Raw genomic sequence first — 144,179 nt, 5'->3', positions numbered from 1 at the left:
TCGGATCCAACTGAATAGTCTGCTGTCGGACCACATCTTGATTAGAAGAGGTACCCTTGCTCTATGCTTAGGCTACTGAGCCCCTGGCTTTGGCCATTCGACCACTACATGGGTTTAGTAGTTGGCATTCTCGCAGTGTAATATAGTGATATCTTTATACGCTGATGATATCACTCTCTATTTGACAAACCCAGAGAAAAGTCTTGAACGGTTATGCGAGAATTCACCTTGTTCTGTATAGTAGACCCAAATAACCATCAACTGGACTAAGTCTTACCCCTTTCCCTTAACTCTACAACTTAAACCATGTATGTTACTGTTGCCCTTGCAATTCATAAATTGGAGAAACAGGTATGTGGTTGGATTAAACTACCCTTCTCATTGATCATATGTATCGCTATATTGAAAACCGTTACTGTACTCTGCCAACCCTTATAGTGTAACCAGGTTGACACTCCTCCGTCCAAGCAAGACTCTGCTGTTTGTTTGAGGTGGCCGTATGACCCCTGATTTTTTAACTTTACTACCTATGTGCTCAATCCTCCTCCCTATGCTTCACAACATGCCAGGAATATCCAACCCCTCTGTCGGTTCTTATTGGCCAAGGTCTGCACCAGTCATACTGCGAAATTGAAAGGGTGGCATTTATCCAACACACTTGGTTCCGATTGCAGTTAAAACTGGGTTTCAAGTGCCCTTGCGCAGAAGGTAACTCAATTTCCTCTCTTGTATATTACCAGAGAGACTGGCCACCCAGTGAGTCGAGAGATCGGGTATAGCTGAGACGAGTGAGTTTTTTTTTCTCCAACTGGCAATATTGCAAGCATCTCACTACAGACACAAGCGTCCCACTGCTGGACTTACTAGACCTTTTGACTTTTTTCTGTATAAGAGCACTACTTTGAGAACACTATCCTGAGTTTCCAATGACACCAGTGGAGTGAAGACCTTTTCAGAATTTTCCTCACATCACCTCCTCTCTTGGCTTTACACTTCCTTGCAATATGAGATGCCAGCAGTCTTCCAGCTTGCTAATTCTCGATGAGAGGTTGTTCTAGGTGAATATATCACGTACAAAGAGCAGGCATGTATATGTGGTCTTACCCAGTCCCTTTCCCCTAATGACAAACGAAAGATTATACACTTCCTTTACATCCATTAGATACACTACACTGCTTACAAGCTTTACAAATATAAACTTCGAGCCCATGACCAATGTGCCAGATGCCATGGGGGAGGATCAGATTTTCTATATTTAGTCTGGCTATGCCCTTCCATTTTGGCTTATTGGTCGGCTATATTCTCCACACTCTCTGACATGCTACAGATACAACTGCATCCCTCTACTGGACTGGCGCTGTTATGCCTCCTGATGGAAATGGCATATGATAGCACAGAGCAGCGCTAATGCAATAGGAATCTTATTAAGCACAGAATAGCCTGCGTGTGGCGAGGCAGGCAACCTCTACACAGGACTGGTTGGTGTACTTGGCCCAAAGTCAAGAAAATCTGGACCGATACTACTCAATGTTGGCACCTTCTAGTCAATCAAACATACTGTCCTCACACTTACATATACTATACTTATTCGGCCCACTCCACCTATTACGGGTTGTTGCTTTTCCTCTGATTGCTTCCCTTCCACCCTTTCTTGTTTTTGATTTGTATTTTAATTCTGTCACTCTTTACATGAATTTCTATTTGCCCTACAAACTGCTGTTCTGTATATTTCCTGAGCATGCTTTTTTAATCTGCATACCATATAGGAGTAACAAAACAAATGGTTTGCAGAATTCTTATGTTAAAAGCTGATTGATTCCTCTCTACTGACTGTATTCAATATGGAGATGCAGCTTTTGTGTTATTGTTGTAATGAAATTGGTTTGGAGATACTAATGAACAAATAATAAAAATAATAATAAAAATAGGTATGGGAAGTGTTGTTGTAAAATTAAAAAATCTCCTCTAGTGTCCACCTGTATTTACATTCAGATTTTCCTTGCCAACATTAAGGACCATGTCACCCTCGCTCAGCAGGACCTAAGCAGAAGAGGGGCAAGATGGGGTCTATTTTTTATTTTTTTTTATACAAAGGAAAAGACAGCCTGCTTTGGGTCTTAAGCCTATGAGTGATGGCCCAGTTGAAAGAGCAGGGGAAACTGCCTTTAGGTATCATTGATGCTGCTGGTGGAAGCAGGCCCAGAGATGTGAAGGGCCAATTAAACCTCAATTATGGCTCTTTTACCATTATTCTTGGCTTGCATTAGGACCCAGTGCATCCCCGCAGTGCCACTGATAATTTGGGTCTCAGAGAAATTGCCCAAAGGAAGGAAAATTGCCGCAGAGGAGAATCCTGGTCTTGAGCCTCAGATAAAAGTGGAAGTGGAAGGTGATGGGGCAAGACAGCGCCCACATTTTTAGTAGAGGAGCTAGCTGCTAGCTACGTCCTTGCAAGCAGGCTATCAGTGGTGAAGCAGATGCAGTGGTATTGAGGCCCCGGTTTGTGAGGGGCCCACTTCATCTGAATTAGGACTGTCTTACTTTACAAAAGAAGCTTTGTGACTCCTATTCCTTGCTAGCATAGGAGCCAAGGGCACCCCAGCTGCATAGAGGGGGGATAACATGTGGGAGCTAATATTTTTCTTGAAAGGGACCGAGCCCGTTTCAAAATTGGAGTGATGGCCAGGCATGGTGGGAAGGAGTGAAAGCAAACTCATGGAGATAGCTATAGCAGGTGCAGCTGCATTGGGGCCCATGAATGTAAATAGCTCACAAATCACAACTATAGGAAGCAGTGTTTGTTGATCAATTTGTGTTTTTGTGTGATTTATTTTGCTTTTATGTAAGTCTCACATTTAGTGTGGATTATGAGATACAGAAAAAGTACCCATGAAATGATCTCATAAGGACAGACCCTGTACTCAACTGTGCGGTTCCAGCTCCTCTAGTCCTTGCAATACAATTTTGGAGGGCACCGGCTTTAAAACATTTACCTTATGGATGGTGCATAGCAAATTAGTTTGAAGACCTCTTACTTAATATTACTAATTACAAAAAAAAAGTGTACATTTGTAGAATTGAGACAGTGAATCAAACACTGCTGCTTCTTGTTCCCAAGGTACAACTGACTTCATAAACTCAATATGGTGAAAGCAGCATGACTTTTGCCATCATGTACAAATATGTATAAATAGAACCTAAAAGCATAAGGAACTGAAAATATTATGCACCAGCCTCCTGAAAGTATTGTGAGAGCATCCTGCATTTGTCGAGCAAATATAATAAACTGAAGCAAACAAAATAGTTACTGCTGGCCTTTAACATGTGCTTTTTAAACATCTTGTCTTGACAGTATAAATTGTAAGACGCATTAGGGAGTCAATAGGTCTGGTCTTGGTAAACAGTTATATTGATGCTTTTATTGTAAGGGTATGACACAAACATTTAAAACAAAAAAGGAAACATGTTGCCACCTTAACATCCAGTAATATGCTAGCAGTAAAAAAATTTTTTTTTTTAAAGTTATGAACAGCAACTCAAAATTTTAAAAGACCACTACGTTGTCTTTCTAGCAATCGGGTGTACTTAGAATATCTATAGAAACCCACATTAGTTTTAATAGACATCACATTAAAGGATTGTTCATGTAGGCACAAAGAAAATACATTAACTATTGATTACTGAAGCCTTAGTTTAAACACTAGTATGAATATGTTTTAAAGAAATGGATAAAGAATATATTATATCCTCCAATCAATTACAAGTCTTCACACCTTATGTCAATACTCTAACATGCAATTAATTGTTGTTAGTTTTGTTTTTCAGAAGACATAATAAGAATACCAATAATGTTTCTTTACTTTACTCTGTAATATATTATACAGTTGGCTTGAGTTAATCATGTATTAGACATTTTCAGAATTAGAATTTCACAACCAGTTGCAACAAAAAGTGAATCGAAAACTATGAGTGTGGGATCTTCATATTTACTTAGTAAGCCACCAAAAATCAGAGAAAACCTGGAGTTTTTTTAGAATGGAAATTAAAAAGCATTCACAAGGATTGGCCTACCTGTCTTGTACGGATGTTCATTACGGTTTAGGTGGATGGACACATTTGATAGTGAAAAATTGTTGAATTGACCAGTGGACCAAGTAGGGTGACCCAAAGCAACTGTTTGCATGCATTTATTATACATAGTTTTTATTGATTACATGAAGGTAAAGAGATATTTTACATGTGGCCCAGACACAGCTTTACATAAGGTAAAGGCAGCGTGTTGCTTGAGTGTAACACAGACTAACATAAATAAGGTTATATTCACTTTGTTCACTAAATTATTCCCCCCGTCATTGAAGCTATTATCTTTGTTGTACCCTTTGTAGTTAGTAGCTGATACTTGGTCTTGGTATTACACAAGATAGCAGGAAGAGAATAAGAATGCCCTCCATCAATGTCAAATGGCGCCTCCCTCTCTGCTAGCATTGTACTTTAATCCCTAGGAATGCATTCTCACTTCACCGCATTAAGGACCCTCAATGGTCATTCTTGTGTTGACAAGGCACACGTGTACTAGGCCTTCACAGGAATTGCTCAGGCATCAGCACCTCGTTCTGAATCCAAGAATAAACTGATGGAAACATGCAGAGTTCAGACCCCTTGTTATGACCCGATTTTTGCCAACAAAAGGTTATGCAGTCACATTCCCCCCTCGGGACCCAAACATAAGACACCCTACAATACTCTACAATACTTACCCAAGGTAAGAATACCATTTATATCTGGTCTCTTGCTGAGAGGACTTGCACAATAACAATCTTCCTAGCGACAGGCGCTGCGCACGAGGCAAATAGCTGATCCTCTTCGCTACAGAATACTCGCCTAGGAAGACCTACATACAACAGACACAATACCTCTCACCACAAGAAGATATTCTGGGGTGAACTTCTTAGAATTTGCACATCACTTGCCAGGAGTAGAACACCTTCCTATAACACAGTTACCTGCTAGAAGGGAATTTACCCATCCTTCTACAACATAAGCATTTGGCCAAGAAGAGTCCACACCTCCTGCTGCAAGGAAAAAGGCGAATTGGTATTACACAGTGTGTGTGTATATATATATATATATATATATATATATATATATATATATATATATATATATATATATATATATATATATATATATATATATATATATATATATATATGGATCTTCTGTTAGTAAAAGAGACGCAAAATGAAAACGATCAGGTCAGAATGATCACCACCTTTAATGCGAAATCAGGTGATCTGGTACAGTCTTTTAAAAGAAACTGGCACATATTAAAAACAGACAACACCCTAAAAAGATCCATTTCCGAGAGACTTATGATTACATATCGGAAATGCCAGACATTATCAGATCACCTGGTCCATAGCCATTATACCCCCTTAAAAACAACTGTAACTACTAACAAGATCACTGGCTTTTTCCCGTGTTTACGATGTAAGGCCTGCAAGCATAGCCAAAAAGTAAAAGAATATCCTGGTAGAACAGGAGAGAGTAAACCCAATAGAAAAATCATGAAACACCTCAATTGTAATTCTGAGTTTACAATATATTGCCTCGAATGCCCTTGCAATAAACGTTATATAGGTAGCACCATCAAACCTGCAATAAACGTTATATAGGTAGCACCATCAAACCTACAAAACTTAGAATTCTGGAGCACATGAGGGCTATCGCGAACAATGATAAGACCTATCCGGTAGCCCGGCACTTTGACGAATTCCACAAAAGCAATAGAGATTTGCTCAGGTTCTACTGCATTGACCGGGTCACGAAATCAGAACGTGGTGGCGACAGGGAAAAGGCACTGCGCATCACAGTCTCGAAATATATTCTGGACCTTAAAACGATGGTACCGTGGGGCCTGAATAATGATGCAGAAATGTGAGTTCACCTATAGAAAAGATTGAGGTTTTACTTTGGATGTTTACTGTGTATATATAAGAAAAGAGCTACTCTCTATGTACCAGTGGATATAAGATGAATCTCATGTAAATAGATTTGTACATATTTGTCTATGCTAGCGTGGTCCCAGATGAGAACCATACCAGTATGTAAATAGCTGTATCATATGAGATCTTAGCCCATACAGGGCTTCAAAAGACAAGAATAAAAAGAAACAACTGATGTGCAAATGTAAATATTTAATGCAATAATAGGGGATACACCCCTATATAATCAACTTTGAAAATTAGGAAGCAATTCCCTGTTTCTCAAATGTAAATATGAACAGTGAAAATGATACAGTAGAACAGTGTGCACCTAAATAATTGAAAGTTTGTCAAAGTCACCTTTTTTAACTTTGCACTTAAGCACTTTATTTATAGCCATTTTTTTTCCGAATGTAAATAGTTGTAAATACTACACTACAAGATGGCCGCCGTTTCCATGTCGAATACCATCATCTATGTTCATGAAATGAAATGAAGCCGTTGGTTTAAAATGGCTTTGGTATTCTTGCACAAACTGACACTGACGAAGCTAACTGGCGAAACGCGTCTGTCAGGGGTGAAGGGGGGTTTGGAAATGAATACCTTTTGAAAAAAACATCTCAACATCGGAGTGCTTGCCGTTTTTTGACCTGTATTGGTTGGATCGTGTGGACATATATATATATATTTATTAGTACATGATACACAGTAGGCCAATCTGTACCATTTCTAGCCAACAACCAACTAACAAATAAGCGATCACTAAACGCAATCAGTAAAACATATGTAGAAATATATGTATATAAATGTATGGAACCTGCAAAACAGAAGAAGATAGTAAGCAAGAATAGTATGAAATCAAGAATTAGTGAAAAACCTCACCAACTGTCTGTCCATCCCGTTTCCACTTCGCCAGAGGGAAGTCTGTTTCTCTGGCCTAACCAGGAGACAGGGTGACACTATACACCCCACCAACACAGCTGCATGTCTGCCCTGTGCTGAACTTCCACAGAACAGAGCCCAAACACCTCCTTTAGTACAAGTGGAGATGTAAGACGAAGCCCCGAGTGAGCCTCGCCTACTTTTCCCATCAGATTCCATACCACCCCGCACCAAGGCCACAGCTTCAGCTGGCCAGGCGTCTCCTATTCAATATCAACAAGAGAGGTAGGGTGTAGACACTCCTGTACCCCAATCATATACTGTAAACAACGAAGGAGTGACTAAGGTGCAAAACAAAAAGTGATAATCGCAATGGGTTCATGAAATAACGCTTCACTGTGTACTGCACGCGTGATCAATGCTCACACGTGTGCAGTAAATACAGTGGGGCAGTCTTGAAATCCCTAAGGGGGCCCGGATGACCGTCTTCTACTAGAAGAAAGTCAGGGCGTTTGCTGGTCACCTTCTAGTGGGTGGAGGGAGAAGACCTTAGTTCTTAGAAGGACCCTCACTCACCACTAGTTGGTGACATGCTTCATCATCGGGTCCCCGCTGGGGTGACCGAATGTCTCCCCAGCGTGCTACGACGCCTGGTTACAGTGGAGCAGGATGTGGTGGGTGCAACAGTGCCCAAATTAGGAAGTGACTAAACGTGATAGTGCAAAAGTGTATTTAACAATTAAAAAATGCAAAGGTTGTGCCTTTAGAAAATTTTTTAATAATGGCCAACCCGCATTGGTTAAAAACCAAAGTGAGCGGACTCCCCAGGTTCTTAATTAAGGAACCGGAGTCCTAATTCAGAAGTAGAATTTGGTCGACATGTTTCAGCTGTTAAAGTTGCATGTAGCTCAGCTTTCTTCAGGACCTAAAACAGAAGTCCTCCGGTGGTGTGCACGCTCTAAGGTGCACCCTCCCGTGAGGCTCTAAGTGTGAAATTTTTTTTATATAATGTCAGAGGACGGAAGAACATTCCATCACCACCGCACTACTCACTCTGGTAGGGGTGTCTTAAAAAGGGAACCTGTGAAAAAGAAGGGACAAGAACAAGACCAAAAACACAAAAACATGAAGGAGAAGGGTTATTTCCTCCTAAGCAAAGTTGTTATCAACATTGGTTTCATGTAAGTTCAACTCAGGGTATCATGCACAATTTGTGTGACACCCATAATGGGGTGCTACCTTATATTCCTTAATCAGGTGCACCTAAATTAGCTGTCAGAACCAGCCCGGTGAATGAGTCCGTGTCCTGAACATGCTCGAGGGTCAGTGGGATCGAGCAATATGCCACTCAATTCTGAGGCGGTAAAGTTAAAAACCACAGTGATAAGAGGATATAACCAAGTATTTTCTTCGATGTTTAAATACACACACACCCACGTGTAAGTGGCCAGGAACCCCCTTCCCAGCGTGAGTGAAGGATGCTTAAAAAACGGGGGGAGGTGGTTGTAAGCAAGCATATCCACAAGAATTTGCTCATCCTCATCCGCACAAATAGAGGGAAGAGCCCTCTTCGAGTTAATGTCAGAAGGGCGATTTGAAAATGGAAATATGTATTTGAGAAATAACTCACTTCCTGAGGGAACAAATTATGCTCCTTCGGAAATGACAGCCTGTGTTGATTTCACGCGGCGCTATTCTGCCAAAAATGGGAAACAACAATCAGGGGGTGTCGGTTTATGAGGAAATGATATCGCGTAGTTAAAGTTCGCCTCAGATAAGGCGCTCGCCTTCATGCTTGCAATCGAGTATCACTTACTTCCACGCCAGCGGCTCCCCACCGTGTACCTACACGGACTGTAGCTGTCTCCCGGGAAAGAAGAAAGATTAGTGCACCCGGTTGGTTTAAATGACTAAGGAGACTGATTGGACGCACCTGCCCTCGTGGGTGCATGACGTAGGAGGAAATGTCGCGTCTTAAAGGCATAGGCACCTATTTGAAAGGAAGGCGATTTTGATTGGTTACAGGCTACCACGTGGGGGCGGACTGAACTGGCATTACGGAGCTGATAGTTTCAAGGTCGGGGGTTCGAGTCCCGGTATTATCACACCACAACTTGTCATTAAAATTGGTTGTTAATTGTAAATTTAAGGCAGAGTGATCGTCTGATCACAGAATAATACAGCTGATCAGGCAAGATGTCCACAGTGTGAATGTGGTTCCTTCGCCTCAAAATCCTTTCTATTGCTTGTTTTTTAGTTTGTTAATTCATGACTTTACAGTTAGGGCAAAGAAAGATATTCTGTGCATAGGTCCCGCATTTAGATAGAGAAATCAGGAAATTAATGATCACCTGGAGAGAGTACGGTAATCCCCACCTAGGAAGGAGGATTTTATGTGCACAGGTCCCGCATTAAAGTAAAGAAATGCGGGTAATGGAATGGGTGGTTGTCTTTGCGGCACAGTCTGGACTCAGTCCCTGAACTAGGGTGGACAGAATCCACCTTGAATCTGGAAACAAATTCAGTTTATTATTGGACTTGAGTTATTGTTCACCAACGTAATGCCGTACCCCAAGGTATGTCATCGTTGAGGCCTTTCGTGTTGGTGCTCAAACGGTACACCCAACGTTGTTCTTTCTCGAATAGTAGGGACTCTGAACTGCCCTCCAGATGTTCCAGGATGGTCCATTCGAGGTCATTGGGTGTGTGGTTAGTCTGTAGAAAATGTGCAGTGAGTTTCGTTGTTGTTTTTTTACAACGAATGTTGCTCCGATGTTCACATATTCTTGTTTTGACACGTCTGGATGTCATCCCAATGTATTTTAACTTGCATCTGCAGGTGATCAAATAAACTACATTCGCTGTGTTACAGTTGGTGTGGTTGCGTTGCACCCAGCGTGTGCCATCCGCCAAGTCCAGGAATTTCGTATGTGAAGTCAGATGGCAAATACTGCAGTTACCGCAGGGGTGGTGGCCTGTTACTGGTGGTAGCCCCCAAGCGTTAAGAACGCTCGGTAGTTGGTTATTGTTATTACTGTTTCTTGGTCGTGTGTGGACCAAAGAGTCTTTTAAACTGGTGGACCTTTTATAGGAAAAAAGTGGTTTTTGCCAGTGTGCCTTACTGCTAGTGATGATTCTCCAGTTTTTCGATACACATCTGCTCACTGCGTTTGATAAAGGATTAAAAGTGGTGACGCATGTGAGGGGAATCTCATTCACCTCTGAAGTGGGGTTATCTTCCAGTAGAACCTCCCTTTGCTGATTCCGTGCTCTCTTTTGGCTGGTGTTCAGGATCCGTGATGGGTATCCTCTTTTCTCCAATTTTTCAGTTAACACACTTGCCTGCGGTTTGTATGCGGACAGAGTGCTACAGTTACGCCGTATTCTTAGGTATTGCCCATACAGGAGATTCTCCCGTAGGGCCCTGGGGTGGTAACTGGTAAAGTGCAGCAAGTTGTTTTTTGCTGTCGGCTTGGTGAACGTTTCTGTCTCCAGTCTGTTACCCTCCCTCTTGATGGTAACGTCTAAAAATGTGAGCTCGTCACGGGAGTGTTCATGAGTGAACCTCAGATGATCGTTACACGTCTTGATCCAGGTGTAGAAGTCAAATAAAGTGGATTTATTCCCATGCCAGATCATGAACACATCATCTATATAACGACGCCATACGGTGATGTTACTACCGTATGGGTTCGCGGGGTTCAGGATGTGCTTGGACTCGAAGTCGTATACGTAAAGACCAGCTACCGATGGGGCAAAAGTGCTGCCCATTGATGTTCCCGTAGTTTGGAGGTAAAGTTGGCCTTCGTATTCAAAAAAATTCCGTTTAAGAGCAAGAGTGGCACAATCGACTACGAAATTCCGGGAGGTGTTGAAATCCCACACTGCTTGGTCCAGCGATTCCTTGACCACTTTAATGGTCTCATCCTGCGGAATGCAGGTATACAGGCTCTCGATGTCCATCGAGACAAGGAAACACGGAGCATTTGGTAGAGAAATCGTAATGAGCAGAGACAGAAAACTCTTGGTGTCCTTAAGTGGTTGTGGATTGTACAATTGGTTTAAAAAAGAAGTCACAGTACTGTGAAAGAGGTTCCAGGAGGGATCCTAGACCCGAAACTATCGGTCGTCCCGGGGGGGGGTTGTAAATTTTTATGTGTTTTTGGTAACACATAAAAGTAAGGGACCCGTCCCTCAGACATCGTCAGAAAGTCAGCCTCTTTCTTTGAGATATAACCGTCCCTTTCTGCTGTTGACACTAGATCAAAGATTTCATTTCTTAGTTCGTTAGTCGGGTCCACCTCTAAAGAAATGTAGTTGTTGCCATTGCTTAAGAGTCTCCGACACTCTCTGTCGTAGTCGCTTTTGTTGAGGATCACAATCCCGCCCCCCTTGTCCGCATTTTTTATGACGATATCCTTGTTCTTCTTAAGGGATTGGATGGCCTTAAATTCATCAGCGGACAGGTTCTTAAAGGGGGTCGGTTCCTGCATTTGTTCTATTTCTTTGAACACAGCTTGTTCAAAGGCTAGGATCTCTGGAGCGACTGTGTGTGTTGGTGGTACGAATGTTGATTTCAATTTAAAATCAGTGTCACTCTCAATGTCAACCACTGATTCTCTCTCTGATGATTCAAAAAAGTTCTTCAAGCGTAGCTTTCTAAAGAACTGGCTCAACTCGCAATGGAGTTTGAAGCGATCCAATTTGGGAGTTGGAATGAAACCTAGTCCTTTTTCCAAAACTAGTGTTTCAGGTTGAGAGAGATTGTAAGATGATAAATTCACCACAAGGGTTTCACATTGCTGGGACCGGGTCTCTGGTCTATTGATGTTGGGTCGTTGGGATCCTCCATCCCTATTTGAGTCGTTATATAGATGATGTGTTCATGATCTGGCATGGGAATGAATCCACTTTATTTGACTTCTACACCTGGATCAACACGTGTAACGATCACCTGAGGTTCACTCATGAACACTCCCGTGACGAGCTCACATTTTTAGACGTTACCATCAAGAGGGAGGGCAACCGACTGGAGACAGAAACGTTCACCAAGCCGACAGCAAAAAACAACTTGCTGCACTTTACCAGTTACCACCCCAGAGCCCTACGGGAGAATCTCCCGTATGGGCAATACCTAAGAATACGGCGTAACTGCAGCACTCTGTCCGCATACAAACAGCAGGCAAGTGTGTTAACTGAAAAATTGGAGAAAAGAGGATACCCATCAAGGATCCTGAACACCAGCCAAAAGAGAGCACGGAATCAGCAAAGGGAGGTTCTTCTGGAAGATAACCCCACTTCAGAGGTGAATGAGATTCCCCTCACATGCGTCACCACTTTTAATCCTTTATCAAACGCAGTGAGCAGATGTGTATCGAAAAACTGGAGAATCATCACTAGCAGTAAGGCACACTGGCAAAAACCACTTTTTTCCTATAAAAGGTCCACCAGTTTAAAAGACTCTTTGGTCCACACACGACCAAGAAACAGTAATAACAATAACCAACTACCGAGCGTTCTTAACGCTTGGGGGCTACCATCAGTAACAGGCCACCACCCCTACGGTAACTGCAGTATTTGCCATCTGACTTCACATACGAAATTCCTGGACTTGGCGAATGGCACACGCTGGGTGCAACGCAACCACACCAACTGTAACACAGCGAATGTAGTTTATTTGATCACCTGCAGATGCAAGTTACAATACATTGGGATGACATCCAGACGTGTCAAAACAAGAATATGTGAACATCGGAGCAACATTCGTTGTAAAAAAACAACAACGAAACTCACTGCACATTTTCTACAGACTAACCACACACCCAATGACCTCGAATGGACCATCCTGGAACATCTGGAGGGCAGTTCAGAGTCCCTACTATTCGAGAAAGAACAACGTTGGGTGTACCGTTTGAGCACCAACACGAAAGGCCTCAACGATGACATACCTTGGGGTACGGCATTACGTTGATGAACAATAACTCAAGTCCAATAATAAACTGAATTTGTTTCCAGATTCAAGGTGGATTCTGTCCACCCTAGTTCAGGGACTGAGTCCAGACTGTGCCGCAAAGACAACCACCCATTCCATTACCCGCATTTCTTTACTTTAATGCGGGACCTGTGCACATAAAATCCTCCTTCCTAGGTGGGGATTACCGTACTCTCTCCAGGTGATCATTAATTTCCTGATTTCTCTATCTAAATGCGGGACCTATGCACAGAATATCTTTCTTTGCCCAAACTGTAAAGTCATGAATTAACAAACTAAAAAACAAGCAATAGAAAGGATTTTGAGGCGAAGGAACCACATTCACACTGTGGACATCTTGCCTGATCAGCTGTATTATTCTGTGATCAGACGATCACTCTGCCTTAAATTTACAATTAACAACCAATTTTAATGACAAGTTGTGGTGTGATAATACCGGGACTCGAACCCCCGACCTTGAAACTATCAGCTCCGTAATGCCGGTTCAGTCCGCCCCCACGTGGTAGCCTGTAACCAATCAAAATCGCCTTCCTTTCAAATAGGTGCCTATGCCTTTAAGACGCGACATTTCCTCCTACGTCATGCACCCACGAGGGCAGGTGCGTCCAATCAGTCTCCTTGGTCATTTAAGCCAACCGGGTGCACTAATCTTTCTTCTTTCCCGGGAGACAGCTACAGTCAGTGTAGGTACACGGTGGGGAGCCGCTGGCGTGGAAGTAAGTGATACTCGATTGCAAGCATGATGGCGAGCGCCTTATCTGAGGCGAACTTTAACTACGCGATATCATTTCCTCATAAACCGACACCCCCCTGATTGTTGTTTCCCATTTTTGGCAGAATAGCACCGCGTGAAATCAACCCAGGCTGTCATTTCCGAAGGAGCATAATTTGTTCCCTCAGGAAGTGAGTTATTTCTCAAATACATATTTCCATTTTCAAATCTCCCTTCTGACATTAACTCGAAGAGGGCTCTTTCCTCTATTTGTGCGGATGTGGATGAGCAAATTCTTGTGGATATGCTTGCTTACAACCACCTCCCCCCGTTTTTTAAGCATCCTTCACTCACGCTGGGAAGGGGGTTCCTGGCCCCTTACACGTGGGTGTGTGTGTGTATTTAAACATCGAAGAAAATACTTGCTTATATCCTCTTATCACTGTGGTTTTTAACTTTACCGCCTCAGAATTGAGTGGCATATTGCTCGATCCCACTGACCCTCGAGCATGTTCAGGACACGGACTCATTCACCGGGCTGGTTCTGACAGCTAATTTAGGTGCACCTGATTAAGGAATATAAGGTAGCACCCCATTATGGGTGTCACACAAATTGTGCATGATACCCTGAGTTGAACTTACATGAAACCAATGTTGATAACAACTTTGCTTAGGAGGAAATAACCCTTCTCCTTCATGTTTTTGTGTTTGTGGTCTTGTTCTTGTCCCTTCTTTTTCGCAGGTTCCCTTTTTAAGACACCCCTACCAGAGTGAGTAGTGCGGTGGTGATGGAATGTTCTTCCGTCCTCTGACATATAAAAATTTTTTTACACTTAGAGCCTCACGGGAGGGTGCACCTTAGAGCGTGCACACCACCGGAGGACTTCTGTTTTAGGTCCTGAAGAAAGCTGAGCTACATGCAACTTTAACAGCTGAAACATGTCGACCAAATTTTACTTCTGAATTAGGACTCCTTTGCATTTTTTAATTGTTAAATACACTTTTGCACTATCACGTTTAGTCACTTCCTAATTTGGGCACTGTTGCACCCACCACATCCTGCTCCGCTGTAACCAGGCGTCGTAGCACGCTGGGGAGACATTCGCTCACCCCAGCGGGGACCCGATGATGAAGCATGTCACCAACTAGTGGTGAGTGAGGGTCCTTCTAAGAACTAAGGTCTTCTCCCTCCACCCACTAGAAGGTGACCAGCAAACGCCCTGACTTTCTTCTAGTAGAAGACGGTCGTCCGGGCCCCCTTAGGGATTTCAAGACTGCCCCACTGTATTTACTGCACGCGTGTGAGCATTGATCACGCGTGCAGTACACAGTGCAGCGTTATTTCATGAACCCATTGCGATTATCACTTTTTGTTTTGCACCTTAGTCACTCCTTCGTAGTTTACAGCAGGCGTCTCTTATGACTTCAGAGCAGAGCGAGCACACTCCTCTGACAAGAACCAGTTTCTTCTAGTCTATAAAGTGCGAAAAACAAGTGAGAAGGAAAACATGGCTTCTCACCTAGTAAAGCTCAGAAAATAGTGACAGCTCAGAAATGGAGTCACTCGAGCATAAGCCACTATTCACACAAAAGAGCAAAGTTAGTATGCAAGATGACATGAAAGCATGTCAAAGGCAACAGGCAAGCACTGCCATTAAGCAAGATAAAGTCAGAATCAGAAAGGGGCATGGTTAAGCCCAACTTCGTAGCTTATTCTTACTAGGCAGGCCTACACATCACTCGATTATGTTAAAACATGCTAAATAAGACTGAGATGGTGATGGGCGACTGTCATTGTCAGGCTATTTATCCACATAAATGGCACATTAATTACACCCCCCTCCTTAAGAAACCTTGGTCAGACCTGCATGAGCTCCAGAACTACCTGCTCCTGATCCTCGCTAAAGTCCTGAAGAAGGCCATTAACCTCCAACTCCCCAAGCACCAGGAGACAAACAGCCTACTGAACTGTTCCCAATCAGGTTTTAGAACCAATCACAACACCGAGACAGCAATGATTGCCGGAACTGACAACATCTGCACCCTACTCAACAGAGAAGAATCAGCTGCCATTATCCTCCTGGACCTGTCTGCAGCCTTCAAAACCAGCTCCCAACCACACACTCATCGATCGACTATGCCAGATTGGAATCACAGATGATGCACTTAGATGTATGGCATGCTTTCTCATTGTACTCACCCAGAAAGTCTGCCTCCTCCTCGACCTTGCAACCCAAGCGCACCATTTGCGGCTTACCTCAATATCATGATCCAATCATCCAACTAAGAGGATCATGTTGTCTCTGGACCCAGTACTCATCTTTTAGTTGAAAACCAGAAGGAACTGAACACTTAGCGCATATGCACAAACCACTTTCACAAACTACATGAGAGGTTTGTTGGTTGAGGGTCGTTGAGTGTGCTTGGATTTCAATAGAAGTGTATTGACTAATGGATGTTTCCTGTCTGAAACACTGTGCACAGTACTTTCGTTTTACTATTGTATTTATTTTTCCTTTTGTTTTGAAGCTCTGTGTAGTCACATGTACAGTGCACATCATTGTCTACATTTTTGGAGGCTACGCCTATACATATGGACACTCCCTCAGATGTGAGCGGAATATTTGTGTTTCATTTTGAGGAAATCGGACTTCCAGTCGCTGTTCCTTTTGGTGCATTACCCAGCTAGAATCATCAGGGTTGCCATCCACAATCTTTCTAAGACCTTGTTACGTCTTGTCCGGTTCGTGCGCTGCAGTCTTCAAGTAGATTGAACCGAAGCAGTCATTCTTCCGTCCTTTTGATCCCCGGATCAGGTAGGCGACCCTCTTCAGTCTTGTGATGCATTTACATTTCTTGACGCCACTTGCATTGCTTAACTGTGACAACACGCTCTTACATTGTCTTGCGTTTGGCATTCAAGAGCGCTACCAGCATCATACACATAGATAAGAATATTGGTGCAATGAAGCAACAAAGACACGTCTACATTTGTTTTAAACTCACGCAATGCAATTATAATTATACGTAAAGAATTAATGGTTCTCATGTGAAGTGAACAATACATGTTTGTTTGCTGGATGATCACAAACTATGTACACATTGAAGACTGAAGAGTATGTGTAGCAAGAAGAAAGGAAGTTCACAGATTGATAGATTTCAAAATTTTTAAAAGGTTTCAGGTCCAAGTTTGAAAATATTCTGGAGAGAACTTGAGAATTCCCTTTTTAGCTCTCAGCTGGACAGTGCATATGCTGTTTTTAAGAGAAAGGTTGTATTCAATGTGTGGGCTTCTGCTTGCCCAAAGGTTTACCATTTTCGGGCTCCATCGCAATTCTCCTATCTTTTCTCCCCATTTGCCCATAGCATACATGTGTCATGCCTCTTCCTCAGTTTAGCCCGTCCTGAGACCATGGTCCAATTACTACTATCACTCAACTGCTGCCATTCTTTGGAACTGTTTCAGAAGCTACCTTTTGATTCTTGAAAAGCACTTTTTGTATTCAAGCTGTCTCCCTACTGTGCTTCTCTTGCCCTCACGTGCTCCCTGCCTTGTTGCTTAAAGCCATACTCTAACTTGATCTGTAGAGGAGTTCAATGCTTGTTGTTATTTATTTTCTAATTCATTTGGCACCTTTTATCATACTCAACTTTTTTACTTTTCTTGTCAAGGTTTGTCAAAAAAGGGTGCCTGTTGAGCCTCACACATGAAGGGAGCTTGTAAGTTCAAAGTCAGCATTATAGTGTATTTGTTTACCTTCTTTTTGCGCCTGATTGAGACAGTGTTGCTAATACATTGGACAGAATGGTTTGCAAATACCCAGAAACCATTTGAACACATCCAGAAGTCTTTGTTTGACAATTCTTTCTACTTAAAAGTTATACCCAGCATTGCTCTCACTACTTCTGGATCAAAAGGGAAAGACGAAATGTGGCCTGGAAATGGGAAACATCCCACCAGTATCAGAGTGAATCACAAAACTCTATGACGAGTGCAAGCACCGTTTCCTGCACCCTACCCTATTGGTGTGGTCAGACCATTTGCCATTCCCAATCATTATTGCCGGCATGGGGAGATCAGAGAATTCTACCCCACTCGCCACCTGGACACGGAAAGAGTCGAAGGTGACCCCAATAGGCTCAATCAGGCCCTCTGAGACTATACGACCGACGATGATTGTGACGATAAAGCCAGCAGGTAAATTGAGTCGCTCAGGGGTACATAAGATCAGATTGCCCCTGTCACCAAGGTGGTAATCCACAGAAGAAAACTTCTGCGGCATGGTTCCCTGCTGAATGTTTGGTTCGGAAAAAGCAATGGAAAAAGATTGAACTCACACAGCAAAAATCTTATTATCATTGCAGCAGAGACAATTTCATGGCTGCTCTGAAAACTTATCAAACGTGTATCAGTCAGTTGCATAAAGATTTCTACTCTAAAGAAATACCATCTTGTTGGTCAATGGTGAGCATTAAAACCGAATTTCAAATATCATAAACCCCAAATATCACCATTGCAGGCTCCTAACAACACCACGTCAACCCTTTTAATGCTAGTGGACAATGAGCTATGTTTGCAGTCTTTATATCGCTTTTGTCTGGCTAGTCTGGAGAGCAACACCCCCTCCCACCCCCTAATCTTTGTCCTGTTCAAAAGCATCCTCTGATGGGAGCTGAACATATGTGGATGGCAAATAAACCAAGTATTATTTTATTAATTATGTCAGTATGTGTTCTTATTTCTGAAAGTTATCTTTAAGACGTTTTGTTTTAAATTTCCGTAGACTTTTTTCGTTTTATGCCTAAAGATTGTGGCATATAGTCCACTCTAGATACTTCCCTTTATTCTTGACATACATTTTAATGGTAATTTTGCCATTTATGGTCACAGTACTCTGGAATTATTACGCCCTAAAATCCAAATACACTCATTTTATTTGCCTGAATTTCACCTTTACAGTTCTATATTATTAAAGTGAAAAATAGTCTAAGCTTGATGAGAAATACTGGAGTTAATATTGACTAATACCTAGCATCTGAAAGTTGATTTAAAATCTAGAAGCGACTTCATAATGTTGATACTTCTTTCCATTATATACAAATAATCTAAAGCCCAAGTGTTGTCCCCCTGCTCACTCTGTATATAATGGAGAATAATCAATATAGATTAAGGTGTTTATGAATTTGACAATAAATTCACATTTGAAGTTATACTTAATGAGAAGTTCGTATTTGCCCACACAATGAAAAATGTCAGGGGAATAACATTTTAGTGACTGGATTTTTGTGCCCATGTATTGCCATTTCCCTTGGGCGATTTGTGATTTGCACTTTTTTCTGAATGTTTGAGAAGAGAAATTCACGAACATTCTAATCTTATGTTTAGCTGCATGATCTTTCCTCCATTCATACAAAGTTACTGACTTTGATGTTACATTACAATATACACTTTTCATAATGTGGAAAATATCTACCTTCCTGTGTGTTTAATGAACATTTTAGAATACCTTGTTTTGTATAATATTGCATTAGGCACCTTTAATTTCATAACATAAAGGAGGAGATATGCAAGTGTCTATATCCAGAATAAGAAATGCAAACTTCAGATTTTCACAATACGTGTCCAGTCATCAGATTTACTAGAGATTCTTGCCAAGGTATGTACGTTTACGAACTTAGTGAGTTAACCACCCATAAGGTATCCTTTGTAGTGACAGGGCAATAGGTTTGGTTTGGAGGATGGTTCCGCAGAGCCACACATTGGTCTTCAATGATCCAACTCTGTGTAACCAGATATGTCTCTAGATAAATGAGTCTCTCCTCAGATACATTCCTATTCGTCCACTGTGAAACATTATTTAATTTGATTTATGTTTCTTAATATTAGTTTATGCCTTCCAGGTATACATATTTTAAAAGCTCTGATAAAGGGCTCTGGGCCTGATTACACGGGGAGGCTACTACTAACATATTACAATATGATTGGTAATCTCATTGAAGTATAATGCATTGTGTGTCTTGTGGCGAAAGTAGAGCCATTTCAATCTTCGATTATACTATCAGAAAAGTCACAGAATATGCTGTAAGAATATTCTGCAAACTAATTTGAAGTTGAGATGGGATAATTCATGAGTGATTTTGACATGCCAACAAGTGTATTGGACAAATATTTTGTTAAAAGCAATCAATAAAGTGATCTTCTGATTCGGAGGACAAATGCTTGTGTGAAGGAAGAATGTTCATTTAGTAGGAGATGCAGAAAAGCACAACAGTTGAGATCCATGCTTGTGGAAAAACATTTTAGTGTCATTTTATGGTATAGTATTTAATGGATGATGCGTCAATTCCAGCTCAATTCATAAGGTCACTATAGCTGGTCCACTTCAACTTTGTTTCTCAAATGTTCTATTAATTCTGTGGCATTTACAAATGTTTTGCATATGCTTTGAATAACTCATGTTCAGGGTGTAATCCAAAAAATCTGAAAGTGTGACTAAATTGGGTGAAAGTTGATCTAGTAGAAATTACTAAAAAGGTTTATAATGAAAAACTGTAAGCCATTTGCCAGGAAACAGTTTTATCTATGGTTAGTTTAAAAATGTGTCTGCATTCACATTAGTATCAATAGCTTGACTGATCTACACATGCCCCAACCCTCTGCTGGAACACAAAAGTTTTGAAGATACGCCTAAAGTGTATGCACCCACAGTCAATAAATCATCATCATCATAATCTTTATTCAATTATATAGATAAAACACAAAAGAAAACATTTCATTAAAAAACAACATATAGAATATAAGTATCATCGTCATTCATGTTTTAAAACTCCCACCAGAAAGTGCACAAGAAAAAAGCAGGTAAAAGGTGAATTCAACAGCTGTCATTAATCGAGAAGTGATTACAGTCAAGATCAAGACCATCACAAGATGATTGATTGACTTGATCGGTGAGAGTGAGGTTCTAGTGAGGGACATGTTATCTGAATTACCAGAAGAGAACATAACATTTCAGCCCTGCTCCTGTACCCCAATATATGGTGCTCTCAGCTTCCCCTAGGTTGGGTATTGAATACCTTGGTGCTAGGACACCTGTGTGGCATGTGTGACCAGAGGTTAATAGTGACTATACAAATTATATGATATGGATGAACAATGCAAGGTCTAAAATTGAGGTGGTGCTCTGAGCCTTTATTAGCTCAGGCCTAAGGGGTTGGAAATGGAGAACCTGCATTGACCCAGATATTTCAATTAATATGGGCTTTTGTGACTTGCTTGATGTGGCTTGTTAGCTCTAGTCTCAGTGTCAGATTCAAACTCAATAGGGTCAAAGCAATACATTACCCTTTTGAGGCTGGTAAAATGAGTACCACTGAATTGGGCATGAATACTAATGCCCAAGAGGTTTTGTTCGAAATAGCCAATGGCTTCCTCACATCTTGCCACCCACAGATCAGATAATATTTATAAAATATAGTATCCTAAAGCATTCTATCCTGCAGCTTGAAAGAGATGTTGCTTCAGTTTCAGTCTGTCTTTGAAGCTTTGGTATTGTGGTAACAAGAGATACTTTAAATAAAGAGGATGACAGTGTAACTGGTAAAGTTATGGGTTCAAGATTAGGTTCCTGGAGTCTCCTCTAATATTGCGTAGTAGCATAGGATTCAGCAGACCTTAAAGAGAATTATATAATCCTTCTAAATTGTCTACAGCTGCAATATCTTTTATAGAATTTCAGTATTGGCTCTTTTCCAGAAGCAGGATCAGCAAAAAATAAGTTATTTATCTTCTGTAATGCCATATTTGGTAGATACAAGATCTAGACGCAGATTTTTTACCATAGAATTATCCCCAGAAACCAGATTTGACCAGTCAAATCCTTGTATAGCAGTAACTCTGCATGTCTGTAGAGGGTGTCGAATGATTCAGTCAATGTCACATCCAAGCAGTGACGTCGCTATGGAGTCCATATACGCCCTCCCCTGATGCGCTGACATCAGTTTCTTCTGTGAATATTTTTCACAGCAACACAGAGACACTTATAGGAACTGCTTATGAAAACAGTGTGCCAAAAAAGAGACCTCTTTGTGTCAAATAAATATGAAGTCCTAAAGAAGGACATTAGAATGCCAGGGATCTCATAGCTATCAAGACAAACAGTATTCAGAGTGGGGAGGATGGGAGGGTCGTTAAGGAATCTGCAGCTAGATCCTGTCTCTACCAGAAAAGTTCTTACCAAAGGTAAGTAATTTAGAGACATCTAGCAGCAGATTCCTTATCTCAGAATTAGATACCCAAGCAACACCATCCTTGGATGTGGGTCTGTGAACTAAACTGAGAAAAAGATCCCTGAATAGGACTAGCCAGAGATAAAGTAACCAGGCTGTCTAAAGAATTATAGGTGATGCAAAGAAAACACTGAACTAGAAGGAATGAGTAACAAGTGGACAACATTAACCAAATCAGAAAGATAAGGAAGTATTGGAAAAAAACAATACCAAATGTAGCGTTACCAAAGGAAACCAGCCCATGACTGGACAAGGCTAAAGGACCAAGCACATTAGCCCACAACACAATTAGAGCACTGGTTCCTTATAATCAAAACTATAACTTAATGTAACCCCACCCTTTGATACAGAGGAAAGAAAATCTCGGAGCACATTCACGATAGAGAGTGAAATTCCTATATTGCTGAATAAAAGCATTGTAAGAGACAAAGAACATTTGGTAAAGACCACTCTCAGGTGGAGAAAAGCCTTATAGAGAAGACAGCCCTCAAGAACTATGTGACAAAGGAGCCCTCAAGAACTATGTGACATAGGAGCCCAGATGATAAAGGAAATAAAATGCATAAGCAATGACCAAGTCAAGATCGAACTAGAGTATCAGGAGAAGCACAGTGACAAAAGCAGACACGTACTTCCTGAGGAAGTAGTTCAGCCTAACCATTCTTACAATATATATCTATGGATATAAACGTAGATAAATACGCCTACACACGTTTATCAGAAAACACTCACAGCATTATCATCCCCATTGGGGAAGCAAACCACTGGTCGCCCCCAGCCGGAGGGGAGACCGACCAGCGTAGGAACAAGTAAACCCCATAGACTAGGGGTAACCATCGAAAGATTGGTCTATTACCAATGTATGTTGGTATTTATATCTAAGCTGCACGAGCAAAAGAATGAAAATCCTAGATATACAGCTATGAACCCCAAGCTGGGAAACCAGCAACATAATACTGTTTAAGAGGAGAGAAGGAGCGGAGGAGCGGAGGAGCATGACCCACCCCAGAAAAATTAATGGCAACAGCCCATGAAGCAACACCACTGCCTGAAGATTCTACAATAAGGCGCCTAAACAAGAAATTAAAAGAAAACAATAGGTGTGAGTACTGCTGCTATGAAGGAAATAAAGACCACCACCAGGGTCCATCCAAAGATATAGTCTAAATAGATGCATGCACAAAACCCGAGCACACCAAAGAAGATTTGTTTGGATTCTCTTTTGAGACTTTTGGGATTTAGAACTTACTGGATGCTGCGATTTCATTGACCATTCTAGAAAAATATCTACATTACTTGAATTTGAAATAATAATTTGGTGTGCTCGGGTGTTGTGCATACATATGTTTGACCTGGGTTCATTTGAATCCTAGGACTGATTGACACTTTGGTGGGTAGGTGTCATACACCTTAGGAGCACCCCAGCCATAGTTGCTTTTTTCAATTTACTTTTGCTCATATTACAATTCGCTCAACTCTGTGATGTGCGGTTTAAATTAAGCAAACCCATGTGCCAAATATGTCATAGTCTAAATAGAGGCCACACACATAAGGCCCCAACCGATAATTATTTCCATCCAATAGATATAGGTATCAGAATCAAACAAGTCCCTGGCACACTATAGGGATACAGTTATTACAGTTGTGCTATTAAATTGGTACAGAAATCAAAAGAAATCGACACCGGTGGTTCCATGTATTGAACGATGTATTGAACGATGTTTATGCAATTTTAAGAATTCGTCAAAGCAAAAACACCAGCCGCTACGTGTTTCGTCAACAGGTAGTTACATGTGACACTCTTCAGGGCTGGGAACAATACAACATGAAAAATCACATCTGTGATCAAACTTCTACAAAAGAGACTGTATCCCTATACGTGCGCCCAGGACTTGTTTGATTTGGTTGGTGTGGGTTTCTGTGCCCACACTGTATATACAGGGGTTACAGGTGTTTCCCTGACCTGGTTGCACTGTGAAAACACTTGCTCCTCATTTACTCACTGCACCACTACTTGAACCTGCTCGAGTGCCACTATCCTGCTTTTCCAAAACCCCATGCAGAAAGCATAGATATAGGTATCAGGCAGGCAAGGTCTGACTGGTGTTTCTTGATAAAAGATGGACTATCTGGATAGATGGAACAGCCATGAAAGGATCAAGCCCCAAGAATGGAAAAAGAAACAATGGATGGCAGTGCATACAAGCAGAACAATAGAGGTCAGTAAGAAATGGCTTTGCCGGAGACACAATGTATTCACACCTAAAAGGGGGAATACATACCCATTTCCTCCAAAGGAAGTCAGAAGAAAAAAATCATCCAAGCAGATGGAATTCACAAATAAATTGGTAATGGTATAATGGACCTGTGAGTGATGAGATCCTTATCACCTCCATGACGATGGAAAGAACCTTTAGAAAAATGATGTAAAGGTGACCCAGTTTCCTTAGAAACCAATCCTCTAAAAGATGGAACTACAACATCAAGGAAACAACCCTCAGATGGAAAATTTAGCCATAACACTGAAAAAAATTGTGGATTCCTTGTGTTCGCTACAAACGCCTGATCCCATCATAGGTTCCCAAGAGCTGTGCGACAAGATTGCTCACTTCTTTCAGGCAAAAATCACCGATATCTCTCTCACTCTGGAAGCACAGAGAGACCTTATGTCTTCCCGTCCTCCCCTCTATCAACCTGTTCTAGAGTCTTGGGCCAAGGACCCCTCTAAGATTCTGACCAACTTCCCGCCCCTTACTCTCAACCAACTAGACTCCCTACTAAACAGGACTAAGTCAGGTTCTCCTATGGATCTCTGCCCTTTGAAGGTTCTGAAAGATTGCAGGGAAACCCTATTGCCCCCGCTTCTTGAGGTAATGAACCAGGCTATGGCCCAGGGCCTTTTCCCTGCTTCCTGGAAACAAGCCATAGTCAAGCCATTGCTTAAAAAACCTACCCTGGATCCGGACACCCTTAAGAACTTCAGGCCGATCTCCTTACTGCCTGCTCCAGCCAAAATGTTGGAATCATACCTCAATCACCATCTGACTGCTTTCCTGGATGCCTCTGTGTTCCTGGACCAGTCTCAACATGGCTTTCAAAAATGTCACAGTACTGAGTCGGCCCTTACAGTAGTGACAGACAATATACGATCAAAGGTCGACCAAGGCCAGACCACTTTTTTGGTCCTCTTAGACCTGACCGCCGCCTTTGATACTTTATCTCCCTCGACTTTAACTGCTCGTTTGAGGGAGATAGGGGTGGAGGGTCCTGCACTGAGCTTGCTGTCCTCTTTCCTTGATCAGAGAGAACAAAGGGTCAAGCTAGGAGAGTTCCTCTCCCCTGTTAAGCCTGTGCAATGCGGGGTTCCACAGGGGTCGGCCTTGAGTCAGACCCTCTTTAATTTTTATGTGGCCCCACTTGCTAGACTCGTAAGAGCTCAGGGGATGGAGGTGGTGTCATGCGCCGATGACACCCAGATCATGGTGTCCCTCTCCCACTCGGTGAGTACCTCCGCGCTCAGCTTCAGGAATTGCAGGCAAGCTGTCTCCGATTGGATGATTCTAAACGCCCTGAAGCTGAAGGGAGAGAAAACAGAGGTCTTGATCTTCAGACAAGATCAAAACAGCTGGTCCAATGAATGGTGGCCTCCCTCTGTCCCGTACCGTCAAATTCCGCCCGGAATTGGAGTGATTTTTGACACCTCTCTAGACATGTCACTACAGGTCAATAGAACTGTTTCTACCTGTTGGGGAGTGATCAATGTACTTAGAAAAATCGCCCACTATCTTTCTCCTCAAGCTCGCAAACAGACCGTGGGGCCTTAGTTACATCACGGCTGGACTATTGTAACGCCCTTTATGCAGGCATCAATAAAGGCCTCATCCAACGCCACCAGACTATCCAGAACGCGGCTGCCAGATTTGTTCTGGGCGTCCCTAACACCGCTTCTGTCTCTCTTGCAAGGAAGAGTCTTCACTGGCTCCCGATCCAGTCTAGAGTCTCCTTTAAAATCCTATGCCTAGTTTTCAGTGCCCTATCCGGAAGCAGCTCTGAGGGCATAAGCTCCCTTCTGAGTCCCAACACCCCCAGCAGAAATCTTCGCTCTGCCAACAAGAACCTTCTCACCGTCCCTCGGACAAACAAGGTCAGATGGGGCGGAAGAGCTTTTTCATCTGTGGCCCCTAATTTATGGAATGCCCTTCCCTCTGAGATCAAATCCCAACCCACCATGGTTCTTTTTAAGAAGGCTTTAAAGACGTGGTGCTTCATCAAGGCCTACCGTTAATCATGCTCTCTGACCGTATCATTTCATTTGGTTAGGTGCCTTGACGCCCTCTGGGGCTAAGTTGAGCGATATAAATCTTGTTTCATTCATTCATTCAAATTAGTGAGATGGCGACATCAGAAGAACACCCAAATCATAAGAAAACACTGTGGCTGTAATCAGAATTGGTAAATAAACAATGCTTGCAGGAAGGTAGGGAAATAAAGCATTCAAGATATGAGCAGAAAATATATCTGGTCAGGGATGAAGCAGAGAAAAATAAGAACAGTGGCCCAGAACCATGGTCACATCGCCACAGTGGTGGGATCAGAATTATTACATTAGATGGGCCTTGATATCCAATACCCCACCAAATCATAGCTTAACAAGGAACTTGAGAGAGTAGTGGCAGAAAGATTTCCTGCCCATGTACAGTGATGAACAACAAGAAGTGCCAATGCACTAGAAAAAGTCTTTTGTCTGAGTTAAACTTCAGATCAGGCCTTAGATCCTGCCCCCCTTTCCATTACATCCTATATGGAAAGAACGATAGCCATGAAGGGAAGAAATTACCCATGTCTATAAAAAATATTCATGAAGGCTCCGGTACTAGGATGGGTAAATAGCGCACTGGTGTGCTCCAGAAGTTACAAAAAATTGGTGTTCTAACAGGGAAACTAAAGTCCTGATAAGGGATATTGAAAAAGAGAAGTAGACCATCATATGCCCACAAGGCATACAGAGGATGGTTCATGTAGAACAGGGAACAATATGAACTTGGGTGCAAACACTATCAAGAAACCCATAAGAGCAGGTGTACATAACATTACAAAATAAAATATGTCCCATATAATTGGTCACTTAACCTGTCACTGACAGAATGAAAAGTTGACTAAACCTCACAAACAACGACAACTCTGGCAATATATAGCAGAGCTAGACAATAATAGAGTAGCTCGGAGTAACGCCGTCCATGCCTACGCATGGGTGAGGCACGTAGAAACAACATACGTAGACAAGGAAGAAAGCATTATATTCGCAAGCACTACGGTGTATACAGAGACCACAAACATAAACAAAGAGGCGGAACCCACAAATTCCACAAATACAGCTGTTCTTATAGACCAGAGCGTGACAGCTGTCGAAAAAAAGTGATTAAAAAGAGGAGGAAAGATGGGGCACCAGGACCCAACGGTCTTCCAGCCGCAATGTTCAGGGAAGATCCAAATTACTGGGGGATAGTTCTATCCGGCCTTTACACCGAATGTCAATTACAGGGCAAAGTGCCAGACTCGTGGCGCGGGTCAATCCTACAGCCCATATTTAAGAAGGGCGACAACACACAACCAAAAAACTAAAGACTAATTGCCCTGCTGGACATCGAAGGAAAAGCCTACGCAAACACCTTGCTGACAGAATTAACCAGATGGGTTGAAGACAATGAAATCCTCCCTTTCTACCAAACAGGCTTTCGCAAAGGCTGCTCGACTATTGACAACATTATGGCAATATCTTATTTAGTATAAAATTGAGAGAGACCCCTTGACACACCAGGGGAAGAGGGTACTTGTAAACATTGAAATCAGAAAATTCCCTTGGCGGAAATGCTGAGAAATGTAGCCCATATATTAGTAATGGACACGAATACTAATCAATCACAGACAAAAAATTATTTTTTTATATATAAAAAGTATTTGAAATTTTTATTTATATGTTAAAAACAAAACCTAAAAAACATTTAAAAAGAGTTTATAATTCCATGAACACCCTATGCAGCGTCATCACAATCACAGTTCATCTGAAATTCATCTACAATTCGTAATGCTCCTGCTACACCATGTATTGCAGACACAAAATATCGACTGAATTAAAACAATAGCATGAAAAAGGGGTTTTTTTTAAACGAAAAGGGGGGGGGAGACAGACAGACAGTACAATTTGTCATGAAAGTTTACACATCAAGACCATAATTCAAAACTCAATCCTAGACCCCCTTGGTTTATATTGTTCGCAGGATAAGCTTGATTGCTCAATTGTGCGGTTTTTGGGTGTCGACGCGTTTTGATGGCTTTTTTTCCAGTAATGTGCCATCTTTATCAAGACGGAAAGATAAGTCTCTCCTATTTTACGGCACTGGATTGTTGCCACATATATAAGAATCCTGTTGGTAAACATATTTAAGTCAGTATCTTACATGGAAGCCACAAAATAACATTCCTATGTTACATCTATTTTCGGTTTGGGCTCTACAGGCTTCACATTTTTTCTTTATTAATGCATGGGCCCAAAGGTTCTTCAATTGATGTCAACTCTCTACCATTGCATGTCTAAACTTTGTTTGTGCAAAAATCTACCCAACAAATCATATATGCCACATTGCTTTCTACATTTCTTCAACCTATTGTCATTTTTTATATTCACCAAAGCATGCATTATTTGGGCACATCTCATATTCACAGCTCTATGTCCAATACTAATATCTGGGCTTCCAGAGTCACATTTGGGAAATCCTCACAAGCTACTTGCACGATGGTTATAACTGTAATTGAAAAATATATCCATGTCCCTCTCTTATTTTGGCATAGTTTAAAATGATTACCAAGGTTAAGGAGTTAACTTTTTTGTAACCTCGGATGTTTTAGTGATTTACCTTATTTCATGTTCTTTTCACACTGCTCTGGATTTGTTGCCGTTTCTATTTATTTGCATCCTAGTTTGGAATAGGTCTGCAATATAAGTTGGTTTGGTTGTTACTGGTATTTAATCTATCTACTTTTAGTTTGCTTCTACATTGATTCTATTATTTCATTACCCGAGTGTGTTTTACTCGCTCTGTAGCACCCTCGCCACTTCCTTCGAAATTCGCGTAGTCAAATATCTATAGAGAAATGTGCAATTAGCCTTGTTTTGTTTGATATTCACCCTACATCAGCCCTCTCATAATCATATGGTCCTACTGTTTGGTATTAAAACTATACCTACTTAAAAACAATAACTCTTCCGTGTTGTCTGTTATTCTTTGACCGGACGATGATTCACAGCATCAACACCTCGGAAATCGTTGGACCCCCACCTTTGCTGCACCTAACTCTTTCCTATGTGAGGGAAAAGGCACTATGTAATTGCCACCGAGGAAGACAGTTTTCAAACTACATGATAGCGGTTGCGTGTGCCTACCTGAGATCATGTCACACTGGTCCTCCCTGGGGTGGATATTAATTACAGCTTGTTATCCTTAATCTATGGTAAGTAAGAGAAATTGCAGGGGCTGTATTATCTTGATGTACCCAGACCGAGGATTCTACCTCTCATCTAGTTTGACAGAAACGGGGATTAGGTCTCCTTACCGTAAGATGTCTTAGCCTCAGACTATCCACGCCCATAACACGCCTACCAGCAAAGTCGTCTCCTTCCAGAAATGCTCCTCTCTTCGTTATTTTTCTAAAACCTTTTTAAACCGTTTCTACTCACCTCTTATTGGACAGCCTTGAGTGGATTCAGCTATTGATCATTTTTTCACCGTGATCTGGCCGGATCAGGCTGGAAAGCTACACTCTGTTTTATTTCCGCGTTCCAAGCCTCGATTTCACTCTATATTGGACCGCCGGTTCCAGGCCGCCTTCTGAGCCTGACGAAGCGTGTTTCATGCCTCGTTTTCATTCTAGTTTTCACCCGTGGTCACGATGACATGTTTACATAGTCCAGCGATTTATTTTCCTCATATTAAATTTCTAGATGTACATTTAGCCGTATTTCAATTGCAGTCTTGAATGCTAATACTCGAGATCTATTTCCAGGCTTTTGCCTAGCCTGTTCTTTTTGACCAGAAACACATATTCCTGTGGTTTCTAATCCAGTTGTTTTTGATAATTTAGAATGACCTCTCTTGATTCTCAGAGTGGATCTGTTGTTTAACTGAGTCTGCCTATTGCGGGCTAAGGGTTCCTAAATAGTAACAGGGGTTATCTTTTGGGTGTTTTTTCATTTTGTTATTCTATATACTCTGTCAGTTTCAGAGATCCAAAAAGACCTAATTCCATAGCTGGCTGTTTTTCAATGGCTGACTAGAAACTTCATCCATTCCTCTCTCGAGTTCATGCCCTTATCTATAGTATCCAGATAACACATGAACCACTGTTCACGCATTTTTCTTATTGCCTCCAGTTTACCACCTCTCCTGCTTACACCTATTTTTTCCAAAATAAACCAAGTAAATTCATTGCAGTCATAATTATATTTTTGGAAATGGTGCCTAAGGGGTGCATTTTCTTTTTTGTTTTTTACTGATGATCTATGCTCTAATAACCTAATTCGGAGCTCCCTGCCCGTTCCCCCATGTAGCCTAAACCACAGGGGCAGACGAGCAGGTAGACTACACTTTTACTCCCGCAATTGTTTAAGCTTTTAGGAACCAATATTTTCCCATTAAAAGTCAGTTTCTTTGTCACAATGCATTTCGGGCAGATGGAGCATGAACCACACTTGTAGCTCCTTGTTGCTTTTTTATTTTCAGTCATAGTTGTTTGGACACTACTAGCAGGATTTTTGTATGTGCTCACTAAAGAATTTTTGATGGTTTTATTCCGCCGAAATGAGAAAAGCGGTTTTGGTAATGGTGCAGTAAACATGTCATCGTGACCACGGGTGAAAACTAGAATGAAAACGAGGCGTGAAACACGCTTCGTCGGGCTCAGAAGGAGGCCTGGAATCGCCGGTGCCATATGGAGTGAAATCGAGGCTTGGAACGTGGAAATAAAACAGAGCGTAGCTTTTCAGCCTGAACGGGCCAGATCACGGTGAAAAAATGATCAACAGCTGAATCCACTCAAGGCTGTCCCATAAGAGGCAAATAGAAACGGTTTAAAAAGGTTTTACAAAAATAACGAATAGAGGAGCATTTCCGGAAGGAGACCACTTTGCTGGCAGGCGTGTTATGGGCGTGGTTAGACGGAGGCTAAGACATCTTACGGTAAGGAGACCTAATCCCCGTTTCTGTCAAACTAGATGAGGTAGAATCCTCGGTCTGGGTACATCAAGATAATACAGCCCCTGCAATTTCTCTTCCTTACAGATAGCTTAAGGATAACAAGCTGTCAACAATATCCACCCCAGGGAGGACCAGTGTGACGTGATATCAGGTAGGCACACGCAGCCGCTATCATGTAGTTTGAGAACAGTCTTCCCCAATGGCAATTACATAGTGCCTTTTCCCTCACATAGGAAAGAGTTAGGTGCAGCAATGGTGGGGGCCCAATGATATCCGAGGTGTTGATGCTGTGCCTCATCGTCCGGTCAAAGAATAACAGACAACACGGAAGTGTTATTGTTTTTAAGTCGGTATAGTTTTAATAACAAACAGTAGGACCATATGATTATGAGAGGGCTGATGTAGGGTGAATATCAAACAAAACAAGGATAATTGCACATTTCTCTATAGATATTTGGCTACGCGAATTTCGAAGGAAGTGGCGAGGGTGCTACAGAGCGAATAAAAGACACTCAGGTAATGAAATAATAGAATCAGTGTAGAAGCAAACTAAAAGTAGATAGATTAAATACCAGTAACAACCAAACCAACTTATATTGCAGACCTATTCCAAACTAGGATGCAAATAAATAGAAACGGCAACAAATCCAGAGCAGTGTGAAAAGAATATGAAATAAGGTAAATCACTAAAACATCCGAGGTTATAAAAGTTAACCCCTTAACCTTGGTAATCATTTTAAATGATGCCAAAATAAGAGAGGGACATGGATATATTTTTCAATTACAGTTATAACCATCGTGCAAGTAGCTTGTGAGGATTTCCCAAATGTGACTCTGGAAGCCCAGATATTAGTATTGGACATAGAGCTGTGAATATGAGATGTGCCCAAATAATGCATGCTTTGGTGAATATAAAAAATGACAATAGGTTGAAGAAATGTAGAAAGCAATGTGGCATATATGATTTGTTGGGTAGATGTTTGCACAAACAAAGTTTAGACATGCGATGGTAGAGAGTTGACATCAATTGAAGAACCTTTGGGCCCATGCATTAATAAAGAAAAAATGTGAAGCCTGTAGAGTCCAAATTGAAAATAGATGTAACATAGGAATGTTATTTTGTGGCTTCCATGTAAGATACTGACTTAAATATGTTTATCAACAGGATTCTTGTATATGTGGCAACCATCCGGTGCCGTAAAATAGGAGAGACTTATCTTTCAGTCTTGATAAAGTTGGCACATTACTGGAAAAAAAGCCATCAAAACGCGTTGACGCCCAAAAACCGCACAATCGAGCAATCAAGCTTATCCTGCGAACAACATAAACCAAGCGGGTCTAGGATTGAGTTTTGAATTATGGTCTTGATGTGTAAACTTTCATGACAAATTGTACTGTCTATGTCTGTCTCTCCCCCTTTTGGTTTAAAAAAAAAAAACTTTTTCATGCTATTGTTTTAATGCAGTTGATATTTTGTGTCTGCAATACATGGTGTAGCAGGAGCATTACGAATTGTAGATGAATTTCAGATGAACTGGGATTGTGATGATACTGTATAGGGTGTTCATGGAATTATAAACTGTTTTTAAATGTTTTTTAGGTTTTGTTTTTAACATAAATACAAATTTCAAATACTTGTTATATAAAAAATATTTTTTGTCTGTGATTGATTAGTATTAGTGTCCATTACTAATATATGGGCTAACTTTCTCAGCATTTCCGCCAAGGGAATTTTGTGATTTCAATATCTTATTTAGGACAGCAAGCCAATAGCAGGGAAAATAAACCAGTCTATGCTTGCTTCATAGATTATTCATCAGCGTTTGACGGAGTGCACATGAAAAGCTTTGGTCCAAATTGCACAACTGGCAAATTCCTTCCGGCCTACTTAATGCAATTATTTTCTTTATATAGTAATACTTGTATCAGAGTTAAACTGGCAAACAACATCACAACAAAAAAGTGTTTTACAAATAGGGGCTTAAAACAGGGTCGCGTACTTGCCCCAACACTTTTTAATTTATACACTGCGGATCTGGGCAAGGTCATACAAAGCGCAAACCTAGTAGTCCCGAAAATAGGTGTCAGCAAAATTCAAATCTTACAATATGCCGATGACCTCGTTGTGATGGATCATACGAAAATAGGTTTACAAAAGGCCCTCAGTGCTCTAGATTCCTATAATCTATGCAATTAATTAAAGATAAATCCAGAAAAGACCAAAGTTCTTATCTTTGGTAATTGTAAATGAAAAACATTACTAAAATGGCACCTGGGAAAAGAGAGAATAACTGTATCAAAGTTCTACAACTACGTTGGGTGCTGGTTGAGCGACTCAGGAAAAGCCAATATGCACTTACATAAAATAGAATCGAAGGCTGAATCAACAATATACGCTTTGTGCAAACTACAGGAAAAAATGCAGAGCCGACAACCTTACCAATCAGAAAAGTAATACAAACAAAAGTAAGGGCAGTTGCGGGATACGCCCAGCAGGCCTTCCCAGGCAAAATGAGTACTATGATGGAGAAAGCATAGTGTCGGGCATATAAACGTATTTTTAAATTACCAAAATACACACGCAATTGCAGGATCCGCCTGGAATTTGGCCTGGTGCAGCAGAGCAAAGAATGCCTAGGCGCACATGCAAAATGCTATTATTCGGTACTTAAAGCGCCGGATGGGAGCTTGAAGAGCAGGTTAACAACCATCTGTGATGGCCCAATCAATCCATGGCAGGCCTATTTGCAGGAAGCAGTGGAAGTTTTAGGCTTGGCAATTCAAAATTGGAGCCAGGGAGGCCTAACCTATCTGTTTATCAAAAACACAATAAACAAACAGTGCTATCGATTGTCAAGAGAAATCGATTTAACAAATATGGAAAAAGGAAGAGGCCAACCAGGGGTGATAACTTACAAGGAATACAAACTCCAGCCCTATCTTGATCAAGCACTTGTGAGAAAGGCCCTAAAAAACATCCAGTGGGCCAGACTTATAGCTCTCCCTATAAAAGAGCTAAACCCGAGTGGGAAAACCTTGGAAAACAAGAATCGATGCAGAATATGTGATTTTAAAATAGAATCGCTGCTACATTTGTTGTGCTGTGGCACAGGGCTCTTACAATCCCGGCTGAAACTATTAAAACCCATATGGCTTCGCAAAGGTGTTCGAACAACAAAAGAGGCAGTCACAGCTATATTTGATTGCACATTAACTGATCTGGCCAGAATAGGGAGATGAATGCAGGAAGTCCGCTCAATACTGAACAAAGCTAATGAAAAAGACAATTGCATAAAAATACACTCGATCTGTACAAAATAAGTGATAATTCAGCGATAATGTTTTTTAAATTAATTAATGATCTAACTTTTATACTGTTTTAGGATTGGTTACAGAAAGACAAGATTTATAACTGTCATTTAATCGTTCTCTTAAATTTTAAAGTGTAATATATTGCAAATGGTTTTAAGTAACTGTGCAATAAATACATTTTTGACTTGCCTTGACAGATTGAACAGAATAAAAATACCTGCCGCAAGCTGGAATACCTCACTGGGTATCACCCTATAAAGGGAAGTTTGAAAAGAAAAGCCAACAGGCACCTCTCTATGAATGGCTCAAATAAAAATAAAAAGGGGAGCTGTCCCTAATCAAACCAACCACGGAAGTATTAGGAAAACAGGCAGAGTTAAGAATCTTCTCCATCTCAACTATCTTGAAACCTCCGCAAAGCAGAGTCAGCATGCATGTCGAATAGACAGGCGCCATCAAAGGGCATATTAACCCAAGGTGGCCTCAATGAACTCTGAAAATGCTCAGGTGCGCAATTAGGGATGTTGACAGTGCTACTGAAGAGGCTATAGCCCAACCTACAGAATCAGTGATGTTCAAACCAAAGCAAATAATGCACAAGCTACTAACTTGTGTAACAATATATCTATAAAAGACATTAGTTAGTGATAGATTCCTTACCTTAGAATATTCCCCAGGTGTCAGACTGGATCCGGAAAGTTTTTCTGCTTAGCAGTACCTCTGCGCACCAGTAGGTGGCATCCTGTGCTTCTGTGTGCGTCACTATCGTCTTAGGCGCCACCCATGCGGGCTGACGTCAGTTCTGTACACAACTATTCCGCAGAGCCATGCAAGATACTGACAATGGTGCATAAAACTAGGGCCCTAAAAGGGGATGACCTTAACCCTAGTAATCAGTTCGCAGAATGGAGAGGACGGGAGGGGCTGTAAGGAATCTATCACCAACTAATGTCTCTTACAGATATATCTGATAGAGACACGTTAGTGATAGATTCCTTACCTTAGAATAGATACCCCTGCAATACCAAACCCGGTGGAGGGTCTGCAAACAAGATTACAGCAAAAAGTCACAGAGCACAGAACGGCCAAAAAAGCAGTCACTCCGGACCGGACTGTCCAGGCAGTAATGCTTACTAAAGGTGTGCAGCGAGGGGAGGCGCTAGGGGGCGCACAGCGGGATGGCTGGATAATATCGCAGCTCCGCCGGACGACCACGACAATGTAGGTTTTTCCTGCCTGAAGCCCGCAAACCCGTCCGTAGACACCGCAAACGGGTGTGGGACCATCCTGGGCACAACATGAAGAATTGACAAGGCATGGCACTGTGAAACAGCAGCGATTCACAGCGGAAAACGGCACTCACCGGACGGCGGCTACAGTCAAGATGGCGGCCGGCTCCGGAGCTGCCCCGGACAGAAGACCGAAACCTATGGTGAGAGCGACGGAGCCTGGAGTGTGGGAGAAAATAAACGGCGGGGCTGTGATCTGTGGACAGACAGCAGCATGGACTTCATTGGCGCCAGTGACGAGCTCGCCCTCACGTTGCACGACCGCCATCGGACCGGGCGGCGGCGAGATCAAAATGGCGGCGCTCTGACGAACTAACGGAGAGTTGTAGGTAACCGGCGTACCAATTGCGCATGAAGGTAGTTTTGGCCGCTGCTGCACGGGACAATCTGCAGACGGCATGGGCAGATTTGCTGAGGACGCCTGATGCGTGCACTGCGGTACATCTAACACAGCTGCAGGTACGAGCGATAGGGTCGGGGGTCCCCACGGCGCTGTGCTGACGGGTGATTGCGTGGTGAACTAACACGGGGCACTGAGCGCTGTAACTTGCCGCCGCAGTGATCAATGCGATCTACGGCCCCTCCGCGCGTCCAGATCGGCACACGGCTAGGACCTTCAAGATACGATGGTGGCATAATGGCGGTGACTGCACCGCAGAAGGTCATGGGCGGAACACTGTACTCCACATGCAGCGCTGCTGAGCTGAGGGTCTGAAAGAGGTTTGGACGTCTGCACTTGAGGGAAGCCACGTATCGGTTGGTCGGGGCACAAGCAGAAGGGCACAAATAACGTGACAAGTTCAATCAATCAATCAATCTAAGCATTTATATAGCGCACTACTCACCCGGAGGGTCTCAAGGCGCTAGGGGAGGGGGGGGGTCCGCTACTGCTCGAACAGCCAGGTCTTGAGCTGCTTCCTGAAGGCAAGGTGGTCCTGGGTCAGGCGGAGGTGGGTCGGGAGGGAGTTCCAAGTCTTGGCGGCCAGGTAGGAGAAGGACCTTCCTCCTGTGGTGGCTCTTCGGATGCGGGGGACGGCGGCGAGGGCATGGCCGGTCGATCGAAGCGGCCATGTGGGAGCGTAGAAGTTGAGGCGGCTGTTGAGGTATCCTGGGCCTTGGTTGTGTAGGGCTTCGTGTGCGTGGGTGAGGAGACGGAAGGTGATTCTCTTGTTGACCGGGAGCCAGTGCAGATCTCTCAGGTGTCCGGAGATGTGGCTGCGACGGGGGATGTCCAGGATGAGTCGTGCTGAGGCGTTCTGAATACGCTGGAGTCTCTTCTGGAGTTTGGCCGTTGTTCCGGCGTAGAGGGAGTTGCCGTAGTCCAGAAGGCTGGTGACGAGGGCCTGGGTGACCGTCTTCCTGGTCTCGGTGGGGATCCACCGGAAGATCTTACGTAGCATGCGCAGGATATTGAAGCACGACGAGGAGACGGCGTTGACTTGTCTGGTCATGGAGAGGGAGGAGTCCAGGATGAAGCCCAGGTTGCGTGCGTGGTCTGTCGGTTTGGGTGCGCCGCCCAGGGCGGGGGGCCACCAGGAGTCGTCCCAGGCGGAGGGTGAAGATCCCAGGATGAGGACTTCCGTCTTGTCCGAGTTCAGTTTCAGGCGGCTGTTCGTCATCCACTTGGCTACGTCTGTCATCCCTTCGTGTAGGTTGGTTCTGGTGGTGGCGGGGTCGTTGGTGAGGGAGAGGATCAGCTGGGTGTCGTCGGCGTAGGAGATGATGTTGAGGTTGTGTTGGCGTGCAATGGCTGCGAGGGGGCTCATGTAGACGTTGAAGAGGGTTGGGCTGAGCGAGGAGCCTTGAGGAACGCCGCAGATGACTTTGGTGGCTTCTGATCTGAACGGGGGAGGCGGACTCTCTGTGTCCTTCCGGCGAGGAATGAGATGATCCATTCCAGTGCCTTCTCCTGGATTGCGACTTTGCTGAGGCACCGCACTAGGGTACGGTGGCAGACAATGTTGAAGGCCGCAAAGAGGTCTAGGAGGATGAGGGCCGCTGTTTCTCATGGCGTCGAGCAGGGCTCGGATGTCATCGGTGGCTGCGATCAGGGCGGTCTCGGTGCTGTGGTTGGCCCTGAAGCTAGACTGCAAGAGGTCGAGGGATCCGTTCATCTCGAGGAAGGCGGCCAGCTGCTTGTTGATGGTCTTCTCTATGACTTTTGCAGGAAACGGGAGCAGCGAGATGGGGTGGCAGTTCTTGAGGTCGGTGGGGTCGGCTGATGGCTTCATTAGTAGAGCGTTGAGTTCAGCGTACTTCCAGCTCTCCGGGAAGGTAGCGGTGTCGAAGGAGGTGTTGAGGATGTCCCGCAGGTGGGGTGCAATGACAGCGTCGGCCTTGTTGAAGACGTGGTGAGGGCAGGGGTCTGCCGGAGATCCGGAGTGGATGGAGTTCATCTTGCGGATAGTGTCTTCGGTGCTGATCGGGGTCCAGGCACGGAGGGTGGTGGTGGGGGGCGGTGGTTCAGTCATGGCATGCGTTGGTTGAGTGCTGAAGCTGTTGTGTATGTCCGTGATCTTGTTGTGGAAGTAGGAGGCGAGGGAGTTGCAGAGGTCTTGCGAAGGGGTGATGTTGTTTCCGGCGTTGGGGTTGGAGAGCTCTTTAACGATGTTGAAGAGTTCTTTGCTGTTGTGTGCCTTGTTGTCCAGTCGTTCCTTGAATGCAGTTTTCTTGGTGGCGTGGATCAGTTGGTGGTGTTTTCGGGTGGCGAGCTTGAGGGCAGTCATGTTGTTCGGTGTTGGGTCTCTGCGCCAGGCTTTCTCGAGTGCTCGGCAGTTCTTCTTGGAGCTCTTTAGTTCATCGGTGACCCATGGGGCTTTCTTGCTGCCGGGTCTGCTGGGCGGGGTCTTCAGAGGGGCGAGGTCGTCTGCGCAGTTGCTGATCCACTTTGCGAGGTTGGTGGCCGCCTGGCTTGGGTTCGTTGCGCTGGTTCATGCTCAGGGAAGTCGCGAGCTGGTCGGCTGTGACGTTGTTCCAGTTTCTGCGTGCAACCTGTTGCTGGTGATGGTGGATCGTGGTCCTACTGAAGCTGAAGTGCGCCGGCTAACGTTAAGAACAGTCACAGGACCCATAGGAGTACGACACCCCAGTGCCAGCTGAGAAGTGTGGAAATTGGCGGGGAACCTCCCTATGATCGAACGTACATACAGTGTCCCCTGAAACACCGGTGTGGAAGATCTCGGCGCTTGTCAAGCTCGGCTTTGGGCTCAAGGCTGCGCATAACATCGTGTGCTTGTCGGGACTGTTTGCGAACTACAACCGACCGCGCTCATTGTGAACTGACACACCATAATCCTCTCCACACCCACCAGCTACCTATATCACGTCACAGGGGGGCGCAAGGGCCGGAGACACAGGAGTCCTAACCCGGGCGTGCGGCATTCGATCACGCGCCACCCCGCAGTCAAAACGGCGACATCAAACAGAGTGACCAGATAATCGCTCCAGGCTACACAGACGAGGCGCCCGCTCCAGGAGAAGATGGGAAAGCCTGATAAACAACATCAGAAAATGTCATTTGAAAGCAAGAAAGTACCTAAGCCCACGGACCAGATGGCTGACGGTGACGTGCCAACTGACCTGGCGACTAATACCAACATGGAGAAAATACTGCTGGCCATACAGGCGAACCTGCAGGACATTAATGGCAAACTGGATAATTTGACGTGCAGGATGGATAGCATGTCTGCGAAACTAGACCAGCATGGTGAACGTTTGGACACGGCCGAAAATGGGATATCCACGGTTGAGGATGAATCACGTGCTACTTCCTCTAAATGCACCGGTATGGAACGCATCTTGAAGGTGATAAAGGCGAAGGAGGAGGAGTTGGAAGCAATAATGACGCATCACAGGACTGCCGGAATCGACCAACACAGGCCGCATGGAGGTCTATATAGAGCAGCTGTGCAAGGATATATTCGGCGAGGACCCACTCTCTCCGGTCTTCATCGTGGAGCGTGCACACAGATCCCTAGCACCACGCCCGCCACCGGGAGCTACACCGCAGCCAATAGTGGCCAGTATTCTAAACTATCGTGACAGGGACACTATACTGCGACTGGCCCGTGAGAAAGGTACGATTACTCATCAAGGGAACACATTCGAATTTTATCCGGACCACACTGTTGCTGTACAACAAGCGAGGAAGGAATTCGCGTCTGCAAAAGCCAAACTCAGAGACCTTAACATCAGCTACTCCATGCTGTACCCGGCCAGATTGCGGGTATCCTGGGAGGGTAAGCCAGTGCTATTATCCACGCCGAAGGCTGCACAGGAATTTGTAAAAAAGGTGATACAGCAGTCTAAAACGAAAGCACGTGAGGAGCAGCAACAGGACTCGGATTGAAGGTGAAAAGCGAGGGGGTGGACCCCCTCAGGTTCTGCGGTAAGATGTTAGATGCTTGTTATGTAGATTGCTGTTCCCAGAAAAGGATAGGGCAGTGGCTGTGATGTGACGCCCCAGATTTGTTGACCGGGACCACTCCTGGTGGCCAGAGTTGACTGTAGGGGGTGGCTGCTGTCCTTCTAGACTTATACTTTGATTGATGACGTGTGGGAACGTTCAGAGTGGCAGAACTTGGAACTGCTTAGGTAGATGGCCATGTAAGCTGAGGTGCCCATACGATCACGACCGGGGCGGCACTGTGCCTTAATTCTAGGCTTTAGGGGGCCTATTGTAGACACACACTGCTCGCTGTATAACAACCCTACCTTATTGACATCATGTATTTATACTTTCAAGAGATCAGACACTGCTGGCTGTTGGGTCGATCCGACCGTTTGCACTGAATATGCCCCCCTTGGGTTGTCATGTTTGAATAGTAATTGTCTCACATTGAGGATCAATGGTGAACGCCCCAGTGCATCACACAGACTGCTGTCAACTATCCCGTTGGGACATTGATAAACTGTGATACACTAGTGACCTGGAATGTATGTGGGGCCCACCGTTGTCCTTCTCGATAGGGTGCTATGGGAGGGCCAATGTCACCTGTAAACATGTATGCGAACATCTCACACGTTATTGTCCATACTACAGGACAGCCCTATCTGATTGACGACTGCGCACTAAAATGTTTTGCTCTTTGGGTGTACCACTGCTATTACGCGCAATTTAAGTCAGGACACTTATGTACTGCGGGCGGGACCAAGGTGGATGGGCAGAGCGCACGTGTGTGAATCGTACGATATGCGAGTTGTCCGCACCCATTAAGTTGGGTGTAGAGTCGGGCCCCAAGCGGACCTCCACAAGGGTAATCCCCCACGTCAGTTGTTTATATTTGACTACTTTGCAAGGGATGTTTAAAGAGGGAAAATGGCTCAGCAGTTTTGGGTTGCTGGAGTGGGAGGGGGTGGGGGGGTTTGGGGAAATGTTCACGTTAAGAGACCAAAGCTACAACTGCATGTTTATTTCAATTCAAATAATCTTTATTTCGATCATTTCAGATCATAAAAGAAACACATAAACACACCATAAAACATATAAAAATTAGTTCAGTATTTGAAAGTTTTAAAAGTACATGGTTACAATGTAAAAAGGTAAATGATTTGAAGTTAAAAGTTAATAGTAGGTGCCGCATTGGAGGGTTTTATAATTCTTGCGCGTGCTCTCCACATTGCCGTCAAGAATTTCGCCATGGCAAAGACAGTTGGAGCTGTTAAGTCTGTTTTGAGCACTCTGTAAGCTGGGGCATACGTTCGGAAACCCAGGTTCTTTAAGTATGGGACCAGCCAATAGCTCCTAATTTTGCTGTAGGCTCTGCAGAACAATACCACATGTAGGTCACTTTCCAGCTTGTAATTACATGCTGGACAGTTGGCCGACTTAAGGTTGCCGTTCCAGGATTTAGTGAAGGCCCTCAATGGTAGCGAGCCATATCTCCATTGCAGGAAAATCTTTCTTACATGCACAGGGGACATGGCGTCCAAAACATACTCAGGCCTATAAAAGTCTTTTGCTTTAATGAAAGTGTCATTTAAAGATCCTTCCCGGATTGAACCCAGAACTCTCTGGAGCATAAAATTGTAGAACAGTCTGGAGAGTTCTTTCCTTGGAAGCCTTGTGGACGCTACTTCCGGATTACACCACAGCTCTGGGATTCCGAGTGTTGTGTACATGTCCCTGATGTACTTCAGCCAAGGGATTTTGGACACATGTATTAACCTAAGGAGCTCCTGTAATTCGCTTCTAAAGTGGCCCAAATCCTGGCTGCTCCACAGACGTCTCCAGTAAGTCAGGGGTTTTAGGCCCAGTTCTTCAGTGATTGGGTGCAGTGCCAAGTCCATTCTTAAGGGGAGAAGGGGGCTACTCGATGGAAGAGCCGCTAGCTGTCTTATAAAGTTGTTTTCAGCGACCTGTATTGTCTGTAGCGGTGTGTGTCCCCATAACTCTGCCCCATAGGCAATACCTCCTCTAGCTTGAGCTTTATAAATATGTATTGCCGGTGCCAAAGGTCGAAGATAGGATTTATTGGCAATTCTAGAAATAGCACCCGCCCTCTGAATTAATTTTATGGTTGCCTTTGTTTTATGTTGCTTCCAGGTCAGAGTCTGGTTAAGTGTTATGCCCAGGTACTCAATTACATGGACTCTTTCTAGAGATACAGCTCCCAGACGGGGATTTGGGCAATTTTGGGGTTTTTTGCTGAGAATCATGAATTTGGTCTTGGAGGGGTTTATTTCTAATCCCCTTTTGTTGCAAAACTCCAAGAACCCATCCAAGACTCTCTGCAGCCCCATTGGTGTTTTTGACAGCAGCAGGGTGTCATCCATGAACATAATCGCTGGCACCCTGCTGTTGTTTAGTTGTGGAGCATCGACATTAGGGATCCTGCTCAGGTATTCTATTACCCTATTTGTAAATAGACAGAACAGGGTCGGCGCCAACACACATCCCTGCCTTACTCCACGTTGGACAGGGAACCTCTCTGTCAGCCTACCACCCTTTCCATATCTTACACGGGCGTAATCATCTGTATGTAGCCTAATTAAAATGTGGAGTATATCTCGGGAACACCCTTATCCGCCAGTACCGCCCACAACCTGGCCCGTGGGACCAGGTCGAAGGCGGCACGGAGATCTACAAAAACCGCATACAGTGACCCCCCTTCTAAGTGTGTCGTCTTCCAGTACAGAATGTTAAGTCTAAGTATCTGATCGACTGTTGAGGCTCCCCTCCTAAATCCCGCCTGAAGAGGGCTTAAAATGTCAGTCTCGTCCATCCAGCTTTGGAGCCTATCAAGGATTAATCTGCCAAACAATTTTTGGGTCACATCAATGAGGCTGATTGGACGATAGTTGGCTGGGAGCAGGGGCGACCCCTTTTTAAATATCGGGACCACCTCCGCTCCCAGCCAAGTATCCAGTATTCTCATCCCCCCCAGCACTGCATTGAATAATACCATCAAGTAGGGTGCCCAAATCCCAGGTTCTTGTTTGAAGAGGTCACCCGGCACCCCGTCGAGGCCAGGGGCCTTTCCGGAGGACAGCCCTGCTATTGCCACCTTTATGTCTTTGATGGTAAAAGGGACAGAAATGTACGTGTTGTGGGTAGAGGGTGTTATTGTTGCTAACTCCTCATTATCAGAGGAATATAGCTTCTGGAAATGGTCCTGCCAAACGCCTGCAGCAATGTTTGGTTCCACAGCCGAGGGGAGATCCCCACTTCCATGGTTTATAATTCTCCAGAATCTACGGGAGTCCCTTTCAGCTAGGGACTCCAATAGATTCTCCCAATGCTGGACGTCCCACTCTATTTTGGCGTTGGCTATGAGTGATTTATAGATCCTCCTTTTAAGGCAAATTTCCTCCCTCGAACCTCCTTCCTTTATGGTGGATAAGAGGTCTCGCTTTGCCAGTCTACAAGTGCTGTTGTACCATGTGTTTTTGGCTAAACCCTGCACTCTTGGTCGTCCTGTGCTTAGAAAATCAGCTTCAAGCTTCTTGGTTAGGTTTAGATGTAACTGAGCTAAATACTCGCTAATGTCTTTTATGGAGTCAAGGCACCATAAGTCAAAAGCCTCGTCAAGAATAGGGATAATCCCAGCATAAAGAGCGGCTAACTTCTCACTACTGGAGGCAAGCTTTTCCCATCTTATCCGCCTACGATTGTTCTCTAAGAGGTGTCCTCCTATCAATTCCTGGGCACATGACACAGTCTCCCCCGGAGGAGGGATGGCGTACTCTAGCTCCAAGGCATTATGGTCACTGTCGTATCTATCAATTATTTTAAAATCCAGTACCCTTTTCCATGCCTGCATTTGTACCAGGAAGTAATCCAGTCTGGTTTGCCTCCCTGCCCTATTGAATGTGCATTTAGATGGAATGTCAGATCTAGTACGGCCGTTGCAGGCTCTCAAACCATAGGTGAGATTTAATGTGTTTATTTGGACGGCCAACGGTGTCCAAGCTCTAGGAGGGGGTGCTTCAGTCTGGGGGACCTGCCAACTTGAATCCTCCTCTAGGGAGGGTCCATCAAGTAGGCCAGGTAGTGGCTCAAAATGTGAGTTGAAGTCCCCCCCTATTAGGTAGGACATATCCCCAGGGATGGTTTCTAGAATGGACGACAGTGACTCTATAGTTTTAGAAGTGGCCGCTATTTGAACTGGTCTGGATTAGATGTTTATAACTAATAATTTAAAAGGACCTGGCCATTCGAGTAGTACTGCCAGTATATCTTCAGAGTCTGCTGGGTATCTTGAGGCTATACATCCTAGGTCTGAAGCAACCCAGGTTGCCAGTCCTCCGGATGGTCGTCCTCTCCCACCCCATAGAGCGGGGAATCGAAAAAGTCTGAAATCCCCTAGATGTTATTTCTTCCCTTGTCCAAGTCTCTTGAAAGAGGCAAACACTTTTTGGTTGTATTAGCTTAGCCCAAGACTCTGAATCTATTTTGTTACTGAGACCTGCTCCTTCCAGGAAAGAAATTTAAGGATTTGAGGGGTAATCTGTGTCCCATCTTGGCTAACCCTTGGAGTAGTATGGACTGGACATCGGGCACTATCTATTTGGGCTTCCTCAATTAGCGGGGCTTCTAAAGTATTTTCCCTTTTGTTTGACTCATAGTGTCGGTCTGGAATCCCAATACTGAGTTCCTCCTCGCTGAGAATGAGGGAGACTTGGTTACCTTGATCAATACCTGCCGGACTCTCTTTTGCCCCTACTGCAGAGGCCAGCTGTCAGTCCACCATTTCTAGACAGTCGTAACGGTTGGACAGTGATAGAAATGGTGGCTGATAAAACCTAGGGGGCCATGGCTCCTCTCTATCGTGGTTTCCCCTTCCCATCCCTCTTCTCTGTAAAGTTTCCCATCCCTGGGAATCGTTGAATGTAGGAGGATAGATAGGGGGTAGTCGTGCGTGATCATAGGGGATTCTCCTCCTTTCCTGTTTTCCCTCCCAATTTCCCATTAGGTCCTGATGGTATCCTCTCCTCTGTGCCTTGTTTGGGTGGTCGCTAGGTGGATAAAAGAACGAGAGGGGGACTGGGTGAATAGTACTCCCTTCGTCCTCCAGGAAAGAACCACAAATAAATGGGACTGTACCTGGTTCTTTAAAACTCACTAGTATACAGTCACCACTAATTGTTTTAGGTCTCTTATGCACCCACAAGACTCTTCTTGCCATGCGAATATCGCTGGTCTTGCCTCTAGGAAGCGGCCTATGTGTTGAGAGCCAGTTAATTACTTTGTTTTTTAGTGACTCCCCTGTCTCATACGAATCTGATTTCAGTTCGGGAACCCCAATTAAAATAGCAGTATATGGCGCTACCTCTGGTGGGAGATTGACTGTGACTGTTCTTGGTGGTTTTGTCATTACATTTTTTGGATCAGGTGCATTTTGATTAGTATTCAGCTGAGGTTTTGGGGGACTTGTGTGTTGCACATTTAACTGAGTATTATCAATTACTATTGGTGGTTGTTGTTGCATGGCACTGGGTTGTTTATTGGTAGCCCCTCCTGAAGTCACTGGAATTGCCATATTAGCTTTTGGTTTTGATGGTTGATTGCTATTTAATTTAGTATTTTTAGCCCCCGCTACAGTTATTGTTCCCGTCTCAGTAGCTTTTGCGATTTTAAGGGGACCCAAGGTGTTGTTGTGTTTTGGGTCAGTGAAGGGGGATATGGAGCGAGGGGCTCCCGATTTCCAACCATAAATCACTTTTACGGCAGTCTTCTCAATTTTGATTAGTCTCGCCTCCATTTTTATCAGGCGAGCTTCCAAAGGACTTATGATTGACTTAAGGAGGTGGCCAATGTCCGCTAATGTTATGTCCTCTTCCGATGACTCGGGATTATGTTCTAGGGAGGGAGGTAACGGATCAGTGAGGGTATCACTGGGTGGTTCCTGGGGCGGATCAATTAATATCACAGGTGATGTTCTTTCCTGGATATTATAATCTGTTCTAGTTGTGTTATATGTTGACCCCGCATTTTGCTTCGTTTTCTTTCCCTTCCTTTCCTTACTACTCTGTTTCCCATGTTTTCCTCTTTTGTATGGCACCCTCCCTTCGCCCTCGGTCTACGCTAGATGACCCTAATAGTTTTTAGGGTGTTAGCTGTGGTTGTGGCAAGTTCATCCCTCAAAGATGTGGGGCTTAGAGTAGTTATATCAGTATCCTCCCTCACTTCTGTAGTGTTTGGTGGTTGGGTAATTTGCGTTAGAGGGAGGGACAGAAGGCTCATGTCGTCTAAATCGCTTAGTGTTCCTTCGGAGAGATCTATACTGGTGGTTCGATGTGCCCCCCCCACATGCACCAAGCTGTGATCTATCTGTGATCCGCCTGTCCTCAGGTGTTTTCGACATTGCTAGGACCCCCATCGAAGACCTCCTAACCCATTCTATTTCCTGCGAAATTCGTCTTTCCAGGAGGGTGATATCGTCTATCAAAAGGGAACCTGCCTTCAAAAAATAATCATCAATTTTGCCTTGGTTTGGGGCAGTTGTAGTAGGGGCGTTGGCTGCCAGGCTAGCTTTACTCCTAGTCTACATCTTGCTCATGATGCGCAGTATGGCTCAAGGTCACCCAAGATGTGATAGAAGAGTAATATGTCCAGAGGAAGATGTAGGGTAATACCTGATGTAAATGAGGTGGCCCAGCCCAGTCTCTCCGGTCCTCGAACGGCCCGCTCTTTGCCCGGTCTTCGCCCCGGTCGCTCCCGCTCGCTCCCGTGCAGCGGTAATGACTTTCTTGAAATAGGGCTGAGGCAGGGCAGGGGGTGTGGCCGGCAGGGAGAGCGGCCACAGGTGTGACACGCAGGGACTCCTGGGCAATGGAGTCCCTGCTAGGCTGCTCGCAGCCCTGCCGGCGTAGAAGAAGTCCAGGAAGTAATCCGCTCCTCACACGAGCCCCTCTGTATCTGTGGGCGCAGCGGGACCCACGCAGCGGGTCCTGCAAGTCGTAGATTTCTCCCCTCGCAGCAATCCAACGGCGTCAATTAGGAAGGTGAGAGCCTCCACACAGTGCTCCGGTCGTTCGCAGGGCAAGGATTCCCACTTGCTTAATCAGATTGGTGCACTATTAAGCACACGGGGGCGTGGCCGGCAGGGAGAGCGGCCACAGGTGTGACACGCAGGGACTCCTGGGCAATGGAGTCCCTGCCGGTGTAGAAGAAGTCCAGGAAGTAATCCGCTCCTCACACGAGCCCCTCTATCTGTGGGCGCAGCGGGACCCACGCAGCGGGTCCTGCAAGTCGTAGATTTCTCCCCTCGCAGCAATCCAACAGCGTCAATTAGGAAGGTGAGAGCCTCCACACAGTGCTCCGGTCGTTCGCAGGGCAAGGATTCACAGCCACACCGATAACAATGAACTGTCATGGGCAACGGTTAGGACCTATTTATTTACTCTTCTCAGATGTAAGGCTATAAATAGCGAAAGATGGCGCTTGCTGTGAAGTTCTATATATTGTGTTTTCGCTCATTCATATGGTAGTTATGGCCCCAACAGCAAAGTAAGTGCTCAGATCCATTCTGTTATATGTGTACTCTCTTGAATCTTGATAAATCCAAGGTTAATTGTAGCAACAGAGTGGAGTCTTTTCCGTCTTTGGTCCCAGTTCCTTGTCTTAATTCACAGACAATCTTCAGTACTACATTAAGGTTTAAATCAGAGAAAAGTCCCAAGGTAATCCCGTAGTGTTGCGATCCAGCGATGTTTATTTACAGGGTATTGCGGGGCGACGGGCTGCTCAGGAGTATTTGATCTCACCTGTGAAAGAAATGTTGGGCACTGTTTATGCTTATAGTCTGTTAATGAAGTCGATCCCTCGGTCTTCTAGATGGCCCAGGTAGCTAGAGGTACTGGGAGAACTCATTTCAACTTCCTCACGTGGAATGTACGTGGTTTCACACAGCCGAAAAAGATTAGACAGGTGTTTGCCTACTTGAATAGATGGGAAGTTGATATCGCTGTGCTACAGGAGACGCACATCGCGCCTAACACACACAAACACATAGGTGGACGCTGGTCGGAGTCCTCGTATATGGCTCACTACTCCTCGTATTCCAGAGGAGTGATCACGCTAATTCGTAGGGGTGTGAGTTTCACTGTACATCAAGTTATCAGCGACCCTGGGGGTAGATACGTGATCGTGACTGGCACCCTACGTGGTAACCGGATAACGCTTCTCAATGTATATGGTCCAAACATAGATGCACCCGAGTTCTTTCAGGAGCTATGGGGTCATTTACAAACGCTCGCAAACACACACATCATATGTGGGGGTGACTGGAATGTGACTGTAGAGGAGGGTGTAGACCGTTCCGCACATTCATCAGAACCGCACACACAGGCCAGGGCGAAACTCCTTCATATGCTCACCGATTTGTCACTAACTGACATTTGGAGACATAAATTCCCTGATGACCCGGGGGCCACACACATTTCAGCACAACACCATAGTTGGTCACGACTGGACTATTGGCTGGGCACGGATAACATTGCACTATGGACACGAGAGCTGCGAGTCCTACCCAGAACCTTGTCAGATCAGAACCCTGTATTGTTAACCCTAACGATCCCAAATTACACTCCACCCCCTTTTCATTGGCGATTTAACTCCCGTGCTCTAACGGATATAATTTATGCAGACACCATACTCAAAGCGATTAAAGAATACTTTCAATTAAATGAACCCGCGGTGGAAGATCCGGGGCTACTATGGGAAGCCTTCAAGGCCACAATACGGGGAGTGTGCATGAGCACCACAATATGCATTTTAAAGGACATACGACGGCAAATTACACGTTGTGAGACACGTATGAGGGAGTTGGAGACTGCCCATGAGACCACTCAAGATATCACACTCTTGGGGGAATTGCGTGAGCTGCACTCAGAACACCAGACATTTGTAGAAGACGAAATTAAATACATGGACAAGAAACACGTGGCCAGATCTTATGCGGAGGGAGGTAGACCAGGCAGCGTACTGGTGGCCAAAATATGCGAGGGTAAAGGGCACACAGCTATACTACGCGCTAAATCTGAAGAGGGTAAGATCCATACACAAGCCACGGAAATCTTACAATGCTTTGCGAGCACATACGAGGATCTAGATAGATCGCGTCCGATCGCAGAGAAGAAAGATTTTTCGATATTTAGAAGACGTGGCAATAGGGTGGCTGTCGGATGGGCAGAGGGAATTCTTAGCGTCACCCATCACGGTAGATGAAGTAACTGAGGTAATCGGGACTCTCCCTAATGGGAAAGCGCCAGGTCCCGATGGATACACCAATGAATTTTATAAACGATATGTAGATATCCTTGCCCCCCATATGGTGGAAATGTACGGTGCAGCTTTTGACAGGTCGGAATTACCCCCAACACTACGTGAAGCAGTAATAATCGCTCTACTCAAACCTACCAAAGATCCAGAAATATGCTACTCTTACAGACCGCTTTCAATTATAAATACGGACTCCAAAATATTGGGGAAATTATTGGCGATACGACTGAAACCAATGATGACAAATTTGGTCCTCCCGGATCAAGCAGTGTTTATCCCTACGCTTTCCACTTCACATAATACTAGATCATTGTTTGCCCTATCGCATTATCTTCAACCATCCACAAAAGCAGTGGCGGTGATGCTAGATGCCGCCAAGGCTTTTGATTCTATTGAGTGGAACTATTTGATTGCTATTTTATAGAGAATGTGTTTCCCCAAGCGCTTCGTCCAGTGGGTATCACTAATATACACTAATCCGTGCGCCCGAGTTCGTATCAACGGCTACGTATCAGACTTATTTAACATCCAGCGTGGTACTAGGCAGGGGTGTCCGCTTTCACCTTAATTATTTGCCTTAGCACTTGAGCCCCTGGCCTGTCTAATGGATGTATGACGTTACAACGCATACCATTACAACTACCTACCATTACAACGCGACCATTACAACGCATACCATTACAACGCATAGCGCTTAGAGGTGCTGGATAGTGGTAAGTATAATTTACTATTCCAACTCCAGTCCCCGTGGACACTAGGGAAGGTGTTGGATAGTAAATTAAACTTATTCCCTATCCTAGAGCGCCCCCCAGCGCAATGCGTTGTAATGGTATGCGTTGTAAAAGTTGCGTTGTAATGGTAGGTAGTTGTAAAAGTTGCGTTGTAACAGGTGTATACCCTGTCTAATCCGACAGAATTACAAGTTGTCAGCACTGCAGTTCCCATCCAGACCATTACATATCTCTCTATACGCAGATGATATGCTGTTGTACGTCCGCGATCCCAACACACATTTAAACCAAATATTATGTAAATATATCAAATTTGGTGGGCACTCAGGTCTGGCCATAAACTGGTCCAAATCCTTCATTATCCCTCTAACAGATACGACAACTCCTCAGGACACTGAATATCCATTGGAGTGGCAATCGGATCCTATAAGGTATCTGGGTGTGATGTACCATCGAGACCCCGAAGTGGTTATCAGGTCCAACTATGGGCCAACAATATCCAAATTGGAAGATAAGATACAACGTTGGATACAACTGCCACTATCCTTAGCGGATCGTATAGCGATTGTGAAAATGAACATATTGCCTAAGCTACTATATCTTTTCAGCAACATCCCTATCACGCCTCCTGGCGAGGTGTTCCGCCGCATAAAATCACTTGTACGAAAACTTATATGGGCAGGCAAACAAGCACGTGTGGACTTCCAAACACTAACACTTCTATATATTCGGGGAGTTTTCGGGGTGCCGGACTTTCTACTGTATTATTTATGCGCTCAGGCACAATACGCTGCATACTGGTACCACGAAATACCGTACCTCACACACACTGCTATCGAGGAGGGGGATGCGTTGCCGATACCGCCAACGGTGATCCTATCCCATGTACGGCAGCCACTACATGCTCAAGATATCAACACCGTTGATACCACCATTAAAGCCTGGAGGAAATTGAGCCAACTGGCACATAAGACTCCATTATATGCGCCTGCAATGCCTCTACATTACCATCAGGCACTGTCGGTCACGGGTGAAAACGTGGGCATGTCCCTCTTGCAGCAAGTGGGCATTGTACGAATGGGTGACCTATTTCATGAGGCACGTTTGTCAACACGGAGGACCTAACATACATCCACAATAAAACACCTATGTTTAAATTCACACACTACAGACTGAAACGGGCAATGCAGGTACACTATCCAACATTCCCTACCGAACCTAGTAGCCTGGACACGCTACAGCTGATCATTACAACCCAGGACCTATCACACCTGGTATCTAGATTGTACACTACAGCACAAGCTGAGATAACACACACCACTGACAAAGCCAAAGCTAGATGGGACACAGTACTGGTGGAACCGCTGTCTGAAAAGGAGTGGCAGCAAACTTGTGCTTTAACGCAAATACTTACCCCTAACGGCAATCTGAGAATTATCCATTACAAGTTTGAGCATCAGGCATACTACACACCTGCACGTATGTGCAAATTTGGCCTGCAGGATAACGACAGATGTAAAAGGTGTAACGAGGAGGGCGCAGGGTTTGTGCACTTGGCATGGTCCTGTCCTAAGATCCATGATTACTGGACGAAAGTGATAACTGCACTGTCCGTTATGATAGCGGTGGAGATGGAATGCACAATACCCACTTGCCTGCTTGGTCTTGTACCACAACTCAAAGCTACCCGACGTAAATTTTGTGTGATATCACTATTTTTAGCCAAGAGACTGATCGCTAAGTGCTGGCACAGCAAGAAGGTGCCCAAAACATCAGGATGGTTACGGGATATGTCCAGCTGTAGGGACAAGCTGCAAACCTACGAGGAAGAACTACCTGCAAAATCTAGGCCCAAGGACTTCTGGTGCTATCTCACTGACTATGTGCTCACACTAGATGTAGGTGAAGAGGAATGACTCATGTACACAAACTACTATATAGGAATTGTGCACCTTCAAGCCCCGTATGCCTTTAAAATACCATGATTCGCAATCATCACACTGTTACGACAGTGAGCTTGTAAAGGTCTCATATTTTATGTTTCTAATTTGTTTGTTTTCTGTTCACGGTTGAACATCTACAAAATCATAAAACTGTAAGACCTCAAGTTATGCATTGCAATGCCGGATCTAACGTTATTGCACTGAGAAATTTATGTATAAATCGTCGATATCTTCTGTCTTCTACTTTGCGGCCGGCCCCAGGGTTGTAGGCTCGTGGCTGTGTACGAATAACAAATGTCAATAAAGGTCTTAAAAAAAAAAAAAAAAAAACGTGTGCAGCGAGGCCCACATAGCTGAATGACAAATGTCCTGCAAGGAAACACCGCATCCCAATGCAGTAGTAGCTGGAGTTGCCCTGGTCGAATGGGCACGCAGCCCCACAGGAGGCTGCTTCTTGGTCAAGGAGTAACATGCTTTGATGCACAGAATGATCCTCCGGCAGATGGTCTGTTTGTGCACCGCCCGATCTTTCTTGGCGCCCATGTAGCCAACAAAGAGTTGATCATCCACCCGGAGCTGCTGTGTACGCTGCAGATAGAATGTGAGCGCACGTTTTGGGTCCAGACGGTGGAGCCTCGCCTCTTCCTTTGAAAGATGCGGAGGCGGAAAGAAGGTGGGCTAAGTGATGGTCTGCCCGATGTGGAAGGTCGTGACCACCTTCGGCAAGGAAGGAGGACAGGTCCTCAGAACCACCTTGTCCGGATGAACAGAAAGGAAAGGAGGTTTGGAAGAGAGAGCCTGGAGCTCACTCACTCTCCTGGCAGAGGTGATAGCAATCAGGAAAGCAGTCATGAGAGTAAGAATATTTAAGGGACAGTTATGAAGGGGCTCAAAGGGAGCACACATCAGAAAAGTCAAGACAAGATTCAAGTCCCACTGAGGCATGATGAAGGGCACAGGTGGAAATGTGTGCTTAATGCCCTTAAGAAAATGGTTAACAACCAGGGGCTTAAAAAGAGAAGGCTGATCTGGAAGCCGCAGAAAGTCAGAGATGGCCGAAAGGTTACCTTTGATAGTGCCCAGAGCAGAGCCCTGCTGGGAAAAAGAGTGAAGGAACAGAAGAACTTCAGAAAGCAGGGCAGAAAAGGGATCCACAGCCTTTGTTGTGCACCATGCCACAAATCTGTTCCCCCTGCAGGCGTATACCATTTTACTGGAGGGACGCCTGGCTGCCAGAATGAAATCACAGACTTCGGGAGGAAGATCAAAAGGTGTCAACTGTCGCCGCTCAATCTCCACGCATGGAGGTGGAGACTTGACAAGTTCGGGTGGAGGACCGTCCCCAGCTGCCGCGACATTAGATCCTCCAGAAGAGGCAGTCGGATCGGGGGATCGATGCTCATAATGAGTAGCTCGGGATACCATACTCTTTGAGCCCAGTCCGGAGCCACAAGAATGACTTGGGCCCAGCCGCGCCTGATTTTCAGTACTCTGGGCAAAAGTGGTATAGACGGAAATGTGTACAACAGACCGCAACTCCACTCGCGATGAAAAGTGTCTCCGAGCGAGTGTCGCCTTGGAAATTCCAACGCACAGAACTGATGACATTGCGTGTTCTCTTCAGTGGGAAATAGATCTAAGCAAGGCTCTCCCCACTGCAGAAAAATATCTTGCGCCATGTCAGATTGCAGATACTATTCATGATCCATCAAGCACCGGCTACTGAATTTGTCCGCCCTGGCATTCAGAGAACCTGCCAGGTGTTGAACCACCAAGATAGTGCCTTGACGTTCCAGCCAAGTCCAAAGGCACAGAACCTCCTGACAAAGGGTCCAGGACCCCGCCCCACCAGGCTTATTGCAATACCACATGGTGGTGGTGGTGGTGATGACCGTGAACACCTGCACCACACTTCCCCGGACAGAGGGAATGAAGGCCTTCAGTGCAAGCCGGATCACCCTTACCTCCAGAAGGTTGATAGGGAGCCGGACTCTGCCGGAGACCAGAGGCCTCTGATCTCTGCCTCTCACATGTGGCCTCCCCATCCCAGGAGGGACGCATCAGTCACCACTGTGTTTTCCGGTTGGGGAAGATAGAGGGATCTGCTATTGACCCAATCGCGATTCGTGAGCCCCCCCTGCAACTGTCATGCAGGGCCATCCGAGATCTGGACGTGATTTGACTAGTTACCCTGATGCTGTGCCCACTGGAACTTCAGGTCCCACTGCAGAGCCCGCATATACCATCTGGCATGTGACCCTAGCAAGATGCAGGAGGCCATCAAGTCCAGAAGGCAGAGGGTCATCCTGACTGAAACCGGGTATAGAGGCTGAAAGTGGAATCCTAGCCCAAATATCCCGGACTCGCTGCTCGGGAGGATAAATCCAAAACACTGTTGAATCCAGAACCGCTCCGATGAAGGAAAGCTTTTGAGAAGGACTCAAGTGCCACTTCAGCACATCGATTGAGAACCCCAGCAAGCGCAGGAAGTCGGCTGTAGTCTGGAGGTGGGTGACAACTGCCTGGGGTGAGCCCGCCTTAAACAGCCAGTCGTCAAGGTAGGGGAAGACTGACACCCCTGACCTGTGCAGGTGAGCTGTGACCACCCCCATCACCTTCATGAACACCCGAGGGGCACAGACAAGGCCGAAGGGGAGCACGGCAAACTGAAAATGCTCCTGCCCTACAGTGAACCGCAGGAAGCACCGGTGGGCCGGCAGGACAGGGTTGTGAAAATAAGCATACTGCAAGTCCAATGCTACCATCCAGTCTCCAGGGCAGTCAGGACCCAAGCCAGAGTCAGCATCTTGAACTTCTCCTTCTGGAGGAAGCGACTGATGTCCCGGAGGTCCAAGATGGGGTGCAAACCCCCTTTTCCTTCTTGGGAACCAGAAAGTAGTGAGAATGGCAACCACTCCCTACTTCCTGAGCGGGAACGTACTCGATGGCTCCCTTGGCCAGGAGGGCCGTGACTTCCTGACGGAGAAGAGCCAAAAGATTCCCCGACTGGCGGTGGCACCGAGGTGGCATGGCTGGAGGGGAGGACAGAAAAAGGAGTGAATAACCTTGACAAATTATCTGCAGCACCCATTTGTCCGATGTAACTCTGCGCCAATGGTGGAGGTGGTGATGAACCTTGCCACCCACTGGCGTGGGGTGCTCCCTGAAGCTCGGATTAGGAAGGCTTGGAGGCAGAAGAAGCGGGGGTGGAGGTAGACTGACCCTCTCGCTGTTTACCTGACCCACCACTGCAGGAGCCGCGGCTACGCTGGGGCTGGTTCTGCACAGGCCTAGTGAAGGACCATGCCTGTGTGCTCTTACCCTGGCCATGAAAGGAACTAAGCCCAGACGTGGCAGGGGGCTTTGTGGTAAGACCCAAAGACTTAGCCATGGCGCGCAAATCTTTAAAGCGCTCCAGGGCATTGTCCGCCTTGTCACCAAAGAGACGGGAGCCATCGAAGGGCATGTCTATGAGCAAGCTCTGGACAATGGGGTGAGAACCCCGTAGAGCACAACGCTACCACTGTGGAAATCGCCCTGCCCAATGAATTAGCGGTGTCCACACAATACCTGATGGCAAACTCTGCTGCATCCTTGCCCTCTGCAATCGCCTGGGAAAGGACATCCTGGACCTCCTCAGAGCACTGAGGCAGAACCTCCGCCACCGTATCCCACACTGCATGGGAGTAACGGCACAATAAGCAGGCGGTATTAACCAATCTCAACCCCCAAACTGGCCCAGGAGAACAACCTCTTGCCATATTGGTCCAGCCTCTTAAGGTCCTTATCTGGCGGAGCCGAGGGAAAGGCACTCTGTGATGTCGAGGCCTTAATGACCAGACTCTCAGGCGTGAGGTGAGTGGTCAAGAAGGCGGGACCACCAGGCGCCGGACGATGACGCCTAGTGACGTTCTAATCCACTGGTGCCCCAGAGGCTGGCCGCAACAAGTAACCAAGAGGACTTTCGTAAGGGCCTCTTTGAAAGGGAGCAGCGGCTCTGACGACGTAGACACTGTCTGGAGCACCTCGGTAAGGAGATTGGTCTTAAGGGCCAACGTAGGGAGGTCGAGATGGAGGGCCACCGCAGCGTGCCGCAGCACTATAGTATAAGAAGCGCCTTCCTCCATAGAGGACGGAGGGGAGGCAAACCCCGGGTCAGAAGACACATCAAGTTCACTCGCATCTTGATGGTAATCCACCCAATCCTGCTCGGAGTAACACTGCCCCGCAAGAGGGTCCTCAGAGCCATCCCAGTCATCATTTGGCTCTGGGATAGAAGGAGCAAGACACTGCGGCAGGGACCCAGGGTCAGCAGCGCCGGTAGCGGCGCCAGCGGGGGCCACATCCCAATGTGGATCCCAGGCCGGAACAAAATGGTCCCGGAACCGGGCAGGGCGGGAAAAGCGGCACCCAGTGCGGTACCTGTGGCAGCACTGGGGCCAGAGCCAAGGGTGGCGCCCTGGCCAGAGCTAGCAGTGCTGCACCTTGTGGTGCCGGAGCCGATGGCGCTGGATCCAGTGGTCCCGGGGCAGGCGTCAGAGGCGGTGCCGCCGTGCCAACAGGATCTGGACACGGGACAGCAGGTCCTGAAGGTGCGCCGGCAGGAGCCCGGGACCTGTAACGGCGGTCCAAGGCAGCAAGAAACTCTTTCACCTGTTCAGAAATCGCCGAAGGACCCGGGTATAGTGGGTAGGCCGCGATTTTTCCCAGGCCCTGGAGGAGCCCCTGTCCCCCACATTCACCTCCTGGGAGCAACAGGGGGACTTCGGAGAGCGAAAGCGCTTCTTTGACTTCTTTTTATGACGTCGCTTACCGGAATCTGAAGGTGAAGACTTAGAGTCCGAGGAGCGACGGTTCCGGTCCCTCGAACGGCCCCTAGACCCAGAGCAGTGGTGAGAGGAATGCCAGACCTCGAGCAACTTCCGACGCTGCTCCCACAAGGACTTCGGGGCCATGGCATGGCAGTCTCGACAATCCCGGGAGTCATGGTCATGCTCCAGGCAGTAGAGGCAGACATCAGGGGGGTCAGCCACTGACATATTACAGCCGCATGACCCGCAAGACTTAAAGCCGGGCATCCCTGCGTGCAACAAGAGACAAGAAAAGGAGACAAAAGTCTAAAAAAAGTGGTAAAAAATTGAGAAAGGTACGTGCTCAATCCGGATCTGCGCTTTTGGTGCGGAAAAAGAAAGCACTGACGTCAGCGCGCATGGGTGGCACCTAAGTACTCTCTGTGACATCACCTCGGCGCCTACGACGCCAGTGACTGACACGGAGCTGCAGGACACCACCTACTGGTGCGCAAAGGTACTGCTAAGCAGAAAAACCTACTGGATCCAGTCTGACACCTGGGGAATATTCTAAGGTAAGGAATCCATCACTAACGTGTCTCTTTCAGATTAGCTTAGCAGTTTGATGCGCATACCGTAGCAGCGGGACAAGCTTGCTCCAAGATTCTTCTGGAAGGGAGGGCAGTAGGCACTCCAACAAGTCTCATTATACATGGGAGTAGTATCCAAGGGCACAAGACTTATTTAGAGATCACAGTTCAGAACTGGTGGAGGTGAAAATATGACTGCCACAGATATCCATTTTCCTGGTCTCTCTTTGTAGGGGGGCAGCAGGGAGCATATGAATATGTTGTGTGGCCAAGGCCGCATGAACCACAAAACTGTGATGAGTTGGATGTCTAAGGAGACATGTTGGATCACCAGAGGCCGGCTGGTATCAGAGAAACAGAGCGATCCTTGTTTTGGGCCTAGCCCGAGCCTTCCCCCAAGAGAACATCAAAAAGAGCATCATTAGTAGGAAGCACTGGCTCTACCCCTGATTGGCCTAGATACAGGACACCAATTAACAGATTTGTCATCATTTCCACGGAGGTAAACATCTGTCCCAAAATGGCAGAAACTCACCTAAACATATCGGCTAGAGCAGGGGTCTCCAAACAGGTTCTGGAGGGCCGGATCCATGCCAGATTTTTGGGATATCCCCATTGAGATACATGTAGTTATTTTAAAAATCTGGCATGGATCCGGCCCTCCAGGACTGGTTTGGAGACCTCTGGGCTAGAGCCTCTGTAGCCAACCCAGGAGGTGACAAGCGGGCCAAGGCTATGGAAGACTCCAAGCCACTAGCTTCTCCCAAGTCAAACATTCAGCTAGACTCTATAGGAGTTTGAATGATGACAGAAATGGGATGGAAAAACGACTTGTGTAGTTCCTTAAAATATATAGTTTTTGTTGTTAAAACGCACAAACCCTAAGGCATTAGTGTCCAGACTGATTCTGGATACCCCCGCAGGATATGTTGGCCTATCAGACCAGCTAGCTCACAGTGCCACTATAAGCCCTCCAACCTTACTGAGGAGCGAATAGAGTCGGGCAACCATCGAACGAGACAACCCTTGACCAGTCAGGAATCATGGAAACATTATGCTACTTTTTGTTCAATCATGCTTACTTAGTCTCAGAGATACACAGAATAAACTTTGGGGACGTTTTTAATAAGCATTTATTGAACCAGCGTCATTCTAGTATAAAACCTTTGCTGTGACAATCAATAGAAGCTAACATAAGATTACAAGCATCAACAGAGTGAATAGAAGGTTGAATTCTACCATGGTGCTAAAACAGCGAATATATGCAGGCATATAAACATGACAGATAGGGTCCTCATTGTAGGAGTACGCATGAATACTAAGTTTCCCTAAGTGTAGCTAGCATGTATGTGGGTATGAAACCAAGAATCCCCTTGGAAAGAGAATGAAGGACCCTGTCTTGGTCACCCCGCAAGAGATGTCAGAATACTGTGTGTTGAAGCTTCAGCAGGCCAGGACCGCAATGTCAGCATCTCCTCTCCTTCACTTGTGAAGGTGCAGTTCTTGTATACCAAAAAGGTAATCTCAGGGGATTTACTACAATCGATATGTTGCAAGCATGATTATGTAGATGAGCCTAAATCATTAATTGTAACTATGCAAAGTAGCCTGGTCACCCTAAGATGAAAGATAGCAATGACTTTTGTACAGAGTATGTTATGTACTTCATGTGAAGGATTTTACTAAGAACCCACATGCATAATAAATGAGGCTAGTTTCAAGGAAACCAATAGACATTTATTCAGGCAATACCTTGGTAAAAGGCCAGTTCCAGGACCATTATGCAGAGCAAGGTAGGAGACATGCATGTAAAAGGTCTTTTTGATACTTATCTCCCCTAAACTAGACCTAACACTCCAAACCCTCTCCATTACCTCAATCATCATGATTCTCAGCAGGGAAAACAGGAGGAAAGACTTCAGAAATGGCCAGTTCCATCGACACAGTATCTGACACCAACCGACAAAGAAGAGGTGACATCTCATCGTCTGAGGGGAAAAGAGGTGGCGCGACGAGCAGCGCCATCATTGAAGTCAGCAAGCAGACCTCACCACCTTCGGCGCCTGGGTCTGATCCACCGACTCTGTGAATGGTGTTAACCCTGAAGGGCTGTGCACGGATACCAAAACAGATTTATAATCCTCCAATCGTACCGCTGGCTTAGACACAGTCACAGCCTCATGCACCTCCTTGGGGCCGGAGGGAACTCCAGGTGAAGACCCAAAGAAGCTATGGAGAGAATTGTAATATCCTCTCATCTGGGTCAGAGTCATCTTGGATGCAGGGTAGGCTAGAAGGTACGTGGTAAACTCATGCACCAAGTCTTTAGCTGAAGATCGGTGGCATGCATTAAGTGGTAAAGTTGGTTGAAGCCACAACTTTGACTGCCTGCATAGAGACGTACCTTTGGACGGTGAAGGAGAGTGATGCCCGCGGTGACGGCTCCTGGATTGGACCACAGTCAGTCCTGGGAGCGCAAAGGGGACCAAGGCTGATGGGAAGTCTTGGAAGACTGTGACAACCGCGCTGCGGATTCATCTGATGTTCCTTCAGAGCCTTCGGGAGATGTTGCAGACATAAGTCGCAATCCTCAGAGTCGTGGTTCTCCCCTAGGAACCACATACAAATAGAGGGAGGGTTTATGGTCGACATTTGTCGTCCCCAGGATCCAAAAGGTTTGAACTCAGAGGACATACGAAAGGCACACTGTTCGTTCTACAAAATTGTGGAGGTAGGCCAACAAATTGCCTGGAGAACCACTTATTGGATCTGCATTATAGTGTGGAAGAGAAGAAACTGACAGCAGGGGAGGGTCTATGAGGACTCCGTAGCAACGCAGTCCCTAGGATGTGTCTATGATGGAGTCAATCAACCCCCACTACTGATGCGCAGAGGCACTGCTGTACAAAAATGTTCGGATCCAGGCTGGCGCCTCGGGATAGTTCGAAATGAGGAATCTGGGGCTAGATGTCCATCAGATACATACCTTCTTTACCAATGCTTCAAAATGGAAAAACTGCAGTCTATAATCAGGCCGCTTTTTCCTCAAAAATCCAGTGGTGAGGCCAGCCTCCTACCAAATCATCTTGAAATGGAAATCTCCACTACATGAAAAGTCCAAACTGCTAAATAGAAGCATAAAGTAAGCCAAGAGTTCAGTCGGAGTTCTAATGTGCTTTAAGAAAAGCAAAGTCCTCCAAACAAAAGCAAATTTGTAGGAAGAAATTATGACATTGAGAGTTGCCCGAGTCCAAAATTTTATCAGCCAAAAAGGCTAAGGATCATATTCTTTCATGCCTAAATAATCTTATAAGGGCTTGAAAAATTATATATGACCTGGCATTGATAGTTTCTCCTATGGCACAAGTGATTTGGAAATAGGATTGATGGCTCTTAACGGGGGTGCCCTTCAGATCTTAGTTGCTGAGATTTCATAAATCATAAAAAGTAGGGATATCTAGGAGAAATAACATTTAATGCATTTCTTATTTTTTTGCTTTGGTGTGAAAAAACAACGCGATTATGCCATTGCCAGCAGATATTGAATGCCATTAAAGAATGTTCTCTTTTCAATCACTCCTATTCTAATATGCAAATCCAAAAGCAAAATGTTGGTAAAAGAGCAAGGAACCAAAACAGAGAGGCACTCCTGGAAACCTTTGAAAGACCGCAGGAAGAACCTACCCTCACCTCTGTGACAACTTACAACACAGCGTCAAACCAGGTAGCGAATATCATACAAAGAAATTGGAAAATCATAAACTCTGGAACAAGAAAATGGGAAAAACCCTGTTTTGCCTACAAAAGAGCAACCAACCTCAAAGACCAACTTGTAAACACCAGGCCCCGGCCAACCCCACGCAGAACTGACAAAACCATTCTTAACGCATGAGGCCTACGGAAGATCACCGGCCACCAACCCTGCAACAATTGCAGCGTGTGCCACCTGACATCACCCTCAAAAACACTAAACCTAGAACCAGGCAAGACTTGGACACAACAACAGTTCACGAACTGCAACTCTGCTAATTTGGTGTACCTAATAACCTGCCGATGTGGTCTAAGATACATTGGCATGACCACCCGGAATGTCCGGACAAGAATGACAGAGCACAGGAGTACCATAAGGTGTGGTTAAAACATTAGTAAACTCACAGACCACTTCCTAACCCATAACCACACCCCCAATGACTTCTCCTGGACTGTCATAGAACAATTTGACACCAATGTCAATGAAAAATTCCTCCTACAGAAGGAACAGCCCTGGATATAGCGCTTATCTACGCATACCCAAGGCCTTAACGAAGCCATACCATGCAACTCCCTGACTGTGTAGTCTCTCTGTTAAAAAAAAAACATATATCGCTAAAATACATGTGCCAGTACATACCTGCATGAGTGCCCCTATCCCTCCATTCCCCCCTCCCTAGTGTACCCCTGGCGGGTGCCCTGAACTGCATGTCCCCCTCGCACTTTTTCAGTGCGTTCATAAGCAGCCATCACTTACCCACGTGTTGCCATGCCCTTGCTGGGACTATCACCCATCGTGGTAATATTTACTTTTATTTTAAGTCTTAGTCATGAAATACAATGACTCGAAGTCATAAGCCTCACCACCCTCGAACGTGGCAAGCAACATGCTTAACTTCAACATTCAGCATAACAAGAGCTGAAAACACGAACCGCCCATAACTTGCCCACAGTTTACTTCATTTCGTGCAATACGCATGCGCAAGATAGCTGCGCATGCGCAGAACTCACGCTAGTCCCCGGCGCATGCGCTGAAGCCCAATCATGACAATGCAAACAGCGCGCACGCATCCGTCCCTCTCTTTCCACCAAATGCAGGTGTGAGGAAGTACTCACAGATGCGGTCCCGTGGGCCGATAACCTCCAACAGTCTTCAAAAGAGACAACACCCGAACTGGATCCATGCCGTCTTTTCCTCTCCTTACAGAGAGCTGAAAGACAGAACCCGGAAGTGGACGGCGGTAACCCCGGAAGAGGAGAAAGGAACCCAATGAAAGCGGAGCACAGAGGCGGGTTTAGTGAGGAAGGAGTAGAGCGGAAGAAGACGTCGGGTGAGGTGACGCTAGGAGAGAAGCTAGACTGGAGCCGAGAGGACTGCGAGGAGAAGTCCAAGAGAATAGAAGACCAGGACGAGGAAGCGGACGAGCCTGGAGTGAGGAGTGGTGGATTCCACCGGAGGACGCTGAAGAGCGGCCGCGGACTCAGGAGAGTTTGCGGCAGGAGTCGGTGAGTTAAGGGTTATTACGTTACTGCTCGGGAGGGTAGCGGGTGGACTCTGTAGGGTGGCGTGGACACTGGAGGGTGGCGTGGACACTGGAGGGTGGCGTAGACACTGTAGGGTGGCGGTTGGTGTATATTTCACTATTCTGCGCAGTGAACCGCTATCTTCCTTGAAAAGTACATTATACCTGTAAAAAGATTCGCAACAGTACCCCTTTACTGTCAGTGATTATAAAACGGATTAGTACACCTGAGTATACCTGAAATAGACTCATAGGAGGAATACTGCATATGTGCGACTAGATACCCAGACTTCTGATTAAACTTTTGTAGAAAATATCACAAAACTCTATGTTACAATCACTTATAAATAAGTGAAAGTTATTTCTTTAAGTGAGGGTTTCTCACTAGCCTCTTGATTTATATTTTCCCTTCCCATGGGTCCGTATCCCCAACACTACCCTAGTTTAAAATCACAACCCCAATTGTCTTACGCTGAGCACAACTGTGGTGCGGTGACGGGTTAGAACTCCCTGATAAAAGGTAAACTAGTGTTCTGACGACTCCCTATCTTTCCTCTTTTATGAGCTTCCGGGGAACACCCTTCGATTCCGAAGACGAAGAGCCAGGACCATTGCCAGATACTGAAGAGGATTCCCAGGAAGAAGACTATAGTGACGCCCGGACATCTGTTTTACCTGATCCTACACTTGTTCAAAATAAACCTCTGCCTGTTCGTAAATTTATTCAGCCTCCTCGCTTGTGTTTTAGACCCGCACTCCCACAGCAGGTGAAACCAATTAACTAAACTACAAATAGAGACCGGGCGGCCCTCCTCTCATATAACGGGCGCCGCGGAAGGACGAATAGTTCCAAGGAGGAACCAGACTGCAACACTCGTGAGTAAATAGAACCTGGATGTGGTCATTTCTGTCAGTGGAACGATACTTACCACCAAAACCCACAATAAACCAACTGCGAAGAATAACCTCCTGGAATTTAGCAGCTTCCACCCCCGTCCTCTGAAGGAAAACCTTCCTTACGGACAATATCTTAGACTAAGAAGGAATTGTAGTACCACCACAGACTTCAAAGATCAATCAGCTAACCTCACGGAAAAACTAAAAAATAGAGGCTACCCAACATCTACCCTAAACAAGGGATTCAAAAGAGCAAAAAACCAACCAAGGGAGGCACTCCTTGAAGAAAAAACTAACAATTCAGACCAAGTTCCACTTACTTGTGTTACCACATACAGCAGTCTCTCAAACCTTATGAAAAAAAGCATCAATAAACACTGGAATATTGTGAAATCCCTGAAAAAAGATTGGGAAAAACCCCTTTTTTCTTTTAAAAAAGGACGCAGTTTGAGAGATGCATTGGTTCACACTCGCCCAAAGGAGAAACCACCCAACACAATACCGTCAGTGACGACGGCTTGGGGTCTGCCAAAAATCACCGGACACTATCCCTGCTCGGACTGTAGCGTTTGCCATTTAACACAAGCTACCAAAACATTGTCACTTGAAGAAGGCAGAGTGAACACACGAATTGCAACTCAGTAAACGTGATCTACCTAATCACCTGTCCCTGCCAGCTCCGTTACGTAGGCATGACCACAAGAAAGGTCAAACAACGCATCTGCGAGCACCGGAGTAATATAAGGTGCAAAAAGGTAACAACTATACTGAGCCGCCATTTCCTGGACAATAATCACACTACCAATGACATGAGATGGACCATCATTGAAACAATTGATGGCACAAGGAATGTACAAAATAGACTGTTCGAAAAAGAACAGCGTTGGGTGTATCGTCTAGGGACTAACATCAATGGCCTTAACGACGACATCCCGTGGAACACTGTCCTGTCATGAACCCTTGGGCTGGGCTCCCAATATCATTATCATATTACTTATATCGTGTCTAACAGCAATACACAAATGCTCTCTTAATTTCTCTGTTTTCCCTGTTGAAAAAAATCAGTGCACTTAACATCTAGTGCCTTGTATATATCCCCATTTTTCTCAAATCACAGGAGCACTGTCAATAATCCTTTATTCATGCGGAAATGGTATAATTTCCATCATTAGACACCGACCGGCACAACATTGCCGGCCGGCGAGCGATAGGCTTCTGAATCCTATTCCGTGTCTAACTGCAATACACAAATGCTCTCTTAATATCTCTGTTTTCCCTGTTGCTTAAAATCCGTGCACTTAACATCTAGTGCCTTGTAAATATCCCCATGTTTCTCAAAACACAGGAGCACTGTGAATAATCCTTTATTCATGCGGAAAGGGTAAAAATTCCTTCATTAGACACCGACCGGCACAACATTGATGGCCGGCGAGCGATAGGCTTCTGAATCCAAGCCTCGCTCTGAAAACGGACCGCACCCCGCCCACATGGGCGTATGCGCTCCAAGCCTCGCTCTGAGCGAGACACGCCCAACCCGGAATCGCGCGCTGAAACCCAAACACAGCGCATTTAAACTCACTCTCCGGCCCCGCTCTCCATCGTCGGGGTCCGGTTCCGAGGATTTTTGAAGGTTCAAAAGCGGGTTGTGAGCGCTGAGGGCGTGAGTTTTCATTACCAGCAGGACGGTTATTCCGATCTTCATGAGCTAAGTACCTGAACGCTTTGGAAGCAATGCCATCTAACTTTTCCTTTTCAGGATGTGCCAGGCGCGCTCCAACCCTCCTCCCGAGACCCATGGTGCTATTAGCGCCCTGTTTTAAAGTGAGATATCACCCATATTTACCATCTTAGGGGGGTCACCGACCTTTTGGTCAATTGATCCCTCCTATAAGGAGAATCCATACCGTGTTTTTACTCCCCCATCTACAACTGTAGTTTTAAAACACCTCTAGCACTTCACCTCCCAGAGTTTAACGCTAAATATCCCCAAAGGGCTACTTGGATGGTGCTTAAAATAGCGTTTTACTATGGGCACACTAATGTTTGCCACCATCTATGGAGCACTATGATAATTCGCAATGGCGTATACTAATTGTATGTATGTCTATGTGTGTTTGTTTGTATATCTTCTCTCCACAGGTGCTGAGATACCCCTGAATTTGGGGCTTTTTTCTTTAGAATGAGCATCACGCTCTTCTAATTTTAAGCACTTTTTCTTTTTTTCACTTTCACGTCCCCAGGTTAGGGTGGACTATTAGAGTGTCCATACCGCCGGGGTATAGTCCTGAAGAATGCCTTGGTGAATTTATACCACTAGTATGGCAGAAACATGTTGACTGATTAATTAACTCTGTGGTATTTAGCTGAATTTAACCAAATCCTAACAACCTTGGCACGTAAATTCAGACACATATACCACTTACCAGTGTCTTAGGGATCACTCATTAAAAAACTTTTTTGATACCCTCCTAGGCACTTTTAATTTTATTTCACTCACATCACGCCCTCCCCACACGACCAGCTCCGCATTCTTTCTGGCGTCGCAGCACACCAAAGAGGCACTCGGCCTCTTTGGTGGGGCCCGATGATGAAGCAAGACACTGACCAGGTCGGTGTGTGAGGGCCTTCCTACTCAAATTGAGTGAGTGTGTTACCCTTCCATCATTCGCTCCAAATTTGTGGCAGTCCTGTGACTGACCAGACCTCTTTTTTTGTTGAAGTACATTTAACCGGGGATTGAGAGAGTGTCCTTGATTCTCCCTACCTCTCCCTTTGTTGAAACATATCATAGCAGCGCACAGCTGTGAGAGCCTTTTTACTCCAAGCAGGATAACAACCCCCTATCATTGCTTGCCCTTTTATCTCCGAACACTGATATCTCACTATGGCGAACCTGGGTCTGACATACTCTGAGGCTGAAATCGAGGAGCTGATGTCAGATGCTACCATCTTTGCAGATCCACACATATCACAGGCAATAGCCAATACTGCTGAATGGGAAAACTTATCAGAGAAAAAGAAAGACCATATACGCACTATTCTTCATGGCACGATCCTTAAGGGCTATTTAACATCCAACACAGCACCTAAAGGTCTGCTGGTAACAAACGCCCCCCGCATCTTTCTCAATGATGCTGCTTTTAGAAAGGACTGGGCAATGATCGCGTGGCATTGCACGCGCGATTGGATGGTCTTAATAATAAAGACAGCATTAAGACTCTCCGAAACCCTCATGGTAGAAATCAGAGAGGCTGAGTCTCATTTCAAAGCCACAATCACTGGCTATAAAAAACGGTTCGATGAATTAAACAAAGAAATGAACGAGTACAAAGACAACTTGATGCAATCAAAAGCCACCAAACTTCAAAAGGACCAAAAGAAGTTAGAGTTCGAAAAGGTGTACCCCTATTCTGCTGCTACCTTCACTCCACCAACACGCAATGCCAATAATTCTGATTACTCAGACGACGATTCATCCAACAGTAGTGGATCAAGCAGCAACTCTTTTAAACAAACAAAGAGAAGAGGGAACCGCGGCAATAGGAACAACAGAGGTGGGCATGGCAATCAAGGCAACCATCAACAATGGTACCCACCACAAATGGGGATGGGTCCACATCCTTATGCCTACCAACAACCACCCTATCCATTCATAGGCTGGAACCCGGGCCTTATGCCCCCGGCTAACTTTCAGCATCAGTACAGACAGCCTTTTTTAGAGAGCGGCCGGAGAGGCCGAGGCAAAAGGAGAGGCAACACCAGAGTATCCTGGCAAGAGGACGACTCGGTAGCGAACCACACCCGGAGCAACCAACAGCGGGGGACGAGCGGAGTATGAGTTTAGTGACAAATCTGTCTGCAAGAACACTAATTCCCATGGAAATCCAAGTATTAGAAAAAGGTTTAGGTTTCGTACCTACAGCAAAACCTGACAAATTCAAGTTGCATTGTGAACTCGCTGGCTTTTTCCGCAAACTGAAACTGAAAGCGTTCTTTGAAGGAAAAACGGACCCAATGGAATCAGTTAGGAAAGGCGACACGGGACTAAGACCTAGTTTCACTTTTATTCCCCCTCCGCACACAATACCAGCGGCCATAACCGCCTTTGAGCAAGCCGTTTTCAAAGATCTAGAAAACTGCCAGAACCCAAAAATATTTGGGAATTTCAGTACTGCTGAATTCCAAGCATTACATCAATTGCAGAACGACACCTCCATAACTATAAAGCCTGCAGATAAGGGCGGAGGGATTGTTATCCAGAACACAACCGATTACGAGAACACCTGCAATGATTTACTCGGGGATGCCAGCAACTACATCCCACTTACATCAGATCCCACTGCTGACCTTGCAAAAAGGATAACGTCCCTGGTGAAACAAGCAGAGGAACAAGACCACCTGTCCAAAAACGAAGCAGCATTTCTGAACAACACAAGTAGTGTCATACCCTACTTCTATACGTTGCCTAAAATGCACAAAAACAGATTACCGCCCCCTGGACGTCCCATTGTTTCAGGGATTGGCTCACTTTTAGAGCCTCTATCTCAGTTCTGTGACTACTTTTTAAAGCCTCTTGTACAGTCAACACCTACTTACCTGAAAGACACAAAAAGTTTGTTACGACTACTAGCGGAGATCACATTCCCTGAGAATTCAATCACTCTCGTGACCCTGGATGTAGAAAGCCTCTACACAAGTATCCCACAGGACGACACCATCGAAGTCCTCACCAAGGTACTTGACTCCACTGTTTGGGAGTACCAGACACCAAAAAAGTTCATCATTGAGTGTGCTACCATAGCGTTAAAAGAGAACTTTTTTTCTTTCAAAGACCAATTATACCTCCAGTGCTCAGGTACATCTATGGGCAGTACTTTCGCGCCTAGTGTGGCCGGGCTATATGTAGCTGACTTTGAAGCCAAACACATTTTGCCACCCAATGCAGCTTTCTCGTCGTCAATGCTTCTATGGAAGCGTTATATTGACGATATCTTGCTCATTTGGACAGGCAATAACAGTGACCTCGAAAATTTCTTGACATGGATCAACACCCTAGACCACAATCTGAGGTTTACTAACACTACGAGCAAAACAGACATTGTGTTCCTGGATGTGGTCATTTCTGTCAGTGGAACGATACTTACCACCAAAACCCACAATAAACCAACTGCGAAGAATAACCTCCTGGAATTCAGCAGCTTCCACCCCCGTCCTCTGAAGGAAAACCTTCCTTACGGACAATATCTTAGACTAAGAAGGAATTGTAGTACCACCACAGACTTCAAAGATCAATCAGCTAACCTCACGGAAAAACTAAAAAATAGAGGCTACCCAACATCTACCCTAAACAAGGGATTCAAAAGAGCAAAAAACCAACCAAGGGAGGCACTCCTTGAAGAAAAAACTAACAATTCAGACCAAGTTCCACTTACTTGTGTTACCACATACAGCAGTCTCTCAAACCTTATGAAAAAAAGCATCAATAAACACTGGAATATTGTGAAATCCCTGAAAAAAGATTGGGAAAACCCCCTTTTTTCTTTCAAAAAAGGACGCAGTTTGAGAGATGCATTGGTTCACACTCGCCCAAAGGAGAAACCACCCAACACAATACCGTCAGTGACGACGGCTTGGGGTCTGCCAAAAATCACCGGACACTATCCCTGCTCGGACTGTAGCGTTTGGCATTTAACACAAGCTACCAAAACATTGTCACTTGAAGAAGGCAGAGTGTGGACCCAACGTGAACACACGAATTGCAACTCAGTAAACGTGATCTACCTAATCACCTGTCCCTGCCAGCTCCGTTACGTAGGCATGACCGAAAGAAAGGTCAAACAACGCATCTGCGAGCACCGGAGTAATATAAGGTGCAAAAAAGTAACAACTAAACTGAGCCGCCATTTCCTGGACAATAATCACACTACCAATGACATGAGATGGACCATCATTGAAACAATTGATGGCACAAGGAATGTACAAAATAGACTGTTCGAAAAAGAACAGCGTTGGGTGTATCGTCTAGGGACTAACATCAATGGCCTTAACGACGACATCCCGTGGAACACTGTCCTGTCATGAACCCTTGGGTCGGGCTCCCAATATCATTATCATATTACTTATATCGTGTCTAACAGCAATACACAAATGCTCTCTTAATTTCTCTGTTTTCCCGGTTGAAAAAAATCTGTGCACTTAACATCTAGTGCCTTGTACATATCCCCATTTTTTTCAAATCACAGGAGCACTGTCAATAATCCTTTATTCATGCGGAAATGGTATAATTTCCATCATTAGACACCGACCGGCACAACATTGCCGGCCGGCGAGCGATAGGCTTCTGAATCCTATTCCGTGTCTAACTGCAATACACAAATGCTCTCTTAATATCTCTGTTTTCCCTGTTGCTTAAAATCCGTGCACTTAACATCTAGTGCCTTGTAAATATCCCCATGTTTCTCAAAACACAGGAGCACTGTCAATAATCCTTTATTCATGCGGAAAGGGTAAAAATTCCTTCATTAGACACCGACCGGCACAACATTGACGGCCGGCGAGCGATAGGCTTCTGAATCCAAGCCTCGCTCTGAAAACGGACCGCACCCCGCCCACATGGGCGTATGCGCTCCAAGCCTCGCTCTGAGCGAGACACGCCCAACCCGGAATCGCGCGCTGAAACCCAAACACAGCGCATTTAAACTCACTCTCCGGCCCCGCTCTCCATCGTCGGGGTCCGGTTCCGAGGATTTTTGAAGGTTCAAAAGCGGGTTGTGAGCGCTGAGGGCGTGAGTTTTCATTACCAGCAGGACGGTTATTCCGATCTTCATGAGCTAAGTACCTGAACGCTTTGGAAGCAATGCCATCTAACTCTTTTCCTTTTCAGGATGTGCCAGGCGCGCTCCAACCCTCCTCCTGAGACCCATGGTGCTATTAGCGCCCTGTTTTAAAGTGAGATATCACCCATATTTACCATCTTAGGGGGGTCACCGACCTTTTGGTCAATTGATCCCTCCTATAAGGAGAATTCATACCGTGTTTTTACTCCCCCATCTACAACTGTAGTTTTAAAAAACCTCTAGCACTTCACCTCCCAGAGTTTAACGCTAAACATCCCCAAAGGGCTACTTGGATGGTGCTTAAAATAGCGTTTTACTATGGGCACACTAATGTTTGCCACCATCTATGGAGCACTATGATAATTCGCAATGGCGTATACTAATTGTATGTATGTCTATGTGTGTTTGTTTGTATATCTTCTCTCCACAGGTGCTGAGATACCCCTGAATTTGGGGCTTTTTCTTTAGAATGAGCATCACGCTCTTCTAATTTTAAGCACTTTTTTCACTTTTTCTTTTTTTCACTTTCACGTCCCCAGGTTAGGGTGGACTATTAGAGTGTCCATACCGCCGGGGTATAGTCCTGAAGAATGCCTTGGTGAATTTATACCACTAGTATGGCAGAAACATGTTGACTGATTAATTAACGCTGTTGTTGCCACTCCAGCCCAGCAGTATACTCGGCCTGACCTGCATCCCAGCAGAGCGAGGAAGGCTCTGACACCACATCGGATTTCCGCGCTGTAGAGACCCCCCACCGCCTCCCTACCGCCGTCCTGCTGTTTGTTCCCACCTGACAGCGGGGACGCCGAGTGGAGCGAGGCGAGGGGCTGCCTACAACTCCCGGCAGCCCTCGAGGTCTCCAGCCACACCCCCTTGACGACGCGCTAGGAGGCGCATAAAGGGAGTCATTTCCATAACGAAATTGACACACGCTGTTGTTGCCACTCCAGCCCAGCAGTATACTCGGCCTGACCTGCATCCCAGCAGAGCGAGGAAGGCTCTGACACCACATCGGATTTCCGCGCTGTAGAGACCCCCCACCGCCTCCCTACCGCCGTCCTGCTGTTTGTTCCCACCTGACAGCGGGGACGCCGAGTGGAGCGAGGCGAGGGGCTGCCTACAACTCCCGGCAGCCCTCGAGGTCTCCAGCCACACCCCCTTGACGACGCGCTAGGAGGCGCATAAAGGGCATCACCGTCCCCTCTCGCGGGACGCGAGCGGGACGCTGGGCGAAGCCTGGGCCAAGGGTGGGCCGGGCCAAGGGTGGGCCCGTCCAAGCCCGTCACAGACCGGAGGAGACCGGGCCGGGCGCACCCCCCTAACAACTAGGCAAAGGTAAAACACCGAGGAAAGGCTCCTCAATACGCAAATAAAATAAAAGTATAAGCACTCCTCCTTCCAAATCAATATTAACCAAGGTTACTTCCTCTGCTCCACACTTGGTCAACAAACATACAATGACCACGAGAGGCTCCAGAAGCAAAACCATGAAAAAAATATTACAACCACTGTTGGTCCAATTGAACAATTCCTACACAAGGTAAACGAAACCATAGATTAAACAGTACTGTTGATTGACCGCCGCGTATCTTATGAGCTAGACCAAGCACGGCGCTCATCAATGGGTATTTTGGCACAGGCCCAAACTCCAAATATGATACCCCTAAATAAATCAACCATAGATACAAATGCTGAAATACATGTCTTACCTAACACCGTTGACCTATCGGTAACCACACAACTGTCACAACTGTTAAATTCACAATCTTCACAGGATCTCGAACTGACCCCCGATATCTTTGCAAGCCCACAACCAACAATCAACGACCCAATGCAAACAGAACTAAGAGGCATAAGGGAAGGAGCAATCCCAAAACAGAACACCTTACAACTACGATCTAACAGTCCAGATCATATAAATGCCACTAACTCAGATACTGTCCGACATGCTAATTAACAAATTCAGGAGAACATCGTTATTACAGATTCCTCTAAGAATATCTTATCCGATGTCCTCATAGTCGAAGACCACGCAAACAGTTTAAGCCCCATCAAGAACCGTCCAGATAAACCAATTCCTCGTGCAGAAAAAGGCACAAACCACTCCAAAGTAGACATATCTCTGTTAAATAAAATCTCGGAAATAATAAAACACCAACTACAACCTTTACAAAAAAGCCTTGAGGTAATAGAAAAACAAGTGGCCATATTAATAGCCTCCGCAAAAACAACCACCAACTCAAGGAAAAACGATCTTCCTGTTCCTCTAGGCGCTGCTATTGACTCAGGAAAAAGAAATGCAACTAACCCTGCAAAACAAACAGCTAACAAACCAGTCAACATCACCACCACAAAAATCATAACGAAACCAGTGAAAGAACCAGAAAATAAATCTACCAATCAAACTAACTCAGTAAAAACAAAGATTGATCAAAATAAACCAATACCTAATCCAGGTACTCAAAACCAACCAATCGCAGTCCCCAATTCAGCAAAAGCTGCGCACATAAATAAACCTTCTAACCCATCAACTGTTACTACTCCAAGACCCGAACAAACACAGACCCACAACAGCAAAACAGGACAACCTAACAAGAGATGGAGAAAGGTAGTAAATCTCCCTCCAGAGGCAACTCCTTTTGTAGCCATACTAACAGGCGTCCCTGAATTAGGCAGAGACTCAGACGAACCAACCTGGTCCCTACTAAACAAAGTACGATACTGGTTAAATGTCAACAGACCCAACCACCCTAACAACATTTCCAGAATAACCACGGTAAGAAGAGTTTCGTGGATTGGCCACCAGCCCAAAACAATCCCAGGAGACTGCATCATTGTAAACTTCGAAAATCCACGGGCAGTCGACTACACTTGCTCCTGGGATACTCCAGAACACAACGAAGGAATAAGTGTCAAACGCCTATCCTTTTTCTACCCCCGACAACCCCATCGCTCCGAGGACCCCACTTGGCCATCAAATTGGTCCTGGAGCCAACCCGAGCAAGGACCAAGAAACTGGCACCAGGGAAATAGGGGACAAGGATATAGCCAGAGGTTCTATCCGCAGGGGGACTGGGGACACGAATCCAGCGACCGTGGTGACTGGAATTCCGGTAGAAGACCACATCATCAAATGTATAACGACCCATGGTCGGGAATTCCGACATTTAACCATTTCAGCTGCCTAGACATGGTCGACTGACCACCATCTCAGCCCCATTCTCCAAGCTTCCCGCATAAAACCAACACGCTACAACTCCTATTACCTACTGCTTCTAAAATAAACACCAAAGGAAAATCTCAGTGTTTAACAACGCCAAGAACAGAAGAAGATACCTTAACACAGGGAGAACTAAACGGAGCGTGTCAGACTGAAATCAGACAACAACATGGTAATCTGGCCTCGGGAACACAGAAACTGTCATTATCGCCGCTAAAAAAGCGTCTGCCCAAAACAACTCAGATAGCTGATCATCCAAACTCAATGGCACAAGAAAAATCCGTCACCCCTAAGAAACATCTCACAGATAATATAAACAAAGTTGAGCGGAACCTGTTGTTCTGGAACGTGGCGGGCCTTGCATCAAAGCACCAAGAAAAAGCTTTTTTGGAACTGGCCCATACACAAGATTTAATATGTCTACAGGAGACATGGCTGAACGACCCAGTCCACCTAATGGGATACAGAACATATTTCTCGAAAGCTACAAAATCACAATCAGGGAGAAGTAAAGGAGGCCTAATAACATACATCTCGAATCTTTGGCCCTGTCAAGATATAACACCCATAGTTCTTCACCAGAACTACCAAATAATCAATATCAAAGTAACTACTTATACCTCCTATACAATAATAAATTTCTATAACAACATGAGCTCAGAGGACCTAACCAAAACACTAAGCGAAATAACTGAAGCAATAAACATGCAAAAAATCAAATTCGCAAAAAGCACACACTCAATAATCTGGGGAGGCGACTTTAATTTACATATCTGCGGCCATAGTAACGCTCCCATCTGTGGGATAACTGATGAACATGATAATCCTCTAACTCATTTCGTACATACGGAAGAAGGTACCAATACACAAGCCATTATGTTCGAGTTAGATTTAGGATTTGCAAATATGATAATGACACCAACAACTCCATTCGCGTCAACCTTTCATGGAAGAGGGGCTCAAACATTAATTGACTATATCCTGGTTTCAACCACCAACGCAGATTGTATAAAGCAGTTTGAAGTGATTAACAACGTACTCAGTGACCACTATCCCCTCAAGCTAACATACCTCGAACCTGATCATCACAAGAATCGAGTAAAAGCCAATCATACCCTATTACAGCAAGACAATCTCACGCTAAACAGGTTGAACGGCTTTACCTTAAAATGGGGTACCCTAGATCAAGAACTAATCACTAAAAGAATAGTGGACAAATGCAGGCCACTTATCGAAAACTGTCTAAACCCTTCAGCAGGTGCCGATGAAATCCTGAACGACTATGACAGAATAGTGAAAACCAAAGGAAAAGAATTAACCAAGCCTAGAAAACAAAACAACACACAAAGAAAAGGATGGTTTAACACTAAGTGTACAAAAGCCTACTCTACCCTAAAGAAAGCCCTAGCAAAGAAGGAACGAAACAGGGAAGAGATAGCCAAACTACGGAAAAGCTACGCGCAAGCACTTAAAGTACGGAAAAAAGAGATACAACTAAATCTCTGGACCCAGCTTTTAGACATTAGTTTGCAAAAAGATAATATAGCATTCTGGAGAATAGTCAAAACTCCTTTTCTAGTCGGGAATAAGGAAGGCCCATCCTTAGATGTCGCAATTAATGCGGAAGACTGGGTGATGTATTTTTCTGGAGTCTTTGGAGAGGCAAAAACCGGAGCTCCATCCCCTGGACCCGTGCTCACAGCGGTGAAGTACCCGATAGACATACACTTTACCATCAATGAGACTCAGAAAGCCATTAACTCGTCAAAAAATGGTAAAGCGCCAGGCCCAGACTCTGTTCCAATGGACCTCTATACATTTCTCCCCGATCTCTGGTCCCCACTCTTAACAAAAGTACTGAACGCAGCCAAGGAAAGCAAACTCCCCAAATCTTGGTCAACGTCAATCTTGATTCCCATCTTCAAGAAAGGAAATAGAGACAGTCCTTCTTGCTACCGACCCATTTCACTTTTGGACTCTGTGGGTAAGATGGCAGGAAGGATCCTTCTCGATCGTCTACAGGAGTGGTCGAAGGAACACGGGGTCCTTTCAGATCTTCAGTATGGGTTCAGGGCTGGTCTGAGCACCGTGGACCAAGTTCTGAACCTAACCCTACTGGCTGCAAAATACACAACTGTCAAAAAAACTAGTCTTCACCTGGTCTACGTTGACCTTACGGCAGCGTTTGACTGTGTGGCACATACAAAACTATGGCTAATTATGCTGGACATGGGGATCGACCCCCCGATTGTAGACTTTTTACGTGAGCTATACTCTGATGCCACAGGCAAGGTAAGATACGGGCTGGAAGGACAACTCACAGACAGCTTCCCAATACGGAAGGGGGTCAGGCAGGGGTGTGTACTGGCCCCCTTCTTATTCACGCTGTATACAAATGGACTAGAGGCAGCAATGCTGCAGGGTACAAAAGACTTTCCAACAGCAGGACGGCGTCCAATACCGGCATTGCTATACGCCGACGATGCGGTGATTCTTGCCCGAACTCCAATTCAGCTGCAGAGAGCTGTAAACAATTACTGTACCTTCATGACTAATCTCAACCTGAAAGTTAATATAAAGAAAACTTTCGTGATGCATGTCGGCAGTAAAGGGAAAAGGACGAAAACAATCTTAGTAGATAATACACCACTCGAAACAACAAAAACCTACCCATATCTCGGTATCACCATCGACGAGGAGTTCAAATGGAAAGACGCAATTAACTCCCACAAGTTATCGCTCATACGAACAGTCGGCGCTCTAAAAGCCTTTTCTCTCCGCCTAGGGAAAAAACCCCTGGCAGAGATGTTAAAGATTTATAATGCAAAATGCATCACTACGGCCATCTTTGGAGCAGGAGTTTGGGGAACGGCAAATATTGAACAAATTCAAAAGATCGAAAACACCTTCCTCAAATTTTTACTAGCAGTCCCCAAGAGCACGACCACCTTTGGATGCCATTTAGAACTTGGACTAGAATACATCTCAGATCTTATCAAGATCCAACCCATAATGCTATGGCGCAGAATATGGGCAACGGAAGAATGTACACTCACAAGAGCAATCATCGAGGACTGTATGAACCTAGAACACATGGAAAAGATTAGGTGGCTTCAATATGTAAAAACCTTCCTTACAGATATTGGCCTACTGAGGTTTTTTACTGACCCACAATCAGTCACAGACATAGCAAAAAAGGAACTAAAAAAGATATGTCTGTCCCACCTAAACCAACTAAGACTGATGACAGAAATAGGTAAATCGTCAGTACAACACAGCCTCTTGATACAAACTGTTCCATCCTTACAACCATATTTACAGGAAGACCTGACACATTTTGAAAAGCTACTGTTAACCCGTTTCAGGTTCAATCTTTTCCACATTATGGTTTCATTCCCCACCCAAAACAACTGGACATATATTACAACAGCGTGCCCCTGTGACTCTAATTCTTCCCAGTCCACAATCCATGTTCTCTTCTTCTGTACCTTTTACACTCCATTCCGGAAAAAATGGATATTACCAATCCTAAAAGCAATGAAGGTCAGAAGATGTCGCCCAGCATTCCTGGCATTACAGTTCTTGGACAATCCACTAGTCTCAAGATCCGTGGCACACTACCTTAGAGTGTGCCTTAAACACCGTACGAACTTATGAGCATTCTGATAACCCGTCTTAACATAGTCTCTTGTAAATGCATTGCACAGTATACAGTGATCTAAATTTTTAATATATATTATGTACTTTTTAAAACGTCTTTTTTAATCAGTGTTTTTTACAGTATAAATTTGTACTTTTGTGGCTTTCATATTGAAACCCGAATAAAGTTAATTTTGATTTGATTTTGATTTGAACTCTGTGGTATTTAGCTGAATTTAACCAAATCCTAACAACCTTGGCACGTAAATTCAGACACATATACCACTTACCTGTGTCTTAGGGATCACTCATTAAAAAACTTTTTTTGATACCCTCCTAGGCACTTTTAATTTTATTTCACTCACATCACGCCCTCCCCACACGACCAGCTCCGCAGTCTTTCTGGCGTCGCAGCACACCAAAGAGGCACTCGGCCTCTTTGGTGGGGCCCGATGATGAAGCATGACACTGACCAGGTCGGTGTGTGAGGGCCTTCCTACTCAAATTGAGTGAGTGTGTTACCCTTCCATCATTCGCTCCAAATTTGTGGCAGTCCTGTGACTGACCAGGCCTCTCTTTTTTTGTTGAAGTAAAATAGAACCACTACAGCCACGAATCGAGTAAGCCACTACTTTTTCTCCCTACAGGTTGGACATATTGTGACCAAGTTACTATTCTTACAGGGTCTCTTTCTCTGCCAGGCGACCCATGAAGCTCTTTACAAGACAAAACTGAGTGAGGACTTAGCACTATACTTACCTGTACCTCACCTTGTAAATACGCTCTCTAGCCCACCACCACCACTATCGGTTTCATTTTAAAAACCCTCACCAGCTTCATGCCCATGGCATGAACCCACAGTAGCCGATTATAGGTCGCACACCACCTTATAAGCCGGCACATGATGTGGTATATCAAATACCATTCTAATATGACTACCATGTACGTCTTGTCTTTGTCCTATGTGTTATATGTAGTCAAGCTTGAGGATATCCCCCTCTAACAGTTATAGCACCTTAGTGTGCGCTTCACTTAGCCTAAAGATAACACAACCACTATACTTTAATTTTTATTATTTAATCTGCACGTTTTGCACATATTAAAACGGTCCTGTGGAAAGCCAGTATAAAATCTATAAGGCACTGGCTGAAACATTTAGACCACACTAGACGCTGGAGGTCATAATTAGCACTCCAATTAACGTCTACTTGCCTTTTATCCGCTAACAGATGCCCAGTTCATTAAAATATTTTACCCTCGGGTACTGGGACCAGCTGTATAGTTTTTAAACTTCACCCTTCTCACCCAACTCACTGCACACTCAGCAACATGCCAGCTCCGCAGTCACCTGGCGGTGAAGCACACCCGGGGCACATTCGGTGCCACTGCGGTGGGCCCGATGATGAAGCATGCCACCAACTAGTTTGGTGGGTGAGGGCTTTATAAGGAAAACAACGTTTCTCCTTATTTGACGTACTGCTCTGAGTCTCCAACTTCTCTTAACCTTAGCTAGTCCTTATTGATACATACATATAACCCAGGGGATACAGTCTAGCCTATCTAGTCCTCTCTCTCTCATTGATTAAAGCAGCGGTTTTAAATAGGTGTCATACAACCAATAGTCATTTTCTATCTCCATTAGCACTCACCAGGTGGACATTGATGAAATATAGTATAATCCAGCACCATGTCTTCTAAGCACTGTCTGAGTGTGGTCACTGAAGTGAAATGTCAGATGACATCCTTCTGTAGCTTTATGATGTCGGGCTCTATTTGACCAATTCCTCTGAGTGAAGAGGACACTCAGGAGGATTAGGCATTAGCAAATATGCACTAGGGAACTACCTGTAATTATGAATGCAAAGCAAGTAGGACCTGTAATGGTAAAGCAATGAGAGCCACTGAAAGCATTGGGCTCCCTTTGAAGTTGCGATGGAGTTACAAGAATGTGTATCATAAAAAAAGACATCCATCTTGAGTTTCACAGTTCCACATGTAGATTGCAGAGAAACAGGTTAAATGACCTTCCCTCCAGGAGAAAGTATGTTATTCGCTCAACTAATAAAAGGCAGTATTTTGTTTGGTGACATATTCCTAACACAAGTATCTAAAGCAGGCTTTGTCAGCCTTGGAGACAGTCAAAGTCATGGATGAATTATCAGGAGTTCCATAATGTCATCCATATTACTACAATGGTGACAGAAATTATATTTATGCAGAAGACCCCACTATAAGGTACTGAGGACATTGAGATGCTATGAACGTCTTAATAAAAATCAAAATGATTACATGCGAGTTTTACTTACCATATAGATTGATGAATGAAAGCAGAAGGCTGATGAAGTTTCTAATTTTTTTCTCGTCTGAGCAACGCAGGGGTATTCTGTTCTGCAATACTGCCAATCAGTCAGTATATTCTGCAGATGGATGTAATATTCTGAAAATCCACAGATCACTAGAAATTAAAATCTCAGTTGTTTTCAACCTAGCATACATCTCTCAATCCAATGTCATATTTGTAGCCACTCTCTACTCATAGTACCTACATGTGAACATGGATTAAAAGATCTGATTGCCAGATATGTCACTGCGTACCCTTCTCACTGCAAACGTTTTATGTTATGGTACACCAATATCAAATAAGTCATCTGATAAGTTGAGTGAGGAAGGTCTAGGTTATAGTTAAAGCGAAAATAAAAAGTATGAATTACAGATTCTAACATCTTCATTTTAGCACCTCCCGCCAGTTAATCAATAGTGAAGTTGAGAATATTATGTTCAACCACACCTTCAAAAAATGTATACATCACAAATAATGCCTATTTGTTTTAAATCCCACCATCTTAGTCTTCAGCTGGGCATCCTCTCTACTCTGCCACTCATTTCAACACTATGATAAAGGTATCCTATTGCTTACTAGACAGTTGATAGGCCTTCATGTCAGATGACATCCTTCTGTAGCTTTATGATGTCAGGGCTCCATTTTACCAATTGCTCTGCGTAAAGATGACACCCAGGAGGATTAGGCATCAGCAAATATGGACTAGGGAACTATCTGATTATGACTTCAAAGCAAGTAGGTCCTGTAATGCTAAAGCACTGAGAGCCACTGAAAGCATTGGGCTCCCTTTGAAGTTGGAATGGAGTTACAAGAATGTCTATCATAAAAACACATCCATCTTGAGTATCAGAGTCCCACATAGAGAGAGTGCAGAGAAACAGGTTAAATGAGCTTCCCTCCAGGAGAAAGTAAGTTATTCGCTCAACTAAAGACAGCTCATTCCAGGCTCAAAGGCAGTATTTCCTCTGATGACATATTCCTAACACAAGTTTCTAAAGCAGGCTTTGTCAGCCTTGGAGACAGTCAAAGTTGAGGATGAATTATCAGGAGTTCAATAATGTCATCCATATTACTATAATGGTGACAGAAATTATATTTACACATTAGATCCCACCATAAGGTACTGAGGACATTGAGATGCGATGAACGTCCTAATAAAAATCAAAATGATTAAAAGTGAGTTCGACTTACCATATAATTTGATGAATGAAAGCAGATGTCTAAAGACATTTCTTTTTTTTTTTTTTGTTCGTCTCAGCAACGCAGTGGCATTGTCTTCAGCAATACTGCCACTGCTGGTCAGTCAGCATAGTCTGCAGATGGTAAAGTCCACTGTTAGTCTATTATTAGAACTTGAATAGTTTCATAGTTATGCAATAGAGTAAACAACTGATTTTTATACAGCGTTAATAACAATAATGGCTTCTGTAAGTTACTTACCTTCAGTAACGATATATCTGTAAGAAACAGTAGTTAGTGTTAGATTCCTTACCTTAGAATATCCCCAGGCGTCAGACTGGTTCCGGAAAGTTTTGCGTAGCAGTACCTCTGCGCGTCAGTAGGCGTCGTCTGCAGTTTCATGTCAGACGTCGACGTCATGGTCGTGGTTGCCGGGATGATGTTGGTGTACTTAGACACCGCCCTCGCGCGCTGTCAGTTCTTGTACATAGCTTTCAGCACCAGGAACGCAGAGCCATGCCAGAGACGACACTGGTGCCATAAAACTAGAGACCTAGATATCTGTCCGCAGAACGGGGAGGATGGGTGGGGCGGTAAGGAATCTAACACCATCTACGGTTTCTTACAGATATATCGTTACCGAAGGTAAGTAACTTGTGCATCTGAAAGAATTAGGTTAGTGTTAGATACCTTACCTTAGAATAGATACCCCAGCAATACCAACCCCAGTGGTGGGTCTGCGGACCAAGATCACACCAGAAAGTCCTGGAGAATGGAACGGCCGAAAAAGCCATCTCTCCGGACTTGGCTGTCCAGGCAGTAGTGTCAAGTAAACGTGTGCAGTGAGGCCCACGTAGCTGCCTGACTGATGTCCTGCAAGGGGACTCCCTGACCCAGGGCAGTAGTAGCCGCCGTGGCCAGAGTGGAATGGGCCCTCAACCAAACAGGGGGCTCCTTCCGAGCCAAAGAGTAGCATTGGATATACAACACGACCCACCGAGAAAGGGTCCGTTTGTGTGCTGTCCGTCCCTTCTTAGCGCCCTTGTAACCAACAAAGAGCTGGTAGTCCATCCGGAACTGGCGTGGACGATCAAGGTAGAAAGAGAGCACACGTTTTGGGTCCAGACAGTGGAGCCTCCCTTCCTCCTTAGAAGGATGCGGAGGCGGAAAGAAGGTGGGCAAGGTGATGGACTGCCCGATGTGAAAGGCTGTAACTACCTTGGGCAGGAAAGAAGGGCGTGTTTTCAACACAACCTTGTCCAGATAGACAGAAAGGAAAGGAGGTTTAGCCTGGAGCTCACTCACTCTCCTGGCAGAGGTGATGGCAACCAGGAATGCAGTCTTAAGAGTTAGAAGACGGAGAGGACAATTGTGAAGCGGCTCAAAGGGAGCGTACATCAGATAAGTAAGAACAAGGTTCAAGTCAGGGGTGTGGAAATTTTTCAAAAATCTACTTGGCCAGGGGACAAAAAGTTACATAAATCTACTTGTCCTGGGAAGGTAATTGCTTGCCCCGTCTACTCAATAAATTACTAAGGTAGGTCTGCACAGAGAGAACCTGCACTGCAATCATTGCAACATACTGAGCAATATATATTTCAAATGCAAATCCAATCATGCAGTGCATGGTCATTCACTCTCAAATGCAACTGTTGTACTGAGTGGTTGTACAGCATGTGTGCAGATGTGTCCATGTGCCCCGCAACCAATTATCAACTAGTGTGCATGTAACACATTTTCATTGAGCTGGGTAACAATACAAATGTATTATTCAGCACAAAATTACCCCTCTGGGTAAATGAGTGCTTTACAAATGCAAGTTATATTATCAAGCTAAGACACAGGCCTAAACACAGAGGCATTTTCCATGCATCTCTTGCACTGATGGGGGTAGAGTCTGAGTTCAAGATGCAGGATTCTTTCCTTTCACCTCTAAAAAAGGGAAAGGTTCAGAGTTTGCTTCGTCTGTGAAAGGAAAGCACCGTGCCGGTCATGTGAGCATTTATTTTTTGCTGATAGTTTATATAGCGCGATCACGACCCAAAGGTATCGGAGCGCTTCTCATGAGCACCAGTTACAATACACAAGATTGTGTTCATTTTTTTTTTTTTAGTCCAGAACAGATTAAGTGACCTGCAATGCTGAGACTCAAACCTGGTCCCCAAGGTTCAAAGTTGGCAGCTCTGGCTGTAACAGGGGAGTCAGGAGCGGGGTGGGTATGTGTGGGGTCTTTGTGTGAAGGGCATAGGAAGGGTGGTTGGTTAAATGGTGGGGCAGCCCTACTCTCTCTTCGTAATGGGGGACTCTTTCCTCCCTTCACCCACTCTGGAGTCTGTGACATGAGGCCCTGGCCCTACCTCTTCTCCTGCCCTGCTCTCTAAGCCCCATGGCAGCAAGTCCTGAATGCTGTATTCAGAGGGCAGTGGGAGTGCAGGGGTGGTAGCAGAAACAGCTTGAGAGGCTGGAAAAGGTGCTGACTGCTCAGTGGTTGAATTGCATTAAAAAATGTATAAGAACTGTGATGCTGCACAAAACGGGGGAAGCAGGGTTAGTGAGTCTGGGGACTGGGTCAAAGCAGTGGCTAAAAAACCCAAAATATTTTCTAACTTTTTATGGTCTTTCACCTTCAGGTAAACTACATGTATAATAATGGACAGCTTTAATTGAAGTGAAAGTTATGTTAATCAGTGGAACACTATGAAACCTCTATTAGTTACTGCACTGACCAACCGATGAACATTTAGCACAGCAGGCAGGAATCTCTCAGACAGACCATCCTAGGCACAGGCACCCACATGTGCAGACTGCACATGCCTCCCTGTGAACAGGTAGATGTGCCAGTTTCGCTGTAGACTTCTGATGCTAGCCACAGGCATCCATCCTGCAGGCCACTGAACTCCACCAGAGACAACATCAAACTATAAAATGAGCCGGGCAAACCTTTGAGTAGCTATGGTTGAAGTGGAGGCTGTGAGATGCAAATTAGTCTCTGCTGAAGGTGGGTCTGGCCACCGGAAGTGGAAGGGGTAATTTAACAGCCCTGTATCCGCAGGGGCCTGTCCTGGAGGCTTTGATGCCACCTAGTGGCGACACTGAACCAGTGACAATGAGGGGTTATGACCCTGAGATCCCCTGAAAATAATTTTTTTGTCCGAATAAAAAATAATGCGGATGGAGAGTGCAGGCATCGAGTGGGGTTTTGGGCTTGGCATGAGCTTCAGGGGTGGCAATAGGGGGAGGACAACAGTCTAAACATTCTTCTTGTACTTCTAACGTACCCAAGCATTGATGGCTCTTTGCCTAAATAGAGCTCGAGAAAATCTGATCACATCACAAGCTACTGTGATGCTTACTGATTACAGCCTCCATTCCCGATAGGACAGCCAATGAGGTCGAAGGTCTGCTGCAGTGATCAGTTTGTAACCTACGTGCCATAGATAGATATAAGTATGGTAGTTTGGTGGGCTTCTGTGCCTGCTACCACATATAATGTAGAGACACCTGCAGTTCCCCAGCCCTGATCCTAGTGAATTAGATTAGCAGGCTGAGGCTTTTCTTCTGTGATCTGTTTACAATGTGCCTGTCTTAGGCTCCAAAGCCAGTATGCTAGTTTGAAGGGTTGATTAACCTGTTGGAGAGGGGTAAAGGGAAAAGGGGCGTGGGAGAGGAGCGGGCAGGGGGGAGAAAATGAACAATAGGACTGCATGTGAGCGTGTATTAGTGCAAGGAAGCGTGGAGTCGTTGGTATCTTTACTGCATGTTTAGTAGTTGATACAGTCGAACTCCCTGGAGCAACGGGGGGAATACAGAGAACATTTTTATAACAGCAGGAACACCCTAACTTGGTGTGCTTTAGCAAGAACCGATTGGTGTGCATGGAGTATGTGAAGAGTGTGCGAGGACTAGTAGTAGCGAGGAATTACTAGGTTGTGCACTCGTGCAGTTCGTTTCGATATTTTCCCCTTTTCTTCTGATACACAGTCTGAGCAACAGGGAGAGAGAGAATCATTTTAGAGCAAAATTACACCTGCTAAAACCAGAATATAACGAAGGTGTGCGGGTTCCAAGACTGAAGGGAGTACATTTAACTATGAATAAGTAAAGGAGTTCAGCTGCTGCAAGCTGACTCGTGACTGGGAGCTCATGGAGTGCTCCTACAGAGTGCTGGGGTGTCTCTTGCAAACCCTGCATGCCTCCCGTGCAGCCCACATGCAGGATATTCTGTGCCAGGTGAGTGTTAGGGGAATTGCGCAATTTTCAGTGCTATAAAATTAATTTCACCAGTACCATTGTAGCTTGTTAAAACACCCAATTAGCACAAATGACGTTAAAGCACTAGTTGGAAATCCTTTTCTTTGTGGTCTCCTGGAATAAAGCAGACAATGTGGTGCTCCGAACACGCAACATGTAATGTGCAAAATTGGGAGGGTGCCAGGCGTCCTCTTGATTAGACTGATGTGGTTTGATCCATACAAGTCAACCAGTTAAACTGCAAGTAATGAGCTGCGAGAATCATCCTAGGAGGGGGCTTTGAGGAGGAAGAGACAGGGCTGACGCGCTTGCAGCACGTGGCTGCATGCAGCACTCACGACCCTCGCGAGCCAAGCAGTTATTTCAAAATGTGCTTACACAGGCACATGGTCCCGAAAAATACCAGAAAAGAGAGCATGAAATGTTGGTGTGTGAGAGAAAAATAAGGCGAGGGAGAGAGAATGAAACTGTGTTAACTCATGTCACATTATGTGCAATGTGAGCTGCGCACTCTAGTAGCCCACCAATGAATGAGTTTCTGCGCTATGTTACTGTTTCGGGACACTGTAATTTCAACATCTCTTCGTCTTTTTATATATTATAGAACAGCATACAGAGGCTCACTGTCGCAAGGTAAATTCTCATACCGGCAAAAAGAAGATTGCACTGTGCCGGTTAACGGTTTGCAACTTCTGTCCCTAAAGGAAATAAATACAAATTGCCTATGCGCCCGAACAGTTTTAAAATCCACCAGCTGTCACAGACAATACGAGGTAAAACAAAAATATTGCTCATTTGCTCTAATGCTAACGTGTGGTGATGCGGAGATACTGAGCGCGGGAATTTTAAATGTTTACGACCCAGTATAATTCTTTAATGGCAAATTTAATATAATATGCATAGTTGCATAGCTGAGCTCCACTTAAAGAACAGTTCGCTCCAAACCCCAAGTTAGCACGCTCTGTTTTCTCTAGTGGAATCTGAACTGGCCACTAGCGTAACGCCGCGTTATTTTGACTGCTATCAGTGGAGCTCTCAGCAGGATATTTGCATTTCTTTTTCCCTTTGCGAGCAGAGAGAATAATGTGAACTATATTCCTACGACCCTGATGCCGCAAGTTCACTTTGCATTAGCCTAGTAACATTAATGTCACACTTTCTTCTCACCTCGTTCTAAAGGTCGCGCCCCAGCATCGAGCTATTTGTGTTATCCTCATGTGTTAAAATGGAAACGGCTTCCTCGTGGTTCCCTGCACGTCCAACCCATTGATATTGAGAAAGCGAGACACCAGATTGCTGACATTGCCGCTTGTTGAGACCGACGCTTCAGTCCCCCAGCCAATCACAGGCTACAGCCAGTCATGGGCTGCTAGCCAATCAGAGGCCTTAAAAGCATGTTCGGGCTTTCTGATTGGTCGCGAGTTCTAAAGTGCGCAAAGCCTGTATTTTATGTACGCGATTTAATGTCTACTTGTCAATCGGACAATATAGACATTAAATCTTCTTGCCCGTGATAAAAATCAACATGGCTCGGGCGTCGGGCGATACGATTCCCCCACCCCTGGTTCAAGTCCCACTGGGGCATCACGAAAGGAACAGGAGGAAACATGTGCGTGATGCCCTTCAAGAATCTATTTACAATAGGGGACTTGAAAAGAGAAGGCTGATTAGGAAGCCTCAAGAAGGCGGAAATGGCAGAGAGGTAGCCCTTAAGAGTGCCCAGAGCAAGGAGGAGCTACGACACCAACCAAGATGGCTGCATAGTCTCCCGGCTCCGCTGACCTCCGTCCTTCGCTCTATTATCCTGTCGCCTATCCTGGTTACCTGCACCGGATCCGTGTGTGTGATCCGACCTGCTCTCCAGTGGTGCAATCCCGGAGTTTCTCCGCCGTTGTGGAGCGGAGTTATGTCGATGATCGTTAGAGGCCTAACCCAGCAGGGACGCCGGGGTCTCGAGTGCGGGCTCTGCCGAGTCCGAGTTGAACAACTACGGACTGCTGAATAAGGTCGGGTCCGCTCTCTGGAACACTCTGACTTTTTGATTGGTCTGCTACCACCAGCTGCCTGATGCCCTACAGTAGGTGAGGTGACGAGTGACGCACGGTGCTGTGTCGCGGGGGGTCCCTGACCGGGGGGTTCGGCATTTGCATCGTCGATCCCCCTGGGTCGGTGCCTCGCTGCATATTACTGCTTGCTAACCGTCAGTCCCTCATGGCTTACTCCTGCTCCGCCTAATTTTGCCCCGGAGACGGCGCCTCTCCGTGGGGACCATCATGTTGGAGGAAGAAAGGCATCTAGCGGAGCAGGCTCGAACTGGCCCGTCACTGCGAACGGTGCTGGAGGCACTCATTGCACTTAAGGGGACCATTGAAGTCCAGACTTGCAATTTGTTGTCTGCGACGGATGGACTCACAGGCCTGAGAGCGGATCCTGACTCGACACCCGTGCCCCGGCAGCTAGCCTGCATTTCAATAGATGTTTCGGAGACTTGTTTTGACCCGGCGCTGGAAGCAGAGTTTGCCCCTATTGTACTGGATCTATCTGACTGTTCTGTGCCCGATCACCCAATGGAGCCGTTGGAACCCCCGACTGTGTATCCCTTGGAACATTTACATGTCGTCCCCATTCTGGAACTTTCTACTTTTCATCTTTTGCTGTTTCGGACCTTGTCGACTCCCCTCCCCTGTCGGTCTTTCAAGATGGCGGATGGAGTAAAGCTTGGCTTCGGAGACAGGGAGGGGCAACATTGGCACCAACCTTCTACATTGAGATCTGCCGTTCTTTTCTCATCTGTTTACTTCTGTTCTGTAGACTTTTGCAGTAATTTGTGGAAGGGACTTTCTTTAATTGACGACTTTAGTTAATTTGATCGACGGGGCCAGGGTTGAGATTGTTATCTGGGTCTCTCATTGTGGTACTAGGTTTAACGGGATTGCTTTCTTGACCTAACGGAGTCCGGGGCGGGACTGGCTACGACGGGGGAAGGAGACCGGGAGTCCGTAGAAATATGCCCTCCTCCGATTTCCCTCACCGAGTGGGGCTCTTTGCCTTTTCTTTCTTTCTCTTCTTCTATATTTCGGGTTCTGATTACTGGGCGACAGGCACGCTGCGAGGGGGGTGGCTGTAGTCATCAGCAGGGATGCAGGGTGGGGGGTGTGGGGATGGGTGTTCGTTTTTATTTTTGTTCTATGGCCTCTTTTCTTCCTTCTCTTCCCTTGTTTTCTTCTCTTTTTCCTTTTTTCGGGTTAGTGTAGTGGGTTCGGCTTTCTTGCATCCTTGATTCTATATCTGTACCTTGACTTTTCTGAGGTTTTGGTGCTCTGGGGCGGACAATAATGCTGGAGTAGACGAATAATAATGTGCTAGTTTATCCTTATATCTTATGTCTTCATTCCGTTGACTTATTTTATGGCGAGTTTATTTTGGACATGTTTCTTTGCTCGCCCCCCCTTTTGTGATCCGAGACACTGTGCGACACCTGACTCTTCCTACTTATTATTTTAAAATGAAAACCTCCTATCCTGTGCCCGAATTGAACTACCTTTGCAACCGATCCGCTTTGTGAATTGAGATCCTATGCTCTCCAGGGAGGCGGGTTTGAAGTTTGCTGGTACTAACGTACTAAAATGCTTAGCGGCCAGCCCTGGGGGTTGTAGGCCCTTGTCTGTATTTGATTGCAAAATGTTAAATAAAGGTTTTCAAAAAACAAAACAAAAAAAAAGAGTGCCCAGAGCAGAGCCCTGCTGGGCAAGAGGAAGAAGAAAGAGGAGAACCTCTGAAAGGGGGGCAGAGAGAGGATCCATAGCCTTTGCTGTGCACCATGCCACAAATGTATTCCACCTGCAGGTGTATACCGTTTTTGTGAAGGGACGCCTGGCTGCCAGAATCACATCACATACTTCAGGAGGCAAGTCAAATGGCCTCAACTGTCGCCGCTTAATCTCCACGCATGGAGGCTGGACAGGTTCAGGTGGAGGACCGTCCCCTGCTGTTGCGACAGAAGGTCCTCCTGAAGAAGCAGACGAATCGGAGGATCGACTGACATGCTGAGTAGCTCGGGATACCAGTATCTTCATGCCCAGTCCGGAGCCACAAGGATGACTTGGACCCGGTCTCTCCTGATCTTCTTCAGCACTTTGGGCAGAAGTGGTATAGGCGGAAAGGTGTACAACAGACCGCAGCTCCGCTTGTGACGAAAAGTGTCTCTGAGCGAGTGCCGCCTTGGAAATTCCAACACGTATAACTGATGACATTGTGCGGTCTATTCGGTGGCGAATAGATTGAACCAAGGCTCTCCCCCCTGCTGAAAGAGGCCTTGCGCCACGTCCGAGTTCAGACACCATTCGTGATCAATCATGCACCGGTGGCTGGGTTCGTCCGCCCTGGAGTTCAGGGAACCTGCCAGGTGTTGAACCACCAGGGTGACGCCTGTCCAGAGGCACAGAACCTCCTGACAAAGGGGTGGTGTTGTCCGTGAACACCTGCACTACATTTTCCCGGACAGAGAGAAGGAATGCCTTTAGTGCAAGCTGGTTTGCCCGCAGCTCCAGAAGGTTGATGTAGAGCCGGGACTCCACCGGAGGCCAGAGGCCTCTGATCTCCCTCTCTCTCCTGTGGTCACCCAAGCCCAGAAGGAACGCATCTGTCACTACTACGTGCTCTAGTTAGGGAAGGGAGAGAGAGATCTGCCGCGGACCCAATTGCGGTTCATGAGCCACCACTGCAACTGTCTCGCAGTACCCTCCAAGATCCGGACGAGGTCAGGCAGGTTGCCTTGATGCTGTGCCCACTGAAACTTTAGGTCCCACTGCAGAGCCCTCATCCGCCACATGGCGTGATGCACCAGAATGATGCAGGAGGCCATCAGCCCCAGGAGCCGCAGCGTCAACCTGACCGATACGCGGGATAAAGGCTGAAAGACCGAAATCAGAGCCTGAATATCCCGAACCCGCTGTTCGGGGGGATAAACCTGACACTGCGCTGATTCCAGAACCGCTCCGATGAAGAGAAGCTTCTGAGAGGGACACAGGTGTGACTTTGGCACGTTGATGGAAAACCCCAGTGAGTGCAGAAGGTCGGCCGTAGTCTGGAGGTGGGAGACGACTGTTTGGGGTGAGCCCGCCTTCAACAACCAATCGTCGAGATAGGGGAAGACTGAAACCCCTAATTGGCGCACATGAGCTGCGACCATCACCATCACTTTCGTGAACACCCGTAGGGCACTGGTACGGCCGAAGGGGACCACGGTAAACTGAAAGTGCTCGTGGCCTACCGTGAACCGCAGGTAACGCCGGTGGGCCGTCAGGACGGGGATGTGAAAATACGCATCCTCCAAATCCAACGCTACCATCCAGTCTTCTGGGTCCAGGGCAGCTGGGACCTGAGCTAAAGTCAGCATCTTAAACTTCTCCTTCCGGAGGAAGTCGTTGATGCTCCTTTGATCCAAGATAGGGAGTAGGCCCCCTTTGCCCTTCTTGGGTACCAGAAAGTAGTGGGAATAGCAACCACATCCTACTTCTGGCCCAGGAATGCGCTCGACGGCCCCCTTGGCCAAGAGGGCCGTAACCTCTTCCTGCATAAGTCGCAAGTGATCCCCCGACATGCGGTTGTACTGCGGTGGCATGGCTGGAGGGGGTCGCTTTGAAGGAGAGGGAGTAGCCCCTTCGGATGATTTGCAGCACCCACCTGTCCGATGTGATGGAGCCCCAGTGGAGGAGGTGATGGTGAACCCTGCACCCCACTGGCATCGAATGGGCCTGAAAGCTCGGACTAGGAGGATTTGGAGGAAGATGTTGCGGGGGTGGGTGCGGACTGGCCTTGCCTGTGTCCTCCGGCACCGCCACGGCGGTTACCACGTCCGTGACCACATTGAGGTGGGTTCTGCGGCCTGTGGCTTGCTGGACGTGAGGCGGTGCCCCTTCCTAGGCCACAATAGGGACGAAAGGCGGAAGTCTGCTGGCGTTGGCCAATGCCCAAGTACTTGGCCGTAGCCCTGGAGTCCTTAAAACGTTCCAGCGCGCTATATGCCTTGTCGCCAAAAAGGCGAATGCCATCAAAGGGCATGTCCATAAGGGATGCTTGGACATCGCCTGAAAAGTTGGCGGACTACAGTCAGGCGTAACCGCCACCGCCGTTGCCCTCCTCGTTGAATAGTAGGAGTGGCTACGAGGAGCTTGCCTGCGGTTTGAGGACCTCAGTGAGGAGGTTAGTCCTCACGGCCGCGAATGGGAGCTCAAGAGCCAAGGCATTGGCTGCCCGAGTCAACACCACACTGTACGCAACCCCATCCTCTGTAGCCACGGTAGGAGGGGAGACAAAACCAGTGTCGAGCGAAGTGTCCAGACCACTGGCATCCCCAAGTTAGTCTGCCCAGTCCTGAGATAACTGACACTGCAGTGCCAGGGGGTCATCAGGCCCCTCCCAATCCCCCTCGTCACCCATCTCCTGGAGGTCAGGAAGAAATGATTGAACTGTATTTTAAAATGACTCGCATGACTCCATTTTGTGTTGCCATGCTCTCGGGAACCTGTTTAAGAATTGCTTTCCATGTCCCTGTTGAAACTTGCACAACCCTCCCCGCTCCTTGTGGTCGAGCCGATTCCAAGAAGCTGCCTGTGTGCCTCACCCCCCCAGTTGTGCCAGAGACTCAGCCACATCCTGTCGATTGTTGGCAACTCAGCCTGTCACGACCAACTGCCCCGTGACCACACCATGTGGACGAGAAAGCACGAGTCTGTGCCCTGTGACCACACCAACTGATAGAGGAAGCACGAGGATGTGCACTGTGGCCACACCAACTGATAGAGGAATCACAAGGCTGTGCCCCAAGACCACACCAGTTGGGCAAGGAAGCACGGGGCTGTGTACATTGTGCAATCAGAGACAGATGTCCACTGGCCCAATTGCACCACACAAGACTGACGAAGAACTTGTCAGATGAGGAACTTATCTGAATAAGGAACTTGTACTGTGCAAATGGGCGTGGCTAGCGCTATAAATATATGTAGGCTGCGGAGTCAAGCAGCAGTCTCTGTAGAATTGTCTTTGTACCATTCTGGGACCCTGTCCTTAGCTTCAGCTAATAAATAACTTACTTCCTTCCACGGCTGGTTGTCCTGGTCTCTTTGGTAATGTAGGATTCAAGCAAGAAGAACCCGTAGATTCTAGGTGTCCCATGCAACGCTGGCTTTAACTCTCCTAGTTGGGGAGGGGTCTCCAAAAAGCCGGTTTTACAGAAGAGTGCGTCGAGCGGCGCCGGTCCGATGCCTGGATCCAGACCGGGGAGGGGTTCGGGGGAGACGCCTCTCAAAGACAGCGCCGGGGTGACACCCTTGGTGACGTTGTCGGCGGAGGGGTCGTGAGGTCGACCGGCATCGACCCGGATCCAGGCCTGGATCCGGGGGAGCCCTGCAGCATCGGGACCGAAGTCGCTGACGGCACCGGGGCCGAAGCACCCGACAGCACCGGGGTAGAAGCACCCGACGGTGCCGGGGCAGAAGCACCCGATGGTGCCGGAGCCAAAGCCCCCTGCCCTCCTGGTCTCAAAGACAGTCCCCGGGGCCAGAAGGCACCTCAGAGGGACCCGACGGAGGGATGCAGGACCTCATGGCCACGAGGAAGGTGATGATCTCTCTCTGTGTCGCTTTTAGCCCAGGGACCGGCGGGTGTGGAGCTGGATGCGGCGCTTGCATCTCCGACGGAGCCTCGTGGGCAGTGTCGTCCGAACCCCCGGCCGCGTCACGCGAGCGTCAGGGGGAGTCAGAAGAGTGATTTCGCTTCTTCGACTTCTTGTGCCTCGACTTACCGAAGGACTTCGAGCCCGACGAGTGGTGTCGACTCGCCGAGCTGTGATGACTGTGGCCCCGCGACCGGTCCTTAGACCTCTTCCTGGGCTGGGACCTCGAGCGGCGCAGGGGCAGACTGCCGGAGCTCAAGTCGGTTACGGGACCGCTCCCGCCTAGCTTTGGACATCAAGGCCCAGGAGTTCATGCACGACTTGTCATCATGGTCGGCCCCTAGGCAATAAAGGCACGATGGTGGGGGTCGGTAACCGACATCAGTCTGCTACAGTCGTCACAGGGTTTGAACCCGGGCATCCCTACCGGCACCGGAATCGACAAACGACTCGAGAAGATCCAAAACAGATCAAAAAAGTTATAAGAATGTCGATCATAAAAAAAATCCATCTTGAGTATCAGAGTCCCACATGGAGACTGCCGAGAAACAGGTTAAATGATTTTCCCTCCAGGAGAAAGTAAGTAAGAGTGTACCCTTGTCACTGCAAACCTTTTATGTTCTGGTACACCAATATCAAATAACTCATCTGATACGTTGAGTGAGAAAGGTCTAGGCTATAGTTAAAGCGAATAATAAAATGTATGAATTACAGATTACAAGGATCCCGTCAAACCACCATTCAGACCCATCGTCTCGGCCTGTGGATCTATCTCGGAACCAGTAGGGAAATTTGTGGATAAATTTCTGCAACCTTTAGTCCAAAAAAGTGAAACCTATATCAAGGACACAACAGCTTTCTTAAACATGCTAGACAACGTAAAATTGCAGCAGGGAGACATTTATTGGCTATGCACTATTGACGTAATTGCGTTATACACTTCTATTCCTCACAGAGAAGGCATTGAAGCACTCGAATGGTGTTTATTGCACAGCGACTTAGAGGAGCATCAAAGAATCTTGATATTGGAATTAATGCAATTTGCATTATACCATAGTTATTTCGAGTGGAAGGGACAATTTTTCAACCAATCCAATGGAACCTCGATGTGTTTTGGGGGGGCCCCCTCATATGCTAATATTTTTATGCAAAAGTTCGAGAGAGATCACATTCTGAACAATCAAACATGGGCAGAAGGTTTGATCATGTTCAAGCGGTTCATCAATGACATTTTTTTAATCTGGCGTGGATCCAAAGAAAGATTGGAAACTAACATCGAGATGCTAAATTTACATAATGAAAGGATTAAGTTCACCCATACCATCTCCAATGAAACTATATCATTCCTAGATGTGCAAATCAGAATATGTGATAATGAAATCAGCACAAAAGTGTTTCATAAACCAACTGACAGAAATGCTTGTCTTCTATTTCAGAGCTTCACCCTGAGCCTTTGAAGAAACATTTGCCCATGTCGCAATATATTAGACTCAAGAGAATCACATCGGATGATGATGAAGCTAAAAAGTCCATCAAGCAACAAACTGAAAAGTACAAACTGAGAGGCTATCCTTTTGATATTTTACAACATTCAATAATGAAAGTAGACAAAATCAAGAGAATTGATCTTTTGGCACCTAAAATCAGACAGACTGAACAAAAAACAGTGTGTGTATTGAAATACTCATCGGACTCAGATAAAATCAAAAGGACAATTAACAAACATTGGCATCAAAGATCTAAAAACCTCAAAGAATTTCTTAACACTCCTGCCAAGGAGAAAATGATATGAAAAGGAATGTCCAAATGTTTCAATTGCATTCATTGTAATAACGTAATCAGCGGCAAAACATTGTTGCATCCTACTAAAGGCTTCCCTATTGAATTGCAGCATTCCAGCACACGTGACACCGCAAATTGCGTTTATTTGATCAAGTGCCCATGTGGCAAAATATACATTGGCCAAACCGAACGTAAAATCAAAGTCCGTATCACGGAGCACAGGAGCAACATTAGATTAAACAATATGAAATCAACGGTGGCTAACCATTGGAAAGGAAAGAGTCACCAAATCTCTCAATTGAAATTTATGGTGATCGAGACAATCCAACAGCGCCCTGACATGGATCCCGTGAGGCAGAGACTGAGAGCGGAGTTCCATTGGATAAAAAAGCTTAAATCCACCCATCCTTTGGGGTTGAACGATCGGATAGAACATTCGTGTTTTCTATAACATACTGATCCTCAGCATTGACTTTTGAATATTTCTGTACCCCGTTAAGCTATGCAGCTTATTTCCCGATTATTGCAATTAACTATGTTCACATTGCTCTATTTTTGATTTATTGCAGTACCATTCACAAACGTTTATGTAACGCCATTTCTTTCACTGTTTTGTAAGTTTTATGAGCATTCTCGATGTATCCATTGATTCATCTTTCTACATTACGTGCTGCGTGCCATTTAACCTTGTTGTGAAGCGAGGGTACTCATATCATGTGACCGGGGTGCCGCAACACCATTGGTTGCGGTCGCGATCACATGACTGAGGTTTTCCCCTATGAGAGCCTCCGTTGTAACCCTGTGGGTAGAATTCGGAATCCATTGAGGCGCGAACGCGTCCTACCACTCGTAAGTTTCATGTGTGTGGGTTACAAGGTTGTAATATTTAATGGAGGGCAGCGAGATCTTGGTAGTGTAACGGGTTCATCATGAGTCTCGGTGTGGCATTCTTCTGCCATGTTAAATTTTAAATATGTTCTTTACTTCGGTGGCATGGATCTTTTTCTGAGGCAGCACATGCTTTTCGGTTCTTTTTCAATTTCCGGTTGTGACGTTGCATAGATCATTCGCCATGTTGAAGATATGGTACATTTGTGGATTATCAAGGGTGATTAATTTGGTCCTGTTTGATTCTTATTTGCAGACCCCTGACGAAGGGTCATGTTTCCTTTGACCCGAAATGCATTGGGTGTTACGAGAAAGTGGATTATTGTCTAAAGACATTGCTACATAAGATGGAGATTATGTTGGCAAGGATAATCATGTAATCTTACAAAATCAACTGATTTGAACCATTTTTGATGAACTGAATAAAAACACATGAACTTCAATCAGAAACTTCGTTTTCGATGTCAATTTGGGGCTCAGTCTGGAGGATAGTGTTCCTAACCTCAACAATTGCTATACATTTCAAAAGGCACTCTTTGACTACGTGCGTCGACTAGAGCGCCAGCCTGTAAACCTTAAAACGTTAAGAACATTCATGTAACTTGAGTGCCCGGGATAACATTGTGTTCTATTGAATTACAGATTCTAACATCTTCATTTTAGCACATCCCCGCAAATTAATCAATATTGATGTCGAGAATATTATTCAACACCTTCAAAAAATGTATACATCTCAAAAAATGTCTATTTTTTTAATCCCACCATCTTAGTCTTCAGCTGGGCATCCTCTCTACTCTGCTACCCATTTTAACACTATGATAAAGGTATCCTATTGCTTACTAGACAAATGATAGGCCTTCATGTCAGATGACATCCTGCTGTAGCTTTATGATGTCGTGGCATTATTTCACTGATTTCTCTGTGTGAAGATGACACACAGGAGTATTAAGCATCCGCAATCATTCACTAGGTATCTTTCTATCAGTTATGCAAGGCAACCAGGCAGTGTAATGGGAAAGTACGTTGATCCACTAAAAGCATAGGGCTCCTTTTAAAAGTGGGATGGAGATACAATAACTGAGTATCATAAACAGCTATCCATCTTGAGTATCAGAGTCGCATATAGAGAGTGCAGAGAACTACTTAAATGAGATTCACTCCATGAGAAAGTAAGTCAATCTCTCTAATGAAAGACATCGCGTTCCAGACTCAAAGGCAGGATTTCCTCTAATGAAATGCTTCTAGCAGAAATATCTAAATCAGGCTTTGTCATCCTTGAAGACAAAGTCGTTGATCAATTACTATGAGATCCATAATGACATCCATATTACTACCATGTTGACAGATATTATATTTACACAGAAGAACGCACTATAAGGTACGGAGGACATTCAGATGCTAAGAATTTCTTTTAATGACCTGCAAAATTATTACAATGCGAGTTTGACTTACCATATAAATTGATAAATAAAGCAGAATGCTGATGACGTTCCATTTTTTTTTTACATCTCAGCAATGAAGGGAAATTCTCTTCTGCAGCACTGCCACTGTTTGCCATTCAGTATATTATGCAGATGGAAAGTCCACTGTTGGTCAATAATTAGAACTCAAATATTTTCAAACTGGTGCAATAGAACAAATATGAAGTTTTTATAATGCAATAATAATAAGTACTACGGCGTCTGTAAAATTGTGGAAATACAAAGCTCACTAAAAATTCCAATCTCAGTTTCCATTTTACAACTAGCATACATCTCTCAATCGTACGCCTTATTTGATACCACTCTACACAACTCTTTCTCCAACATTTGGACATAGATAAAAGATTGTTTGCCAAACATGTGACAGCAAACCCTTCTAACTGCAATTCTTTTATGTTATAGTACACCAATAGCAATTAACTAATTGAAAAGCTTAGGGAGGAAGGTTTAGGCTTATAGAAAATAACTGAGTCGAACATCCTCATTTTAGCATATCACTATCAGTTAAGCATCAGTGAAATCTAGTATATTATCTTCAACCACACATTCAAAGAAGTTTCAGTCTTAAATAATAGCTATTTTCCTCATCCCACAATCTTAGTCTTCAGCTAGGTGTTCTGCCTACTCTACTACTCATATCAATACTATGATAACGGTATCTTAATGCTTGCTAGGCAACTAATAGCCCTCATGTCAGATGATATCCTGCAGTAGCTTTATGATGTCAGGGCATTATTTGACCGATTGCTCTTTGTGAAGATGACACACAGGAGTATTAGGCATCTGCAATCATTCACTAGGTATCCATCAATTATTGATGCAAGGTAAACAGGCAGTGTAATAGGAAAGTACTTTGAACCACTAAAAGCATGGGGCGCCATTTAAAACCGGGATAGAGTTACAAGTACAGAGCATCATAAGCAACTATCCATCTTGAGTATCAGAGCTGCACATTGAGAGTGCAGAGAAAGGTTTACATGAGATTCACTCCATGAGAAAGTAATCAATCTCTCTAATTAAAGACAACTGATTCCAGACTCAAAGGAAGTATTTCCTCTGATGGAATACTTCTATCACATTCATCTAAATCAGGCTTTGTCATCCTTGAAGACAAAGGTGTTGATTAATTACTATGAGATCTATAATGTCATATATATTCCTACCATGTTGACAGAAATTATATTTACAAAGAAGACCGCACTATAAGGTACTGAGGACATTCAGATGCAAATTGTTTCTTTTAATGACCATCAAAACTATTACAATGTGAGTTTGACTTACCATATAAATTGATAAATAAAGCAGAATGCTGATGACGTTCCTTTTTTTTTTTTTACATCTCAGCAATGAAGGAAAATTCTCTTCCGCAACACTGCCACTGCTAGTCATTCAGTATATTCTGTAGATGGAAAAGTCCACTGTTAGTCAATAATTAGAACTTGAATATTTTCAAACTAGTGCAATAGAACAAACATGAAGTTTTTATAAAGCAGTAATAAGTAGAACTACGGCGCCTGTAATATTGTGGAAATCCAAATTTCACGCAAAATCCCAATCTCAGTTTTTGTTTCACACCTAGCATACATCTCTCAGTCCTACCCTGTATTTACCACCATTCTCCACACAAGTCTTTCACCAACATTTGGACATAGATAAAAGATCCATTTGCTAGACATGTGACAGCAAACCCTTCTCACTGCAATTCTTTTATGCTATAGTAGACCAATAGCAATTAACTAATTGATGAGCTTAGGGAGGATGGTTTAGGCTTATAGTTAATGGGAATAATAAATGTATTAATAACGGAGTCTAACATCTTCATTTTAATATAACTATCAGTTAAGCGTCCGTGAAGTCTAGTATATTATCTTCAACCACACATTCAAATACATTTATCAGTCTCAAATAATGGTTATTTTCTTGATCCCACAATCTTAGTCTTCAGCTAGTGTTGTGTGGCATTTTAGTCTCCGAGTGAATTTTCCCGATTCATGCCCTTATATAGGTACAGTTCACATTGCCCTAATATAGGCAAAGAAATCAAGCCCTTATTAAGACATAGCCCATGCAGACCAAATGCAGGCATGGCTACTTCCACCCGAACCAAACATCGCAACAATGTCTTGGAAAATCGGCTTAAGCAGTTAGGGACCTTCCCTTGCTTGAATATTGATCTGTCCAAAAACTCATGTACTTTGCAAAGAACGACAATTCCCTAGGGGTTCTTTCCTGACGTTATTATGCCCGACTTTACGTCAAACTATGGCATTCCTAGACACTTTCAAGGTATAAATGTACCTTCACTTGCTCTAGCACGACACAGTGGTTTGAAGCAGTTCGACTATATACTTGCCCGACGCAGCTCGCTACAGGAAGTGCCAAAGAAACCGACCCTCCAGCTGATGCACTGATCAAGAGGCTGCCTTTCTCTCACCGAGAATCCAGCTCCAGTGTTTCGAAGCTCCCCATGTGGGGTGTTGGGAAATCGAGTCCCGAGACAGAGATACTGGACCTTCTTCAGTCTAACTAAGGTACGGAGCCGATTGGAACCTAGAGAAATCTTGGATAGATTCTTGGCAAAGAAAACTAAACCTATGCTGCACAATACTTACTTCTTCCTGCATATTAGACTTACGTTGGGTACATTGGAGTAGGCGTATTTTAGAAGCACCACTTGAGTATTTTTAGTCATTGTTATTTATGTATGAATTTTTATGGTTTAGAAACCATACAATGCTCTTACAGTATTATTTTATAATATTGTTCTCTCTGTACGCATTATACTTTGCAGTCTGCATTACGATTGTAGCAGTTCACTTTTCTTGCATGAGAAAGAAGACTGTTCAATAAACCTTCTATTGAAAACTACTGTCTCTCTATTTCTCTGCAACTCTGTCGAATCGAAGTATGCACGATTGACTGAGTGAAATACTTATCTATTGTTTCAGCAACTCTAGAGATATATTTCTTATTCTTGGGAAACAAAGTTGTCATGTTTATGCGGTTGTCAGAAACTAATCACTTCTTGTGAATTCAAGAAAGTTTCTAGTGGCCTCTGAGCTAGCTGCCACTCACTATTAAGTTTTATATATTCGATAGAGACCTAGTGCACCTCAGTCCTACGTCTAATCTATAGGATACATTATTCCTTTGTGCAGAGCCTTTTGGGGATATAGAAACCACACTACATGGTGCCTAACATTTGGTAAGGCACAAATTTAACGCTAGATACTAAAGTAACTTAGTCGTGTTTCTCTCAGAGACCCCTTTTTTCCCAGTTAAATACTCCAATAGACGCCTGGAGTGGGTATAAGGATAAAGAATCCACCATAACAGAGTAGGACGAAAATCCTATGTATTAGTTTTTGGTTTGTTCAATGTTGAAGGATACAGGGTTCCAAAATATTGTGCACCTTCTCTTTGTTTCCTTGAAACTTGATCTCTAACTTTCATTAAACAATGTCGGTTAACAGCGACAACAACGCAACCGGTGGAGCTGCAGTAGATACAGTTCTACCAGGCTTTGACATTACAGCAGGGGACTTCAAACTGTGGGGCGTGACACCCAGGGGGGCCATGGAGCGATACAAAGGGGGTTGCGCCTTCACTGTGTCACTTCTGCCGTGGCCTCCAGGGCTTCAGCCCCTCTACTCCCCCATCCTGTGTCTCAGCCCGGGCAGCTGCAGTGCAGCTCGCGCTCCTGGGGCCTCGGCTGGGCAGTGTCTGAAGTCTTATCTCCGGCCCGAGTTTTTCACAGGTCTTTAAAGACCATTAGCATATTTACATGCCTTTGTTAACTGATTACCAAAGCTTCGTTTTTTTAATGGTTCCAGTACCCCCTGGGCCCCCACTCTGCCTATTCCTTACATTTGTATTTTTACACTTACTGCTGTAGTGTGAGAATGCATTTAATGAAAAGAAATATAAAGTTGGGTTGCCAAAAGAAACATGCCTGCTATGTGTTTAAAGATTCTGCAGAGACCTGTTCTTGACACTAAATTGAGTTATACATAAAAAAGTATGTATTAATTAGTTATGTGAATTTTCTGTCTTTATTCTCTTTAATTATTAGTCATGGATCATTGAGGCATCCCTAGAAAACAATTAAAAGTGTTTTCTATTTATATTTGCTGTTCTAAGTATTCACAGATAAGTGCAAAAAATACAGCTGTAGGTGACTGATTGGCTGCCAAGAGAGGGAAAACGCCGGCCGGGCTTTGCTCCGCTGAGGAGTGTACCTTCAAACCCTTTTGCCTGTTTGTTTGCGGTGGGTGGCGGCCGGGCTTCACTCCGCCGAGCGACTCATCCTTGCTGCAGATTTCCTGTTCCTCCGCCGAGCAGGACTACAACCCCCAGCTGCCCCACCCAGGACGCTCCTACACTTGCAATCACCGTGCGCCAGGAGGCGCTTAAAGGTCAGCGCGCACTCGAGGACCCTGGGCTGCCAGGAGAGGGAAAACACCGGCCGGGCTTTGCTCCGCTGAGGCGTGTACCTTCAAACCCTTTTGCCTGTTTGTTTGCGGTGGTTGGCGGCCGGGCTTCGCTCCGCCGAGCGACTCATCCTTGCTGCAGATTTCCTGTTTGGCCGGGCCCTGCTCCGCCGAGCAGGACTACAACCCCCAGCTGCCCCACCCAGGACGCTCCTACACCTGCAATCACCGTGCGCCAGGAGGCGCTTAAAGGTCAGTGTGCAATCTCGTCCCGCGAGGACGCGCGCGGGATGCGCAGGGCTAAGCCCGGGCAAAGGGCGGGCCGTCTGTGGCCGTCCGGGGCCGGACGAGGCCGGGCTGGGCCACCCTCCTTGCCCCTGGACTCACTGCATAAGGTACATTATATTTTGACTCTGTTCTGTCTCTGGGAGGTTCCCACGACTACCACATTGTCGAAATACCTGTTAAAGACGATACAAATACTATATTATTGTGGATTGGTGGGAAGTGAAGGAAGAAACTGCCTTATTACCCTGTTATCCATTAGATAGAACGCCAGAGAAGGTCTGGGTCAGGTGATAGTGTATCCCAAATCTAACCATGTCTAAACCTCCTAAAACGCGCTCGGCTACGAGTAAAGCACATCTAGCCGGTACACCAAACCATGTTAATCTTGAACCAAATGTTGTACTATCTCATAAAACCAAACCTACCGCGATTGACCTGATGCTGAGGAAAGTCACAGGGGAGATTGAGCGCATGAAGAGGAGTCTGTCCTCTTCTCCAATTCCCATACTAGTCACCCCCACACAAGCCAGGGATTTGAGTACATGTGTAAGTTCCAACACGGAGATAGTGAGCAACTCAATCGAGGGCATCCCCTGCGCACAGCTGGTAGCACTGACAGGGGCAGATGACACCAGGGACAGTAATCCAATCACATGTAAAAGGCCTAAACAACGGGGGCGCAGGAAGGGCCAACCTAGGAAAAACAAATTAAACACAATAGTGTATCGATCTAAAAATAGCGAAGAGGTAATCCCTGTAGAAGTAGTGCCAGACCACTCAGGACCACCAGGATGGATCGACGAGGTAATCGGAGACCTAAAAAAACATCTGGAAGCCTTCATCACTAGCCAACTAAAACCGATTGTCAGTAGGATAGACAAAATAGCTAACGAATTGATTAAACCGGTGAAGACCAAAGGCCCCATAAGCAGTAATTTTACTCCAAGCCCCAATCAAAATACCAACACGGTTATTGGCCAAATAGCGGATAAAAACAACTGTGTCAGTAATATGCAATGTACGTTCGCACAGGTACACGACTCACCCAAAACCTCAGTACATCCAGAGAGGGGAAACGTCCAGAAGGAGGGATCTAAGAATACAGATAAAGTTCAACAGCGAACAGTTACGCAAATGGGGCAAGAAGGGTATCACTCAACTCAAGGACTAACTAGTTTACATCAAAAAGACCAAGCTCTGTATGAAAGACCAGAAAACTCTCCACCACACATTAATCTGCCCCCTGAAGCATGCCCCTACGTCATTGTGTTTGCAGGGGTACCTGAACTCCGGGCCGCAGAAAAAGAATCACACTTAGAACTAAAAACCAAAATAATTAAATGGTTGAATATTCATAGGCCCTTGAATACTGGGGAATGTGGTGAGAGCCTCCATGTAAGACGAGCGAATTGGTTAGGTGGCAGAAAGAAAGACATCATAGGGGACTGTATTGTGGCGAATTTTAGAGACACCAACCTAGTGGAATATATACTAGGAAACCCAAACAGAAACCAGACCAGTACCATTCGCACCCTACCACTGGGATACTTTTACCCGAGGAGACGGAGTATTCACACTTCGACCTATCCCAAGTGGAGTACAGGAAGGGCTCCACCTAGACAATGGGACAGAATGCCCAATAACCCAGGTCAGTTTTTACCACCTCGAGACTATCCACAGTGGAGAAATAGATTCAGTCCCCTACAGTCCCTTGACGAAAACAAATGACTTCCCCCAGTAGGGAATGGGCAAGAAAAGAGGACTACAGGGGATGGAATTGAACGTACTAGGAAGGGGGCTGGGGAAAGCTATGAAGAAATAAGGATTGAAGAATCCCCAACACACAGTGGCATGGGTGATAGCGGGGTAAAGTTGCATAAGATGGCTGAGCACAGACCTAATGACCAGGATCAAAAGGGAGGAAAAGCTGCTAGGGCAGGGCTAGCTCTACTGTCCTGGAATATAGCGGGCCTGGGGGAAAATTTGAAAACATGGACTGGAGGGAGTATATCTGTGGTTTCCATATAATAGCACTCCAGGAGGCCTGGACACTCGATTCTTCTCCCTACCAGTTAGATGGATATAAATGCTTCTTCGTGCCTGCACAGGAAGGAAGATCAGGCAGGGCAAAGGGATGGTTAGCCTTGTATGTTGACCTTGATCTAAAAGGCACATGGACGCAACCTCCTTGGGCATCACACACTCTACAGGCAGTGGTATTCCAAGGACAAGGTCTGAGGTTGCTGATATTAAATTTTTACAACTCAGGGCCGGTTGATGGGAATTATCCAGTTATACAGGAATTAGAGAGCAGATTAAATGAAGAAATCGAGCAAAGGAAAGGGGGTGCAGAACCAATTATTCTGGTCATGGGTGACTTTAATTGTCATCTTTGCCCAAAACTTCTCCCCATAAGCCCCGATTGGTCATCTTGCCCAATAGAAAGTGAACCACATTTTGAGCATAATAAAGAGGGAAAGCTGCTAATGAAGATGTTTGATAATTATGCTCTTACACATACAATTGCCCAGTTGGCCCCGAGAATAGATGGCACTCTCACACCAACATTTAAGGGCAGAGGCTGTTCATCAATCATAGATTTCATTATAATATCCACTTTCGCAAAAGACCAGGTTAAAGAGGTGAGAACGGACTGGAGCCCTTTTAGTGACCATAATCCCCTAATTCTTGAAATTTTATATAATGGGCTCACAATAAGGAACGATTTCGCAGACACAGAGATGCACACAACAGACCAGGGGAGGCGATTAAGATGGTCAAAAATCAATGCTCAAGAATTTTACAGAATCTTAATAGAAAGAGGAAAAGAACAAATAGATGCCTGTTTAGAACTCACAGTAGAGGGCAGAGATGTGGTCTCAGCATTCAAGTCCTTAACCAAGGTGGATGATGGACTACTAAAAACAAAACGTCCCATAAAGGATATAGCACTTCCACGATGCTGTGACTCTAATTGCTCGCGGGCACTGAGAGAGCTAAAACTCTGCCTCAAGACTCTCCCGAGGGACAAGCAGAAAGTTGCCCTGTGTAGGTGTAGTTACAAAACACAGGTCAAACAGGGACTTTAGTCAATTTTGGAAAATCATCAATAGGCCCTGTTTTCAAGACCGCAGTTCCCCGGTCATTAGTACTAACATACTCCTTGAGCAGTGGGTGACCCATTTTAAGAGCCTTTACAATCACCAGGGTGACACAGTTTTGGTAGAGGCCTGGGAGGGGATTCGCCCCACGGAATTAGAATTCTCTCTACAAGAAATCACCACGGCCATTCAGGGTCTGACCAGAAATAAGGCACCAGGCCCTGATGGCACGCCACCAGATCTTTATCTAAGTAACATTGAATTATGGGTGCCCATTATGACTAGGGTATTAAATGCAGCAATAAAATCTAACAGCATTGATTGTCCCTATCTAGAAGAAAGGTAGTAGGGACAATCCGCAATGCTATAAACCAATATCGCTGATAGACGTGTCAGCTAAACTACTAGGCAGGGCGGTTCTAAACCGCCTCACCGCTTGAACAGAAGAGCACCACACCCTAGTAGATACCCAACACGGATTTAGATGGGGCAAATCAACCAGCGATCAATGTCTTAACCTCTACCTACTAGTTGCTAAATACACGAAAGCTAGCAACGGAACGATATATATGGGGTTTGTGGACCTGGCCGCGGCCTTTGATAACGTAAATAGAAACAAACTCTGGGCCTTGATGTCTAATTTGGGAATCGACCCTGGACTTATAAACATTTTAAAAGAATTACATTGGAACACCACTGCTAAGGTCCGCTATAGCGCAGGGGGGTGAGTACCGATCCCTTCCCGTGCACTAGCGGAGTGAGGCAGGGGTGTATCCTGGCTCCCTTTTTATTCTCACTGTACATAAATGACCTTGAAAGTACACTGATTGCTCTGGAGACTGACTGCCCCAAAGTAGGATTGTGTCATATATCAGTACTGTTGTACGCGGATGACGCGGTCCTGCTTGCACGAACAGCACTGAGGCTGCAACGTCTTGTGGATGGATTTGTGAAGTTCATGGAAAATCCTTTGTAATGGTGGCAGGAAAAAAAACCCTAAGAAATATGTATTCAAAATAGGGGCCCATGTTCTAGAAACCGTTACCACCTTTTCATATTTGGGTCTCCTTTTTGATGGCGAGATCAGGTTTGATTCCCTGCTTGAGGAAAGGTGTAGGAAACTGGTTTCAGCAAACGGTGCTATATTAAACTTTGCCCGAAGGCTGGGCCGCTGGTCACCAGAGCAAATAATGACTTTGTATAGAGCGGTAAGTACTGCCAAGGCCACGTATGGGGCAGAGGTCTGGGGCTTTAGGGATGTAAGACACTTACAAATAGAGGAATATAAGTTCCTACTTAAGATTCTGAAGTCACCGCAGAGTATCCCAGCAGCAATTGACCATACTGAGCTTGGGATCCCATATATCACCAACCAGATAAAGATGAGACCTATCCTGACTTGGCTCTGAATCTGGGTAAACCCGGAAGCGGAGCTAAGCAGGCGAATAGTCAAAGACTGCCTACAGAAAGACAAGTGCCTTCAAATCCCATGGCTGATACATTAGGGAGTATAGATTTCCAGATACTGTTCAGGGATTCGACCTTGATTGACACTTCTTGTAAATATCGGACCCAAAAGTTGTTATTAGCAAAATATGAACTGGGCAGACAATATCCTGATTCTTTAAAAACATCTGTAGTCGCACATCGCCTAGTAAGCAACGGGGAGGGTATGGAACCATATTTATTCTAAATGTATAACCAGCAAGACAGATTTTTAATGTGTTGTTTTAGGCTCAATTTGTTACCTAATATCTTAGCTTATCCGCCTGGTTTTACTTCAACAATTGAGCAGAAGGGCGCCTGCAGCTGCGACAATAGGTCTCCGCAGGACACCCTTCATTTTGTACTTTTATGTTCCTTTTATCGAACCCCTCGCCGTAGATTTCTTGTAGATATTTTAAAAGAGTTAAAATTCCGTCATGCTAAAACTTCATTACTTTTTCTGCAAAGAGCTTCTGACACGCGCACCTTATGCTCTATTATGAGTTTCCTAAAAGTCGCTGTTAACTTAAGAAACACGAGAGGCTGACTTAGGATGTACATCATTTTATATATTTTTTTAAACTGTATAAATTCTGTTTTTAATATTCTATGGTTCAGAAATGTAATTGATGATTTTAAATAATGAATTTTTATGATGGTTTTTAAAAAATTTATATATTTTTTAGTTTATTTAGAAAGAACAGAGAGAAATAACAGCGGCAGTCCCGCACATCGTCCCACGCAGGGGGCATAGGTATAGGCAAATAGCAATGGTGTTTAGCAACAGCAGGCTGCCATCAAACAGAGCAGAAGAGCAGTGTCATAGGACTAAGGAGCAGTTTAGGCGTGAGCACAGTACCAAAGATCCAACGAGTTAGACATGCAGCCGCAGGTGGAGTAGCCGCATGTGCACACAATATCGTGTCCAGATCTGAAAGGCCTTATCATCTATGTGGGTGCCTCAAACAAATAATTAACAAAAGACAATACCCCGCCGCCCCACCCCTCCCACCCCCCCTTAGTGGTGGTGACAACAACATTCAGCAATCATTCAATGTGGTTCCTCTATTAGATCTGGAATAGATGGAGCGGTCGTATGGAGGATGGGCAAACTGCAGATTGTAAACCTTTTGAAAGAAAGCGGACCAAGGGGCCCCAGCGGTACTGGAAGTTTTTGAAGTTGCCCAGGAAGATGTCCGCCACTCGTTCGATGCTAAGCAGTTTCCATAGTTTTGCGTGCCATAGGGAGATCGCCGGAGCCTCCGTTTTTTTCCAGGCTGACGCTAGGGTAAGTTTGGCAGCTCCAAGACAGAGCCACAGGATTTGTTTATCCGCACGTGTCTGATGTTCAAGAATTGGGTCCCAGAGGCCCAATAGCACATAGGCTATAGATTCCTCCACCGGGTAACCAAGGATCTCCTTAAGATGGGAAAGGATCTCTTCCCAGTATGGTCGAATAATCCGGCAATCTCACCAAATGTGGCGGAAATCCCGAAGCAAACCACAGCCCCTCCAGCATCTATCAGAAGTAGTCGGGAATATACGATGGAGCTTGGATGGGTACAAGTACCAGTCCATGAGCGTCTTAAGATGGGTGTCTCTCAGGTCCAACGAATGGTTGTGCGCGGCAATATGTGGCAATATCGCGCCACAGTGCCGACCCCTCCTTGTCTGAGATACGACACCTTTCATGGCTGAAGTCCGGAGGATGAAAGCCTCAAAGGGCGAAGGAGGTCTCGTAGCTGCATCGAGGACTCTAGGTGATGTGGCCCAATGAAGCAGCTGGACATGGTGGAATCGCTCTGAAGGAGGGACTTCATAGTCCCTCATACAATTATCAAAGGTGAGTGGAGTATAGCCATGAAACAGGTGGGTTAAAGCCCTACATCCCCCCTCTCACCATACCTTGAAGGGGCCCTCCTTTAGCGCCAGTGGGAAATCCGGATTAAAGTGTATAGGTGTGAACGGAGATGGAAAGTTAGTCCAACGATCATCAGTGGCTAACGTATCCCAGATCTTTAGGGTGGTACTGGTGGGAGTACTAATGTAGGCGTTCTGGGGCCTGTCTTTCTTGGGTTTCCAGGCCAGATTGATCTACCCGCGACACTCCTGTCCATGTGTAGCCAGTGTTTCTCCGAGGTCTGTTGGGACCATTCCACCATTACTCGAAATTGTGCCGCTTTGTAATACAAATGCATATCGGGAAGACCCACTCCTCGCTCCCCCCGTGGCCGTCGCAATGTTGCGAAAGAGAACTGCGCTTGACCCCCCTGCCAAATGAACCGGAGCATCTGGGTTTTGAGGATTCGAAAGAAGTCTACGTCCAGAGGAATGGGGAGCGCCTGAAAGAGGTATAGGTATTTGGGGTGGAGGATCATTTGATGGCGTGAATTCTGCCCAGCCACGAAATGTATTTGGGCTTCCACCGATCCAAGTCCACCCGGGTCCTTGCCAGCAGTGGTGGAAAGTTTGCTGAACATAACTTCCCAATCGTGGATGTCAGACGGACTCCCAGATACACGATGGAGCTGGAGGCCCAGGCTAAGGGAGTGAGAGGCCGCACTTGTTCCACCTCCGCAGGTGACAGCGTGAGATTTAGAACATAAGATTTGTCATAGTTGACCTTGAAGCCGGCCACCTCCTCAAAGCGCGATAACACCCCCCGGACATGTGGCAGAGAGTGTGCCGGGTCCATAATAGAGAGCAGCACATCATAAGCAAACAGGGACATTTTGTGCTGTTCCCAAGTAAAGGGAAGACCCCGTATTTCCCCGTGCTCCCGCACTGCTAACGTCAATGGTTCAATGGTCAGGGCAAAGAGCAGTGGGGAAAGAGGACAGCCCTGCCTAGTGCCACGTGAGTGCGAGAAAAATGCAGACAGATGGCCGTTCACCGACACTCTAGAGCGGGGGTTGCTGTAGTTCGCTTTCACCATCGAAAGGAACTTATCCGAGAAACCAAAAGCAGCTAAAGTGTGGAACAGGAAGCCCCAGTTCACACAGTCGAAAGCTTTTTCAGCGTTGAGGCCTACTAGTACCGCTGGGATCCGGAACCTGTTAGCTTTCTCTATCAAGTGGACAACCCGCCTAGTATTATCATGGGTCTGACGGCCCTTAATAAATCCAGATTGGTCTGGATGTATGAGTGCCGGCATCAGATCTTGGAGCCTGCTAGCAATAATCGAGGAATACAGCTTGGCGTCGATATTGAGGAGGGCTATCGGGCGATACGAAGAGCACTGAGCGGGGTCCTTCCCAGGTTTAGGTATGATTGAAATGACAGCCTCAGCTAGCGAGCCAGATGTGGCGCCAGATTCAGCCATGTCATTAAAAAGGGAGACCAGAAAATCGCACACCTCGGTGGCATATGTCTTGTAAAAGAGGGCGGTATAGCCATACGACCCCGGAGCTTTATGGAGTTTCAGGTTTTTAATGGCATCAAGCTCTTTGTCCCGAGTGAACGGGGCAGCTAGCAGATCGTTCCATTCCTTAGAAGCCTGCGGTATGGGTAGACCCCGTAGATATTCCCACTGGGCATCAGAATCGAGCTTGTCCCCCGCATAGAGTTCCGAGTAGAAGCGGCCAAAGAGGCCAGCCTTAATCTCATCACGGTGCTGCAGCTCTACCATCGAATCTTGAACCCCTCTTATGTAATCCCGCTCCCTTTTTTCTCTAAGTTGACGAGCTAGGTGTCTCCCCACCTTATTTCCTTGGGAGTACGAAAGGTGCCGAAGTCTCAGCAAGGTGAACTCCGCTCTATTGTTGTACTGGGCCCTCAGTTTTCCACTAACCGCCGTCAAGGGGCGGAGGGTCAACCTAGATGGATTTAGTTTGTGCGCCTGTTCAAGGGCTGCAAGTTCTATTTCCAACTCCTCTCGTTCCTTTCGTCGCATCTTATTGAGGTGAACATTGAGGGCCAAGCAGGTGCCCTTAATTGACACCTTAAAGGCGTCCCAGGTGGTAGATGTAGACGTATCGGACACAGGGTTGAGAGCAAAAAACTCCCTTATAGCCTTCTGCAAGTCCTTGCTTGAGGTGTCGTCCCCAACAACTGCCGCTGGGAAGTACCACTTTCTAAGTCCGTCACCTACCGGTGACCAGCAAAGTTCAAGCACGAGTAGACTATGGTCAGAAACAGATAGCGGGAATATGCTAGAGTCGCGGACATCTCCCCTGAGGGCCTGACCTAGAAAAATATGATCCAGGCGAGAGTAGATAGAGTGGACATGGGAGAAAAAGGTGTAATCTCGGGACTGGGGGTGCATGGAACGCCATCCATCAATTAAGCCCATGTCACCAAGAAGCCGCTGTGTCTCAGCGGAGAACAAACCTGCATCCGTCCTTTGGGTTCCAGAGCTATCCATCTCTCTACTCCACACTCTCCCTCAACAAAGTCACCTATCTTCCGCAGCAGGCCCTGAAGAAAGCTATTTTGTCCCGCATTGGGGGCATACACCACCACAAAAGTGCTCAGTCTACCATGGACCAGACCCTTCACCATCAGCCAACGGCCCTCCTTGTCGCTGCGCACATCTATAGGCTGAAAATGAAGGGCCGCCCGAAAGAGAAGAGCTACTCCCCTGTGTTTTGAGGAAGCAGATGGCCTATATATGAGGGGGAAATGCTTGTGCCGGAGGCGAAGCTCGTCCCTACGCGCCAAGTGAGTCTCCTGGAGACCCACGATATCAAGCTGGTGATCATTCACATAATTCCACACCTTCTGACGTTTTTGCGGGGAATTCAGGCCTTTGACATTCCATGTCCCAATACTAAGAGGCATCATTAGGCAACAATCCCACTACCGCTACTTTCGTACCACCCTGTCCCACCCCTTCACATCCACCTTCGATGACCATAAGCAACGCAGTAAAATAGTGACATGCAATAGTATCCAAGAGCGAGAGGATATCGGCCAATCCATTTCTCCACCATCCCCCATCGTACCAAAAACCCCCTACCAAGCAACCCCAGACTCCATCCCCTCTCCCCGCTCTCCGGCAAAGCCGAGGTCCACCCATATAGCCACCCCAAAACCTCACAGTTAAAGAGCAAACACCCAGAGCCCCAGAAGCCTAACGTAGACCGTCCTGGGACACCTCACTTGCATACCATAACACAAAAAACGCAGTCATCCACACATACCTGTCACCACCACTACCCCCTCTGCTCCCCCCCTCTCCTTGTCCCCAACAAACTCCTTTAACACCACCCCCCCAAAGAACTCCTAGGTCTACCCCCAAAGCAGTAGAGTAGTAATAAGCAGCAAGAAGAAAAAGAAACACAAGGAGGAGCAATGTACTCAACAGTCCTAGTGCATAGAAGTCTGTAGATTCCTCCGGGGGTTGAGGACGTGGCACCACATGGTGTGCCCCAAAGGCCACGGACCGGGGTGTCTTCCCAAAAAGTACAAATTTACCAGCGGTTCCTGAAGATACGAGTCCCTCCGGCACCAAGCGACATTGTCTCAGGACTCAGGCCGCCCCGGAGCTATGCTGTGAAGTCGCACCCGTCGCCGATGCTACAGAGGCCAGCGCTGCCCCCCTTTCCTGTAAGCTGATCGTACGATCTGGTCGTCTACGATTCGTCTCTCGTTCCACTCTCTGCCTTGAGGAGGACCGCCGTCTTCTCCGCGATGGGGAGCTTCCGCCTTCAGGGGAGGGGGCCGTGTCGTCAAGGCCCAGGAGGTCCCTTGCCACCTGAAGAGATCGGATCTGTGGCAGTCTATTCTGCCATCTGAAAATAATGCAGAAGGGGTGGCCCCAGGAGTAGGATATATTGTGTTCCCGCGGAAAGGGGGTCACAGGGCGAAACTCACGCCTCTTTTGGAGTGTCAAAGCTGCCAAGTCTTGGTATAGTTGGGGGTGGTGATCCCGGAACTGCAACGACGAAATCTCCTGCGCCTTTCGAAGAATGCGTTCCTTCAGATGGAAATCGTGGACGCAGACCAAAATGTCGGGTGGGGGACCCCCTCCACGTCTAGGCAGACCGACCCTGTGGACTCTGTCCATCTTAATTTCATGGAGGTCCTCATCATCCAGGATTTGCAAGAATAGACCTAGAACATAGCCCCTTAGATCACCAGCTTCCCCATCCCAGGGCACTGCTCGTATGCGGATGTTGTTCCGGCAGGAACGATTCTCCAAGTCCTCCGCATGTGCCTGGAGATCCAAGTTCTGCTCCGTGAGCCGAATCACATCTTGCTGCAATTGGTGTACATCGTTTGCTACACTCAGTCCGTGATCTTCCAAGGTAGCAACCCTCTCTCCGATGCCGTCCACGTCCCTCCTCACCTTGCGGAGGTCCGAAGCCAGTTGGGAACGAAGTTCAGATACGTCCTCCTTAATGGAAGCGAAAAGCTCCATCATAAAGGCTTTGGTCGCGGGGCCTCATCATCCTTTGGCTTAGGTGAAACACTATCCCCAGGGGATGCCGCCTGCTGGGATCCCTTCGAAGGGCCATCTTTTCCGGGCTTCCCCATACGTTGTGTGGAGGACATTGCGTCGCCTCTGCTCGCTCGTGTACTCACGGCGAGGGATCTCCGTCCCCTACCCCCACTGCGCCACAGGCCCGACCTCACCCAGTCACTGTCCAAGTCCTGGCCTAGGAGCAAGGGGCACGTTTAAGCAATCCTCCGGCGGATATCGTGCTCCCCACGCGGTGTATGGCGCCCGGGCACCACGCGCTAAAGTCACTCCAGCCGCCGTCGTTGATAACTCTGCGGCCTTTACTCCTCAGGTTTGCGCCAGTCCAAGCTTCTCGACAGGCAGGGTGGCTCCGAAGCACAGGCCTCTTGGGGACCCCCTTGGCAGCAGGGGGCCCACCGCAGAGTCGAAGTGTCAGGCAGGATCCCCTGTCTTCCCGCAGGAGCGTCGTGCGATCACAAGCCCATGTACTCTAATGGCAGCTCCCCGCAGCAGCGTGACCCATCAACCGGGAACGGGAGAGGGCGGCTGGTCCGTACTCCCGGGTGTCCCCAGCAGACCCCCAAGGTTCCGGTAGCCACAACAGCAATGCAGTCCAGTGGCAAGGTCAGTTCACTGACCAGGGATGGGGGAGGCGCTGCGCGGCAGCGGGTCTTGTCGTCCGTGCAAGGCGTCGCGCCCGGCCTCCTCCCGCGGGCACCAAAGCAGTCAACCGTCAATGCTCCACAGATCTGGGGGCTCCCGCAGCAATCTCCGGGCGAAAAGAGACACAGCGCCAGCCGAGCCGGGGCCACCTCCGCAAACGGCCCTCCGATGGTGCCTGCCCTTCGTGTCCCAGCGCCGGAAGCCCGGCCCCTTCTCTAACTCGAGGCCGGGGATCTCTAGGCCGCACTCCGCCGCGGCGCACGTGTCAAGATGTCACCGTCTCCACTGCTCCGGGGGGCAAAACTTTGCAACCGGATCGTGCTCCCTGTCAGCGGGACTCAGACAGGCAGGTGGGGCGCCGATGGCTCGCTGCTCCGGGGGCTAAAACAAAGCTAAGCAGAGTTGGGCGCCGGAGGGACTTCACTACACGTCTTACTCTGACGCCATCTTGGCCCCACTCCTTTATGATGGTTTTTAATCATCTAAATAAAGTTTACTGAACTGAACTGACTGATTATTTCTGGGCCATCAAAATATTGAGCTGGTAACCCTAATCATTAGACTGGAAGTTTGTTGCAGGATCAGCACATTATTTATTTCCTCCACCCTCGAACCCTGATTAAACCCATTATAGCAATAGTTTAACTTATATCTGAAACCCTACGCTTCAAGTTTGTGGGAATGCACCCTGCTTTCAGACTACTCACTTCTCATTCTCGCCTTCACTTTCACGTTCACCCTGCACTCACACTGATCACCATGCACTCACACTGATCGCCATGCACTCACACTGATCACCATGCACTCACACTGATCCCCATGCACTCACACTGATCCCCATGCACTCACAGTGATCCCCATGCACTCACAGTGATCACAATGCACTCACAGTGATCACAATGCACTCAGTGATCACAATGCACTCAGTGATCACAATGCACTCAGTGATCACCATGCACTCAGTGATCACCATGCACTCACACCAATCACCATGCACTCACACCATTCACCATGCACTCACACCATTCACCATGCACTCACGCCATTCACCATGCACTCACGCCATTCACCATGCACTCACGCCATTCACCATGCACTCACGCCATTCACCCGCTCACCCTGCACTCACACTGATCACCATGCACTCACACTGATCACCCTGCACTCACACTGATCACCCTGCACTCACACTGATCACCCTGCACTCACACTGATCACCATGCACTCACACCGATCACCATGCACTCACACCGATCACCATGCACTCAAACCAATCGCCATGCACTCACACCAATCGCCATGCACTCACACCAATCACCATGCACTCACACCAATCACCATGCACTCACACCAATCACCATGCACTCACACCATTCACCATGCACTCACACCATTCACCATGCACTCACACCATTCACCATGCACTCACACCATTCACCATGCACTCACACCATTCACCATGCACTCACACCATTCACCATGCACTCACACCATTCACCATGCACTCACGCCATTCACCATGCACTCACGCCATTCACCATGCACTCACGCCATTCACCATGCACTCACGCCATTCACCATGCACTCACGCCATTCACCCGCTCACCCTGCACTCACACTGATCCCCATGCACTCACACTGATCCCCATGCACTCACACTGATCCCCATGCACTCACACTGATCCCCATGCACTCACACTGATCCCCATGCACTCACACTGATCCCCATGCACTCACAGTGATCCCCATGCACTCACAGTGATCACCATGCACTCACAGTGATCACCATGCACTCACAGTGATCACAATGCACTCACAGTGATCACAATGCACTCACAGTGATCACAATGCACTCACAGTGATCACAATGCACTCACAGTGATCACAATGCACTCACAGTGATCACAATGCACTCACAGTGATCACAATGCACTCACAGTGATCACAATGCACTCACAGTGATCACCATGCACTCACACTGATCACCATGCACTCACACTAATCACCATGCACTCACACTAATCACCATGCACTCACACCAAGCACCATGCACTCACACCAAGCACCATGCACTCACACCAATCACCATGCACTCACACCAATCACCATGCACTCACACCAATCACCATGCACTCACACCAATCACCATGCACTCACACCAATCACCATGCACTCACACCAATCACCATGCACTCACACCAAGCACCATGCACTCACACCAAGCACCATGCACTCCCACCAAGCACCATGCACTCCCACCAAGCACCATGCACTCCCACCAAGCACCATGCACTCCCACCAAGCACCATGCACTCCCACCAATCACCATGCACTCCCACCAATCACCATGCACTCCCACCAATCACCATGCACTCCCACCAATCACCATGCACTCACACCAATCACCATGCACTCACACTAATCACCATGCACTCACACCATTCACTCGCTCACCCTGCACTCAGTGATCACAATGCACTCACACTGATCACAGTGCACTCACACTGATCGCCATGCACTCACACTGATCCCCATGCACTCACACCATTCACCCTCTCACCCTGCACTCACAGTGATCACAATGCACTCACACTGATCACAATGCACTCACACCAATCACCATGCACTCACACCAATCACCATGCACTCACACCAATCACCATGCACTCACACCAATCACCATGCACTCACACCAATCACCATGCACTCACACCATTCACCCTCTCACCCTGCACTCACAGTGATCACAATGCACTCACACTGATCACAATGCACTCACATCATTCACCCGCTCACCCTGCACTCACACCAATCACCATGCACTCACACCATTCACCCGCTCACCCTGCACTCACAGTGATCACTCTGCACTAAAAATTTGCTTGCATTATTCACTCTGTACCTCACCCTGCAGTCTCACGAGCACACTTCTCACCCTGCACTCATGTGACACTCCACTCACCTGTCCCCCCCTTACTGCTCAATCTGTAGCTCACTCAAACAAGGCCATCACTAACCATGCACTAATTCGTCCCACTCTGCACTTACAGCCGAACCCAAATTCATATGGTCACCTCACTCGCCCTGCAGTCACTCCTTTTACCCTACTCTCACACTGTTGCATTGCTCACCGTGCAGTCACATGGGCACTCTTGTCATCCACACAGTGTAGAAGGTTAAAGTGCCTGGTACAAAGAAGATGTACCATGCACATCACAGAACTGAGTGTGAGTAAACTATGAGTAGCGCTATAAAAAAATGAAATGTTTGTCAGACAGGTGCTATAGAGAGATGAGGTGTATTGTTGGGGAGTGGTAGTGAGGGAATTCATGGAGAAGGTGAAAAGACTGTTGCACCATGTGTGACCAGTGCTTGGACAAGCCCTGGCTGCGAGTTTTAAACCCCCCCCCCCCCCCAAAGTTCAGGTCTAGTGGATCCCCTGCTTCTGCCTTTTTACATTTGTAGTGCGCTACTGTTACCAAAACGTGTCCTGGGGCTAATAACCAACTGCCTGCAATGCGAGAGAGGGATCCGTGGTTGGGACAGGAGAGAAGAGAGGGATGGAAGGAAGGGGGTGAGAGGAAAGGGGCATGGGTAAATTGCTTAACTCTGCACAAGACCGCCACGGTTTGAATGCACCCTTGCTGCTCCCGGCCATTGGCCAGGTGAGCTTCTAATGTGGCAGCGTGTATTCCTGCGGATTGGGAGTCCCATCACAGAGGTTGACTATACATCTTTTTGATATTAATTACTGTATTTTGGTTATAAACTGGTACTGATGGGGTGAAATCTTTCCTCAGTATTACTGTGTTTAAAAAAATTCTAAATAACGAAGCAATGCTACCCCAAAATACGCAGCATCACAGAACATTATTTACATTTTCTACTCACACAATTTAGTCAAGCCTGTCGCATAATTTGGTCCTCACCTTCCTCATAACCTAGAGATTTGGAAATTTGTGTCAGGAGAGGGTCCTTACGTTTGAAAATGTTGACAGGGGGATCTCGGCATCCAAAAGTTTGAAGACCTCTGCATTACAGGTTTCCAAGAGACCGATGTGCATGCTATAATCATCCCAGAAAATTTAAGGAAAGCCATCACTATAAACCAAGAGGTGGTAGGGTAATTTTTCTAATAGAGGGACATGAATATCGTCAGACAGAGGTATTCTATTCATGGATTATCTTTCGTGAAGCAAATTCAGTATCACATGTGTTTCACTTTTACAAAGAAGAGGAACCTCCAACGGAATACAGTACTTTCGAGGATATTGCATTTCCACTAACTAACCAAGAGCATGCGCTCTGGTTTAAAGGCGCTCTACAACATAAAAATCACATTACCAGGCTTGATCCACTAGGTAGACCAGGAGCAACATGGCCGGTATTAGACAGCTATACACCACATCCTGCCATTGAAGAAATGTCAGGTGCAGAACTATTAGTTCAACTAAAACAACTAATAAAAAATACATAGACAAGTGGTTCAATATGTCATGCGGACTAACAGTCCAACCTCCTATAAGGATTCCACAACACACCCCTTACCAGGGGAACACAAAAATTCACACCACAGTCTATACAATCAGTCATTGGTGAAGTACTTGCAAAAAGGGAACAAATTCCATTCTGGATAGCTCAAAAAATTACTCAAATCGAGGCAGTATTTCCTGATACTACCCCTCATGAGAAACACAGGAATTTAACAATGTTAGCAATGGGGATCGCACCACACCTGGAGGACTGTGACACTTGGGGTACAGTCTTTGCTGCAATCTACACATGGTGTTCCATCTATGGCGGTAATACCAGACGTCCTGAAACAGATTCAGAATGAATATGGGCAGAGCCTGCTTTAAATCTAGGTATGAAATTACTGAAAGATTTCAAACAGGTCTCAACAATAACATCAGCTAATATTAAAGGTGAAGCAGCATCTGTGGTGATCCACCAAAAGTTAAGAGAATTTGATGTAACTGAGCAACCTCAGGAACGAGCCAGAATAATTGAAAAATCCTATGAAGAACTATGGAAGAGACAGTTTGGGTGGTAGACCAGTGAAACCTCAACTAACTGAAAGTCCTGAAAAGCTCTTTATAAAAAACAATCTCTCTTCCTAAAAAGAGGTGGGAGAATACTAAACAAACTTCTAAAGAGAAGCGTTCTCAAACCTGAGGTATGTCTCCTCAAAAGGAGCCCTCTTAAAGGAGGTATAACCTTAGGAATAGGGATAATTTGAGAAAACCGGATAGATATCAACATACTGAAACACGTTCCTCTCATACCTTTCAGACTTCATCGCAGGAATCCGAAAGAATTGGACGGTCAGAACAAAAGGAAGAACGTGTGAAGTCCATAAACGATCAATACGTTCAAAAAAATAAGAAAACTCAATTCACCAAAAAGAAGGGAGCAGGTCTAAAAATCTGACATGCCGAGGATCTTGAGGACACAACTCAAGAACGGGGAATGGGCTCAGACAATGTTGGACAGCGCAACAGAAGTAACCGTAGCTCGCAAGATCTTGAAGGATCATCTGAAGACAGTGGACTTGAATGAGTATATCCAAGTTGAAACTGCTGATACCAGAGTTAGTGTCCCACACAAGGTATATGAAATAACACTCCGGATGGAGGGGGATATATCTAGGAAAATCAGAGCACTCTTTTGGGAGAAGCTCTCTAAGGGTTATGACATTCTTCTAGCTGAACAAGACTGGCCACCTGAATTTGTCAGGGAGTACCCAAATGGTGAAGACATTATGCCAGCCTTCTCCAATCATATTCCAATCCATAAAAAATACACTCATGCCAGGAAATGGGCAGAAGCCCAGGCTCCTGCATAATATATAAAAATCATGTAGGATGGAATGAGGCTTCTGCTCAACATAAAATCCAGTTAAAGACTCAACCAACTACACAAAGGCAGTACCCAGTTACGCAAGAAGCTAAAAAAGAGGTCAGGGAGATATTAAATCAACTTGAATACCAAGGGGTGATTGAAAGATGCACCTCGTCCATGAACAATCCTTTGTTACCGGTCTCCAAACCAAACAATACATATCGTCTAGTTTAGGATTACAGACATTTAAACTCGTTGCAAAACTTTTGCAGTGCAAAATGCACACACTGCAGCACCAAAGAATACCATTGCGCATAAAAAATACAAAGCCTCATTAGATATTTCTAACGGTTTCTTCTATCAAAACATTGCATCGGAAAGTAGGTATTTGACCGCTTTTTTAATCATTGGGACACAGCCTCAATTCTGGCGTCTCCCCCAGGGATTCAAGAATAGTCCAGGGTTATTTTCAGCCAGAGTAACAGAGTTACTAAAAACGTGTGGTGCTGAAGCATTATCATATGTTGATGACATCTATCTAACAGACAATGACTTGGATAGGCACTTGAACAGGGTAAACATCATAATACTGGGCTTCGTCTCTGAGGGGTATAAATTCAATTTAAAAAAAAAAAATCAATAATTGCCCACCTCAACATCCTGTTTCTAGGATATAAGTTATCAAGTGAAGGCAAAAGCCTGGCAGCAAAATTTCTAGTCAATTCTAGGTTTCCTAAATTTCGGAAGAACTTGCATTCTAAATTACGCAGAAAGGGTTAAACCTCGACAAATTATTAAAACCTGATTTCATAACCGGTAATTGGACTCGAAAACATACAGAAATTTTACGTTCAGTGCAAACAGACATGTTAGCAACAACACAGTTACAAACACGCGTAAACGTACGCAACCTAGTGATCGGAATCATCCAAAGAAGATGCAGATTCATGTACTTAACCTTTAATGAAGGAGAAAAGGTACCAATAGCTTACAAACTCACTTGTACACACAAGCTGAAATGAAATTCACTTCTACAGAAAAAATTCTGACCGCGGTTCAAACTGCAGTAGCAAAAGAGAGCCCTCGCACAGGGTAAGCACATAATGGTCGTTACTCCTGTACCTGCCTTAGAGGCAGTGACAAAAGCGAGCATTCCAAATGCAAAGGCTTTACATCTGAGATGGATACAATGGGTTAATTCTCTTGCTGCAACAGACTAATACGTTTTCGACCCATATTTGAAAACACAAGAATTTCTACAATACGAACAAGAATGTCATCCGCCTACTGAGATTCTGCCTCTAGAACTGTACAGATGTTTAACATATACAGACGGATCAGCACAACCCGCTATCGGAGGTAAACAAGCTTATAGTGCTGCGATCGTTAAAGGTCGCTGGAGAGATGGCAAATTACGACCAATGGTCACTAAAAAATCTCTAGGAGATTGTACAGCTCAGCGAACTGCAAGCATTCAAGATGGCGCTTGAAAATACTGAGCGCGAATTCTGCACACTCATAGTTGCGATTCCTATTATTGCGTTCAATCTTACACTGAATACTTGCAGAACTGGATTGAAAATGGTTTCAAAGATGCAGAGGGTGGCACAATCAAGCATAAGTTGCTGCTTTGGGAACAAGTAGTTCAGTTATGACAATAACTACAAAAAGCTCATGTGATCCGTACACTGAGTAATCAACGTGATGGCGTTCATGTTGCAGGGAATTCATTGGCTGATGAAGCTGCAAAGACAGCTGTAGGAAGGTGGATACCCGACAATGGTTACCCCAGATTTTTTACCTTGTGTTTAGCTGGTTTTCGACTTAGACTGGGGCCCTGATTAGCAGGGAACCAGGCCAACTATCTGCTTTCTCTTTAGAATGGATTCCATGTACCCTAGGTGCATAACTAAATTGGCTTGGGTCACCTTATCAGCCCCTGTACAGTGCACTATAGGTGCCCAGGGCATAGGGGCATCCAAGGCCTACCAGGGGCTGCAGCATATCTTTTGCCACCCCTGGCTGGCTATCCAAATTGACTCAACTGGCTGATCACTCAGCTGGGGCAAGGTGGTGTAATCACCCCTTGCTTGGATATAGTATACCTATATCTAAACCTATATCTGGACACATATATTCCTATAAGTCACTCCTATGGCAGGCCTTAACAATCCTGGAGGCAGAGTGCTTGGTATTAAGTGAGATGGTGCTCTAGCATGAGCTGAGCCCGTCTGCAGCTGTTGGGACCAACTCCCTTAGCTGTTCCGGGATATTTACATACCATATACTCTTAAGTGCATTATAATCCTCGCGGTTACTTGCTAACTTTGGTTTGGCTTTATCAAAACATGTTGTGTAAGGCGTCATACACTTTGGAATACTACCCCTTCACCAGTCCTGGCAACGGGGGTAGCATTCCACCCTTCTTGAGGGAGGCGACATGTTACTTTGCTTAAACGTGGTTAAATCTAACCAAGCCCCAGCATCACAAAATGGACGCTGCTGCCACAGACACGAGTCTGACCTCCTACTGCTGACCGAAACTCAGGCAGGGGGGGCCTGGACAATAGATATCCTGTCACAGGGAGGTGTCACACCACCCCAGACAGGAGATAGAGGATTGTATTAGGGAGGGTTTAATGAAACTAGACACTGCCTGGGGCACACAAGGTGTCCCATGCATAATCCGGTCAAACCGGTTCTGGGGCTCTCCAGCCCCAGTCCCAGCGCGGCCCTGGACAAAGAGAAAGGGGTGTAACCACCCCCTTCCTGGGTCCCTCCCATAGGAGGGACCTAGCAGGTGATCCAGCCCACAGATTTGGAATAAAGGTGGGAGCAGTGCTAGTGCACGCAGATTATCCTGACTTAAACTTATGAAACGAAACTCTGGACCCTTCGACATCCCACTCGACGTGGAAGACTGAAGAATCTCCCTTGTGGTCAAGGAGTGACCACCCTGTGCAAACAGGCACCATCCAGCGCCTCACCGTTTGCTTTGTTGCAGTTCCCGCCGGAACTCAAGCAACAGAGTTCGACAAGACCCAGCGTTCCTGCCTTCCAACAGCCCGATCCACAGTCCCAGTAAGTCTGAATCCTGTGGAGGTGACCTGAAGCGTGGGGCCGGCCATATTGGAAAAACTACGAAGTGCTGACCGTGCAGCTCCCGAGGCTCCCTTTACGCTGTGCATTGGGGTTTGAGAAGCCCCAGCCCGAGCAGCTTTTGCACCAAAGCTCACCCCTCCACACTCCGAGTGCTGCGTGGGGCCCTTTTGCATCTTTCTGCTTGACGCGTTGGTCCGGTCGCTTGCCCGTTGGCTAGTGGCCCCAGTACTGACAAACCTTTGAATTTGCTCTGCCAGTCCGGTTGCTCTGGACTGGCCCTCGCTCCCCTGAAAAGGAGCACCCGCTCTGACCTTCCTGGTCAGAGTAAGAAGCGATCTTCGAATCCTGCGTGGGTTGCGCTTGCCAAGGTTTGTTTGCTCCAATCCGGAAGCCGACACCGCCGACACGAGAGCCTACGTGGGACAGCTCGTGATCCACTCCTGGACATCCTCGGTGCCCCAGAGTCCATGTGGCAGCGGAGACAAGCTTCACGACATTGCCTGGTTCCTTCCTGGTTCCACCCTGGTCACTGCTGAGTGACCCAGACTCTGTCCCCTCTGCTTTCAGGTTCTCTACATCTTCGATCCTCCCTTGGATCGCACCGGACACTTCTCTTCTGGTCGTCTGCAGCATCTTCATCTCCAGGCTCCATAGATCTACTCGACGAAAGCCGACACAACTTTGCACCTGTGCACCTGCTTCCTGTGGGTGAGGTAACTCTTGAACACCAGTGCTCCTGTAGTGGTATACACCTCTAGTGTCCAAGTCTAAAGTTTGGTATTTCTAGTCCAGTTGGAAGTCTCCTAAAATTGCAACTCGATAACTTTTACACACCATTGACTTCGCATTGGTGCATGTGTGTGCTTTCAGAGCTGCACCCGATTTACGCGGGCTTTGCCCGACTTCAGCATTGCTAGTCCTGATTAGTCCCAGCGATTCACCAGGCCCTAGGCCTGACCACTGTTCAATTAGTGATACTTATACCACTTATTTAGTATATGGTTTGAGTGAACCGATACAAGGTGCCCCCAGAATTGGAGACATCATATCAGGCCAACATCTCACAACAGCTGTGCAAACAGCTTCTGTAGCTGCAATCACTCGTTCAAAAACGAAAATAGGTGGCGAGATAATGCAAGCTGTCAATGCTTCAATCAAAGACAGTGGTAAAACATTACCAAAAGGGTATCCACTCAAATACTCATGCATAACTGATGCAAATAATGTTCCTTTTGCTCGAATCCCTGGAGTGGGGGATAGAGTAATTCCAAAAATGGAACATAGATTAGGACTAATTTTAGCAGCACATGAGGGCTCGCTTCTGCACACGCAGGTGTTTCCGCCACTGTATCATTATTAGAACCGAGATACTGGTGGCACGCATGAGGAAACAGACCAGAAACTATGTTTTGGAATGTGAAATCTGCCGAAAAATGAAAGTGTCTACAGTGAAATGTCCTATGCAGACTCCCCTGTTAATCTCAGATAAACCATTGGCTTGTGTTTACCAAGATCACTGCGGTCCCCTACAGAGGGATGGCAACTATAAATATATCATGGTCGCAGTGGATTCGTACTCAAGGTTCATTTGGATGTGGCCCCAGCGCTCAGCTGATGCTCGAACTGTTATAAAAGATTTACTAGTCTTTATCGGCACATACGCAGTCGTCATGCTACATTCTGTCCAGGGTCCTGCGTTAAGCTTAAAAGGTTACAAGGAGGGGGGGGGGGGCGTGGCTGGGCAAGATGGCCAAACAGGTATGATCCGGCTCGACCCCTGGTCCGCCCGCACTTCAGGAGCCCGTAGTGCCGGCTTCCCGGGATCCCGGGGGCTAAAAGGGGCAGCATCTGGTGGCGGAGTATGTAGAGCACAGATTGGCTGCGCCCACCTGCATTTTCGGCTACGGGGGCCTCTGTCTCGGCTCCGTGAGACTCTTGGGCCGTGGCCTAAGATGGCGGCTGCTGCCCGACCATAGGCGATGGACTGAGCGAGGACGGCGCACCAGAGTCCTGGGTTTCTCCGCGCCAATTCCAGCATTCCCAGTGAGGCGGTTGATGGCGTGGTTACGGGATGCGCTTTCTGTTCCTTGGCGAGGGGTACAACTGATGGGGACGCCAGGTAGTCCGGTGCCTGACTCCAAGATGGCAGCGCCCCTGGGACTCTGTATCGATGCCGTTCCGGGCTGAGACACTTGCCCCTGCTTTCTCCCTGGTGGACCTCACCCTGAAGCTATGACACGTGGCTTGCCTGGCTTTAAGAGGGTGGCGACTGTAGTGTAACGGTACCAGCATCTCTTTTGGCAGACTTTTTCACTCTGCTGCTCCTCTATGTCAACAAGTCTACTTTTGGCTTTGACTTTTGGAAAGACAACATAGAGACTAAAACTGTCTGGGGTAAAAAGACTGGCAGGTGCAGAGAATAGAAGCTTTATTAAGAGCCTGCATTATCCCAGAACAAATAATGTGTTTGAGTGACACTGTTCAACAGACATCTTGTCATCGATTAGCTAAAACAAAAGATTTAAATAAACCGTCCATACCTACACCTACACCAGATAGTAATAACACTACGGAAGGGGTGGTCGACTTACATTCTATTTTTCTCCACAACAGCACAGATCCTGACTGGAAAAATGGTTAATCTGGCCCACAGACACAAACAACTGTCAAGATAGATTCCTGAATAAGACACAAGGGTTCACATTCACTAGGCTAGATCCAAGATAAGTCCAGAGACAACATCCAGGGATAGTAACATCATACAGTGTGGGAAAACGGTGCCTTCATTGGCTACAAAAATCCACACTAAAGGAAGTAAAACACTTATCTTTATTTAAAGATGGTGTTGATCTAAGGGACTTCTTACAAGGACCTATTAAAGAGCGTCAAACGTTTTATATACGCCGGTATCTATGCCATTTATAATGAAGCATGCAAAACTACGCAAGCAGAGACTGTAGAACGAATACGCGAAATTGATCATATTAATTTAGAGAAATCTCTCTCTGTATTGGACAATGGGTTAACGACTGTCATCGAGAATATATTCTTTGGACAGAATAGTATCCTCTGCCATAGACATAATGGAACAGGACTTGGTCATGTTACAACATGATCACAATTGCTTTCTATAATGCTTTTGGGCTGGACGTTACAAAACCTTTGTTCTGGCTATGTGCCTTGGTGTCTAAGCACCACCACGTCATTGTTTTCTGAATTTAACCTTACAGATAAACAAATCACACTGGCACAGAGGGGAGCAGACTATACGATGCTGAGCATTGAAAAACTGGAAAGCTTACCATTAACTGTTTCTGAGAAACCAGCAACAGAATGGATAATACACGGTACAATCACTCTGCCTGTTACAATTTTCCATTTTCAGTATTGTTTAAAACATATCAGCAGACGTATATGAAAGGTTGGGTAAAGAGTACATTAAGACATCCTGGGATTTACCTTATACACACAGATGTTGGAGTGGGGGAAATGAAGTGTTTCTTAGTGGTACAAATTGCAAAAATGCACTAAGCGATTCACTCCTATTTCAGGGTATTAATTTGCATAGGGCGTGCAATGGTTCCTCGAACAACTTATCCTGCTACCTGCAAGGTTCTTCAGCTGCAGTGATTGATCCCATTTTTAGGCAGCTTTCTAATGGAAGTTACATTATGTTGAATGATCACAGCTGCTGTGGCATGTTGCCAGGAACCCCCTATCTCGTAACTGTGTCAGCCAGGGTCACTTGCTGTATGCAAGTATTATTTCCTGAAACTAAGACAGACGGGTAGTCGCCATTATGGCTTTCACTGAACATCTCTTTTATACGAATTGATACTTTAAGCAGAAAGAAAGCCATTCTTTTTCAAATAACTGTGCTCCTGACCTCGGCCAAAGAGACGTATGATCTGCAAGTTGCAAGGACTTCTGCAGAGATACAGTATCGACAAACTGCCCTATACATGTCTCAGAAATATTAGGTCGTATCTTAAACATGTCTGATACGAGTGGTATTGTACATGTATTTAAGACAATTATTTCGGGACTATGAGCAACCTTTGAAGCAGTCCTAGGCAAACTTTGTGCACTCTGTTTGGCGGTCTGCCTCTCGTTTTGGGACTCGTAGCAGGGATACTATTTTTGTTCCTTCTGCTCTGATATAGGAAGCCAAGTCACCATCGACACCCAGATCACCTTGGAGAACACTCTCTTGGCAATGAAGTGTTGTGAGTGCATGATACAAATACTGGGATTGACTTGTTTAAGAATTTGAATACCAAGTGGTTTCTGTAATATCGAACAATCTGGCAAGATGCATCTTACCTCTTATATAATGCCTGCTATGTGGAGAAGAATATGTGCTAGACATCTGTCTGACACTCCCATCAGTCCTGCCAATGGAAGTTGATACTTTGCTTGAACCAGTAATGGCTCATATACTGTGTTGTCCCCAGCGGCTACCAATTTTGATGATGGCATTCGTGGAAATCTCACAGACGCAAAATGCAGATGGGGAGATACGTGGAGCAACAGTCACACAAGTACATCTACTTCGAACATTGCTAATGCGAATGATGCTGACGGCGATGCTTCTCATCTATGTGCAATTAATCTGCTTAACGAGGTAGTCCAACATTCACCTACAATAGTAGGGGAATTCTTTACAAGCTTAGAAGATTTTATGTTTTCTCCAAACAATGCCACTGACTTTTGAAGTTAGCACATAGTGTTCTGTGACAATGTCTGAGTCCGACCTTCACTTTTCAAAACAAGCTTCTAACTTAGGAACTCTATTTTTTCTATGATCAGACTTTTTCCAAATTTGTACTTTTTGGGGCACAAAGTAATCTGCTTAAGGTAGAACTATTCATGGAGAACTAGATTTCTTTGAAAACTTTGAAGAGACAATATTTGACCTTGTCCACACTCAAACAGTTTATATATTCTGCCATGGAATGGTCTAGACTTTTTTCTTCAATATTTTAGAGCCATTTCATGAATGTATCTTCATGGTTTATTCGGATAGCATTTTTCAAATGTCATCTATATGCTTTGAATTGAACATTGCTTTTAAATGCGTACAGCACAAATGCTCTTTTCATGTACAACCTATTGCAATGCATTCTTATGTTTTTGGGGGGGTTTGAAAACATGTTTAGATATGTTTTATGTCGTACATAATAAAGTGGAGTGGGTGTTGTGTGGCATTTTAGGCTCAGAGTAAATTTTTCTGATTCATGCCCTTATATAGGTACAATTCAAATTTCCCTAATACAGGCATAGAAATTAAGGCCTTATTTAGATATAGCCCATGCAGACCAAATAGGTGCATGGCTACTTCCACCCGCACCAAACGTCACAACGATTTCTTGGAAAATCGGCTTATGCAGTTAGGGAACTTCCCTTGCTTAAATATTGATTTGTCCAAGAACTCATGCACTTTACAAAGAATGACTATTCCCTAGGGGTTCTTTCCTAAAGTTTTTATGCCTGACTTTACGTCAAACAATGGCATTCCTAGACACCTTAAAGGTATAAACATACCTTCATCTGCTCTAGCAAGACACAATGGTTCCAAGCAGTTTGACAATCTACTTGACCGACGCAGCTCGCTGCATCAAGTGCCGAAGGAAGCTGACCCTCTAGCTGACGCACTCATCAAAAGGCTGCCTTTCTCTTGCCGAGAATCCAGCGCCAATGTTTACAAGCTCCCCTTGTGTAGTGTTGGGAAATCGAGTCCTGAGACAGAGATACCAGACCTCCTTCATTCTAACTAAGGTACGGAGCTGATTAGAACCTAGAGAAATCTTGGATAGATTCTTGGCAAAGAAAATTAAACCTATGCTACACAATACTTACTTCATCCCGCGTATTAGATTTAGGCTAGGTATGTTGGGGTAGGCGTATTTTAGAAGCACAAGTTGAGTATTTATAGTAATTTTTATTTATGCATGTATTTTTATGGTTTAGAAACGATACAATGCTCTTATTGTATTATTTTATAATATTGTTCTCGCTGTACGCATTATACTTTGCAGTCTGCATTACGAGAGTAGCAGTTCACTTTTCTTGCATGAGAAAAGAGACTGTTCAATAAACCTTCTATTGAAAACGCCTGTCTCTCTATTACTGTAGAAACGAAGCATGCAAGATTGACTGAGTGAAATACTTATCTATTGTTTCCGCGACTCTAGAGATATATTTCTTATTCTTGGGAAACAAAGTTGTCATGTTTATGCGGTTGTCAGAAACGAATCCCTTCTTGTGAATTCGAGAAAGTTTCTAGTGACCTCTGAGCTAGCAGGCACTCACTTTTAAGTTTAATATATTCAATAGAGACCTATTCAACCTCAGTCCTACGTCTAATCTATAGGACATATTATTCCAATGCGCAGTGCCTATTGGGAATATAGGAACTACATTAGACTAGGTGTTCTGCCTACTCTGCTACTCATATCAATACTGTGATAAAGGTATCCTATTGCTTGCTAGGCAACTGATTGGCCCTCATGGCAAATGACATCCTGCTGTAGCTTTATGATGTCAGGGCATTATTTGACCAATTGCTCTGTGTGAAGATGGGATACAGGAGTATAAAGCATCTGCAATCATTCACTAGGTATCAATCTATTATTGATGCAAGGCAGTGTAGAGGATCTCTTCTACCCCCCTTACTTGAGATCATGAATAGGGTTTTGATCTTTCCACAGCAGTGGAAAAATGCTGTGGTAAGACCTCTTCTTAAGAAACCCTCCCTAGATCCCGGGGTTTTAAAAAATTTCCGCCCCATCTCACTGCTCCCGGCCCCTGCAAAGATGCTTGAGTCCCATTTAAATGGGCATCTAGCTGCCTTTGTGGAGAATTCGGGCTGCCTGGACCCTTCCCAGCATGGTTTCAGGAGGGAACATAGCACCAAGTCCGCCCTCACCCTGGTCCTCGACTCCATCCGTATGAGTGTGGATGAGGGTCGGACATCCCTCCTGATCCTTCTGGACCTCACGGCTGCCTTCGATACCCTATCTCCCCGTATCTTAACATCGCGACTGGGTGAGATTGGGGTCCGGGGGGCAGCCCTGGGTTTGCTCTCCTCTTTTCTCGATCATAGGGAGCAGAGGGTAATGCTGGGAAAATTCCTATCTCCATCCCTGTCTGTGCAATGTGGGGTCCCTCAAGGGTCTGCGCTTAGTCCCACCCTTTTTAACATCTATGTGACCCCCCCCTTGCCAGACTTATTAGATCTTTTGGGATGGAGGTAGTTTCCTACGCGGATGACACCCAGATCCTCGTGTCTCTCTCCCAGTCAACTGAGCTAACGGCCTCCAGATTTAGATCTTGTATGGAGGCCGTCAGCAAGTGGATGATTTACAATTCACTGAAATTGAATGGGGAGAAGACCGAGGTGATGGTGTTCGGCGGAAGGGAAGACATTTGGTCCATGGAGTGTGGCCTGACTCGCTCGGTCCCTGCCCTAAGCCTACCTCCTCGGCTAAAAATCTCGGGGTGATGATTGACCCTACTCTGGACATGCGCCAACAGGTCAACAGGACGGTATCTACCTGTTGGGGTATAATCCATGTCCTCAGGAAAATTAGGAACTACCTTTCCCTGCAGGCAAGAAGGCAACTTGCTGTCGCCCTCTTGGGGTCTCGTCTGGACTACTGCAATGCGCTGTATTCTGGACTGAATAAGAGTCAGATGCAGCGCTTGCAGGTAGTCCAGAATGCGGCAGCCAGATTCGTCCTTGATCTTCCCCGACGCTCTTCGGCCACGTTGGCCAGGAAGCAGCTGCACTGGCCTCCGATAAAGGACGGGATTGTCTTTAAGTCCATGTGTATGGTCTATAAGGCCTTGGCAAAAAGTAGCCCTACAGGCATTGGAGCTATCTTGACCTATTACAACCCTGGCAGGAACCTCCGCTCCTCCAATCATTTTCTTCTTCACATCCCTCGCATTCGGAAAGCCAGATGGGGTGGTAGGGCTTTTTCCCTCTTGGCTCCTAAATGGTGGAATGACCTTCCATTAGAGCTCAGGTCCCTCCCCTCCCTTCAAACTTTCAGAGCTGCCCTTAAAACACGCCTCTTTGTCCAAGCGTATAAGTAAGCGTATGAGTGCTGCTTTCTGATCTTTTTGTTAGGCGCCTTGACACCTTCGGGTTTTAGTTTGCGCAATACAAGATGCATAATAAATAAATAAATAAATAAATAGGCAACCAGACAGTGTAATGGGAAAGTACTTTGAACCACTAAAAGCATGGGGCTCCTTTTAAAAGTGGGATGGAGTTACAAGAACTGAGTATCAAACAACTATCCATCTGGAGTATCAACGTCACATATAGAGAGTGCAGAGTAGCTTAAATAAGATGAACTCCATGAGAAAGTAAGTCAATCTCTCTAATTAAAGGCAACTGATTCCAGACTCAAAGGCAGTATTTCCTCTGATGAAATACTTCTAGCACAAATATCTAAATCAGGCTTTGTCATCCTTGAAGACAAAGTCGTTGATTAATTACTATGAGATTCATAATGTTATCCATATTACTACCATGTTGACAGAAATTCTATTTACATAGAAGACCGCACTATAAGGTACTGAGGACATTCAGATGCTAAGAATTTATTTTAATTACCAGCAAAATGATTACAATGTGATTTTGACTAACCATATCAATTGATAAATGAAGCAGAATACCGATGACGTTTCTTTTTTCTTTTGTTACATTTCAGCAATGAAGGGAAATTCTTCTCTGCAACACTGGTACTGCTGGTCATTCAGTATATTCTGCAGATGGAAAGGTCCACTGTTATGACCTTCCTTTTTTTGTTTAATTTTTTTACATCTCAGCAATGAATGAAAATTCTCTTCTGCAACACTGCCAATGCTGGTCCTTCAGTATAGTCTGCAGATGGAAAAGTCCACTATTATTACGTTCCTTTTTTTTCTTCAGATCTATGAAATGACGGGAAATTCTGTTCTGCAACACTGTCACTGCTCGTCATTCAGTATATTCTGCAGATGTAAAAGTCCACTGTTAGGACGTTCCTTTTTTATTAAATTCATTTTTTACATCTCCGCAATGAAGAGAAATTTGCTTCTGCAACACTGCCACTGCTGGTCATTCAGTATATTCTGCAGATGGAAAAGTCCACTGTTATGATGTCCCTTTTTTTTCTTTTTACATCTCAGCAGTGAAGCGAAATTCTTCTCTGCAACACTGGCACTGCTGGTCATTCAGTACATTCTGCAGATGGAATAGTCCACTGTAATGACATTACTTTTTTTTTTTTTACATCTCAGCAATGGAGGGAAATTCTCTTCTGCAACACTGCCACTGCTGGTCATTCAGTATATTCCGCAGATGGAAAAGTCCACTGCTATGATGTCCCTTTTTTTTTTTTTTACATCTCAGCAGTGAAGGGAAATTCTTCTTTGCAACACTGGTTCTGCTGTTCATTCAGTATATTCTGCAGATGGAAAAAACACTGTTAGTCAATTATTAGAACTTGAATATTTTCAAACTAGTGCAATAGAACAAACATGAAGTTTTTATAAAGCAGTAGTAATAAGTACTACGGTGTCTGTAATATTGCAGAAATCCAAACCAAAATTCCAATCTCGGTTTTTATTTTACACCTAGCATACATCTCTCAATCCTACGCCTTATTTGCCACCACTCTCTACACAACTCTTTCAAAAACATTGGGACATGGATAAAAGATTTGTTTGCCAGACATGTGACAGCAAACACTTCTCACTGCAATTCTTTTACCTTATACCACTAGCAATTAACTCATTGATGAACTTAGGGAGGAAGGTTTAGGCTTATAGTTAATGGGAATCAAAAAAGTATGAATAACCGAGTCTAACTTATTCATTTTAGCATATCACTATCTGTTAAGCATCAGTGAAGTCTACAATATTATCATCAAGTCACAGCATGTGCCGCTAGAACGGCGGGGTCCAACCGTGAACAACAGCACTTCCGGTAGCCCACACCGGTTAGCGCTCAAGACTCCATACTGACTGCAGTCCCTCCCACTCAAGCATGAAGCGGAGTGCGCCGAGCGGACTCGCGCAGCGAAGCGCAGGCAGAGCGCATAAGCCGCGCCAAAGTCAAGCCCTGCCTGTCTGCGCCTGTCCGCGCCAGACCAACGCCAGCCGCCACTCCCCTGATCTACCGGACAGGTATAGATGCATGGAGATGATTAGATATAACAGCACTGAGCTTTTAGCACTCAATCCTGACTTGCAGGTGAGGGAAAGTCAAACCGTACAGTACCTCCCCCCCCCGTCCCCCCCCCCCCCCCGCAAGCAAATGACATGCTTATTCAGAAATGTGCGGTCTCTCCCCAAACACGTTTTGGAAATTTGGGCTCTGTTGGATCAAGATGCAACCGACCTATTTTTATAACAGACCCCTGGTTGCAAGAAACAGCTCTTCCTGATATAGCAGTAGCCCTGCCCACGGATTATAAAATAGCCAGATTGGATAGAACTTCTAAAAAAGGGGGAGGAACGGCAATCATTCATAAAACAGACCTAGAAATTCCCATTATTGACACGCACCTGGCCACCAGGGGCGAGTTCTTAATCTTTTTTCTTAATCTTAAAAATAAGGAATTATTGAAAGGAGCCCTGGTGTATAGACCCCCAGAAAGCAAAGCAAATTTCGCCGCCCAGCTAGTGGACATCTTAGCACCCCATGTATTAGCCTGCAAGAACTTTTTATTGATAGGAGATTTCAACCATCACATTGAAAAGTACGAGGAGCCCTACTCTGCTGAATTGATCAATAGTATCCACTCCCTGGACCTAAGGCTGCTTGAAACCAGCCCCACCCACATAGCGGGCCACAATTTAGACATTATATGCACCAACTCCCAGGAAATTGTTATAACTGAATTATCCTCTGTTTTATGGTCAGATCACTTGATAATAAAATTCACCATCAAAGCAAACGTGACCATTCCTGATCATCTAAAGGAGAAAAAAATGAGCTGGCCCTGAAAAAGATTAACTTAGACTCCTTTACTAAGGTCTTTGTACAGCCTCAGTTAAACCAAGGCGCAGAGATAGATAAGTCGGTAGCAGAATTAGATACAGCAATCGGCAGGGTGTTAGATCTTATATACCCCCAAGTGTCTAACTAAATGCCCGAACAAGAAGTCTCCTTGGTTTACAGAGGAGTTAAAATCTTCCAAACAGACCACTAGGTCTGCAGAGAGACAATGGCGCAAAACTAAAAACATAGAGGATAAACAACGCTATAAAATCGCGCATAAAGATTACATGAGTAAAATAGCCACAGCAAAGAAAACTTACTTGGGTGAAAAAATTCAAACTAGCAGGAAACTCTCCCAAAGAACTCTATACCATTGTAAAAGAGTTCACTAACCCCCTTGCATGTCAAGTAGCAACACTGGAATCACAGGACTGGGTGGACAAGCTCTCCATCTACTTCAAAGATAAAATAAACACTATACATCAATCTTTTCCTAAAGAAGCAGATGTAACCAAGGACCTCAGCCACATGCACCGACCCCCCCCCCCCCCCCCCCACCACCCAGAGCCACCCGGCTCACACAACAGCCTACTAGAATTTTGTACCATTTCAGAGGATGAGGTTAATGATAAACTGAAGAAAGACAAATCTGGCTCTCCATACGATCCAGCATCGGCTCAGATCCTAGCGAAGATAGCCCCAGCCATGGCCACAGTATTAACCTTAATCTTTAATCTATCACTAGCACTTTCTACTTTCCCTACATCCTGGAAAGAAGCCATTGTCAGGCCAATTCTAAAAAAAAATAATGCAGACCCTTAATCAATTAATAAATTATCGCCCCATATCACTGTTACCACTCTTTGGGAAAACTATGGAATCCATAATCAACACGCAGCTAGTGAAACACTTGGAAGAGCATATGCTCTTGGACATCTCCCAGTCGGGGTTCAGAGCCTCTCACAGCACCGAGACCGCCCTGTTAGAGGTGGTTGATAACATCCGGTTGGCTCTGGACGCAAAACAATCTGCTATTCTGATTCTTTTAGATCTTTCGGCGGCCTTCTACACCATATCCCATGGTGTCCTGTTAGAACGACTGGCAGGGATTGGTGTCAGAGGTCATGCCCTCAGATGGATTCAGAGCTATATAGCAGGGAGACATTCCAGGGTTAAAACAGGACCATTTTCTTCAGTGGTTGTTGAAAATGATAAAGGTGTCCCCCTGGGCTCAATTTTGAGCCCTACCTTATTTAACATTTATCTGTCACCTATTGCCAAGATAATTAGGGACCTCGGCTTTGACACGGTATCTTATGCCGATGACACACAGATCCTGATCACCCTAGACTCAAACCCCTCAGATGCCAAAGTTAGATTCAGTAAATGTATGTCTGCGATAAAGGAATGTATGACCAACAATTACCTAATGTTGAATGCCGGCAAAACTGAAATAATGCTTTTCGGCTCAGCCAATAACATCTGGTCTGAGGAATGGTGGCCACAGTAACTGGGCCCTTGGCAAGCCCCGAAAAGCACTGTCCGGAAACTCGGCATCACTTTAGATGACAAACTGACCATGGCCCCTCATACAAACAAAGTGGTCCATACGAGTATTGGCATTAAGAAAGATCTTCAAATGGCTACCTTTGATATATCAGAAGCCGCTGATTCAAGGCCTTATCACAAGCCGTTTAGATTACGGCAATGCATTATTGGCAGACAAACAAAAGTGCATTAACCAAGCTGCAAACGCTCCAAAATTCAGCAGCAAGGTTGACTCTGGACCTTCCACCGCGCCCCCCCTCTGCTCCATGTTTGAAACTACATTGGCTCCCAATTAGGAAGCGCATTAAGTTTAAGCTATGCTGCCTAGTGCATAAGTCAGTTAATGGACAAGGACCCAAATACCTGAAGAATAAACTTCAGGGATACTGTCAAGATAGAACCTTACTTTCATCTAATAAACATCTTCTAAAAATCCCAAAGGTTCGGACAGTGAGAAACGGGGACAGAAGTTTCTCTAAGATAGGCCCTGTCACATGGAATTCCTTATCACTGGCTCTAAGATCAGACCCCAACCATTCCGTAAAAACCTCAAGACATGGTTATTTTAATCGGTGACTTAGCTCCCATCCGATCTGTTCTCTCTTTTGCCCTCTGTCAGCGCTATGAGACCGAATGATCATTTATGCGCTTTACAAAAATAAATACATACACATAGATACATACATCAACCACACATTCAAACAAATGTATCAGTCTCAAATCCATACTAATAATAATATAAAGAGAGAGACCAAACCTTTGAGGCGGGTAAGCTCCGGAACCATTGCGCCAACCGGAACACCGCATACAGCATTGGAAAGGTGAGGCAAAGCAGATGGACATAGGCTATACACCAGCGCAAAATGTAGTTTGGAAGGGACAAAGCTCTTTGCGGGACAAAGTAGTCCGTTGGATGTAGTACCATCTCTGAGGTGGGCATGTGCGTTCAGCATTGTATTAAGTTTGAAGCATGAGAATAGCGTTTTATCACGTTGAAAAGAATAGCGTTCTATTGCGTTGAAAATGTGTGGCGGCTGAGTACGCCGTCAGATGACGTTGACGCGGCTTGAGGCATCTCAGTGCACCACTCCGAGTTGTTGGAGTGCATGAAAGTACGAGGCCAAACAGAGGACACCCAGGCACGATGTGCACGGCAGGACGGCTGTGCCGCATTTGCAGACTGTGAGGCCAGACAATTTGGGAGCGGGCACATACAGTCAACGTAATCGCTGTGCCGCTTTTACAGACTGTGAGGCCACACACATTGGGAGCGGGTAATCGATCTAAAACACAGGTAAACTATTTCTACAATTGAGGTTTTGAAATAAAATATACATACATATTCTAACCATTGCAGACATATTTATCATACCCGGACAACGTCGGGACAGGCCGCTAGTAATGGATAATTTCTCTATCCCACAATCTTAGTCTTCAGCTAGGTGTTCTTCCTACTCTGATAACCATATCAATACTATGATAACGGTATCCTATTGCTTGCTAGGCAACTGATTGAACCTCATGTCAGATGACATCCTGCTCTAGCTTTATGATGTCAGGGCACTATTTGACTGACTGCTCTGTGTGAAGATGACACACAGGAGTATTAGGCATCTGCAATCATTCACTAGGTATCGATCTATTATTGATGTAAGGCAACCAGGCAGTGTAATGGGAAAGTACTTTGAGCCACTGAAAGCATTGGGCTCCTTTTAAAATAGGATGGCGTTACAAGAACTGAGTATCAAATTCAAATTCAAATTTCAAATGCTTTATTAGGTATATAAAATATAACCATATAGCATACAGAAAGGTACATATAATACATCATACATTTTTAAAAAGGAATCCGTTATCATATTGGGTCCAGGACGTGTACAAGATGTCCACAAGATTAGATAGATAAATCAATTTATAAAGGAAGCAATTGGGATATTTCACCCAAAGTGCATTACAAGTAATTAAATACATTATTACATAATTTCCTTTAGGTAAAGTGACGAAGTGCGTAGTCCCAAAGCTTATCAGGTGAGATTAGAATGGCACATATAGCGTTTATAAGTATAGTTTCTGAATTTAAAAAACATGTTAAAATTCATAATATATAATGATTTCATCTAATTAATATAATTAATTAGTTAGTTTAAAAGGATAGGACCAATACACCAATAGTACAGATTATTACTAAAATCATGATATCATGATAATGTAAATCATAAAATGATGGATTTCCTGCTGGAAACACATTTTAAAATGTAGGAAGCTACATGGAAGCATACATCTGCGCTACTCAAGTCAAACATTAGCTGCAAAGCATCTTTGGTACTTCTTATGTTGGATTTTAAGAATAAAGGCTTTAAGTACAGTTTCCTATAGGGAATATAGAATTTGCAAAAGAGCACAAAGTGACAACAGCTCTGTTTGGATGTCCCATCACATGGGCAGGGCAAAGTGCTACTCCTTTTGATTTGAGGGAAAGACACTAAATGATGCACAGTGCCCAGTCTCAACCGAGTCAATACAAATCGGTGAGAACTTCTGGTAACAGTTAACAAATATTGTTGGAAACCTTCTATGATGTTGTGTTCATTATAGAAGGCATATGTATGTTGGGATGCATATCTAGAGGACCTAACCTTCTTAGCATTTTCCAGGAACAGATCTTTGAACCCCTTTTTTAAAACCTGGACACCCAATTCTGGATTCAAGAGGGGATCGTGATCAAAGACTGTCTTAAACCAGAACGGAATGTGCCTGGACCAGGGAATACGCATGTGGTTGTCTAAGTTTAAACAATCCTTGATAACAGTTTGTGTAAATTCTGTTTCTGCTTTAGACCAGATGGATCTCCATAGGGATAGGGGGCGTAATGCTGCCAGATCTCCAATGTAAGCTAAACCTACTTCCCTGTGTAAAATCTCTATGGAAGCGGATGCCGGGGTACATAATATGCGATTTAGGAAAAGATTTTCCTGGTGTTGGAGCAGCTTACGCCTACTTGTATTATGTCCCCAAACGGCGGCCCCATACAGTGCAGATGACAGACACCTCATGATGTATATGTGGATAATTTCTTTGATTCTGCGACTCCCTAGCTTGGTTGCGAATCTGAATATGCTGTTGATGTTCATCGTCAACTTTAAATGTACAGACTCCTGTTCGCTAGTCCAGCCCCAGTCCCCTGAGACAGTTATCCCTAGATAGCAAAATTTCTTGACGGGTTCTAGCCTGACGTTGTCTAAAAGGAAGGTCCTGTTGTGTTTAATCTTTTTCCCACATGCCATGGTAAAAGTTTTACCCTTGTTGATTACCAGTTTCCGTGTGACTATAAAAGCAGAAAAGCTATCAATGAGGTGCTGCAGACAACTAACCATCTGGAGGATCAGAGTCGCATATAGAGAGTGCAGAGAACAGCTTAAATGAGATTCACTCCATGGGAAAGTAGGTCAATCTCTCTAATTAAAGACAATTGACCCCAGACTCAAAGGCAATATTTCCTATGATGAAATACTTCTAGCACAAATATCTAAATATGGGGTTTGTCATCCTTGAAGACAAAGTCGTTGATTAATTACTATGAGATCCATAATGTCATCCATATTACTACCATGTTGACAGAAATTATATTTACATAGAAAAAAAACACACTATAAGATACTGAGGACATTCAGATGCCATGAATTTCTTTTAATGACCAGCAAAATGATTACAATGGGAGTTTGACTTACCATATGAATTGATAATTCAGCAGAGTGCGGATGACGTTCCTTTTTATGTTTTTTTTTTACATCTCAGCCTTGAAGGAAAATTCTCTTCTGCAACACTGCCACTGCTGGTCATTCATATATCCTGCAGATGGAAAGGTCCACTGTTATGACGTTCCATTTTATGTTCTTTTTTTTTTTACATCTCAGCAATGAAGGGAAATTCTATTCTGCAACACTGCCTCTGCTGGTCATTCAGTATATTCTGCATAAGGGAAAGTCCACTGTTATGAGGTTCCTTTTTTTTTTTTTTATATCTACAAAATGAAGGGAAATTCTCTTCTGCAACACTGCCTCTGCTGGTCATTCAGTACATTCTGCAGATGGAAAAGTCCATGGTTATGACGTTCATTTAAAAAAACATTTTTTACCTCTCAGCAATGAAGGCATTCCTTTTTTTTCCCACATCTCAGCAATGGAAGGAAATTCTCTTCTGCAATACTGCCTCTGCTGGTCATTCAGTATATTCTGCAGATGGAAAAGTCCACTGTAATGACATTCCTTTTTTTTTACATCTCAGCAATGAAGGGAAATGCTTTTCTGCAACACTGCCACTGCTGCTCATTCAGTATATTCTGCAAATGGAAGAGTCCACTGTTTTGATGTCCCTTTTTTTTCTTTTTACATCTCAGCAATGAAGGGAAATTATTTTTTAGAACACGGCCTCTGCTGGTCATTCAGTACATTCTGCAGATGCAAAAGTACACTGTAATGACATTCCTTTTTTTTTTACATCTCAGCAATTGAGGGAAATTCTCTCCTGCAATACTGCCTCTGCTGGTCATTCAGTACATCCTGCAGATGGAAAAGTCCACTGTAATGACATTCCTTTTTTTTTTTACATCTCAGCAATGAAGGGAAATGCTTTTCTGCAACACTGCCACTGCTGGTCATTCAGTATATTCTGCAGATGGAAAAGTTCACTGTTAGTCAATTATTAGAACTTGAATATTTTCAAACTAGTGCAATGGAACAAACATGAAGTTTTTATAAAGCAGTAGTAATAAGTACTATGGTGTCTGTAATATTGTAGAAATCCAAAGCTCACTAAAAATTCCAATCTCAGTTTTTATTTTACACCTAGCATACATATCTCAATCCTACGCATTATTTGCCACCAGTCTCTACACAACTCTTTCAAAAACATTGGGACATAGAAAAAAGATCAGTTTGCCAGACATGTGACAGCAAACGCTTCTCACTGCAATTCTTTTATCGTATAGTACACCAATAGCAATTAACTCATTGATTAGCCCCTTTTTAAACACCAAGGGTATTCCTGAGCTAACATCCTATGTAGCATGTAATGCTTGGATTGAACATTTTTCCAATATTTTTAACCCTGAAGACAGGCCCTTAGAAAATTTGGCCCAGAATGCCTCAGTTTGGATGCCCCTACCTTTGGGAATTAGCCTGGACGAGGTTTATGAAGGTCTGTCAATTAGCAAAGGAGGAAAGGCCCCGGGCCCCGATGGAGTACCCATAGATCTTAAAACCGAAATGAATCTATGGGCACCCATCTTAGTGAGGGTTTTCAATGCTGCTGCGGAGGGCAACCCCCCACCATCCTGGGGTCAGTCAGTCATCATTCCCATATTCAAGAAAGGCAGCAAATCAGAGGCGCGCAACTATCGCCCTATTTCCCTATTGGATGCCTCAGTTAAGGTGATGAGCCGTATTATGTTGCAGAGGCTGGAAACCTGGGCAAACGAAAATAACATTTTAACCAAAGTCCAATATGGATTTCGAAAGGGTATGGGGACACTAGAACAGTGTGTAAATTTAGACCTCCTAATTAACAAATACACTGAAGCCAAAAAAGAGAATTTGTTTTTATGCTTTGCGGACCTGAGCAGCGCATTCGATCTGGTTGATCATTGTATTCTATGGCAGGTCCTGTTAGAGGCAGGGGCCCCAAACGAGATTGTACATTTCTTAGCTAGGCTATACGAGAGATTGTCTTGTAAGGTGCGCTTTGGTTCCCTAGGCGAATGTACCCCTTTCTTTAAAGTCTCAAGGGGCATCCGCCAGGGTTGTGTTCTGGCCCCCCTTTTATTTTCCCTTTTTATTAATCAAATAGACTCTATACTGTGCCAGTCCCAAGTTGATGCCCCCCTGATGGAAGGCAAACCAGTACCAATTTTATTGTATGCGGACGACGCTGTTTTATTATCCCGCACACAAATTGGTTTACAGCGCCTCATTGATAGATTTATGTTATTTATTGAAAGTAGGAAATTATTAGTTAACAAATCTAAAACCTTTGCTATGTCTTGTGGGATGAAAGCCAGAAAAACACATTCTAGCTTTTTTATTGACAAGGATAAACTGTCACAAGTTAAAACCTTCTGTTATCTAGGAATTACCTTTGCCAATAATGGGTCATGGAAATCTGAGTTTGAAAATATTAGCCAAAAAACCATGAGGACCACCAACAGCATTTTTAGATTTTCATCAAAACTTGGGGTGAGGAGCATTAAAGATATGATGAATATCTACAACGTAAAGTGTGTGTCCTCCACGTTGTATAGGGCGGGGGTTTGGGGTCATTGTGCTGGTCCAAATATGCAGAGAGACGAAAATAAGTTTCTTAGAAAACTGTTATGTGTACCCCCTTCCGCCTCAGTGGAATTGATTCATGAAGAAGTAGGAATTGAATTTATTTCTGATGTTGCTGCGCTGCGCTCCCTGTTGCTTTGGCGCTCTATTTGGGCTAAGCCTGAAACTCGTTTTACCCAGGAGATAATCCTTGACTGCCTTAGGCTGGATCACTCCTCCCGTATTCTTTGGCTTAAGTACATTCATCATTGGTTTTATCTCCTCTTTAAGATTGACATTTTTCTTGACCCCCAATCTGCTGTCACAATTCCAAAGAAAGACATTAAACAAAGGTTTTTAAGCCACAAGAAAGAATGCCGAGCAAAGATGTCTGAAAAGTTGCATTCTGTGATGACCTACCGGGACTACAATTTTCCTACTGGTTTCCAATTTTATCTTTCTGGCGTCACTCGAAATTCCCATCGGTTTGTCCTAACCCGCCTACGCCTGGGAATTGTTCATCACCTTGTTGCATTTCCCAATATGAACTCTCGATCTGATATTGCATGCCCTTGTGACAATGTTTCCCGCCAGAGCTGTTGTCATTTTTTATTATTCTGTAAATTTTACCATTTTTTTAGAGTCAGATACTTAAAACCTTTTTTTCTAAAATACAATGTTCGTTCTACGAGGAATGCTTTACAGCTCCCCAGTTCCCTAGAAGATTTGGATATTTGCTTCTTCGTAGCAACATACATATTAAAATGTAAAGCTGCCAGGAAAGCCATAATTGTTTGATGCTCTGGACTTTGTGTAATCCCTATTATGGCCTCCTGTCTGTATATACTTTTTGCACATTGTACAGCTGCCAGGATAACCGTTGTCTTATGATATCTGTTTCTACACCGGCCTCCTGTCTGTATATTGGTTTATTTATTTATCCATGTGCAATATATCTTATGTATAACGAATGTAGTATGTATTATAAATGAATTTAGCTCTACAGGGCAAACAGTTCTTGTACCGAATATTTAATTTTGGTCATGTCTAGCCCCCAAAATCCATCTTATTATGTTATAATGGTTTTTAACTGATTTTTAACTGTTGTTTCTTTTTTTAGCTTACCATGTTGCATTTGTATGTGTTTTTGCTTATATGGTTTGTTTTACAAATCGAATAAAGCTTTTGAAACTAAACTCATTGATGAGCTTAGGGAGGAAGGTTTAGGCTTATAGTTAATGGGAATCAAAAAAGTATGAATAACCGAGTCTAACATCTTCATTTTAGAATTTCACTATCAGTTAAGCATCAGTGAAGTCTACAATATTATCATCAACCACACATTCAAACAAATCATCAGTCTCAAATCCATACTAATAATAATATAAAGAGAGAGACCAAACCTTTGAGACGGGTAAGCTCCGCAACCACTGTGCCAACCGGAACACCGCATACAGCATTGGATAGGTGAGGCAAAGCAGATGGACATAGGCTATACACCAGCGCAAAATGTAGTTTGGAAGGGACAAAGCTCCTTGCGGGACAAAGTAGTCAGTTGGATGTAGTACCACCTCTGAGGTGGGCATGTGCGTTCAGCATTGTATTACGTTTGAAGCATGAGAATAGCGTTTTATCTCGTTGAAAAGAATAGCGTTCTATCGCGTTGAAAATGTGTGGTGGCTGAGTACGCCGTCGGATGACGTTGACGCGGCATGAGGCATCTCAGTGCACCACACCGTGTTGTTGGGAGTGTGTGAAAGTATGCGCCATGTTGTTGAAGTGTGGGAAAGTACGAGGCCAAACAGAAGACACCCGGGCACGATGTGCACGGCTGGACGGCTGTGCCGCATTTGCAGACTGTGAGGCCTGACAATTTGTGAGCGGGCACACACGGTCAACGTAATTGCTGTGCCACTTTTACAGACTGTGAGGCCACACACATTGGGAGCGGGTAATCGATCTAAAACACAGGTAAACTATTTCTACAGTTGAGGTTTTGAAAGAAAATATACATATATACTCTAACCATTGCAGACATGTTTGTCATACCCGGACTACGTCGGGACGGGCCGCTAGTATTGGATAATTTCTCTATCCCACAATCTTAGTCTTCAGCTAGGTGTTCTGCCTACTGTGATAACCATATCAATACTATGATAACGGTATCCTATTGCTTGCTAGGCAACTGATTGGCCCTCATGTCAGATGACATCCTGCTGTAGCTTTATGATGTCAGGGCACTATTTGACTGATTGCTCTGTGTGAAGATGACACACAGGAGTATTAGGCATCTGCAGTCATTCACTAGGTATCGATCTTTTATTGATGCAAGGCAAACAAGCAGTGTAATGGGAAAGTACTTTGAGCCACTGAAAGCATTGGGCTCCTTTTAAAAGTGGGATGGAGTTACAAGAACTGAGTATAAAAAACCTATCCATCTGGAGGATCAGAGTCGCATATAGAGAGTCCAGAGAACAGCTTAAATGAGATTCACTCCATGGGAAAGTAAGTCAATCTCTGTAATTAAAGACAATTGATTCCAGACTCAAAGGCAATATTCCCTATGATGAAATACTTCTAGCACAAATATCTAAATCAGGCTTTGTCATCCTTGAAGACAAAGTCGTTGATTAATTACTATGAGATCCATAATGTCATCCATATTACTACCATGTTGACAGAAATTATATTTACATAGAAAACCACACTATAAGGTACTGAGGACATTCAGATGCTAAGAATTTATTTTACTGACCAGCAAAATGATTACAATGAGAGTTTGACTTACCACATGAATTGATAATTAAGCAAAATGCTGATGACGTTCCTTTTTCTTTTCTTTACATCTCAGCAATGAAGGGAAATTCTCTTCTGCAACACTGCCACTGCTGGTGATTCAGTATATTCTACAGATGAAAAAGTAAGCTGTTATGACCTTCCTTTTTCTTTTTTTTTTTACATCTCCGCATTGAAAGGAAAATCTCTTCTGCAACACTTCCACTGCTGGTGATTCAGTATATTCTACAGATGAAAGTCAGCTGTTATGACGTTCTTTAATATTTTATTT

Source organism: Lissotriton vulgaris, chromosome 4_1 (assembly GCF_964263255.1).
Source record: "Lissotriton vulgaris chromosome 4_1, aLisVul1.2, whole genome shotgun sequence".
Classification (NCBI taxonomy): domain Eukaryota; kingdom Metazoa; phylum Chordata; class Amphibia; order Caudata; family Salamandridae; genus Lissotriton; species Lissotriton vulgaris.
Note: the sequence above shows the minus strand (reverse complement) of the source record.